At 38.1% G+C, this 129,996-nt stretch overlaps 2 protein-coding genes and 2 pseudogenes across 2 annotated transcripts; 2 read left to right on the top strand and 2 right to left on the bottom strand.

Moving 5' to 3' along the window:
- Positions 1-5,609: 5,609 nt before the first annotated feature.
- On the bottom strand, positions 5,610-6,538 carry LOC127422120 (odorant receptor 131-2-like; annotated as a pseudogene).
- A 5,035-nt stretch (positions 6,539-11,573) lies between these two features.
- On the bottom strand, positions 11,574-13,763 carry LOC127422121 (odorant receptor 131-2-like; annotated as a pseudogene).
- Positions 13,764-33,272: 19,509 nt separating this feature from the next.
- Positions 33,273-36,961, top strand: LOC127422465 (diablo IAP-binding mitochondrial protein-like). The gene is made up of 6 exons (XM_051665993.1): positions 33,273-33,497; positions 33,604-33,730; positions 34,307-34,432; positions 35,127-35,237; positions 35,905-36,001; positions 36,129-36,961. The coding sequence occupies exons 1-6, from the start codon at positions 33,370-33,372 to the stop codon at positions 36,332-36,334; spliced, it is 795 nt and encodes a 264-aa protein (XP_051521953.1). The 5' UTR covers positions 33,273-33,369; the 3' UTR covers positions 36,335-36,961.
- Positions 36,962-40,288: 3,327 nt separating this feature from the next.
- LOC127422458 (nectin-3-like protein) lies at positions 40,289-98,734 on the top strand. Its single transcript, XM_051665986.1, has 6 exons — positions 40,289-40,406; positions 65,981-66,328; positions 76,986-77,285; positions 89,063-89,180; positions 90,050-90,201; positions 95,501-98,734. The coding sequence occupies exons 1-6, from the start codon at positions 40,316-40,318 to the stop codon at positions 96,130-96,132; spliced, it is 1,641 nt and encodes a 546-aa protein (XP_051521946.1). The 5' UTR covers positions 40,289-40,315; the 3' UTR covers positions 96,133-98,734.
- The last annotated feature ends 31,262 nt before the right edge of the window (positions 98,735-129,996 follow it).

Below are 129,996 nucleotides of genomic sequence, written 5' to 3' on the forward strand. Positions count from 1 at the left end.
ATGAGAAGAGTGCCAGGTTGTTCAATCTATCCTGAGACATTTCTGCTGTCAGGTAGTTTTAGAAAGTCTTAACTTGCTAACTGATATTTGGGTTACAATGTCCATGTAACTTAAATATAAAATAAATTATTTCTCAGCTCATGCTGCTAATTATGAAGGGATCTTCTAACCTTCTAGGTAACCCTTCTACTGTACTGTCCCTTTAAATAGACAACGGCATCTGAGCGCAAGGACAGGGGTACGTTCAGCCTTGACAAAACATAGCAAAACTTTTATTTAAACAGAAACGGTGGCTGTGTCTCGTTTGGAAGGCTGCATCCTCCGGAGGTCACTCTTGTCGGCTGCATACATCAAGTGAGTAGGACACTTCGAATGCGACCTTCTTTCACGGGAATTCGGAGGATACATGAGGTGTATCCTTCGTGGGCACTCACAACCCACAGTTCTTTGCTTCAACGGAAATGTCTAAAAAAATTACGGCAATTTGCCCATAAATATGATGTTCAAACGCAAGGAATGCTAATTCCCAAGTTGAAGTACCTCAGTAGATTGGTGCAGAGTATATAATATGTATAATTATATTAATATATAATTAAAATAAAGTATTAGACTAAAAGTACACCTGTAAAATCTATTTTCCAAAGGGACTTTGTTCCCTTCTCACTCAAAGCGCTTACGCTTGTTAAAGAGTGGCGTGCTGTCATAGCAACCATGTTACGTTCCGTTTCCGTTTGTCGGCCGTCTCGTTTAAACGAGACTTATTTAAAGGAGGAAACTCAGTATACTGCAGCCTTCAAAGGATGCGTCCTACCTAGCATGCAGCTTTCCAAACGAGACACAGCTGGTGGTGCGTTGAACACCCTGTTGTGTTATGCAAGCGTTGCAACTATGGCAGCTGAGAAGGCCATTCCCATTCTTTGCGTTCTTTACAAAGAATTTTCGTAGCCTGATGAAATTGGTTTAAATACGTGTTTAATACTACAAAATACGCTCAATGTTACAGTCACTGCTCTTGCTGTCCAGAATAGCAGAGAACATCCCAATCGAGTGAAGGGATATGTGGAAACTGTGGTTCCTAATTGTGGTGATCCAATATTTGCCTCGCATTTCAGGATGACAAGGCAAACATTTCTTCTAATGTCTTCAATTGTTGCATACACCAAGCTGCAGTGGACACATTTGTAAAGGTCCTTAGTTGGATCCATTGTGCACACTGCCTTTTTAATACGGCGGGGTTTATATACACGTCACTGCTGATTGGGTAACACCTCTGACACACCCACCAAAAGAGAGAAAATGTACCTCAAAGCCCGATGCACACAGTTTCGCACCGTTTCGAGGAAACATGTCGTTCAACCCGGAAACCGTAGCAAAACGGAAGTGAGCATCCCTATGCCCTACTCCTTCCGAAGGGCTGAGCCTTTGAAATGGGAACTCTGAAGGGAGCAGGGCACTCACGTCTCATGTATGACCGTTTGGAACACCCTTGGTGAAGGGAGTAATGAAAGACATACGTCACTTCCACCTGAAATGTGAGGACGCAGCACAGCTGTTCTAACAACAGGAATCTCTTATTTATTGCTGTTAATTTGTTGTTGCAAATAAATAACCTTTTTGTAATCGTTTTTTTTTTGTCCCTCAAACATTGCCTTTTGAGTCTTAATTAAAATTGCTTACTGTTGCTGTTAATAGTAATATATCTGTACATAAATGTATATTTAAAATACATGAATGAACGTTTCCCACCTAAAGTTATTTGGTGCACAAGAGGTCTTAATGATAAATAAATAAATAATAATATACCACAGGGTTTAGACAAGCCTTACTTTTTGGAGTAGGCCTATCTCTACTTTTAGCTGTCTACTATCTAGGGCTGCAACTAACGATAATTTTGATAATCGATTAATCTAACGATTATTAGTAAGATTATTCGACTGTTCGGCGATTATTGCGACGATTAATCATTAGCTCTTAACCGATTATTCAGCTTGTGCCCCGACTTAAAAGGTTGCATTAAACGTGCTTACTAACAATAAAGAGGACAAAATCATCTTTTAAAAATACCTCTAAATGACATTCACTGAATTAAAGGGGAAAAAATACTTTTTATTAAGTTTAATTCAGTAAAGAAATTCACTGCAAAAAATCCTATTGTTATCAAGTGCTTTTGTCTTGTTTTCCATTTAAAATTGTCTAAAAATTCTTAAAACAAGATACATTTACTTGAGAAGCAGCAAATAAGATATTTAGACTTGCTTTTAGAGAATGTCTCTTAAATATAAGTGTATTTTGTATATAAGTGTATTTTTTCACTTGGTTAAACTTCTGCGAGTGCAGTAAAGACAAAATATACTTATATTTAAGATCTATTCTCTAAAATCAAGTCTAAATATCTTATATGCTGCTTCTCGTGTGAATGCATCTTTTTAAAGGATTATTAGATATTTTAAAATATTTGTATTTTTAATATTATATTCAACAATCTCAGATAACAATTTTGTCTTCTGCAGTATAGCTGCTAAAGAAAACATACTTGTTTTAAAGGAGTTTTAGATATTTATATTGGAAAACAAGCCAAAACAAAAACAAATCCAAAACGTATTTTGTTTCAGTGTGTAATGGGGTGAAGACTACCCTCTCTCACCTTTCTGTTCACTTCAATCCACCTTAAACTCTCAAAAAAACAAACTCTCTCTTATTAATAAAGCTGTGTATTGCCAATTTTCTTCACGATAGGAAATGCACAGTGACATATATTATGATTCAGTAAGTTGCGAGCCATCACGTTATAATCTAGCTGCATTAAGCATGCGCGCTCGAGGGATGACAGAGTGTGCATCAGCCGGGTGCAGTTTCAATCTCTCCCCCTTTGATCGGGATATTCGCGCAACTCATATAAGAGGCGATGACCACACAGAGAAATGCCAGTTTCGGAGTTTGTAGTTATTTACATGATCTGCTTCAGTATTATTTGAACTTTAATAAAGCTATAACGCATTAAATATAACTGCGTTAAAGATGTAACGCCGGGGTGTTTCCTTTAAAGACGCTCGACATGCAAGTTTTGCTTCAGCGGAGCGGCAGCTCCAGCTCCACTTATTCCACAACGAGAGTGCTTATATATTTACTTATTTAGCGTTTTTGCATTTTCCCTCATACATTGCGATCTACATCACCTGCAGCTTTTTGGAAAGTTTAGAGTGCATCTGGAATGTGAGCTGTTTTCTTCCTCTCCTCAGTCAGGCGCGAGCTGCAGTGCTGCTCTCACGCATCATCATTAGTGTTTAATGTGATCTCATGTTACGTTAAATGAGATCAAACGACTATTCGACAACGAAAATGTTTGTAGACAATTTTTTATTGCCGACGTTTGTTGATAATGTTGACTAATCATTTCAGCCCTAATACTATCTTATGTATGAAGATGAATGTAGACTGTGGAGAAGTATAAAATGGCTATAGTACTTGCCCGAGTGTTTGAACATGTAATAGGTTCTGATCGACAAACTTGCTTTAAAATATATCCTGAGGACATGCCACCCAGGGTCATGTGATCATAAACGGTCAAATTACTTCCTCGAAGTGACCATCGCATGTACCCTTCACTAACGGCCTTGTGGAAGGGCCCTCTGTGGAGGGCTTGAGTTGCCCTCTTTCGTTTGGAACACTCCTTCGTGTGGTGTTCCCTTCCCACAGTGCCCTTCAAGGGCGCAAAAATGCAGTTTGGAATTGCAAATTGTTCCTCACATATTCTTTTGGTGGCTTAATGTGAGAAACATGAGAGGAGACAAGGCAGATTATAGGTGAACGCCCCAGTCTTGTGATGTTTTATTCCAACCAGTAGCATGTTATTGCTATATATATTTATAACAAAGGATAATATGATGGAATATCAATGAAGCCTTTCTCTGGGCCCCCCTCCAGTGAGGACCCCTGTTACTCAGGTCCATCATTACCCACAGTCCGATGCCCCTGCCTGTGATACTTTATTTTAGCGGTCATTATATAAAAAGATTAACTAAATGTTTTAATTGACCAATCAGAATCAAGCGTTCCAGAGAGCCATTTAATAATCTATAAATAATATATATATATATATATATATATATATATATATATATATATATATATTTTTTTTTTTTATTTATTTTATTTATTTATTTTTTTGCTTCAATTTAAATTAAGTTTCTTTTTCTTTATTTTATCATAGACTTGGAAGGCATAATGTTTAACCCTCCTATTGCTTTTGGGTCATTTTTGATGACCACATAGTTTTTAGTAAGGGAACCAAACTTTGTGACTTTGTCAAGACTATCAAAATACACATAATACATTTGTTTTTTTTTTGTTTTTTTTCCAGATTTTTAAATACAATTGTTTAAGAGATATAACCATTTAAAAAAAAAAGTTTCATCTTTTGCATTCGTGGGTCAATCTACTAATACGTCTGCGTCAAGGAAAGCATGCCATAGAAGACTACGTAGAGGACTTCTGCATCCTGGCATACAAGGTGGAATTCAGTGAGATCGCCCTCAAACACTTTTATCGTGCAGGCTTGAATGAGCCAGGGCACTCCTGGATGCCTGGCAGTTGGAGTCCCTTCAATCTGGCTCAATATATCGACCTTGCCCTGTGGAGTCCCCCGTCATGGCCGCCGAGCCGGAGTCCCCCGTCATGGCCGCCGATCCAGAGTTCCTCGTCATGGCCGCGAGCCAGAGTCCCCTGTCATGGCCGCCGAGCCAGAGTCCCCCGTCATGGCCGCTGAACCAGAGTCCCCCGTCATGGCCGCCGAGCCAGAGTCCCCTGTCATGGCCGCCGATCCAGAGTCCCTCGTCATGGTCGCCGAGCCAGAGTGCCCCATCATGGCCGCCGAGCTTGCGCCACCTTCTAACCCAGATCCTGAGCTTGCTCCAGGTCATGTCACAGCAACGCTTCAGCATGCTCCATGCCATGTCACAGCCACATCTGTGTCTGCTCCAGGTCATGTCACAGCAACGCCTCAGCCTGCTCCATGCTATGTCACAGCAATGCCTGAGTCTGTCACAACAACGCCTCAGCCTGCTCCATGCCATGTCACAGCAACGCCTTAGTCTGCTCCAGGTCATGTCACAGCAATGCCTCAGCCTGCTCCATGCCATGTCACAGCAATGCCTTAGTCTGCTCCAGGTCATGTCACAGCAATGCCTCAGCCTGCTCCATGCCATGTCACAGCAACGCCTCAGCCTACTCCATGCCATGTCACAGCAACACCTGAGCCTGTCACAATAACGCCTCAGTCTGCTCCATGCCATGTTTCAGCCAAGCCCCAGACTGCTCCATGCCATGTCACAAGCAAGCCTTTTCTCCATGGTCCAGGCCCCTGTTTCAAGCAAAAGATGAAACTTTTTTTTTTGCTTGCCAGCCTGCCAGCCAACGTTACAATTAGACATCACAGAAGCAGAAAACACATTTTTGTTTAGGCACAGGACATATATATATTAATTTTGCATTAATATCATGTAAATATCCTGTGCAAATATACAATACATATAAAAGGCAATTGACTTTAAATAGGATTCTTTGTGCAGAATGTGTCACCCCAGTCTGAGTTATCTTCATAGAAATTTTCATCAGCAAACATTTGGTGAAACATTTTTATTATCCACACAAAATGCATAATATTTCACAGCAATGAAAAACTTTTCATCCCACAATCCTTATACAAGTGGAAAAAAGCACCATGGGGCCAGTATGAATACGATATAGTCCAAATATCTCACCTACATGTATATGTCATCAATATTTAATAAGGCCTGTTCTACAAATGGACACCACAGCTGAATGAGTGAAGGTAGCAGCTGCATTCCATGTAATGTCACTGTTTTCAACCCTTTTACAGCTGATTTACTATTATTAGTGCTTGCCATTTTGCAGCATACAAGATTTTGACATAAGAAAATAAAATGGTACAGAACATTGTCAAAAAGAACACCTGAGTAAAAACTACCCTCAGCTGACCCTGCCATGTGTGAACAATAAGCACTTCCACTTGACATAATGTTCCTGTTGTGCATATGTTGAGTGGAACTGAGGCGACAAAAATGGAAATGATCCCAATAGCCTCTATGGAGCATAGAGCACGGATGATGAGAATGCAATGGATAGCTCTGGGCAGAGTGGAGATTTCAGAATGCTACAGGGGCATACAGATGGCCATATAGTGCTCCAGACTCATAGCTGTGAGAGTAAGTGGAGTAGCAAAGCTCAGCACTTCCATTAGTAGACAAAAAAACAACACATAGTCCTATAGGCATTGTAATTCTGAGGATCAGGAAAATGTTGGTCATAACAGATACAACCAGTCACAAAGCAAGGTGTGTACAAAAAATATATAACGCATCTTGGTGCAAAAATAGGTCTTTTTAAAAAATGTATATATCAATAAAGAATTCACGTAAAGTAAGACAGCTGACAGTATCCCAGCTATAATAAATTTTTCCCTGCCTCGTGGAATTGAGAAGCCATTGCCAGAGGCATCGGCTGTGTTGTTATTGACCATTTTTTTATTTTTATTTTTAATTAGCTGCAACTAAATCTCAAGAACTCACAGCAAGAAAAAAAAAACAAAAAAATAAAAAATAAAAACAGCAGAGATCTTACAAAACCATACAACATGCCATGTACATTAAAAAGAAAAACATATCCTAGAAATAAAAGATCGCTATACCATAAACAAAGAAACAAACAGAGCCTACAATGAAGAATATCTACAGTGAAAAGACAGTGACAGGATATATGTGGCAGGTTTTATGGTCTGTAGCACTCTTAGATGTACTCACTGAAAAATTCACACTGACAATCTTCCAGTTGCTATGCTGGTATTTTAGGACAATTTTATCATTATCTATATAATTAATATATATATAATTTGTCAAATATAATCACACACAAAACCAAATCTTGGCCAAAGTACATAACAATAATATATATACATATACTGTATATATATATATATATATACTGAATATATACTGTATATGTTGATTACCACAAAAAATTATTTAGACTCGTCCCTCCTTTACTTTAAAAAAAATCACAAATTGAGGTTACAATGATGCACTTACACTGGAAGTGAATGGGGCCAGTTTTTGGAGGGTTTAAAGGCGGAAATGTGAAGCTTATAATCTTATTAAAGCACTTACATTAATTCTTCTGTTAAAACTTGTGTATTATTTGATCTGTAACTTTGTTTAAATCATTGTTTATACAGTTATTTTAGAGTTTTAGGAAAGTTGTAAGTGATTTTCATGTTAACACACATATTTTTATGTCTTGTGGCTATACTTTTGAAACAGTGAGTATTTTAATGTTTACGGATTGGCCCCATTGACTTCCATTGTAAGTACTTTACTGTAACCTAGATTTTTGCTTTTTTAAAGAAAAGGAGATGCAAGTCAAAATTATTTTTTGTGGTAATCAGCTGTCGATTGAGCTTAACTTGTATTGAACCCGGAATATCCTTTCAAGCAAATACAAATGGAAACCTCTTGTACTCTTGTCATAATTTTGGAGACCCTGAAAAATTGCAGTGCATCTCTGAAACTGGTTTGTTATGTTTGCTAATAACCAAGATAAGTAAAAAAATATTTATTCATTTATTGATCTGAAGCTTAAAAAAGAAAACAGCCCTCTCAGCATGAATTCTCATAAAAGTCAATGAGCATTTTTTCATTTTAGCCCATTTTTAACCCTACAATCTAATTTGTAATAATCCAAAAGTTATGAGGAAGAGCTGGAAAGGGAAGAGAGGGGTAGATTGAAAATTTAATTGCAATTACTGGATATAGGCCCAACTTTATTGCTCTATACAGCTAACATATTTGCATTACAGTTTTTCTTGATCGATTTTACACATTTCTCCAAACTCAGGTCACTGCTCTCAAAACAATTAACACAGCCATCTGAACAACTACCTGAATCATGACTTTGCCATCTATAAAAGGAGTCAAATGTGAAAATTTTGAGCAAACAAACAATGAGGAAGAAGAGAAAGAAGAGGAAGAACAAGACAAAAAATAGGTGCAAACTGAGAAGAGGTAAAGTGGATTAAGGAAGAGGAAATATGAGGAAGAAGTGATGAGAAAAGTGTAAGGTGTTCTCAACACTTTCAGAGGTGAGCATTGAAAGAGTTGAGGAAAGACCAAATGGAGATGGTGCAATGATTTCAGAAAAGGTTTGTCCTATGGAAGCGAAACTTAATATGTTTTCATTAGGACCATGATCTGAGGGAACATGCAAAGTTTGGTGACAGCTCCACCTATGGGTCAAAAAAATCTAAACAACTGCTATTTTTGCCAGTAAACTTTGAACAATTTGTCCTAAAATCATGAGGCTGGTGTCTTTAGATTGCTTGAGTCATTGGGACTTCTGCTACAGTGGATATAAAAAGTCTACACACCCCTGTTAAAACAGCAGGTTTTTGTGATGTAAAAAATTAAACAAAGATAAATCATATCATAATTTTTGCACCTTTAATGTAAAAATTACTACCTATGCAATGCCATTGAAAACCAAAGTGACACATTTCAGAAAAAAAAAAAAACCCTTAGAATAACTTAACTGCATAAGTGTGCACTCCCTTTTATAATTGGGTATGTGGCTGTGTTCAGAATCAACCGATCATCAAGCTCATGTGAAATAGTACACACCTGTCCTCACCTGAAGTGACTCTGATTAACTCCAAATAAATCTCAGCTGTTCTTGTAGGACTTTTCTGACATCTTCTTGGTTGCATGCTACTACAAGTGCCATGGGCCACAAAGAGCTTACAAAGCATCAACGGGATCTCAATGTTGAAAGGTATCGCTCAGGTGAGGGCTACAAAACAATTTCCAAGGCATTAGATATACCATGGAACACAGTGAAGACAGTCATCAACAAGTGGAGAAAGTATGGCACAACAGTGACATTATCAAGAACAGGATGTCCCTCCAAAATTGATGAGAAGACAAAGAGAAAACTGGTCAGGGAGGCTGTCAAGAGGCCTACAGCAACATTAAAGGAACTGCAGCGCTTTCTGGCAAGTACTGGTTGCTCCCTACATGTGACAACTATCTCCTGTATTCTTCATCTGTCAGGGCTATGGGGCAGGGTGGCAAGACCAAGCATTTTCTGAGGAAAAAACATCCAAGCCCACAAAAACCTATATCCAGTCCCCCAAAACCATGTGGAAAAATGTGTTATGGTCTGATGAGACCAAGATTGAATTTTTTGCCAAAAATTGTAAAACGTATGTTTGGCGCAAAAACAACACATCACATCAGCATAAGAACACCATACCCACGGTGAAGCATGGTGGTGGCAGCATCGTGCTTTGGGGCTGCTTTTGTTCAGCTGGAACTGGGGCTTTAGTGAAGGTGGAGGGAATCATGAATAGCAGCAAGTGCCAGTCAATTTTGGCACAGACCTTTCTGGCGTCTGCTAGAAAGCTGAAAATGAAGAGAACTTTCACCTTTCAGCATGACAATGATCCAAAGCACACATCCAAATCAACAAAAGAATGGCTTCAGAAAAAAAAGATTAATGTTTTGGAATGGCCCAGCCAGAGCCCAGACCTGAATCCAATAGAAAATCTGTGGGGGGACCTGAAGAGGGCCATATACAGGAGATGCCCTCACAATTTGACAGATCTGGAATGTTTTTGCAAAGAAGAGTGGGAAAATATTCCCAAGTCAAGATGTGCAAAGCTAATAGTCTCTTATCCAAACAGACTGAGTGCTATAATAAAATCAAAGGGTGCTTCAACTAATTATTAGTTCAGGGATGTGCACAAATATGCAGTTAGGTTATTCTGAGTTTTTTTTAGTTTTTTTATCTGAAATGTGTCACTTTGGGTTTCAGTGGCATTGCATAGGTTGTAATTTTTACATTTAAAGGTGTAAATATTCTGATATGATTTCTGTTTGTTTAATTTTTTATATCACAAAAACTTGCTGTTTTAACAGGGGTGTGAGACTTTTTATATCCACTGTATATCCATTATTACTATCCTCCATTTTGAATTTTAGTTACAAAGTTATGTATCTTTTGAATGCTTTGTCAACAAATTCAGCCTTACTGTAATAAATTGTGGATTTTAAGACAAGTGTTAGGAAAAGAGCCACAAAGGTAAGAAGGTACTACAATACTCATATCTCTCTGAATTTCAATTTGCACCCTCTACCTCCCTTTATTTGATAAAAATGGTACTATTCATTAAATAGATGAATAGTAATAGATGTACTCCAAACTCATCTGTATAGACTAGAGATATATTTCATATGCATGTATTTTCCTAAAATCAATTAATTTAAGCTTCTTCTTTTTTTTTCAGACAAGGAATAGGAGAAGTTGAGTGCAGACAGGTGTCTATTTTAATTCAATCCCAGAAGATACATCATTTAGAAATACCAAGTGGATTGTTTATTTTTAAGGTTGTGCTTCACTTAGCAAACATGAAAATGCACATATGTACCCTTAAAATATGACACTATGAATATGATACTATAGGACACATAATACAGACAGTAAACAGCACACCATATACACTGTTGGTGTTTGCATGTAAGCATTAATGTATGAACTTATTACTTTAAAGAGGATCATTTTTATCATTGTCACTGAAGTTTTAGTTTCATTCATATAACAGCTGTGGCAGCTTCATCCTTCTATTCTTTACCATTTCCTACAATTGTAAAAGTCAAATAAGAGCTTTCAAGTACTCCTCCATCACACAAGTGGTTATGAGCAGTATTAGCCCAAAAAAAGTATGTAAACTTTCAAAATACACCAGAAATTAGCCATTTAGGTGCATTTGGCATGCTATTTTATTTCAACATACTATGAAACAGTATGTATTAATTCTAATCCAGAATATAAAAGGATAGTATGCACATTTGTGAATAGTCACTGTACATCCTTTTCACATGTGTATTTTTAGTATACATACAGTGTTATATTAACATTATAATTGTGGGCACATATTTTTTCTCTTTTTTTCCACATATCTGACTGAAATGAAATTACTAACAATATTACTGTGAATTATACATCATTTTCACAGAATTAAATATAGCACAAATGTCTTTTTATTCTCACACATGCAACTTGCATTTATAAAAAATAATGTACATCGGATAAAAGCCAAGCAACATTGCTGTATTTATATTAATACATCTAAAATAAATATTTCCTTAATATCTCAATATTTTTATTTTATTGTTTTATTTCTCTGTGGAGTACAACTTTTGGAGGGTGACCATGAATGATTTACAGATAAATTTGAAATGATCTGTTTATGAGCACAAAAATCAAACATGGTTTTAGCAGAAAGCTCTCATTTTGGGCACAAAATGAAAACAACTTTGTCTCACCCATGGTGGACAGTTAAAACATTTTGAAATATACTTATCCATTCAGACATATAAATATGAAACTCTTCACATTGTCTTTTATGTAACACAGTGTAAGTGTCAAATATACAACAGAATGCACAATGTTAATAAATGTTTGAGATTCTGTTAACAAATAACACAAATCTCTTTGTTGCTGCATTATTATTTTGTTGTTTTAACCTCTTTATGTGGGTCTATTCGTGGACCATTACAAGGCATGGCTTTCTTCATATACACTGTATTGCCAAAAGTATTCGCTCACCCATCCAAATAATTGAATTCAGGTGTTCCAATCACTTCCATGGCCACGGGTGTATAAAATGAAGCACCTAGGCATGCAGACTGCTTCTACAAACATTTGTGAAAGAATGGGCCGCTCTCAGGAGCTCAGTGAATTCCAGCGTGGTACTGTGATAGGATGCCACCTGTGCAACAAGTCCAGTCGTGAAATTTCCTCACTACTAAATATTCCACAGTCAACTGTCAGTGGTATTATAACAAAGTGGAAGCGATTGGGAATGACAGCAACTCAGCCACGAAGTGGTAGGCCACGTAAAATGACAGAGCGGGGTCAGCAGATGCTGAGGCGCATAGTGCGCAGAGGTCGCCAACTTTCTGCAGAGTCAATCGCTACAGACCTCCAAAGTTCATGTGGCATTCAGATTAGCTCAAGAACAGTGTGTAGAGAGCTTCATGGAATGGGTTTCCATGGCCGAGCAGCTGCATCCAAGCCATACATCACCAAGTGCAATGCAAAGCGTCGGATGCAGTGGTGTAAAGCATGCCGCCACTGGACTCTAGAGCAGTGGAGACGCGTTCTCTGGAGTGACGAATCACACTTCTCCATCTGGCAATCTGATGGACGAGTCTGGGTTTGGCGGTTGCCAGGAGAACGGTACTTGTCTGACTGCATTGTGCCAACTGTGAAGTTTGGTGGAGGGGGATTATGGTGTGGGGTTGTTTTTCAGGAGCTGGGTTTGGCCCCTTAGTTCCAGTGAAAGGAACTCTGAATGCTTCAGCATACCAAGAGATTTTGGACAATTCCATGCTCCCAACTTTGTGGGAACAGTTTGGGGATGGCCCCTTCCTGTTCCAACATGACTGCGCACCAGTGCACAAAGCAAGGTCCATAAAGACATGGATGAGCGAGTTTGGTGTGGAAGAACTTGACTGGCCTGCACAGAGTCCTGACCTCAACCCGATAGAGCACCTTTGGGATGAATTAGAGCGAAGACTGCGAGCCAGGCCTTCTCGTCCAACATCAGTGTCTGACCTCACAAATGCGCTTCTAGAAGAATGGTCAAAAATTCCCATAAACACACTCCTAAACCTTGTTGAAAGCCTTCCCAGAAGAGTTGAAGCTGTTATAGCTGCAAAGGGTGGGCCGATGTCATATTAAACCCTATGGATTAAGAATGGGACGTCACTTAAGTTCATATGCGTCTAAAGGCAGATGAGCGAATACTTTTGGCAATATAGTGTAGCTTCTGAGGCTTTCATCTCTAAGGCCACAAATGAGTGGATTCAGAAAGCGAGGAAGCAGAATGAAGCAGAAATAGTAGATAAAAGACATATCTGCTTGAGACAAACTGACACGCTGGACAAGGAAGAGCTCTGCGACAGGCTGGGTGAAGGCAATCATGCTGAGGAGCAACTGGAATCCATGAAGCAGCACCACTTGCAGAGACTTCCTCACTGACGTCCGGTCCTGCCACATATGATGAGTCTCCAGCAGAATCCGACTGTATGTGAAAAGAATCACTACAGCAACCACAGCAAAGAAGATCCCGTTGAGACTCACCTTGAACAGAGCCTGAATGGGTGAGGCATTGAGTAATGCGGTCTTGCAGAACATAGGGGTGGATTGGACATCTACACCTGGTTTGAGTCACATCAAGATAAAGTCAACAGTGGGCAGGATGCAACTGATGACCCATAGACTTAGAATGATGACCCAAATCCAGTCAGGTCTCCAGATGGCAGGGCGATGAAGTGGATAGAAGATAGCCACGTAACGCTCCAGAAACATGGTGGACAGGATGAGTGGGCTGTTCAGGAAAGTTGCGGTAGATACAAAGAGCAGAGGAGCACAGTAGACAATTGCAAACTGCACACTGCCCATTGCTAACTAGAAAAGGGACACAGAGGAGAGGTGTCGTTTATCAGCATGTAGCTGTAGAGGATATATTGGGAGTTATCAAAGAACTGCCTGTGAGAAGCAAAGGTGTACAGTGTCAGGAGGATGAAGCACAGGAAGGCAATGGAGAATGGGTTGGCCAAACACACATTCACAATGACAGAGAGAATGGTGCTGGATGTTGTGTTGCATGGGAGCTCTGTCAGATTCTGCATTGTTTCAAGCCCTCTACAGGGCTATGATGCTTACAAAGGCTGAAATGAAGTTTGTATCAAAAAATTATAAGGCATTCTCAGAATTGAGAAATTCACATATTAAATATGTGCTCCATGTGGTAACAGCCAAACAAACTGATTTAGTTAAAGTCAAACATATTATTTAACATAATGTACAGTACCGCCAAATACGTAAATGTAAAATGTGTGAACTAATCTGCATCTGGTTCAATTTCTATTCAACAAATCCAGAAACAACTGTACAATTACTACCTATTTACAGTTCACTCACCAATTTGCACTTGTTGGAAGGGAAATTAAAAGATGACTGAAGATGGGTAGCCCACTTTTATATAAAAAATTTTAAAAAATTGGCAGAAGAGGAATGAACCATTTTTGAGTCTTGAGATTTTGAGATTAATTTCATGCTATAGAATGCATCAATACAGTAATTAACAGCCTTGTCCCAGAGCATTTATGAGTGGTCTTTTCACAACAAAACAAAACAAAACAAATCAAGTGGGCTGTAATTAATCCAGAACTGAATATATAAATTGATGAATTTTTAAGGGTACAAATTTTAAAAGGGTTTTTACAATATGTTGTGCAAGATGTTATATCCCTGATATCATATTCACATCACCCAGACGTCTATTTGATGTGTGTGTTTACATCTGGAAGACGTATTTTTTTACGTTGTTTGCTCATCTGCAATACATCAAAAAGTATGTCTTTGATGTCAATAAGTCATTCAGCAGATGTCTTTGAAATGTCTATGATTTAGAATGTTTGTAAATCTGATCTTTTAAAGATGTTTAGCAGATGTTTATTAGATTGTGATGGTTTTCAGAGGAAAAGATCTAAAACAGACATCTCTGAGATGTACGTGTACTATTTGGGATGTAGGCCTACTGTCTTCATCTTGCTAACAATCTACTAAACTATCTAATGAGGAAAAATATATGTAGTTACACATGAAGTACACTTAAGTACAGTCTAGATACACTTTATTTTACAGAGATTAATTCTATGTAATATTGTGTCATTTGAATGTTATTATGAAGCTATAACATTAATTCAGATGTGCAATAGTGAGTTAGTTTAAACTTAAGCACAGCTTGTTAAGGTATTTAGTTACACATGAAGTACACTTAAGTACAGTCAAGATACACTTTAATTTACAGTAATGAATTATATGTAATATTGTGTAATTTGAGGCTTGAAATGTAATTATGATGCTATTACATGTAACAAGATTAGTCTATTCCATGTATGTAACAAGATACTCCTATTACACAAATAGGTATGTAACAAGACTGGCCTGTTTAACATATGTAATAATACTTGTCTATTACATATACATAATTACAGTGTTTAAGTACATGCTGTACCATAACTTAATTACATATTAAGTACATGTCATTTCATGTCGTGCATTATTTAGTACTCTGTACTTACTTGGGTATTTACACTGTAACAGGGACACTGTAAAATAAAGTGTTATCAAAAGTTCTGACTTTAAACTGGTTATTTTCTCTGAGTAGGCCTAATTACAAATTCTTTTTGTACTTCGGTTACATAAGTTTTCAAATATTCACAACTGAAAAGAAGCGCACTCAAAATGTTTATGTATCATTAACAGAGCTATCAGTTATTGACTGTGAACTCTGGTGCTCTGCCTCCTTTTACCACATTGTTTGCTCTGCAGTGTGGCAGACGAAGTTGTACTAAGAGGCGAAAGTACATTGTCAGCTTAATCTGCAGTGTCATATGCGTCACTCATAAGGTCCGTGAGACACGTAGCCCAAAACTGCAGTTCACTGACCTGGAAATGGTGATGGAAGATGAAAACATCAAACAGTAAATAGCAAAGATAACAGCGAGCATACTTTATCAATAAGAACATATGCAGCAGGGGATTAGAAAGACCAGCTGTCTTCTGTCTGCATGTCCACCAGCTCTCTGGTACACTTTACTTGGCTTGAATTATGTACAAAAAACATTAAAAAAAGGATGAAACTTTGCTATATTGGCTTGAATATGGAAAGACAATGGCATATTTATTTGCAGGATCATTTCCAGTTTATTTTTTCCCCTTTTTGTTCAGACATTTATATTTTAATTTAAAGGTGCAGTCAGTGATTTTTAATTGGTCGATATGGCAGTCGTCTTGGGATTCTAATGACACCTAGCAGTGTGGACCAGTGTCACGGTCCAGTCACTCTGTCAGTCTAGGTTTTGGTCTTACAGGACCGTGGCATTATCGTCCCATGTATGTCTTGTGTTTCGTTGTCTGTCTTTGTGTGAGCGCGTGGTTCTGGTTGTATTCCCTGCCGTGCGCTCTTCGGTCTGTCTTGTTTCATGTCGGGAGCATGGTGTCTGGATCCTGACTTCCTGTCTAGTTTGGTTTCGGTCTGTGTCGGAATCCGGACACTTGTGCTCCATGTCTGTCTGTTATTGACGTGGGTGCATCGCGCTTACATCATCTGCATGCACTCGCGCCAATAGTTTGTCTGTCTCTCACGAACACGGTTGTGCCTCGTTGCGTTGTGCCCCCGGGTCGCGAGCTGTCTTTATGTTGTGCCGAGGTTCGGTCACTTCGGTCTAATGTGTCAGGTGTATGTGTGGCCGAACTCTCGCACAGATGTCCTGTCTTGTTTTTGTCGTCTGTTGCGTACATCGCGTGGCGTTTCATTTAGGGTGAGAATGCGTGGCATCGCTTTGTTTGGTGCTGCTACACATTCTTTTCTCTTGTTTGTCAGTTGGCATGGGTGTATATTGCCTCATTGTCTTGGCGATGTGCGCTCATGCCATTCGGGTGTTTTGCTGTCTTGTGAGAGCAAGTGGCTTCGTTTTATTTCTGTATTGCCACGTGTCTCTCTGTCTTACGTCATACCCCACCTCCTTGTTTGCTTATTATTATTTCATTTGCCTCACCTGTCCCCTGTTAACCCATTTGATTTCTCTCCCTATTTTAGTCTCCTCATGTTTGCTGTCCAGTGCCAGTTCGTCTTGTTTCCAGTCTTGTGTGCTCAGTTTTCCTTGTCTGTCCTGTTTCCCCCACCTGGTTCCTGTTTCGGTCCTGTCAGTCCTGTTTCCCTCTGTCCCAGCTTGGATTACCCTTTTTCCCCTTCGGGGTAGTTTATGTTTGTTTTTTCCCCCCTGTGGGAGTTTTGGTTTTGCCCTTGTTATTAAATAAATTTCCTTTTATTTTTCAACTCTGCGTTTGTGTCCTGCTTTCTGCATTCTTGTGACTGACCAGTTACCGATGCCATTTTAGAAATGAGCTATTGGCATTTAGCCATGATTCATTTATTTCATGATCGAAAGTGTCCAGTAAAAATGTCTGACTGGTCATTTCAACAATTCACCCCCCATGAGGCAACCCGCTCAATGTGAAATAATTCAGTTTTTATTAGGATACTGATATGACTATGAATTTTCATTACTGGTAAATATTAAGTTGTCTTAAGTATTACATGAAATGTCAAGTTTTTGGTCTCATAACTCAAATATATAAGTTCATTGAGCTTATTTATCTTAAAAATCCATAGACTTAAGATTTTAAGTGGTAATAACTCAAACTATTGAGTACAAAATTGAGGCTATGGGGAATACCCACAATCCCTAGCTGCTTGAACTATTTAATTATGTTTCCTTTGTCAGAGGGAACATATTGGGGTATTTAAGAAGTTGTTATTAAGAATTCATAGACGTTTTAGCTCTTTTGTTATGTTATTTATGTTGTTTTGTTGCAAATAGTTGTTTCGTCACAATAGTGACCATTAGGGTGATCTGTGTTCCCTTTGGTCAAGTTGGACCCTGTCAACACTATCTCAGTTCTTCTTGTGCATTTGCAATATTAATGCTGCTAAAGAGGACTGATTTTTTTTTTCTTTTTTTACAAAACTATGTATATACTATGATAATGATAATGCCATTTACTTCAGCTCTTCTTTATGCACTGAGGAGAATATGTCCTAATGCAATCTCCATGTAACTAATTTAGATATAACAATTCATAAGGGCATAACTAAAGTATATAGAAGCATGCCTGTATTTATAAACATTGCATAAATGCCCAATCCATTAAACATTTCCAATCATTTTGTAAAAGTATGCAATACAAGTACTAATAGTCCTAATTAATTGCCTCTAAACACATTGATAGAACTAAGAACCTGATCAGACCAGTCTGACCATTTTACACTGACTATTCAAAACTGAAAGATATGTTATCAGTAAGCCAGTAATATAGCTTTGTTTGAGGTCAGTTCAATTAGTCTATCAATAGCTTAGGTAAACATGTAACTCTCTTCAAGACATCTGCAAGTTAATAAATATATTTAAAAAATACAAATTAACTCATGTCCCCTGAGCTGTACATAAATTCCATGACAAGGACATTTTCTAAATCTGAGAAATTCAAGATTGCATTGAATACTAGCATGTTTATGTGAGTCAGCAGTCAGCCTCTTACAGAGAGTGGGAGTCGTTGACAAAGAAGCTATGGTTTTAAGATGTGTTTTTAAAAGTTTAACTTCTTTTAACTAGACACACTGTCTCAAAAACACAGTTCTCTTTGTGAAAGACATTTTCAGTAAAACAAACAAAATGCACCATTTAAAGTTGTCCGTACTGTACAAGCTGTAGAACAACAATCAAAAAGCGCACAGCCTGAACACAAGAATGTGTCCTGTCTGAATGGCCCCAAAGTTGAACTCAGACCAACTGATTCGATTGCAAAATGGATTGCTGTGGACTGTAGGCCAATAATAGGCTAATGTTCAGTGATATGGAAATAAAACAATCAACACACTGACTTCTAAAACCACTATTTTGTCATGTCTATTAAATGCTTTACTTGTCTGCCACTTTAATGTAATGTCTATGTATTATCTTTGTGTATGGGCTTTTCTTAGCAGATATTCTTATAAGCGATTCATTTGAAGAATTCATCAATTTAACATGTAATTCATTAGATTAATTTTGTAATAGATTGACAGCAAAATTACAATATTTACTTTTTTGAAAACTCTTTTAACCAAACGTCTAATTTTGAAACAGCAGATCATAATTAGAGCAGGGCTGTTTCTAGCTATTAGCAGTATAAGTGGCCAATTATGGCCCCCGAGCCACCAGGGGGCCATCAAAGCAATATAGTTTTATTTATTTTAATATTTTTTTAATATACTAAAAACTGCAAGTAGGACTCAGGCAGTTTTTATGGCTCAGTTATACAGTTATAGGGACCGCCTTTTGGCCCAATAGGAAAGGGAGAATGTAACTACAGTTCTCTACTTGGGCTCCAAGTAGTATTTTGCTAAGTAGGGCCCCCAAATGCCCAGAAATGGCCCAGGCTTAGAGGTATCTTAGTGGTGTCTGAGGTTTTGTTATGCACTATTGCAGTGGTTCCCAAACCAGTCCTGGAGGCACCCCAACACTGCATATTTTGTACGTCTTCCTTTTTTGACACGCCCATTTCAGATCTGGGATTACTCAACTAATGAGCTGATGAGTTGAATCAGGTATGTTTGAGCAGGTCAATATCCAAAATGTGTAGTGCTGGGGTGCCTCCAGGACTGGTTTGGGAACCACTGCACTAATGAAACCAGTTAGCCAAATAAGAATCTTTACAGACAGTTTTGGGTACGTTAATTAAAATTGTAATCCACTACATATTACTTATTATTTCTCTAAAATTGTAGTCAGATTGCTTTACTAATTACTTAATTGAAAAAGTAATCACATTACTAATTCCTTTACTTTTAAATTACTTTCTAAAACACTCTCCCACTCAGCAAATTCAAAATAATGTCTATATTTCTTTTTTGTTCATTGTTACACATAAGTCATACACTCAGCACCTCATATTTCTCCTTCACAATGACTCGTTACAGGGGCCATAATTCATGTATTCTACATAAATAATATATTAAAAATAAGCATAGCCTAAAAAGCATAGCTTAAAAGTTTTTAAATTAATTGAAAGTCAGTAACTGTAATCTGACTACAATAATTTAAAATGTAATAAATTACACTACTTTTTTATAAAAAGTTGTTAGATTACAATAACTAAATACTTTGTAATTGGATTACACCCAACAGTGTTTACAGAGTTTACAGAGTCAATCCTGAGTTGCTAATTATGTGTTGTGAACGGCTTGGTGCTCTGATAAGGCTCCAGAGTACGACGGTGTTTTAGGGTCATGGAAAAAAAAATCTAAGGCTTCAAGAATAAAGTCATAACATTTTGAGAATAAAGTTAAAATTACGAGATTAAAGTCGTAGCATCACGAGATTAAAGTCATACTATTTTGAGAATAAAGTCAAAATTATGAGAATAAAGTCGGAATATTTTGAGAATTAAGTCAAAATTACCAGAATTTTGGTGTGGGTGATGCTTGGGCTGGGTTTCCCGAAGCTCTAAGTTGAACATTAGTAGCACTTAAATTGTACTTACTACAGCACGTTTCCCAAAAGCATCGTTATCTAAGTAGCAAATTAAAACGCTTATAAATTAACTAGAGCTGTGATACGCTCTTAAAACCATGAAGTGCAACTACACGTATTGTTCTCGCATCTTTAAAAAAAAAAAAAAAAGAGAGGTTTAAAGCAAAAGAGAGTTATTTATGAATCAAATTGGTTTTCTTATATTTTGTTGCAATCACAGAATTTGCATATGAGAAGGACAAAATCTAAACAATGTAAAACTTTTGTATTGATTATGTTAGTTGTTTAGGGTTAATGTTTTTACTGCCCCTCATTCTGTACGATTGTGATATTTTTCAGTGCTTCACGTCTCTATTTCCACTACACAGACACATCTAAATTTATCTCTATGTCACCAGTGCTTTCAAACTCTACATAAACTTTTGTTCACAACTTATTTCATTATAGCCGGTATATGACCAGGGCTCAAACCATCCAGAGTTACCTTCTGTAAGTGGTACAGCACAGTAATGTCATATTAATGAACTGATTTAATGAGCTGCAATGTTGTAAACTGAAATTATACACTTGTTCAGTGTTTCTTTTTTTTAAATCACAGGTATTTAAGGCTATTGATAATTGTAAAGTAATTAAATATTCATAAATGTTTATTTTTTTCTAGTATTTTATGTATCGTTAAAATGTGTTTTGTCCAATTTTCTCTAAGATGCGTGCGCAATGGACAGCCAGAATGCCAGTGCGGATGAGCAAATGCAACTGATCCAAACTGACCCCATCCGGAGGAATATATCACTGGCACTGACCCAGACCTTTGTGTGGCCATTCAGCTACCTCATCTTTGTCATACTCTTAATATTTTCTAGAAAAGAGACTTTCAGAACAGAGACACATTATATCATGTATGAACATACAAAGTTTGCAAAAAGAGTACAGCGCTCGCATGAGACGCTCACACTTTTTCAATAAGGGTTTTACCACTCCAAAGCCCATATATTTTGCACAACAGCTTCCCAATGGTGAGCGGCGCATTATATCTTGTAATGAATTACAAAGATTTAAAAAAGATTACAGCGCTCATTGCACATGCACGAGACGCTCACACTTTTTCAATAAAGGGCTTTCCCTCTTCAAAGCCTCACATTATGCGCAACCGCTTCCCAACGCTGAGCAGCGCATTATATCATGTTATGAACATACCAAATTGCCCTCTATACCGTTACGCAGATGCATTCCGATTTTAAAAATGATCGAACATGGTTATACGATCCAATTTGCACATTGGCTACCCCGTTTCAATGGTGTTCTGTCTTCCATGGTTCCGTCCAAAGACGCACCAGTGTTACGAGCCGAAATACACAATCTTCTCGCAAAGAACGCGATAGAGGTTGTTTAATATGAATTAATAAGCCTGCCGTCCTCAGGACTGATTTGCATAAATATAATAGGGAACTGCATATCAATTTAAAGTCCTTCATTTCAGCCTGTCTGTGGCTCCTGAAAATGTGGCTCATGAAATGTATTGATGCGGCGCTCGCCCCATTGAAAATGAATGGTGTGTGTGTTTTGAATTACCTCAGTGATTGATTATTACTAGCCAATCAGAGGCACTACTGAGATCACAGAGACTTGCTGCTTTGCCATATGGAAAATCTGGTCTAATGTCAACTGGCGAAAAGCACACTTTTCCCCAGCCAGTAAATCTCCTTTTTAGGAGTTCATGTGGGCGCACCTCATGAACGAACGCGTAAAGACCATTCTTTGGTGTCTGTTTCAGTTCAAAATGAAAAAACATTACCACTGAAGTCATTTCATTTTCATGTGCATCGAGTTAACTCGCCACTGTCTGGCTGCTCTAGCACCATGGACAGCCCCAGCCTTCTACCAAAAGGGTGTTATGCTGGGTCAAGTTTTCAGAAAGAAAGTGCTGACCACAAATGCATCCAACTCAGGTTGTGTGTAATGGACGCCCGACTTTCGACACGTGGAAACAGGTGCGAAACAGCCATGACATGTCAACCACCTAGAGCTACTGGCTGTCTTTCTTGCTTTGAGAGCTTTTCATTCCGATATTGTGAATCACCGCATTCTGATTCGTTCGCACAACACAACAGTACTGGTGTATATATGTCGCCATGACACGCTGGCCCATGTATGGCCGGTGAAACGCAAGTATGTGCTTCCCCCGGTGCGCCCCCTTCATTCTGTCATCAGCAAAGTCCGAGTGGACATGGAAACAGTTCTGTTAATTGCGCTGAAATAGCCCAATTAACCGTGGTTTCCGGAAATGTTAGAGATGTTATACAGCTCGCCATGGGAAATACCGCTGAGGAGGGATCTCCCCTCTCAGGCGCAAGGCACAATCTGGCATCCCCAGCTCAAGCTGTGGAACCTGCATGTGTGGCCCCTGAAAGGAGCCAAGAACTGACACATTCAGTCATGAACACCATTTTACAGGCCAGAGCACCATCCACGAGACGCCTCTACATGCTAAATTGGAATGTGTTCACTGATTGGTGTCTTTCACATGGCAAAGACCCAGTAAACTGCCCCATACATGAAATTCTCATATTTCTTCAAGAGCAATTAGACGCAGGACTCACTCTGTCAACGCTCAAAGTTTATGTGGTGACTATATCTGTGTATCACGCACCTGACGCCAGCGCCACTATAGGCAAGCATGATTTAATCATAAAGTTCCTTAGAGGAGCAAGATCCACCTCGGCCCCTAACTTTGGTCCTAAAAGCGCTCGCAGGGTCCCCCTTGTTGATTTGCGCATGCTCTCCATTTAGACCGCACTACTGCTAGCTCTGGCCTCAGTAAAACGGGTTGGTGAGTTACATGCACTATCAATTGACAATTCATGTCTGGAGTTTGGCCCCGGTCTTTAAAAAGCCACTGTCAAACCCAGAAAAGGCTATGTGCCTAAGGTTCTAACCATGCCCTTCAGAGTGCAGGTGGTTCACCTTTAAGCTTTCTTCCCTCCTCCATTTAATTCAGATGAGGAACAATCCTTGAATTTGTTATGCCCTGTGCGGGCGCTACACGCATATGTTGAGTGCACCCACCAGTTCAGACTGTCTGATCAGCTCTTTGTGTGCTATGGAGGATGCACGAAAGGAATGTCCATCTCCAAGCAAAGACTTTCTCACTGGATCGTTGATGCAGTTGCACTGGCTTATGAGTTACAGGGTAATATTTGCCCAATTTTTGTTAAAGTACACTCAACTAGAGCTCCTCATGGGCATGGATGAACAGTGTGTCTTTACAAGAATTATGTTTTGCAGAAGGATGGTCTTCTCAAAACACATTCACAAGGTTTTACAACATAGATGTAACGTCTCTCTCTTCACAAGTCCTCTCTGTTTAGTGTGCTTGCTATTTTGTTTGCCAAACATATACTTATGCCCCTCCCCTTAAGTATGGCTCCCCATCATTCAGGCCGTTGTAATTTACTTTAAAGCACTTTCATTCTAAATAAACTCCCTTCCTGACTGGGTTCTTGAAGGGGTTAATTATATGACTATAGTTTATATATTCATTCTGAGTGCTCCCCTCCTGGCCCAACATGAGTGTCACTCACTTGCGGCATACTCATGTCGGTCGTCGTCCCATGGGACTGCGGCGTCATATTTCCTCTCTGGAAGGTTATGTCGTGTAGTGCGGTGTGATGGGATTCTGTTCCCCATATGCGTTAGCTCGCAATGTCAAGTGTACTGAGTCGTAAGGGAACGTCTCTGTTACGTACGTAACCTTGGTTCACTGAGACGAAGGGAACAAGACATTGTGAACACTGGCCGCACTACAAGACTCAGAGCGATGCGATCCTTGTCCCTCAGTCAGAAAATTCTGAGGAATGGTGTTTGCGCACCTGCTTTTATAGCGAACAGCTTCACACCTAAAATGGCGGGGCTCAAACAACTTAGCCAATATTAGAATACTGGTGTTATTATAGAGAGGTTTCAACTAGGTCGTGTGGAAGAACACTCCCCATATGCGTTAGCATGCAATGTCTCGTTCCCATTGTCTCAGGGAACCGAGGTTATGTACATAACCGAGACATTATTGGTGGACTGCACAACTGGCCAAAGTAGCATTTTAAATGCTGATTACAGATGATATTGCCGATAAAACTAAGATATCATACTAATTTGACAAGGAATCAGTTCTTTTGCCTCTAAAAATGCACATTCTGCAGGGGAGAGCATTTTATATAACCTGCAGCAGTGCTTAATGCATCATATCATTAAACAAGACGAATGTTATATCAATATATGAATCAAACTCACTCAGAATGCTGACACGGTTTTCCACGCATCATTTTATTAGGCCATAACTATGTATATGTGGTTACAGACAAATGATATAGAACAGTGAAATCACTCACAGAAACTTTTAAATTCTCCTCCGTCTTGCCTGTACTTGAGTTAACTCCAGTATCTCACACTCCCCCTGCCTGCAGACAGATGATGTAAGCTCCTCTGTCTTCACTCTCATTGGTAGTCGCTCGTGAGTGTTGCTTGTCATTTGCATAAAGTTGAAATTTTCTCATCTTGACTTATTGCTCCCCACGGCAATCACAACGTTCACAACAGCTCGTGTCGCCGGAAGTCGCTGTGCTCTCATTGAAAATGAATGGGATGATGTCACTGTCTTGCACGATGTCGCTGGTGGTGTGAAGCTACGTACACACATGCAGCGACTTTATCGCTTGATGTCACTAGTCTCTGTACTGTGAAGTCGCTAGTGGGCATTCCTACTGCTGTCGCTCTACTGTTATTGGTGGACTGCACGTCTGGCCATGTCTTTTGAAAATTTTATCATAGATGAGGCATTTTGCTAGTAAAACTACGATTTCATTCTAATTTAACAAGGAATACATTTTTTGTCCTTAAAAATGCACATTCTGCAGGTGAGAGTGTTTTATATGAACTGCAGCAGTTCTCACTGCATCATAACATTAATAAGATGAATGAACTATCAATGTACGAATCAAACTCACTCAGACTGCCGACAATTTCTTTTCCACGCATCATTTTTTATTATATCCATATATGTGGTTAAAGGCAAATGATGTAGAACAGTGAAATCGCTCACAGAAACGTAAACTTTTTTTTTTGCTTGCACTCGACTCCATTATCTCAACGGAGATGGATGACGTGAGCTCCACTGACATAGGCTGTTTCTCAATGTGCATTCTTTTGTGTTCTTACGTTCTCATGGACTCGTTCTACATCATCATCCACTGCTGAAGTTCAATTCCAATCCTCAAGAATGCAAGTACCGAGAGCGTAGGAAATTACCTGGATGTGTCCTTGAAATCGAGGATGCATCGGATGGTGACCTGTGGGCAAGAACTTGGTAATATGGTGGCAGATGAAGGACATTTATCGTTTTTTCCTCAAGAGTTTCCCACTGTAAGCTCGCGAAAGTCTGGAGGCTCATGAGAGTCGTTATAGTCCGTCAACATTTGAATATTTTTTTATTCAAATAAAATATATTTTTTTATTTAAATCTTTTCTTTTTGTTTTTCTGTTTCAAAAGTGGCTTTTTCTTTGCAATTCTTCCCATAAGGCCTGCACCCCTGAGTCTTCTCTTTACTGTTGTACATGAAACTGGTGTTGAGTGGGTAGAATTCAATGCAGCTGTCAGCTGAGGACATGTGAGGCATCTATTTCTCAAACAAGAGACTCTGATGTACTTATCCTCTTGTTTAGTTGTAACTGGGCCTTCCACATCTTATTCTGTCCTTGTTAGAGCCAGTTGTCCTTTGTCTTTGAAGACTGTAGTGTACACCTTTGTATGAAATCTTCAGTTTTTGGCAATTTCAAGCATTGTATAGCCCTCATTCCTCAAAACAATGATTGACTGTCGAGTTTCTAGAGAAAGCTGTTTGTTTCTTTTTTTGCCATTTTTAACCTAATATTGACCTTAAGACATGCCGGTCTATTGCATACTGTGGCAACTCAAAGACAAACACAAAGACAAAGTTAAGCTTCATTTAACGAACCAAATAGCTTTCAGCTGTGTTTGATATAATGGCAAGTGATTTTCTAGCACCAAATTAGCAATTTAGCATAATTTCTCAAGGATAAGGTGTTAGAGTGATGGCTGCTGGAAATGGGGCCTGTCTAGATTTGATCAAAAATGACTTTTTTCAAATAGTGATGGTGCTGTTTTTTACATCAGTAATGTCCTGACTGTGATCAGTTGAATGCCACTTTGGTGAATTAAAGTACCAATTTCCTTCCGAAACAGCAAAATCTGTACATTATTCCAAACTTTTGGCCACCTGAGTTTTTTAGGCGCCACAAAACCGGATGTGGTGGTGTCAACATATCGACATTTGAGGAGTGTGTGCTTTTGTATTTGCTGAAAAGACAACAGAAAAATATGTTTGTATAATCTAACTTGTTTGGTAAGACTCTCCTCAAATTTCTGCTCCGCCATGACAGTTGTTGATTGAAAAAAGAAAATCCACTATAGCGCAACGCTAAAAGCAGTTTTACATGGGACGCAGTGGGCAGCAGGCTTTGCTTGCGATCTTATCACTTCTCGTTTGTACAGGTGTTTTCCATTCACACCGGAAGCGGTGTGAAACGCGCTAGTAAAAGTGCAATAATGCCACCCACTGCTTCAGCTCAGTTACTGCATCTATGAGGCGATTACTGTAAATAATGTATTAGTTTTCATGTAAGTGATTGCACTTAAATAAAATGGCACTTATTTTTTTCATAAAATGTGTTATAACTATACATATTGTAAAAAGCTATTTTTTATATTAATGTAAAATTATAATATCAAGGCTAAAAAATGTAGGCTAATTATAAATACTGATGGCGTCTTGCCACCTGTTTCCACATTTACTGAGTTCTGCATATTCTTTAATGACTAAAAAACAGACAGCATGTTACATCATATTTATGATAGCTCCTCCTCTCCAACCACCCCACCACCTGTCCCCTTGACCCCATTCCTTCCCACCTTCTCCAAGCCATCTCTCCTTCCATCCTACCTGCACTCACACACATTATTAACACATCTCTACTTACAGGCATTTTCCCCCACTACATTTAAGCAGGCTCGAGTAACCCCGCTGCTTAAAAAACCTGCACTTAACCCCACACAAGTAGAACACTACAGACCAGTCTCACTCATTCCATTCATGGCAAAAACACTTGAAAGGTCAGCTGTCAATCAGATCTCTGCCTATCTCTTGCAGAACAAGCTGCCGGATGACAATCAGACAGGCTTCAAAAGTGGACATTCCACCGAGACTGCCCTGCTCTCTGTCGCTGAGACAGGTGAGAGCTGAATCCAGGTCATCTGTCCTGATTCTACTGGACCTTTCTGCAGCCTTTGACATGGTCAACCATCAGATCCTACTCTCCACCATCTCTACTCTGGGCATCACAGGAACTGTGCTTGACTGGTTTAATTCCTATCTCTCAGGTAGGTCCTTCAAGGTAGCCTGGAGAGGTGAGGTGTCCAAGTCACATCAGCTACTTACTGGGGTACCTCAGGGCTCAGTGCTTGGGCCACTTCTCTTCTCATATACATAACATCAATGGGACCCATCATTCAGGCACATGGGTTCTCTCACCACTGCTACGCCGATGACACACAGCTCTACTTGTCTTTCCAGCCCAACGAAACCACGGTGACTGCTCGAGTCTTGGCCTGTTTGGCAGACATCTCAGCCTGGATGAAGGAATACCACCTGAAACTTAACCCAGCGAAGACTGAGCTCCTCATCTTTCCAGTCAACCCTGCTGTTGAACACAACATCACCATTCAGCTGGGTTCAACTACAGTAACGCTTTCCAAAACCATCAGAAATCTAGGGTTACCATCGATAACCAACACAGTTTCAAAGACCACATCTCAAAGACAGCACGATCAAGTAGATTTACACTCTACAATATCAGGAAAATAAGACCCTTCCTCTCTAAACATGCCACACAACTTCTTGTTCAGTCACTTGTCATAACTAGACTGGACTACTGTAACACTTTCATTGCAGGCCTCCCTGCATGCTCAATTAGGCCCCTGCAAATGATCCAGAATGCAGTAGCACTTCTGGTCTTTAATGGTCCAAAGAGAGTGCATGTTATACCACTCCTTGTCTCTCTTCACTGGTTGCCGGTTGATGCACGTATCAAATTCAAGGCTCTGATGCTGGCATACAGAACAGTCACTGGGTCTGCTCCAGCATACCTGAAATAATTTCTGCAGAGCTACATTCCCTCCAGAAGCCTGTGGTCAGCTAATGAGCGGTGCCTTGTTGTACCAACACAAAGAGGACCAAAACACTTTCCCGGACTTTTGGTTTCACTGTACCATGTTGGTGGAATGACCTTCCCAACTCCATCCGTGAAGCAGACTCACTCTCTGTCTTCAAAAAACAGCTAAAAACACATCTTTTCATGAGCACTTAACCATTCACTCATAAAAAAAATTATAGAATTTTTTTTTTTTTTTTTGCACTCTAATCTGTCTTGGATACTACTATTCTTATGCTAGTGAAACTTTGTAATGCAGCATTTTTCATACCACTGTCTCCTTAAGATGAATCGCTTATGATGTATTATTCCTCTTTTGTAAATAGCTTTGGATAAATGTGTCTGCAAAATGAATAAATGTAAATTTAAATATAAATATTTTTTTGCCAAATTGGTATAGTATAAATAACATCACATCAATAATTATAATGGGAGGGCTACAAATGAACATTCAAAATCCACAAAACACTCTGCCATCCCATCTGAGCGATTGTATTTTCTGTTTATCTAAAGTTGATGTTTCAGACACCTGCTGAAGAAGAGAAAAGGTGCATGGCCCATTTGTATACATTGCACAGTTGTCTATTTTCCAAACATAAGCTGTACATGTTTCTGTAGTCTGTTTTCACATGGTACACTGACTCGTCCACTCACAGCTTTCACAGCTGTTTTCCTATTTATGTCTCTATAAACACTCAAAGAAACATTATATGTCAGGAAGGAATTCAGCAACAGCGAGTATTTTCGTCTTCATGTTGTTTTTGACTACATAAAACTAAGTGTCATTTGATTGGTTGTGAATAAATTCAGGTCTGATTGGTCAGTGGCAAGTGGCAGCCGCTGAAAGATAAAATAGTTTTATCTTGCGTGGTGTGCGCCTCAAACAGTCATGCACAATAAAGTCTATGAGGCGATTACTGTAAATAATGTATTAGTTTTCATGTAAGTGATTGCACGTAAATAAAATGCCACTTTTTTTCATAAAATGTTTTATAACTATAAATATTGTAATGAGCTATTTTTTATATGAATGTAAAATTATAGTATCAAGGCTAAACAATGTAACTGTATATATTGATGGTGTCTTGCCACCTGTCTCCACATTTGATGAGTTCCTTATGTGCCCTTTGAGTCATCTTGGCTGGACGGCCACTTCTAGTGAGAGTACCCACCAGGGCGGACTGGCCATAGGGAGAATGGGAATTTCTTCTGGTGGGCCGGCCGCGAAACAGGGCCAAACACCCCCCTCGCCCCCATCAGTCCGTTTTACACAGGACGCGGTCATCACTCTTTCCCTATTCATTTTCAGTGAGAGAGAGGCGGCAGGCGGCAAAATGAATAACACGTTTCATAACGCAACGACGCGTGAAATCGAGCTTGCGTAGCAAGAGGCGCCTGCGTTCACGTACTTACGTAAAGTATGTTTGGGCCTTAAATCATGTCATAATGCCACGTTAAGTTACATTTGTATATCACATACTCTATAGAATAGAATCTACTCCAGTTTTGGTGGACCAAATACATGCCTTAGGGTGGTTAATAAATATCACATAATGGTTGATGTATTTATACACAAATAATAAACATCCAAAGTATTTTCCTTGCCAACAAGTTTGGTCTTGGGAAAGTGCCTCTCACATTCGGTATATGGCTTTAGGGCGACCTCCTATGGCTTGATTGAGCATGACTGGTGGAAAATGGTGGGAAAAAACCTTTACATGACTTGTTTATACAGTAAATTCACTCAAATATATTTTTTACAGTTTATTTGAACATGACAATAATTTCTCTATTTTTTTCGCAATTAAAAACACTACTATTGTGAAAATGATGCAACAATGCAAATATATCTATATTTGCAATAATAATAAAAATGGTTTAGCATGGAGGGCAACAAGTGGCTTCTCCTCTTTTGAACCAAGTAAAATGTAATTTTAGAATAAAATTAGATTATTCAACTTGGATTAAAAGAATACCAATGTATTTAACCAAGAATGTCATGTCATGATTTTTGCAGCTGTCAGGTAAATTTTACTGACCTGTCAATAAATCATTCAATAATAAGTGTAAAGGTGCACTAATTTGTCATTTAAGCAAAATGCATTTACATTTGGGATCTACTTTGTTTTCTCTTTCTGAAAACTTTTTCATATGTAATGCATATATTTTAAACCAGTGATATCAATATTTAGCATAAGCATGCAAAGCTGTTGATGAAAATTACTCCAGCAACTGAGAAATTATCCAAATAATAATAATAATAAATAAATAAACAAACATTCTTTCATCTGCAGAACTGGGGAAATATCATCCACTGTAGATGAAATCCACCTGGCATAACATATTATTATAAACATAATACTATATAATATAAGATATAACAACACTGACTGAGTAATGGGCCACAGAGAGTGCAACACTTCTGTGAATCTTTCTATTCAAGACCTTAATTTTCAATTCAGAACACTTTATGAGATGTAATACTCATTGAATCTCTTTTAAGGCAAATGCTTATTACCCCTTTACAAATATGATATGTTCATCAGCAGGTCAGATTATGACATAAAAGAAACATAATTTGTATAATTAAAGCATCTCAAAAGTGTATTGCTGTGTGTAAATAAATATATGAATTATGAAGATGTTTTACCTATTAGCATATTTAAATGAGCCACATCAATGCAAATAAATGCAAAAATAAATGCTGTCTACAATAAATGTGTGTATGTTCTGTGTACTTTTGCATACCACTGTGTCTGTCACATGATGCAACTGCGATTCTTGTGATTTGAACCTTGAGCTCTTTAAACCCCTTTGTTTATATTCTTAACATTCTTATTACCATTGCTTTAGATAAGTACTTGTCGAACTCTCCTGAATGATTTCATCACTTTTTAAGGGTTTTCACTTTGTTGCTCAAATTATTATTTTTTCTCTCTGAAACAGCTTTTCCCTTTCTATATTTTCCCATATACCCCATAAACTGAACACCCAATATGAGTGAGGACCAGAATTGTATTTAAATAGTGCAATGATAATTCTTGCTGCATGGCTCTAAAGCATCAAGAAGTGAAGTCAGCATCTTAGAGGCAGCATACCATTCCTTGCCTATCCTACACTGTTGATGATAGAACTGCCCCACTACAATCTCTAACTATAGTCTAGTTACAATAATTTCATTAAGAATGGTTAATAAAGCGCGCAACTAAACATTTCATAAATGTTAAAAAAAATTCACAAACATCCCACACACAATATATTTCTTGGCAACAATTATGTCTTTGAGAGAAATGACCAAATAATTACAAATAATTGGTCATAATAAATGCAATGGATGAAAGGTATAGTTCACCAAAAAATGAAAATTCTCTCATCATTTACTCACCCTCATGCCATTCCAGATGTGTATGACTTTCTTTCTTCTGCAGAACACAAATAAAGATTTTTAGAGGAATATCTCAGATCTGTAGCTACATAAAATGCAAGTGAATGCATGGGGTCCAAAACTTCAAAGTGCCAAAAAGCACATAAAGGCAAAATAAAAGTCATCTCTATGACTCCAGTGGTTTAATCCGTGTCTTCTAAAGCGATCCAATTGGTTTTGGGTGAGAACAGACCAAAATATAACACATTTTTCACTGTACATCTTGCCATTGCAGTCTCTAGGCACAATCATGATTTAAAGCTCGATTACGCTTCCTGGTGCTTGATGCATGTGAGAAGGGATAAGAACTGTAATCGCTCTTGAAAACATGATCACTAAGGAAACTGCTGATGTCAAGATTTATAGTGAAAAATTAGTTACATTTTGGTCCGTTCTCACCAAAAACTGAACGAATTGCTTCAGAAGACCTGGATTAAACAACTGGAGTAATATGGATTACTTTTATGCTGCCTTTATGTGCTTTTTGAAGCTTCAAAGTTTTGGTGACCATTCACTTGCATTGTATGGACCTACAGATCTGAGATATTCTTCTAAAAATCTTTGTTTGTGTTCTGCAGAATAAAGAAAGTCTTACACATCCGGGATGGCATGTAGGTAAGTAAATTATTAGAGAATTTTCCTTGTTTATTCCTTTAACGAATGAATGAAAAACAATAGCATAGTTCTGGTCTTTTATTTATTTTTATTTTTTGTTTCTTTCTTTTTTTATGTCAACAATGATATAAAAAATAGTCCCAATTAACTCTCTCCCATCATGCTGATAGGGAACAGTAGATACCTTTTTGAGACTAATTCACACTGGCTCTTAAAAGCCAAAAGATAAGTTACTGGTCAGTAAATAGCATTGCTGTGTTAGAGGTCAATTGAGTAGACCTATCAAGAGCCTTCTTCATCTATTGAGAGTACACATTAAACCAAATTACTTCAGTGATCGAAAAGTAAGTTATCTCCCAAACACCGTAGGTACAGCTCTTTATGCTGTCCTGCTAGAATAGGTCATTGATACTTTCTTGTCCATTTCGTTTGTCCTTATCATGTGGACTTGTATTTCTGCCACACCCTGTTAAGATGTGCAGAACATGCTGCTCATCATTTCCATGTGCAGGAGCATTGTTTTCTTGTTCAGTAGGCCACAATGTGCTGCTGTCCCCTATGCTCTCTAGTGTTTACCACAAGCTTTATGCTGACGTAATGTGTAAACATGCGTCAAACCCTATCTTTCCTTGAACTTAAACCACTAAAATCAAGATTAAAGGTCCGAATAAACGGATCAATAGACCGGTCTGTGCGGGTCAGAGTCCCTTAGCAGTGTATAAATACTGGAGTGCAGCTATTACAACTTCAGACCTTCAAGATCCTAAGCGAACAAATCTCAAACCAGGAATAAATACCCGGTTATTTTTCATTTGTGAAAGACTGTACGGTAATATGCAGGCTTTTAGGAACTGCAGCGTGTGTGTTAGTGGGAGTCTTCTTACAGGCCGGACCGACTTCCTGCTTGCCCGGAGAAACATGGCAGCGCTGCGGCTTAGTTCGGCATGCGTTCAGCTCCTCAAGTAAGATTGCACTTAGTTTCTCTACATTACTTTAAAGTAACGTGATATACAGAAATGTTTTAGAAAGTTATATACCCTCGGTCTAATTTAGTTTCTTATATTAAAGGGACAGGGCAAATGCGCTTTGCAGCAGACCCGTTCAACAGCGTCTCCTGCGTTTGCCCGAGGTGGCGCGACCCAATGCAGTCGCGTTCAGTGTGGGCAGTGGGCTCTGTGCGGTTCCCTTTACAAAGGTAACAATGCTTACTGCATACAGGTGTAGAAGTGTTGTGTACTTAAGCTTTGTGCAAGCTGAGCTTGACTATAGCAAGCCGATTTAGTTCTTAATATAACCAGCGTTACTCGTTATTGCATTTTTATTAGCAAAATTTCAAGTATAGTGCTCTACAATAGCTATTTCTACAGAGCTACTGATGTTTTGCTAGAACGAATTCCATTTGAGACTGCAATTGCATTTTTTACACACACACACACACACACACACACACAATTGAAGAGCTCTGTAATTAAAATTGAATGGGAGTCAATGGAAACATATGACAAGTAAATATTCCATTGTATAACTCTGTATCATTGGATTTGTAGAGCTCTATAATTGGAGTGTTAACAGTTAGGGAGCTCTAACTGAAAATCTCACTTGTAAAAATTCAATCATAGAGCTCTGTAATTGGAATTCTTACTAGTAAAAATTCAACTGTGACGCTGGGAACGTTAAAAGCTATTTTGGCCTTCCATAGCTTGACAGTGTGCATGCGTTCATTTCTATTGTGACAAGCATTCGATGTTAAAGCTCACTGTTTTCTCTCCAGCAAGTGGAAAACCTCTCGCATGAATCCCTGATCCGCCGGGCTTCCTGTTTGGTCACAGACAGCGCCAACACGTACCTCTCTCAGACCACACTGGCCCTTGTGGATGCCCTCACACAATATGCCAAGGTAAGATAGTACATTAACACTGCATCCAACCATAAACCAACCAGTTTTAGTTTTGTATCTTAAAAGTGCACTCCGCGATTCCTGAGAAACACTGTTGATATTCGAACTCAACTGCCAAAACAAACACACCCCTCCCTTCAGTGCTCCCTTGGAAGCTCAGCCCCCCAAATTCATGCACGCAAATTCATTCCTTTTACCTCTCGAAGGTCTCTCCACCGCTGAAAAGCCTCGCCGATGTTGACGTGGCTCCTAGCCCTCGACTTATCATAATCTTTCTTTATTAGTTTATATTCGTCTGACCTTTTCTCTTGGTCTGTTTCTCAGCCATTTGTCCTCAGAGTTTAAAAAGTTCGCACTAGCCAGATTTGCCATCGCTCTTCTAATGAATTTCCCTCTTGCTCTGCCTGTGCACGTGCAAGAACCACCCCCTGTTGCTGATTGGCTGGAGTAGTGTTGTGTGGATCGGTCCAATCCACTTTGTTTTTGTCCCTTTACAGAGCCAGGGCTGTGTACAAATACTAGATTGTTTTTCAGCCCACCCACAGAACGGACAGTTAGCAGACTGTGAGGAGATATTTGCAGAATTGTACAGATTGTATTGGATTAGAATTACTGAGTGCACCTTTAAGTGTTGTCATTGCATTACAAGTTTTTAACATATGTAAGTCATTTTATCATCTTGTCTGTTCCGTAGGCACTACATACACTCATTTCCCTTCAGAAACAATATATATCCTCAATAGGAAAACTTACAACTGTTGAAGAGGACAGTATTTGGCAGGTGATCATTGGCCAACGAGTAGAGGTAAATTCTGTTTATTCATATATGTTTTTATTTTATTTTATTTTTTTTAAGAACTAGGACTTCTTTAGATTTATCTAAGTGTTGTTTATCTTTCGAAAGGACATGGCCTAGATTAGTGGTTCCCAACTGTTAGGTTGTGACCAAACAATGTGTCGTAGGTCTGTTCTGATAGGGTTGCAGACAGCAAGGGAAAAACAAAACTAAATACATATAATAAAATGCAGCTAACCATATAATCGTGCATGGCTAGGATAGAAAAATATAGACATAAATATTTTTTAAAAAGTAGGAAAAAATGTTTACCACATTTTTTGTTGTTGACGTCAAAGGCAATGCGTTTAAAACAACTTGATCATACTCTATACGGTATTTTGGCATATTTAAAATACGACCCAGACTATATTAAATGGTTTGTGCCAACCACAATGTATTTTATGCAGTAAATTATTTGCTGCTGAGAGCCTTATAAACAAAGTTTTGGTATTGTGTTGGGATGCCACTTGATGTCTAATGTAAAATTTAGGACCTGATGCAAAACCAGTTGAGAAACACTGGCCTACCTTATGATTTTTAAGACTACTAACAGACCTTGTTAATTTTAATTAGCTACTTGAAAAGGACACCCATTTGATTTCAATGATAATTATAGAGCTTTCAATTTTTTTAGGTTGGTGAAAGACTGGAAGAATGTAAACACTTTGAGTCTAACTGGATGAATGCCATTAACATCTGTGAGTTGTCAGCAGAGGCAGCCTACAATTCAGGTGTGTTTATGAATCTTTTACATCAAACTTTGATACATTTTGTATATTTCCTCTGCAATCTAAAAAAAAAAAAAAAAAAAGATTGCTCTTGTCTGTAAAACTGATTTAGCCCTAATATTTTTTACAGGAGCTGAGCATGCAGGTACAACAACAAAGACTAATCTACAGGTGGCACAGTCCAAAGTAGATGAGGTTAGACAGATCTCAAAAGAAGCAGAGAAAAAGCTGGCAGAAACTAAAGCAGAAGAAATCCAGAGAATGGCGGAGTATGCCTCTAGTATTAAGATTCAAGACCTGGAGGATCTTCCAGAGGCGTACCTTCGCGAAGACTAAAATAATAGTGAAACGGGCTGTATAAAAGAACACATTTTCTTTGAGTTTATGATTCTGTAGCAAGCAATAAATCATTGAATCCAGAATGCATCTTGATGTGAAATTGCAGAGAGTATTGGTTATGGAATGTTCAGACATCATGCTATTAAAAGCTATATTGGATCAAGCTTTGGTTAGTATTTGTAGATTGCCATTTTTAGCAAGGCAAATATTGTGTAATATGACTGACAGACAGTCATTACTATCTCCTTGAAGAACAATAAAGTGTTTCAAATTTACTGGAAAAAAAAAAAGATTAATAATGCAGCATGTAAAATACATGGCAACTACATATAGAACAGAACCAAAGATCACACTGATTTGATATTTATGTACATGTATATATTTCCCATATTTAATGTTCGTTTACTCTTTGGTGTGCAATTGTCTTGTGTTAATGCAACACTGAAATTGTACCGCAGGAGTTTGTGGTATTCAATTGTATATTCTACAAAGTTGCAGGCTATATTGTTTTATATTTTTAAGAAAACATCTGTTATTTATTACCTTAATTGATAAATGGCAAATTTATTCAGACCAGTTTTTGTAAAAAGTGTGAATTCCAATAAATTGTTTTCTTGAGCTGAATTATGCTGTCTGTTGTGGGTGCATACTTGCATGTTTTGGGGTTCAGTATGCTTGCCTTGTAGAATGTGCATTGCAAAGTGAGTTTGCATTGAATTAATCAACATTAAATTATAGCTGAAGGCTTTTATTTGGTAACAGTGAATATCATTACACCAGCATGCAAAAACGTAAGCTAAAAAATAACGTTTTGCGTGTGCGCGTGTGTATGCAAAATATAATTTCTTTGCTTTTGCTTTTGGGTTCACATTCAGCCAACCCAGATCACATTTGTCAAGACAAGGACAGATATGTACTGTTAACCAGCAGGTGGCAATGTCATGCTATTTATGTTTTGTTCTACACATGCCAAAATCAAATCAAGTTGAACGCAATCAGTGAAGTCTGTCCTTCCTATCAGCTATAACCCATAGTGACCTAGCAAACTATAATTTAAAATTGTAAAACCAATTGCATCAGAAATGTTGGTGACACTTTACAATAAGGTTTCATTAGTTAACTACATTAGTTAACATGAACAAAAAAAAAAAAAAAACAACAACAACAAAAAAATACTTTTACAGCATTTATTAATCTTGGTTGATGGTAATTTCAACATATACCTTTTTAAAATTAAAAGTTGTATATTTTAACATTTGTTAATGCACTATGAACTAACTATGAAAAAATTAGCATTAGCATTCTGAGATGTTATTCTTCTCACCACAATTGTACAGAGCGGTTATCTGAGTTTCCGTAGACTTTGTCAGTCTGAACCAGTCTGGCCATTCTCTGTTGATCTCTCTCATCAACAAGGCGTTTCCATCCACAGAACTGCCGCTCACTGGATATCTTTTTGTTTTTGGCACCATTCGGAGTAAATTCTAGAGACTGTTGTGTGTGAAAATCCCAGGAGATCAGCAGTTACAGAAATACTCAAACCAGCCCGTCTTGCACCAACAATCATCCATGCGATTATCTACCCAGCCAATCATGTGGAAGCAGTGCATAAAATCATGCAGATACGGGTCAGGAGCTTCAGTTAATGTTCACATCATCCATCAGAATGGGGAAAAAATTTGATCTCAGTGATTTGGACCGTGGCATGATTGTCTCCTGGGATTTTCACACACAACAGTCTCTAGAATTTACTCAGAATGGGGCCAAAAACAAAAAGACATCCAGTGAGCGGCAGTTCTGTGGATGGAAACGCCTTGTTGATGAGAGAGATCAACAGAGAATGGCCAGACTGGTTCGAACTAACAAAGTCTACGGTAACTCAGATAACCCCTCTGTACAATTGTGGTGAGAAGAATATCATCTCAGAATGCTGTTCTGAGATACGGGTTGGCGCTGTTTTGGCGACATGAGGGGGACCTACACAATATTAGGCAGGTGGTTTGTGGCTGATCAGTGTGTGTGTGTGTGTGTGTGTGTGTCAAAAGTTTTGAAACACTTGACTGAAATGTTTCTCATGATCTTAAAAATCTTTTGCTCTAAAGGCGTATGCCAATATATATATATATATATATATATAATTTAACCCCTAAAGACATGAACTGTAATTTTGCAATGTATGTAGGAAATCATGACCACTCACATTTAAATGAAGACTCCAGTCATATCAGTAACCTTATAACCTTATTCTACATGGAGAGGGTCCGCATATGGGGGCAGCCATGTTAGAATCACATTACCAGCCGAATACTACTCTCTTTATCTCAGTAACCGTCCTTTTATTTGACACATTCACTCACTGATTAAAGTAATCATGACTGACTGTGAATACTAAATTTCTTCAATGACATCTAAACTGAAAACTATTGATTTTAAATGATGCTGCATCCAAGCTGTTAGGTGTCAGTGTAAGTCCAAGATGACACAAAGACAAAAGTTACAAAAAAGACAAAAGCACCTTTAATGCACTATGAACTAACAATGAGCAATTGTATTTTTTTTAACTAACATTAACAAAGATGAATAAATGCTGTAAAACATATATTGTTAATTGTTAGTTCATGATACCTTATACTAGAACCTTTTTGTAAAGTATGATGTAATAAGCATACAGTAGTTAATAATCATTTCTTACAGTAAAGTTATGGCATTAAGAACAGGGCTTAAAGAGCTGTCTTCAAAAGGTGAAAAGTTGGGCTTATTTGCCATTTGATACTGTGGTCTACAAAAATGTATTTAATGCCAGATATTTCAAAATTGACATATTCCTATTGCACGTCTCACAAGAGATATTTAAAAATGAAAGCAACAAACCTGACCTGACTTGACCTCAGTTCGATCATTCCATATCTTTAGCGTTACGGATCAGTCTCTGTATTAAATGACGCAGTGGTGCAACAATAATTCTGATCATTAAGGTTGGGTTTTATTTACAATGACAATCCCGGAAGTCATCAATGAATAAAATATTTCACTGTGTGCAACATTTCCCAGATGTCTTTGCATTTCAGTGAGAGACAGAAGTCACAAACATTCAGAAGGAAGCCAATAAAAATGATTGATTGGTGTAAATGGCACCACTCAGCTGGGGATTTATCACTCTCTGGAGGACATAAATAAAACCCAAGGATCATGGAATGCGTGCCCAGCATGGCTCATGCTTTAATCTGAATGAACTGGGCGACATTCACTGAGAGAATATATGTAGCCTCCTGGGAACCCTGAGTCAAGTCGTTAAAAGATAACTTGTTTTGCAGTGTTACACAAACTATTGCAGAATATTGCAGAAACTGCATCCTAAAGCATGGCCACATATCTAATTTGAGAAAGCAGCCATTTATTTGCTCTGACAACTTGTGATGATTTATAGATTAAATGAGCTTCAAAACCAAAATATCCCGGGATAGTCTTTCGCTTCTTGTCTTGTGTTTCTGTGTAGCCTTATATTTCTTCATCCACTGCATGCAGCTCATGCATTACCCCCCAGCTAAAACCAGCCTAAACTGGCTGGCGGGTCTTAGCTGGTTTAAGATGGTCTCCCAGCCGAGCTAGTGCTAAACTGGTAAGCTGGGAGGCCAGCTGATCTCCCAGCCTGACCAGCTAAAAAGTGCCCAAACCCCCTCTAAAACCAGCCAGGTGAGCAGCCTGACCAGGATGGAGGGCCAGCTAAGACCATCCAACTAGCTTGGGCTGGTTTTTAGCTGTTTTTAACAGTTAATTCTATTATAATTTCAAAATAAGCTTCCTCGGAAAGAAAGTAAATCGTATAATTAAAATACAGTTTTGCTCTGCATTGTTGACCGTTTATTTTTAGTCGGACTGAACGGTACCGCCCACGCGTGGTCCGGCTGCAGAAGCTTCACACACTGAGTTGATTCAACGAGGAGGAACTCAGTGCTGCTGCGCCTGCAGTCAGAAATCATGGCTAAGGAAGTAAGACACATATTTGGGAATTGCACATTTTTCCTCGGACTGTTACCTTTCCTCTGCGTTCTGTTTTGCGTCTTTACTGGTGGGTACTTTTCCTTTTCCAGAATGAAGTTCAATCATCTTGAATTGGACTCGGTTTAAAGTTAACATGCAAGTTTGTGCCGGAAGTTTACCTAGTGAGTGGTGATGGGATGCGATCATGTGTAAATATATAAAGGATGCTCCGTACAGCTGATTAAGTTATGCTGAAGAACTTCCATAATTATTAAACAAGGGATTTTACATACAGCTAGAGTGCAAGAGTGTCCATCTGTTATACATTTGTGTTTACATGATTTATTCTCTTTTAAAACTTTAAGATTTAAACGTATAAGTAATAATATGAATGCAAAATGTTAGTAGCACCTCTTTTTGTGTTTTTTATTGGTAACTCTTCAAAGTAAGGTTGTAGCTATTGGTTAACATCAGTTAACTACACATGAACTAACAATGAACAATACTTTTACAGCACTTATTCATCTTGGTTAATGTTCATTTCAACATATAGTTATACATTTTTTACATTAAAAGTTGTAGCATTCGTTTTATGAACTAGCATGAAGTAACAATGAGCAATTGTATTTTCATAAATGAACATTGACCAAGATAAGTGCTGTTAAAAACATTGTTCATTGTTATTATGCAGTTACTAATGTTAACAAATAGAACCTTATTGTTTAATTGTATGTTGCACATCATTTTATGTAAACCAAGTTTTTTGCATTTGCATTGCAAAGAGATGGAATTTTCTGTATTTATCAGACTATCAATCAATGGAAGCAGAGCTTAATACTCCATTAAAGAAATATTCCAGGTTCAGTACAAGTTAAGCTCAATCGACAGCATTTTTGGCATAATGTTGATTACCACAGAAATGAATTTTAATTCGTCCCTCATTTTCTTTAAAAAAAAAAAAAAAAAAAATCAAGGTTACAGTGAAGCACTTACAATATAAGTCAGTGGGGCCAACTTTAGAAAGTTTTAAAGGCAGAAATGTGAAGCTTATAATTTTATTTAAAAAAAACCCACTTATATTAATTTTTCTGTTAAAACTCATGTATTATTTGAGCTGAACAGTTTAAATAATCATTTTATGATCATTTTAGAGTTTGTAACAAAGTTGTAAAACTGAATATAACTTTAAACAGAAAAGGTTAGTAAGCAGTTTCATCACACTAAATCATGTTAACACACATATTGTTTATGTCTTGTGGCTATACTTTTGAAACTTTTGAGTATTTTTATGTTTACAGATTGGCCCCATTGACTTCCATTGTAAGTGCCTTAAACCAAATATTTGCCTTTTTTTTTTTTTTGAAAAAAGTCTAAATAAACTTTTTTGGTAATCAACATTATGCTACAAATGCTGTCGATTGAGCTTAACTTGTATTGAACCCATAATATTCTTGTAAGTTAACATAATTAGTTGCACAAGTTGTCTCTGAGTAGATTACAGTTCCACTGTCTCATGTACAGTATAGTGTATAGTGAAACACACAGACTGATGAACCAGAACCAAATGGTTGTAAAGTGGTGTGCTTGTGTGTGTACATCTGCTTCGAAACGTGTGAAGGTTTGGGTGTGTTTAGGCAAGGCAGTGGAGGGCATACTTCAGCATCCGAGAGGAAAAAAAGGACTGCAGCCGCAGAGTCTGGAGGGATTGACCTGTTGTTGGGCACTCTGCCAGGGGCTCCCTCCACTTTTGTTGCCTTAAATATTAGGTTAAAATAAGAGAATCTCCATGTCTGCCCCTTAGAAAAACACTGCAAGAGGAAGTGATCTGATAAACTGAATGACTATAATCATACCATTTGTAGCCTAATGGGAAGGGTGGAAAAATGGATGCAGTAAGTGTTTAACTATGAAGTATCTGCAAAATGGGTGGCACTGTTGATGTAATGGTAGTTTGTTTTTACAGACCAGCTACTAGTGAAGCCTTGTACCAGACAAACAACAGAAATGCTGATTAGAAACCTCATAATTATTAAGCAACGTAAGTGAATGTAAAATTAACTACATGTATTTACCAGAGTATGGCAGACTATGTTGCATATCACTGATTTGAGGTAATAGAAAGATTTATTTATTTAGATTGGTGTAGTGTAGAAAGACTTATTGTGGCTGTTTGCTTGAGTAATTCAATGCAATCTGCAACTTTGGTTTGAGGACATCTTTGTGTACGAAATGTATATTGTGGGACAAAGAGTCATTTTGTAACTTTCTCAGCTAGTACTCAGGGTAGGGTTGCACCAGCTGTGTGTAAGATATCACTCAAGTTTAAACTAAGTTCAAATTAAGGGCTAAAGCAAAGCCCAATGTATACTTCGGTTTTGACGCAAACACTTAGCATCTGCATACAGCCGAAGTATACTTCATTTGACTGTGCGTGCACATACAGGCGGTTGATGCATGTGAGCTACGACTGCTATAGGACACTGGACAATTTTATCTCCTGTTGTTTAGCAGCTATTACATCTTCTAGCACTTGTTCGTGACAGCAACGGCTCAACTGTGAGTATTGCCCCCTACTGGACCCACTAATTAGTGTAAACAATTCCAAGCGCCTGTGCGTACTGCGCGTTCAGAGTACACACTGTTTGAAAAATTGGGCCGCACAATTTTCGCTGATGACGAAATTTTCTTTACGTGTCCTGTGCACAGACGCTTAGCATTCGAGTCTAACCGAAGTATTCTTTGGGATTAGTAAATACTAGTTCGTTTGCAACTAAGTTAGTACTTAATTTGGTTGCACCCCCGTTCTCATTGCAAAACTTAGCTAGTACGTTGTAAGCTCCCCGTTAAGCAATGTGTAGTCACATAATACAATGTTTACCTTTACAGTATGTACAATAAGCAGCCTTCAAATTTGTAAAAAGTAGTGTTAAAAAGCCATGCATTTCAGTTTTATCTTGTCACAGTTGATGTTCAAACATCATCATATGCAGTATGTCTAAAGGATTGAAGTCTGTCGTGCAAAACATAAGATCATTGATGTAATTTAATCCAGTTTTAATTTTACTCCAACTGCTACTCCTGGATGGAGGCTTCCGTAAATATTAAGTTTATAAGTAGGGATACGTTTCACCTAAGTTTAATAGTGCAATGCTCAAATATTTAGTAGTGCCCATTTATGCCACAACTAGGCCAACCGTTTCCAGGTGAATTGTCTGGATGCAGTAGTAGATGAATGTTTAGCCTTTAAGGCGATAATTGTGTTCTCATGTGGGTGATTGTATCATAAAGTCAAAGTCTATGTCATTTTAAGAGATAATGATACTTAGCCAAAGTGTTTTATGGAGGTGTGGTCAAATCAGCTGTTTAGCTCCAACAAAGTATATGTAAGTCAGCAACAGTGCAGTGATCATGTGTTTTTTTTCCATGCGGTTATTCAAAAGTATACATTTAGCAGACAGACCATGTCATATTGTTTTCACAGCAGTCACTATCGGCTAAGGACTTACAGGTTGATCCTGGGTCACAGAAGGACAAAGGGGGCATACACTGTGTCTGTGATAGCCTCACTGTCGTAGACTGAGAGAGAGTTAATGTTATGGAAATACAGTCAGCAAGTGTCACCCTGATCGGGCAAATTAGAGCAAGGTGAAAGCATTTTGCAAGCTCAGCACCTACAAACAGCAACCTTACTTTGAGGGTTACATATCATGGAGGCAATGCATTACAAGAATATTGGCTAGCCTATGTTGTTTCATTGCTGCATGATAAATGGGTTAGCCAGACTGTGATTTAGAACTGTTTTTCATGTCAGTTGGCTTTCTACTTAAAGGAATAGTTCACCCAAAAAGGAAAAATCTGTCATTATTTTCTCACCCTCATATCTTTCCAAGCATGTTTGCTGTTATTGTTTTTCTCTTAACACAAAAGGAGAAATTGTAATGAATCTTCAAGCAGGCCTTTTCCATACAACAACTGTTCATAGTGACCTCATTAGTTAAGCTCGTACTTAAACTCCTAATGACTACTACTATAAAAGTCGTCCAACAGCATATAGGTTTGAAACGACATGAGGGTAAATAAATGATGACAGAATTTTCATTTTTGGTTGAACTAATTCCTTCTAAGTTTGACTGCTTTGTATTGATTTAACTTCCATGTTAAATAGCATAAACATGAAAGGTAAGAAACACATTTCAGACAGGTCAATAACTATTCAGAATGCAGGCTTACTTTTCCATACTAATTTAGACTGGCTGAGTCTTTATTATGTGTGCTGCATCATCTACCCCATCTTTGTACTTTATTTTAATCTCACTTAGCCTACATAACTGCAGGCTGAGATCTGCCAATCACATTAAAAGATTCATCAGGAAATGACAATTAGACTTTATTGTGAGCTGAGGCAGCACAGAGGGGTACAAGCCGTGACCGCAGAAGCATTTTGCTGTGAATGCCTTCCATCCTGGAAAATGTGATAATCAGAGACTCTGTAACTGGGCTGCTCTCCATTAAAGAATATAAAGCAGTAACCTTCTGCCCCAGAAAAGTGCTGTTCTCTGTTATAAATGCATTTAGTGTGAGATTAAAGAGACAGCTAGGATGTAGCACTTCAAGATTTTTCTATCCCAGTGGAAATTAGCAGATACATTTCATTGAATATATAAATTGGTTTCCCAGTGTTGTGATTGCCAGATGCATTGCTTACACAGTGATGTCAGATCAGTGCCTTTTGCAACATAAGACATGCATATAGAATATTTGAAGGTGGAGTGTGTCATTTCTGCACCACTAGTATCACCAAGCAAAAATAATGACTGTTGTCAAACAGGTTTCCCAAACTCTCCCCCCACCTGGCATTGGTTGGACAAAAAGATAGTCTTGCCCCATGCCATTGGTTGAGTCAATTTTGCTGTATTGGGCTGGGGCCTGTACCATAAAGCTTGTTGAACAAACTCAAGGTAACAAGATTGGTTTCTGAGCAGTGCAAACTGACAGCCTATCTGGAATGCCGCGAACAAAGACATGCAGAGTGATACAAACAGTGAAGTGTCCCAGAGCTGTTATGCTGAATATCAGCACTCTTGGGTCACCGCATATCCAATCAAATTAGAGGACCGGAACTAACTGCTGAATAATGTTTCCTTCCTTATATGATTGGTGCTGAATGTGCCCTAGTTCCCAGTGATGCGTTTACCCCTTACAGAAGCAAATTTATCTGTTCTCACAGTGCCTCTAAGCCCCATCTGTCTGGGTATTGGAACAAAGAGAGCATTTTATGTGCAATGAGCTTCCATGCTGTCTTTGTAATTGTCAGTCATTGTGGACGATTTTTTCCATGTGCTGTGATGTTGATAAGGCCTGAGATCATAGAGTTCCTCTGCGTTCTATTTACATGTTGATGTATGATGTAATCACAGAGACAATGGGTGGTGTGAGGTCCTTATGGCCCTGCAGAGATATAAACATTTCAATGGTTTTGCTACATAATATTTATGTTGTAAATTTGACTGCAAACTACCCCATGAGAGCACTAGTAGAAGGTTTCTTTTTTATTTTATTTTTTTTATGACAAGGCAGTTGCATTCTAGAACTTGTGATTATTCAGCAGTAGCCTTAATAAGGATTTCCTGTTGAACTGTGTTAACTTTTGGGTGGGTGAGTCCTCAGAGAGCAACTCTGAGACTTGACTAAATTGTCCTGTATTACCCAAAGAGGTCTATAATACCTGGATAAAGCTATCTGTTAGCATTCCCATTCATTTTAATGACAGTTTCTCTGGCGCAGGCTTCCCCGGAAGTACGCAACCTGCCTGCTGCCATCTTTGTTCATGGGCATTCAGTTCTGGGCACAAAAGTTTTAAAGCTAATCACCTGAGCCATAAATGCCATGTGACTAATCACACCGGAGATGCAGGAAAGTGATGTCATGACAACGCTGATTGGCTGATGGCACCATAAGAATGCGCACAGTCCTCCAAGCCCTCACAAGTGACTATCCTGAGCTGTGACGTCAAATTCTATATCATGCTTTTAAGAAACTTAAAATGGCAAATCATCTACGATAAAATAATTAAATATTTGTTATTTTTAGGAATTGGCATTATCGATTAATTTTGTAGTTAAGTACTCTAACCCCTACACATAATTCAAATGAAAGTTAAATATAAAAGGTGACACGTACGTGAAATTTAATGAACATTATGCATTCATTCAGTTCACATTACATTTCATTACAATTATCAATGCATTAATGACTTAATTGTAATTGCGAGATTTGCTGAGGCATTCAGAGGAAAAGTACAGTATGATTCAGTGTTGCCTATGGCAAGAAAATGTGTAAAGGAAAATCAGTTTGTGATTTTTGAGTAGTATTTGACATAATCGATAAGTTGGTGATGAAAGAGTACTCGATTAGTCGATTACTTGATTAGTCGACTTACCGTCAAAGAAGAAAGATGTTTTTGCCCCCCAGAAAAACTAGCACCAAACCAGCTTTGCCAAGTTTTTGCAGATAAACAGCGTAGGAATTAGGAATGGGTATTTAGATTTCCCGATTTGATAAGATTCTGATTCACAAGCTCTCGATTCAATTCATATTCAATTCATATATAGGTATATTTAAGCTAAAATGTAAATTTTGCTTACATATGAAAGTAATTCTCTCTCAGCTAATGCTGTTAATTAAACAGGGGACCTTTTTATAAGGTAATTTGCCCCACTTTTGCCATGATTGTTTGTTGACTTGTGGACAAACAGGTGGAGAAGTTATTCAATTGATGCAATCTGACATGCAAACAAAACTAAGGACAAAGCCCTCAAGGTGGGTGGTACTGGGTATCAATACCGATTAATGTTTGCGGTTTTTCGGACGGGGCGAAGAAGAAAAGCGAGTGTGCCGAGAAAGTAAACCAAGCCTATTGTGTTCCATGTTGACCAAACTGCTGCAATACTTGCTCTGTAATTCAGTCTTGTTTGTTTGTCCTTTCCTTTGTGACATATTGAGTGTCTTGTGTCTTTTCTGGCAACATCTCAACCCCCTGAAAGCCTTGAGAGCGCCAGGGAACAACATCTCATCCTTTGATTTTTGGCACTTCCTAGGAGATGTTTTTTTCTTTTCCTGCTTTTTTTCAGAAGACATATAGAAGTTATTAAAGTTTCTGGTATAGAGACATTTTTAAATGACTTTTTCACTTAATCCTTTATCTAAAAATAGGTTTTACAGATAAAGTTAGACTTACAGCCCAAACGATTAGGAACATTATTTGTTGACTATAATGCACAATATTATGTTCACATTCAGAGATTAGTGATGAATAGTTTAGTTATTGTGTTTAAAAGCCAAAATAATAATTATAATAAACAATAATAATAACAATAAAAAAACAATAAAAAAAATTGGTTATCAATTAAACATAAAAATAATCAGTTTTTGTCATAAAAAACTAGTGATGTCCCAATACCGATACTGGTATCTGAATCCGGTCCAATACCATGCTCATGTATTTGTACTCATGCTTGTAAAAATGCTCTGATACAACCCCCCCCCCCAAAAAAAAACCAAAAAACGATTTGATGTAGGAATGCCGTACCATAAACATTCATCCCACAAATTAAAATCACGTTATGTCCTAGTGTGATTATTAAACTGCAAATACTGTGATTTAATGAAATTAATACATAGTTAGCATGTGCTGCAGGCTTCGAAGTGAATGTGTGGAGCTGGTGGTGTGCCAATATACTGGCTGCTCATACCTTTTAGAGGTCCTTGTCTCATACACAGAAAACACCATCATGAGCATTGCACACTCTGTTAGATGACAGTGAGCAGAGTACTATAATTCACTTTGTAGCGCAAGGCACATACAGACTGAGACTACATATTTATTTAATAATCACATTGGGTCACGTGGCAACTTGCTTTTTCGGAAGTGAGAAACTACCGTTAAAAACACACAGAAACGTAAAGGTCTTCACTCCAAAATAAAAGCTTCCACGAAAATAAAAGCTCAATTTAAATGGAAAAAAGTATGACAGAAATATATCACTACTATATAGTTATGTACAGTAATATTCACCAAAATACTACTACTACTACTACTACTACTAATAATAATAAATCAATAGTAATTGTATTATATTTAAGCTAGATCGCACACTTGAGATGCTCTGTTATGCACCACTTTATTAGACAAAAATGTTATATTATTTTGTACAATGTTATATTTTGGATTGAGCTGTGAGTTTTTGTATAAAAGCAATTCATTTGATAAAAATAATACAAAGTTATGTTGAAAATCAATTGTTCTATTTTCATTTGTTTTAATGAATTCATTTATTTAGACACAATTTTGATGATAAAATTGAAATAAATTGTTGTTTATAGGGAATTCAGAATAAATAAATAAATAAATAAATAAATAAATAACAGGTATCGGTATCGATGAGTACCGAAAAGTAAGTATCAGTACTGGTACTCATTCTCAAATAAATATTAGCAGGAAATCCCTATAAAAAACAATATCAGTTGATCACTATTGTGGTAATTTTGTTGCATAAACTGCTCTGCTCTTTCTTTGTGTGTTTTGATCAGATGAATAAAAAAATAAAAAAAATCACACTTTTTTGTTTGAATAGCCTTATCAGTGTTTTTCAAAGGACTTCAATTGAGCTCTCCTTTCTGTTAGTGTATGCATGAACAGCAAGACTCAGAGGGCAAGGAAAACAGTTCTCAGTGAGTTTGGGAAAGTAGTCAAAAACCCAGCCCTGCATACTTCGATAGCATGCTGCTCTGTGAAGCCTCATTAACAGCTCACATTCCATACCTTATTCACCTTGTTTTGAAAGCCACATTTTAATCAGCGGTCAAGAACAACTGCCTGATGCTTAATGTAGTACATTTAACATTTATTTCTAGCATGGATTTCAAATTAGGATTCATTTGCAGAACAATGTGGTATTTTGAGGAAATTGTCTACTCCAAACAAGAGAACAGTGCTTCCTTAGAACTGCGAAAGGAAGTTGTATAGTTCAGGAAGGTGCTAAGTCAGGGGTTTCCAACCATTCTGTGAATGAGAGCTTCTTGAACAAATAAAATAATCCAGATGGCTATTTGTTGGATGTACCTGAAGAATATCCATTTGCTCATTCTTTACCTTGTGCTTCAAACAATAACTCACTGCTGCTCTTTTTACTTAACAATATATGATATCTCTTGATTTTTTATACAGCTGCATTGTGGAATTATTGATTCTTGTTTCTGAAGTAGTTCCAGGTTTGTTGTCCAGGTCTTTTTTCTAACTTCTGTTCCCCAGCTCCTAAATTGCCCACTGTTCATTCACACAGAAGGATGAATAACACAACCATGGAAGAATTTGCCTCCACTAATAAGCAGTTCACCCTTGCATTGTTTGCCTTTGACCCGTGACTTTCAGCTCACATAATGTTAATGGCATCTCATGGAAGGTATTCTTTGTTTTGTTTCTAAAGATGTCAAGAAGTCCAGATGACAAGTGGAGCGTTGCTTGTGCTTATTGCAGACAAATAAGTCTTGGAAAAGACTCTCTGTAGTTTCATTGTTTGTTTCTTGAGTTTGGTGTGAAAGGGCGGCTACAAGTGACACCTTTAACACTAACATTATTGATTCCTTTCTTCATTTAAGTGCTGGTCTTTAATCAGATGTGATGGGTGAAAAAAAGACTTGAAATAGAGTGAGAGGAAACATTTCTCAGGAAGAAGGAAATGTTCTGATGCTCTCACTGTGGGGGGAACACTTTCAGAAGCTTTCTGTGCTCTCCAATAATTGTTTCTTTTTTTTTAAAGGAAGACAGTAAAAATATCTGCTTTTAAAAGCTTCCTGGCTAACAAGAAAATGATTAACAGATTCCACTAAATTTCAGTAAACACAGATCAAGTGGCTTTGAAAACTTTTATTTGTTCAATCAAGGTCTACTCTAAAGAGGAAGCAGCTAGCTTAGTTCTCAAATACAGCAATTACAGATTTATAAGAATGTAGCTTGACTAGTTTTACAGTGTGTTGTTTGTTCAGTGGACTAAGGTTATTCTTATTTCACCAAACAAAGGTCAATGTCCCTTTTTTTTTTTGTCTGTCATTAGTTTCACTGCCTTTTTTCTATCATTCACAGATTAGGCAAATTCTTGGTATAAAGGGTCTTCTTAAGAGCAAACAACAAAAATCAAAGTTAGTTATCAACAGTGAACCAAAATGTTTTTTTTTTAACAACCGATTCCAAACACAATATTTGCTAAATAAATAATAATAATAATAATAAATAAATAAATAAATAAAAACAAAATGTTAGTAACATTTTGCAATAAGGCTTTATTTAACAGTGTAGTTAACATTAGTTAACATGACCTAACAATGAACAATAATATTTCAACACATTAATAGTGGTTAATGTTAATTTCAACATATACTAATAACTTTTTTTTGTTAAAAGTTTTATACATTAACATAAGTTAATGCATTATGAACTAACATGAACATTTGTGTTTTCATTAATTAACACGATCCAAGACTAATAAATGCCTTAAAAATATATATTGTTCATTGTTAGTTCATGAAACCTAATGCATTCTCTAGTGTTAACAAATATAACCTTACTGTAAAGTGTTACCAAAATGTTTATTATCTAAGGCCAAGGCTGTCATTATATATGGGGTATATATATATATATTAACAGATGTGGCACTTATATATATATAAGTGCCACATCTGTTAATTGCCAAGCAATTGATTATTTGCAGAGCCGATAATCTTTAAATAGACAAATATTAGACAATATATTGATCCAGCTTTAATCAGAGATATTTAAATATTTTCTTATCTGTTTAAAACATATTATAATCAACTTTAATGCATTCAACATTAGCACTAAGCAAACTGTACTAAGGTTCAGCATTTCCCATTAGGGGTTATGAATTTTTATGACTTTTTTTACACTTCCTTTTTCGGCAGTGTGCGAAATACATGGGTACCCTGAATCAGTCCCTCCAGGATTTAGCCAATTCAGCCACTCTCTGCATTATATGTGCTAGCTTGCAGTTTTGTATATTTTCTAAAAATGTTCTGCATACACCATGAATCTGAGGTAAACAGACCTTTCTCCATGTTTGACAGCGGCAAAACAAATGCCTGAACAGCTTGACGAAGTCGAGACATCTCCAATTGCACAGCCGCCATTCTATCATCTCCACATAGGGTTGTCAACTGTCCCATATTAGCTGTGATTCCCGTGTTTTGGCTGAAATGACAACATCCTATACAGGATGCCTATTGTGCTGTATTATAGAGCCTAGACACTTGAGGGGGATTCAGTTGCGTTCACTATCAAAATCCTTGTCTTAACATTCGCGGGACCATAGACGGCGCACATATATCACAGCTAGCATTTAATCTTCAAACACTCTTCAGGAGCTACTCTGTGCACTGTTGCACTGGTAAATGAGACACAAAAACATGGCTTTCATGTCTAATATTAGCTTAAAATTAGTAAAATGTGATTAGAATATAAAGAGCTCAATAACTGCGTTTATCTCAAATGATTGCTCTCAGGCGATGTAATAATCGCAACAGGTCTGTAGTTTACATTATTATTATTGTATATCTACTGTTTTAACCATACCTAAATTTACTTGCATTGTCTGAGGCAGAAAAGTGCAATATAAAATAATTAAGGGTCTTCCGTTGAACTCGTATTAGCTATATCATGGGTTTCACCTCTTAAATGTGTGTTATTTTTGTGTGTATTTATGTTTTCCTTGCTAACTGCAAATTCAGTTATTATGCACAACAATATTTACAGGTTATTGCACTTATACTGTCATTGACACAAATTGCACAAGTATACAATGACTGTTTGTGACTTTTCACTGCAAAAAAAACAAAAAACAAACAAAAAAAAACTTTGAGTGTCTGAATTTTGAGTTAAGCTGCAGCAAATTCAGTCATTTTGTACAGCGCAAAAAATAATCAAGAAAAAGTGCTGCGAAATCCTGGTGGGACTGCTTTATGCTTTGTATTGTATTAGTGTTTAACTCCCTGCTGATTAGTTCCCCTTAGAATTTAACTCAGTGACAAAAGCACATGTCAACAAAACTGCACAGCTTAATGGCTGCTAATTATGTTGGCTTGACAAAGTCAACATACTGTTAATCTGCAAACTTGGTTTAGGATTTTTTCAAAATCCCTAAACTAAGACTTTAAACTTCATCCACCAAACTTGGCACAGACCTTCAGACAGTTCTGAAATAGTGTGTATTATTCTAACTGATTGGACTTATGGTTTTTGCACAGCGGACAATAACAAATGTGACAAATCCCATAGACTTACATTGACGGAATGTTCAAACGAGCTAATGGAATGCTTGTTAATTAAAACTCTCTCTCTCTCTCTCTCTCTCTCTCTCTCTCTCTCTCTCTCTCTCTCTCTCTCTCTCTCTCTCTATCTGTCTATCTATCTGATGGCATATCTGACTATCTATATGACAGTCTGTCTTATTATCTAGCTAGCTAGCTAGCTTGTGGTTTGCTCAATATAATGTCTGTACAACCATTAAATGTCAAACTTTTAAAACTAGTTTTAAACAGACTTGACAAGTTATGTCTCTTTAGCCTCTGACATTCATTATAACACTGATGAGAATGTGACCAAAGGTGATGCAATTCAATAAAAGCCATGCTGTCCTCTCACTCAAGCTCCCATATAATAAAGGCTGACTGCAAAATCTGTAAGAATAAAGCAATATCACTCGAGCAAGAGTGCTGTATGTCCAGCTGTCAGCATGGCTGTGATTCAGCCGTAGTGGCCTAATGCCGCAGGTAATCCCAGCCGTGCTGATTGATAGACAATACAGCACAATTGCGAGTGTGATATTGCTTTTATACAACAGTTCAACAAACAAGTAAATAAATAAGTAGGGAAAAACTAAGGACTATCCCAAAAAAACGCTCTTATGTGTGGAACCACTTTCTTACGCCACATGATCTGCCATTGCTAGTTTGAAAGATGTGCCCTTTAATTCGAAAACCACACTTTAGAACTATTAACAACAGCTTGAGCTGTTTCTAACAAGTTATTGGAGAAACAAAAACGTGTGTGTGGATGAGAGAGAGAGAGAGAGAGAGAGAGAGAGCATGTGATTACCTGCATCTGTTAGTTTAACTCTATTCCTCAACCAGGGTGTAAAAAATACTCAGAAATTGTACTTAAGTGAAAGTATGGATAATGAGTGAAAATTATACTCAATTAAAAGTCTAAGTATCTAGCCAAAAATATACTTGAGTGAAAGTAAAAAAGTATTCACATTACATTAAGTTCTAAAAAAGTAAAAAGTAACTTTTTTTCCTAGCTAGAATGAAATCAAAAGAGGAGATTGTGTAAGAGAGGATGTTGTTTAATTCGATAGGTTTGTTAAGCCTCCGTCGACTGTCATATTTCTCATCCAGTGGCATTTGCAACCTGGTCATAGAATCAAGTTACAATAACAACATTTTTGCAAAATGATTTTTATGTGGCCTGTTGTACGTAATATGGCAATTTCCTGGAGAAATGAACACTAGAGGAGCTAAAACAACAATTACTTTTATTCCCCTTCACTCAAATCATGAGTAAAACGGCAGATTATCAGTTCATAAACACTTACTTTTCGCTCTGTTCCTCACACAATGCTATCTTATAACATATAAACACTTTTACTATAGCGCATGACTCTTTTTAACATTTTCATTACATAACCAACTACATTTCCAAGATTGTTTAAGTGTGATCAAATTGCACGGTAGCTACACAGCACTGGGGTACGAGTCCTCAAGACCATGTGAGTCGACGTGTTAGCCGAAAGTGTCATAGAAGCACCACAAAATGACGTGGTTGCTTCTGAAATTGTTTTCATGACACATTTGCTTTTTATGACACTATTGGTTAGGTTTAAGGTTTAGGATAGGGAGCTAGATTTTGTTGATATAAATCTCGATAGAACATTAATATTAAAAACCTCATCTGTCCGGGAGAACATTTCACTCATTTTTAGCCACACAGTGGACATTTCACTTCGGAACTGCCCTGAGACGTGTAATGAACCACATCATTTTATTTTGCAAAACATTGCCACACCCAGCCCCTTGAGACATAGAGAAAGAAAATTCAAAATAAGCTTTGAAGAAAGTTAGTAATGTTGTTGTTTTGTGAATTGTTTTTTGAGGTTTGCTACCAAACCTTGCTGTTGAGCAGATGGATGAATGAAATAAAATTCATAATTAATATTTACTCAGATTCCATAATTTTTATTATCAATATTATGATCATTATAATTGCTGGTTTTATTGTTATTATTATAATTAATAGTTGCCTAACAACAACAACAATAATAATTCAGCAAATAGGGAGTAGAAATTCATAGATATTAAATATGTAGGCAAGTGTAGAAATACATGACATGTACACAGAAGGCGTTTAGAATAAAGTTTAGGACAAACGCCATCAGTGATTCTCATTTCGTGCTTATAGTTTTGAATGAATACATCACATTTAGTCAGGTGGTCACATATGGTCCATTCGCACAAATATTTCAACATATCCGAAGCTCAAATCGGATACGAAATTCTGCCTCTGCAGATGGTCGGAACTCCACACAGCCTCCGTGCGACACTCCATTTGAAATGATTGACCTCTGGTCTGTCATCTGTCGTTTGTTGGATTCAATGAAAAGGCTGCTTCAGTCCAGTAAGACAAAAGAAATTGATCTGCAAAAATGTAGCGAGTACTTTTCAAGTTTAAATAAAATTATAAGGAGTAAAAAGTACTATTTTTTCTTTGGAAATGTAATTAAGTAAAAGTATTCCATTTAAATTGCACTTGAGTAAAGTACAAATCCCCAAAAATTATAATTAAGTATAATACTTAAGTATTTTTATTCAATTATTTTACACCCTTGTGCTGAGCTGTAGTGTGATAGTAATCCGCTCCGATCGTGGAGTGATGCTTCCATACATGCTATCGGAATTATCCTATGACAATTTCACACTCGTTCAGGTGTTTTGTTGTCAGAGAGAAAACATGGAGGACACCAGTTTCATTCTTGTATATTTATTGGGGAACTCTTATTTTGACACTGACACAGAAAGTCTTCTCTCCTCTGCCATTTTGAAAGTTTAAATCTCCCAACTTGGAAACTTGTAACAGATAGGCGCCCTGAGCATCTTTGATTACTCCGTCTGTTGTGAATCTTAGCTGTGATCTTAGCGGCAGTAAATGCTGAAGTTGTTAAGTTATCTCTATTTCTCTGTCTCTATAGCTATAGTGTAGTAGTAATCCGAGCGATCACGGAGTGAGAGACAATTCCTGATGTCTTCATCCTGACTGTTTGTCAGCATTCTTAATCGCAAACATCATTAAATCGGTTTGTTCTCCATTTACCAGTCATTATCTACATAAGTATTTGGCTCCTGCACAATTCATTATATTTGCAAAACAAGGAAAGGCACATTTTTCCCTCACTGAATGGGAGGATTAAGAACAGACATTTTCCTAGACTCTCTCAGACTAAACTGCTGAGTTTTAAAGCGACAGTTCACCAAAAATGACAATTCTGTCTTCATTTACTCACCCTCATGTCATTCCAAATCTGTATGTTTTTCTTGCTTCCATAGAACACAAATGATGAGAGATGTTTAGCTAAATATTCAGGCTGCTCTTTTCCTTACGATTAAAGTGAATGGGAATGGGAGCTCAAGTTTAAAAAAAATACTGAAAAAACAACAACAACATAAAAGCATCATATAAGTAGTCCTAAAGCCATACGATAACTTTATGTGAAGAACAGACAGAAATCTGCATTGTTATTTGTGAAAATCTTCTCCTTAAGATGTGATATGATGTCAAATCGGTCTTTGGTTATACCTATCCCCAATTGCTTTCACTTTATAGAAAAGAGCAGCATGAATATTCAACTTAACATCTCTTTTTTGAGATCCATGATAGAAAGAAAGTCATATGGGTTTGGAATGACATGAGGGTGAATAAACAGTGACAGAATATTTTTTATATTTGTGTAAACTACTAAGGGTTCAGACAAGATTTGTTGTCAAATCTTACCGTACCTAAATTTGCTTACTCATAAAGTTCCTTATTATAGTGTACTTCCTTAGAGTTTTAGCACTGCTTCACTGCCATTATAGCATTAACACAATATTCATTTAAAATCCTCTCATTGGTCCATCCTTCCACACAACCGTCCACATCACTGAGACCTTTCAAAACAACTGGAATCTGAATGAGCTTTTGCGTGCAAAAGAGGAGTTTTGGCTCAGATGTTTCCTGCTTTTTTCTTAAATGTGAAAGTGTGGGATGCATCAGCCCATTCTCTCCTCCCAGTGACCTTATACAAAGACCAGGGGCTGTGGGACAAGTCTCACCACACCGAAATGAAGTTAATATGTTTCAGGAGAGGGTGAGGTCAGGTTCAGATCTCAGTTCACGCTGAGGCATTTGGCTTGTCAGACGAGGAGTGGAATTCATAGTAGAGGGCTCAGATATACAGTTGGACCCTGTGAACAGCTTGTAGCAGTTAGTGATGTCAGGAGAGAGAAAAACAAACACAGGGAACACTTCAAAGACTGAACAGATCTCTTTCATTAATTCATTTCTGATTTGGTTCCCCTCATTTCCTTTTTGTTTTCACTCATCTTCACCTTCCTGTGCAGTGACCTTTCGATTTGTTCCTCATTACCTTTGCCAAATTTTTTGGTTTAATGCAGTCACACTATACCTCTCATTTCCAATTGAGCTTGTTGAAAAAAAAAGAAAAAAAGAAATTGGGCATGCTTTCAGAAAGCTTTGGCCAGTACCTTTTTTTTTCTCCCCTTTTCTCCCCAATTTGGCATGCCCAATCCCAATGAGCTCTATGTCCTTGTGGTGGTGTAGTGACTTGCCTTAATCCGGGTGGCAGAGGACGAACCTCAGTTGCCTCCGTGTCTGAGACCGTCAATCTGCGCATCTTATTGTGTGGCTTGTTGAGTGCATTACTGCGGAGACCTAGCGCGTGTGGAGGCTTCACGTTATTCTCTGCGCCATTCATGCACAACTCACCACATGCCCCACCGAGAGCGAGAACCACACATTATAGTGACCACGAGGAGGTTACCCCATGTGACTCTACCCTCCCTAGCAACCGGGCCAATTTGGTTGCTTAGGAGGCCTGGCTGGAGTCACTCAGCACGCCCTGGATTCGAACTCGTGACTCCAGGGGTGGTAGTCAGTGTCAATACTCACTGAGCTACCCAGGCCCCCCAGACTGACATGCTTTTTGAAGTTTTACATATTGTTAAGACATGCCTGGTTTGAGGTAACTATAGAACCCCTTTAGATTATAATAGATTATTTTCAAGGAAAGTTTACATGCTTGTGAAGGAATTGTGGTAACTGTATCTACACAAGTCTTTCAATACACTCAATGGCAAACCAAATTGTTTCAGATTAGCTGGAGTTTAAAATCAGAGCTGTGTTGCGTCATTACTTATGTCATTGTGTGTACACGTTTACAGCAAATGCAATGGACACCAATTTGGTTGTCTGGCTTTGATTCAGATATCTGAGGCAGAGGCCATCTGTTCACCTCTACAGAAAAGAGGGACTATATTCTTCTGCTCTTGATGAACAAAAGATGGAATTAAGCTGCAATTAAAGAGCTTTGTACCAGAATATTCTGGGTTCAATACATACGAAAGGAATAGTTCACTCAAAAATGAAAATATTGTCATAATTTACTCACCCTAATGTTGTTCCAAAACTGTGACTTTCTGTGCAGAACAAAAAAATTAGATGTTTTAATGAATATCATGGCTCATCTCTTCAATACAATGTCTCAATTTAAAGCTTTAAAAGGACTCAAAGGTATCATAAAAGTAGTCCATGTGATTAATGTGTCATATTCACCACTTCTGAAGGTATTAGAAACATGAAATGTAAGTTATTTTTCATTGAAAATCTTTTTTTTTTTTTTTCTCCCAATTTGGAATGTCCAAGTCTTTGTGGTGGCGTAGTGACTCGCCTCAATCCAGGTGGCAGAGGAAAAATCTCAGTTGCCTCCGCATCTGAGATGTCAACCCATGCATCTTATCACGTGGCTCATTGAGCACGTTGCCACAGAGACATAGCGCGTGTGGAGGCCCACGGCATCCACCGCAGCATCTACGCACGACTCACCACGCGCCCCACCGAGAACGAACCACATTATAGCGGTGGAGTCACTCAGCACACCCTAGGATTCTAACACACGAACTCCAGGGGTGGTAGCCAGCGTCTTTACCACTGAGCTACCCAGGCCCCTTCATTGAAAATCTTGATGTCTGTTGCACATTCATGAGTGCATGAGAGAAGCTTGTACAAAGTGGTTAGTTTTTAGCACAAAAAGAAATGGAAAAATATGAAATCACACTGTTCTGAATGATAGAATCACATACTAACATTTTTAAACTCATGTCATGACCATGTAAAGCCAGTAAACCTTGTAACTTTCATATATGTGCAAGGACACTAAGTCCAATCAGGAATTTTCTTGTCACCTGATCGGCCGATACCGATCATTTCACCTTTTATCAGGATCTATATGCAAGCTTTCGGCACACTGTCACTATTATCAATTTGCCTAGTTTTTGCTGACAAAAAAAGTTTAAAATGTTTAATAGGCTTATTAAAAAAGCTTTTTTGGTAACACTTTACAATAAGGTTCCATTCTTTAACATTAGTTAATGCATTAGGTATCATGAACTAACAATTAACAATATATTTGTTACACAATTTTTGTTAATGTTAGTTAATAAAAATACAATTGTTCATTGTTAGTTCATGTTAGTTCATGGTGCATTAAGTAATGTTAAAAATGCAACTTTTGATTTTAAAAATGTATTAGTATATGTTGTAAGTAACATTATCTAAGATTAATAAATGCTTATAAATGTCCAAACGGTGAAGCATACCACACATTTCGTCATGGTGGTGTGTATAGGTTTTGGGAGTTGTTTTCACAGCCGACTGCAGGCTGATATTTTTGTCAGTGTGTGTTTATTATCCTCCCCGATGACCACCGTAGAATGTGTTTGTAGAATGTATGTGTGTACGTGACAGGGAAGGGTTGGGAGGTCAGTGGTGGGCTGGCTGGCAGACAGGTGACAGCTGCTCCCACAGCTCAGACTGCAGTAAAGTGGAGACAGCACAGGCTGTGTTGTTCTGCCCTAAACACAACAAACATGCATAGGGCAACCATAAACATAAAGCATAAATAACTTGCCAAACCTTTTTATATTAAATGCTAATTGAGCCTAATTTGCAAAAGTCACATGATAGCCATTGTTTAGTAAGTAAATGGAAAAAGTGATAGCCCTGTAATATTACAGTAATTACTGCTATGAGAGCACCTAATAAATCTCAAAATTGGTTTTGTAATGTATTTAAAAAAATTATAAACAAATAAACCAGATTTGTGTTTCAAGTGCTTGCAAGGCATCAAAAAATAGATGTTAAAGTTGTAGGTACGGTAAGATTAGGGTCTTTTGCTCTCTGTAAATGAAACGCAGAGCTGCTTTGCCATTGTCATGACCGGTATTGAGTAAGTTACTCAAAAAATGAATCCACTACAAATTACTTAGTAATCCTCTAAAGTTGTTATCAGATTACTTTACTCATTTCTTCATGTGCAAAGTAATCACATTACTAATGACTTTACTTTTAAGTTACTTTCTAAAACCCTATTCACAGGAATGTTTTTGTATTTCCACTCAACGAATTCAAAATAATGTCCATATTTCCTCCTTTTTCATTGACTCTTTAGAGGGTGCACACTCTTCTGCTGTCACAGAAATGCAAATAGATGTGCATATGAACATAATTCATGTTTTAAATGTATATTACCTAAATAATATTATTTAGAAATGTACTTAAACATAATTAAATTAACTGAAACTGTAACTGTAATCTGATTACAAGAATGTAATGTACATGTAATGGGTTTCAGTAATTTTTCTATAAAGTAATATGTTTACAGTAACTAATTACTTTTTAATCAGATTACACCCAACACTGTTCATGACACGTCTTGTTTTCTGTGGTCTGTGCACGAAATCAACACAACCCCTTTTTTGCAGTGTAAAGGCGGTTATACATGGTTAAAGAGTTCCAAGAAAGAAAAGACCAATCAGAATTCAGTATGCAGTAATAGATATGCAATAGAAGATCAATGACAATTCAATATGAAATCAGATATCAGAAAATATTACTGTGCAAATTTTAAAGTAATATCAACGCTAAATATTTTTTTTCTTCACATGAATCTACACTCCATACCTCATAATGACAAAGCAAAAAACTTGAGGCTGTAATCGCTGCCAAAGGTGCTTCAACTAAGTACTGAGTTAAGGGTCTGAATACTTATGTTATAGTGATATTCCAGGTTTTTCTTTTTAATAAATTGCAAAGTTATCAAAAATCTATTTTTTACTTTGTCATTATGGGGTATGGAGTGTAGATTGATATTAAGAAAAAAACATATTTAAGGCATTTTAGCATAAGGCTTCTTCATGAACTTATGTTCCATGGGTACAGGACTGATGGAGTAAAAATCATGCTGGCTCCTCATGCAGTCTGGTAAGAACTCTGAATCCCTCTGTGTTTACCTAAGATTTGATGTGGCAGCCCAACATCAAATGTCAGACCACATCTGAAGTTTGCCTGATCTTAAGTTTTGTTGATAGTTGAGCACAATTTCAAGCTCTTTTCTCACAGAGGTAGTTATTATAACTCTGGGTAAAAGGAGTTTTCCTCCTACTGGCTGTTTATGGACTGTCTGATGCATATTGCTCTCAAAAATGGCAAAGTCTGGCTAAAATCACCACCAGTCACAATCTCATTGGCTTACTGCTACTGTATATAGCTGGCTAGTTCTTTGCCAGAATAAGATAAAATGTGAACCAGATTTATGCTGATAATCAAAAGACTAGCTCTGCACGACTAGGGATGCACTGGTTTTTATCAGTCCACCAGGAATTGTTTGTTTAAAAGTTTTACAATGAGCAGCACTTCTGAGGAAGAATTAAGCCAGCAATATACTTCTAGCATAATCAAAGAAAGAATGGGTGTGATGTCATTTCGAACAAAGTCTGTCCAAAAAAAAAAAAAAAAAAATTGTGTTTATGAGTTCAGTGCATTGGTTCAAAACAGCTTGCCAGACTTAGTCGAGATCAGCCAACTTGAACACAATGGTGTGCAGAGTTGCCACCCTAATATACACCCATCTTTGCAGTAGTATCAAGGACATTTAAAGTATGAAAATACCTTTTTCATTACATGGATTCTTTTCACAAAATTCATCATACAATATCAGTAGATAACCTGTGCATATTATGACCACGTATAGGGTGCTAGTGTTAGCATTAAAGCCATGAATGTAGAATATAAACAAGACAAATTACACCATATCTGCTGCATATATATGGTTAAAATATGGTTAAATATTATGGTTAAAACAGCTTTCTTTTACTGATCTCATATAGATTCTAAACATAGAATGATGCATGTAGTCATTGATAACACATTTTAATGTCACATTGGTTTTACATGTGCTTTCCTGACAACAGACTATATGTCTCATATTTAAATGCTCCTCTAAACACAGTCCCCAGCAGTGTGGGTAGGGTTCCAATGTTTGCAAACAGTATACCAATGCTTGATTGTTTCAACCTTCTTTCTAGCTCTAAAGGAAGAACAAAGAAGAACTTTGCCATGAGTGTATTGGAGTCTTTAGTCGCTGCATTTGACAAAGTTCATGGAATCAAATATTTGAAATGGTTTGGAGAAATCTTTGTTTGAGGGAAACTATAATTTTGATACCTGAGTTTCCAAGTTGGGAGGAGACGTAAATTTTCAACATGGCGGAGGACAGGACGGTTTCTGTAGAGAATGACTGGTTTTATAAATCTTTCTAAATTCAGCTAATTGTTAGCGCTTGCCATTTCGGTAATATACATTTATGTATATAAGCAACAATTTGATGTACATGCATGTTGTACATTTTTACACTGTGAAAATAGCTTGTATTTGACCAAAATTCCATTATCGTCAGCTAGCTGAGTAATATGTATTATGGTGTCAAAATAAAAGTTCCTCAAGAAATGTGCATGAACGAACCTGGCATCGTCCATGTTTCCTGTTTTTGTTTCTGACAACAAAGCACTTGAACGCGACATACTCGTAATTAGCACTTCAGAAGTGGAAAGAAGGATAATTCCAAAAACACATGAAGGCAGCCTAAGTGAGCAGTTCTTGACCAAAATAAGCTATTATACACACCAGACTTGTGAGACTAAGTTGTATAATAATTGTACACTCACTGAACACTTTATTAGGTACACCTGAACACCTACTTATTCATGTGATTATCTAATCAGCCAATTGTGTGGCAGCAGTGCAATGCATAAAATCATTCAGATACAGGTCAGGAGCTTCAGTTAATATTCACATCAACCATCAAAACGGGGAAAAAATGTGATCTCAGTGATTTCGACCGTGGCTTGATTGTTGGTGCCAGACAGGCTGGTTTGAGTATTTCTGTAACTGCTGATTTCCTGGGATTTTTTAAGCACAACAGTTTACACAGAATGGTGCCAAAAGCAAAAAAAACATCCAGTGAATGGCAGTTCTGTGGACGGAAAAGCCTTGTTGATTAGAGAGGTCAACGGAGAATGGCCAGACTGGTTCGAGCTGACAGAAAGGCTATGGTAACTCACATAACCACAATTGTAGTGAGTAGAATAGCATCTTAGAATGCACAACATGCTGAACCTTGAGGTGAATGGGCTACAACAGCAGAAGACCACGCCGGGCACTTTATTGGGACCATAGTGTTCCTATAATAAAGTGCTCAGTGAGAGTATATACAGTATACTAGCTGTAAAGTAATTTGTTTGCTAGTACCTTCTACAATAGCTAAATGGTCACATGAGGGTCTTACAGGTATTGTGATTGACATAAATGACTCATTAACAATCTTTTCAGTGTGAATTGAAATGGGTGATCCTCTGCTCTCAGCAAATTTTATATTTGAGAAGTCAGCCAGATTGCATTGTACTCTCTCTCTCTCTCTCTCTCTCTCTCTCCCCCCCCTTTTCTGACACACACCCTCCCTTCTCCCTCTTTGTGTGTGTGGTGGTATTCTTGCGATTACTGGGTGGGCAGGGGAACAGGCACAGGGAGAGCCTGCACCCATACAGGCAAGACATAATAGCAGAGGTTTACCACTAGTATGCAGCTGCCAAGGTTTCAAAATATCAGTCACTATTTAGTGCCTCCATAGACCCATTTTTTTTTTTTTTTTTTATGATATGGTCTCGTATACCCAGCCTATGTATTTTAAATAGTACAGCTTTACCTTTTGACTGGTTTGATGGTTTGAATAGTTCATTTGTACATGCAGCATTGAATGCTGTCAAAGTTTTTTAAAGGGAGTAAAGCTTAGTGTCCCGATTAACAATTGTCCCATCTGAAATGCAGCAGTTTGTAAGCTTTAATGACTGAGGAGATTTATATTTTGACTGCACAGAGTTTCTCTCAGAATGTGTTTTGCACAACTCCTTTTCTATAGCCTATAATTTTTCTGTTTTCCAGTGATCATAATGGAGACGTGCTCTTTTGTTTTGCTTTCCAAACACTATGATTTCCTGCACGAGACTAAGCTGCAGACTAGTGTGTTGTTTACTATTTAAGATTCACTTTTAACCCCTTTAAGCCTTGATCTGTGCCGAGAAATACTGGAGATTATTAGTAAATTCGCCTTGAGGAATTTGCATAGATTAAGTTTGAAATGGTTTCATAAATTAACATGATTGATTCATAAATTAACATTAAAATCTGTAGCCAAAGTGCATAACAAATTATAAAAAAAATACAGAATATAATGTTGATTCAATAAAAACAAATGAAACATTCTTGAATGGTAATACACTTCAAATCATGGACCAGCAGGCAAGCTGGCGCAAATCACATTGTTCAGTCAGATATACCATTGGTTGAGCCAGGCTGGTTGGGATGCTCAAACAAACAGAGCAATGTTTTGATAGCACCACAGAGAGTTTACACTTTTCTAAAAAATCAACATTAATGGGACCCCTGATTTGAGTGGCCCCAGATCTCCATCTCTTCCCTCCACCTGTATTTAATCAGGCTTGTCTATTGTAACGTAACTGCTAGCGTGTCAGAAAATCATGTTTACTTGTTTCAGCAAATAACTCCAGTGTGTTCAAATAAACATGCAAAGGGCACAGATGCAGAATAAAGACACCCATTAAACAGTAAAAAATGCTCCCAAATTGGCTGTTGGTGTTTTTCATCTTGTTCCAAAGGCTTTTATTAGGCAAGGTGCTCAGAAGGTTAACAGAGAAGACAGAGCATCCTGCGGTGTGACGTGGGGGTCTGTATGCTGCTCATTATAAATGTGAATCATGGGCTGTGTAGCACAGCACTCCCTGACTGCAGCCGTTCAGAATGAAGTCCTCCTGCATGGGGTGTAATTACGGCTGGGGAAAACATAAGCCCTCATTATCTGCCTTACTAGATCTCCCACTACCGTACTTCAGCTATGACCTTTCAAGGGTTCCTCTGATGGAAGCGATGTCAGCAAGATTAGACAGATGGAGCTGGTTAAGCCCACATAAAGTTTTGAACTGATGTACAATATAATATGAAAGGATTTTTTTTATGAGATTTTCCTTTTTAGGGCTGGGTGGTATGGCGTTATATACCGGGTGATGTTAGAAATGTGTCAACTGGTCGAGATTCAGACTTTTTGTCTAGCCTACACCGGGGTATTCCAGCCTCATGACAACACAAAATACAACAGTGTAGCTTTGAGTGTATACAGCTTCATTGATTATAATGGGCAATGCGGCGCTCACGTCCTATATAGAAACAGGTTGTTTATGGTTGTCAAGCGAAGTCACAACTTGGTGCAATGAAGACCAAGTGAATTCAATTGATTAGCACAGTTTTTTCCTGTGTTTGTTGATGTATTTCCTATATATCGAAAGGGTTTTCCAGGAACATTAGATGTGTATATCTGCTAAAAGCTAATTTAGTCAATGTTTAGGATTACACTAGCATATAGATGACCTCATTGCTAACACACATGGGCTAGAAGCCACAAAACTCTCACTCTCATTCAACTGATGTTTGGTCACAGGTGTTTGTGTATTAGCTATTTTACAATGGCTTCAAACATGGCTTATCTAACCAATCATATTTATAATGGATTACTATTTTGAGTGTTTTTAAATCAAGTGGTAAATAATATAAAGCTGTTTTTACATGGATGCCAGACACTAAAATTCCTTTGTTCGGAATAATTGTATCTTTTGGTTTACGTCCATCAACTTTCAATTAAGAAATAAATAAAGAACTTCCTTACATTGTAAATTATTTAATTCATTGGATTGTCAAAAAAAAAAAAAAAAAAAAAAAGCATTACTACATGGTCATGAAATATATAGAACATTTTAAGTAGAATTTCCAGAAAAAATTATATATATAAATAATGTTATATCTCTTGACAATTTATCTATTTCCTGTATCATTGTTTCTAATTATGTGTATCACTCCAGGTTTGTGGGCCAATGATGTGCTGGTTCCAGAGCATGCGACCGCAGTGCTGGGGAAGAACGTCACTTTGACCTGTAGGGTGGAGGTGAGCACGAACCTCAGCCTGACCCAGAGTTCCTGGGAGCGCCGGCTGCCCTCTGGCACTGTCACTTTGGCCGTCTACAACCCCCAGTATGGGACCTCCATAGCTGAGGAGTACAGCAAACGAGTGCACTTCCTCAATCCTTCAGTGCATGATGTATCCATTGTCCTGGAGGGTGTGGGTTTTGCAGACATTGGGACCTACACTTGCAAGGTGGTTACCTTCCAACTTGGAAATATGCAGGCCTCCACAACTGTGGACATTATGGGTGGGTACATCTTTGCGATCTATGGTCATATCAACAGTTAATACACTCCTTGCTTTTTCAAGCTACACTATAGGCAAACATAAAACAACTTATTTTAATTTGTAATAATTTTTAAATGATTACAGTTAAGATATTTGAGAATAATTGAGAGTTATTTCAATCTAATTAGTTTGCAAATAACTTAAAAAGTTGTAAACTGTGGCACCTAACTCATCCTGCACCATTTGTCTTATGGACTGCTTGTTAAGGAGAGTTATGCTATTACTTTTCTAAGACCCTGTTTCCATAGATGTGTTTCGAGTGATTCGATCACATGTGGTCAGCCCTAAATACAGGTCTAAACGCGGTCTAAATCGTTTTGTTAATGGATCACAAAAAACACAAACGAATGTGGTCAAAAACGCATGTGTCCATATCACATTTGAGGTGTAAATGCTAATCCGTCCTATATGCGTCTCGACAGCAGTGAAGCACCATCCCTCACCTGTCAATCAACTGCTGCGCAAAAACAAGAGTTTCCACTTTGCCATTTATGAGCAGCTTTAAAAGGAAATAACCATCCGATCGGAAAATTTTTAAAAAGTGGATACAGTACATACATAATCAAAAGAGCTTCACGGATCTTCTTTAGTGTGTCTGATATCAACACAGATGACAAGCATGAACACCTCAAGCTCCTTTATTACATGTAATCCAACTGCATCTGGAAGAACCAGCACTCCATGTTTTTTCACTATTTCTTTGTCTTTTCTTACTTTGTTGCACTTTATTATCATGCAGTAACACACTGACATAGTGATTGATGTATGTCGTCATGAAACAGAGACCCTCCCCTCCAAATCTGAACACGAGTAGTCACAGGAAACGCATTTAAGTGACCAGGTGTAAACAGCGACATCACGTGTCTCACCAGACCACGTGTGATCGGATCACCTGAGACACATCGTAATACCAGGTGGAAATGGGGCTTAAGTGATCACTTTTAGACTAATGACTTTTGACCTGTCAGACGTTGCAAAGCAATTTGTCTTTCCATTGATTTGTGTTCATAACTTGGTTGGGCTCAAAAAGAAACATAGCGCGGTCTGACTGATGATGTTTTAATTACTTTTATGATCCGGTTCTTTTAATGAATCAGTTCTAACGACTCATCAACTGAAAAGTTATTGGTTTTAATCAGTCTTAATGAGCTCACTGAATCAGTCAGAGCAGTTACTGAATTAAAAGTGGCTCACTTATGGAACCGCAAGTCTTTACATCAGTCACATCCGAAGCAAGAACTGTTTTATTTACTTAAAGGTTCATGAATCAGTCATTACACTTGTTGTTCATGTTACAATGTGTAAATAAAGATACACATTTCTGCATTAATTAAAAAAATAACTTTAAACCTTAACTTCCTGAGACCCGAGCATGACTGCTGTGTGCAGTTTCCATTTCCCTTTTAGCTCCTAATAAATATGAAAAAAAAAAAAAAATCGAAAAATTGATGGCAACATACAGTATGTGGACAGCAGGACTAAGTTTTAAAATAATTTTAAATAATACCAAGATATAGAATTCCTCTTCCAACAATGAAGAGTTCCAGCACCCTCCGATACCCAGCATGGATCCTATCGCTGGACCAGTTCAGCCGATCACCATCACCGAAGTGTCACAGGCTGTAAAGAAGATGAAAAATGGGAAGGCAACTGGACCCAATGACATCCCCGCCGAAGCCTGGAAACTCATGGGGCGCGGAGGCGCAGATATCCTCGCACTACTCTTCAACAAGATCATCACCAATAACAGGCCACCCCAGGCCTGGTCGACCAGCGTCACTGTGCCGATCTGGAATGGCGTTCTGGACTACCGACTACGCAACATCACCAGCATCACGCCAAACCAATGCGGCTTTGTTAAGGGATCCGGAACTACAGATGCCATCCACGCCGCCCATCTGCTCATGGAGAGGCACAGGGAGAAGAACAAACCGGTCCATATGGCCTTCCTCGACCTGGAGAAAGCCTTTGACAGAGTCCCTCATGGCCTCATATGGCGAGCGCTTCGATCGTCCCAGAGGAATACGTGCGCTGGGCCCAACTCCTTTACCAAGACACCACAAGCAGCGTCCGCTGCCCTGTGGGAACTCCTCCACACGATGGAAATGCACATGCTCAGGTGGACACTGGGACTGACCCGACTGGAACACGTTATGAACGAGGACGTTAGGAAGATCATGGGAGTGGCACCGATCACAGAGAAGATGAGAAAAGCTCGCCTCCGATGGTATGGCCATGTGACCCGAAGCGAGGAGGAGTCAGTGGCAAGGAGAGCATTACGGCTCAGCCCCGATGGAAAACGGCCGCGCGGGCGACCAAAGAAGAGGTGGATGGATCGAATTAAGGAAGATATGAAGCACGTCAATGTCACCCCCAGGGATACCCTGGATCGGATTTTTTTTTAATCAAATTGTTTTTGTTTCCAGGAGTGTTGATTTTTCATGTTTTTTTGTTTTTTTTATCCCTTTTTCTCCCCAATTTGGAATGCCCAAATCCCACTACTTAGTAGGTCCTTGTGGTGGCGCGGTTACTCACCTCAATCTGGGTGGTGGAGGACAAGTCTCAGTTGCCTCCGCTTCTGAGACCGCCAATACGCGCATCTTATCACGTGGCTCGTTGTGCATGACACCGCGGAAACTCCGCATGTGGAGGCTCATGCTATTCTCCGCGATCCATGCACAACTCACCACGTTCCCCATTGAGAGCAAGAACCACTAATCGTGACCACGAGGAGGTTACCCCATGTTACTCTACCCTCCCTAGCAACCGGGCCAATTTGGTTGCTTAGGAGACCTGGCTGGAGTCACTCAGCACGCCCTGGATTCGAACTCATGACTCCAGAGGTGGTAGTCAGTATCAGTACTTGCTGAGCTACCCAGGCCCCCTGATTATTCATGTTTTTGAGACGTTACAGACATTACATCAGAGATTAGCATAATTAATTCTGATTCAAAGTAATGACCAGCATCTTTCAATCACTGCCAACCATGTTAAAATAAAATTATACATTATAAATTCTGAATCTATGTCCTGATTACAATTGTCCCATGTCTGCCAAACATGTTGAGTCATCTAATCATCATCTGCAGCCTGAAACTAAACTTTTGACAGTATGTTTGGAGTGAATGTACTTAGCTGCATAGAGAGCTATAGGATGCTCCCTTGCTCCCTATTTAGTAAATTACTTAACCTCCAGTGTGCTGTCTGTCTGTACTGGTCTCAGAACAGTTTGAAATGCACCTTATTTTCATCCTAACTCTCAATGGGACAATACACAGTAAATATAGGATTTCTAAGAATAAAATGCTCTAAAGTACACATTAGTGTACATTGTGTTTAGCAGTGTGACATTCTGTGATAATTCGCTTAAATTTTAAAATTAGCATATTGAATGATACTAGAGACTCAAATCTTTTGACTCAAACAGGTTTCATTGTAAAAAAAAAAATGTATTAGGTTTCTTACCAGATGTAGGTTTTTTGCCATTTCTCCCAAAGATAAATTCCGCTCTGATTGGTGCCATGTTGTTTTGTCACATGACAATGTGTGTCGAAAGTTTAACCCTTTACTGACAGCACAGAGTCTCCTGAACTGAGATCAGTCTAAATGAATTTAAATTGAGTTGCGTATAGCGAAACCAAAATACAACGTCCCCGCATGTGTACGTGGGGTCGTATGTGGTTAAAAAAAAAGGTTTTAACATTAAAATGTTACCAAAATAGTATATATACTGTATATATACATATATATATATATATATATATATATATATATATATATATATATATATATATATATATATATATATACACACACATACACTGGCAGCCAAAAGTTTAGAATAATAAACAGATTTTGCTATTTCAGAAGGAAATTGGTATTTTACTTCACCAAAGTGGCATTCAGCTGATCACAAAGTATAGTCAGGACATTACTGATGTAAAAAACAGCACCATCACTATTTGAAAAAAGTCATTTGTGATCAAATCTAGACAGTCCCCATTTCCAGCAGCCATCACTCCAACACCTTATCCTTGAGTAATCATGCTAAATTGCTAATTTGGTACTAGAAATTCACTTACCATTATATCAAACCCAGCTGAAAGCTATTTGGTTTATTAAATGAAGCTTAACATTGTCTTTGTGTTTTTGAGTTGCCACAGTGTGCAATAGACTGGCATGTCTTAAAGTCAATATTAGGTCAAAAATGGCAAAAAAGAAACTGCTTCCTCTAGAAACTCATCAGTCAATCATTGTTTTGAGGAATGAAGGCTATACAATGCTTGAAATGCCAAAAAACTGAAGATTTCATACAAAGCAGATGCATTTCTATATTTCTATATATACTGTGGAAGGCTTTGTTTGGAAAATGTTAATAAAGCATTATTGTTCTGTTTTGTTTTATTTTGTTTCTTAAAAGGAAATAAATGCATTTTCACAGGAAAATAAATATATATTGTCAAATTTCAATATATACATATAATATATATACAACATACAATATAATATTTATAAAAATAATCGACTGACAGCACTAATATAAATATATACACACATGGGGAGCTCACCTGCTGCAAAAGCAGAATTCTGTAGAAACACTGGAAGGAGGTGCCCAAGCCATGTCTAGGGACCAGAATATCTTAGAGACTTGCATGGGTTGGCTCTATTGATATGGGCCAGTAAGCAGCCTCCTATTAACCAGCAAGAACACCCTAGCTGCCACGTAGCAACCCCTAGCAACTACCAACAACACCCTAGCATTTTGGCGCCGACTTTTTCACGGGCAAGCACCACTCACATTTTCTTCAGATAATTTAAAAATGCAGTTATATTTATCATTTCTAATTATACAAGGCGCTCAAAACATGATTAACCAGCATTCCAAAAACTCTATTGAAAACAAGACTAAAATTGCAGGGAAGTCGTGATTTAGTAAAACTTGTGTTGGAATGGCTTATTTTTGTACATTGTAATTATAGAAAGTGGTGGAAACACCCTTCACAGAGCCCCTTTTGTTTTTGCTCCAGTGAAATGAAGAGTAAAACAGTTACTGAGATGACAAAAATATTTGTCACACACTGGCATGATAGTACATTCCTTGTTCTATTTTCTATTGTGGGGAGTTGTTTTGTCAGTTCCTTGTTTATTTTATGCATTCCAGCAAAGCATGAATGACAAAGGCTAATTTAATGTTTCTCCTTTTTCTAGTAAACTTGACAGTGTAAGAGTCGATTGAATGCAAAAACTGATGAAGAGTTTGACCAAAAGTTTGAAAGGACGTTTGACGTTTTGGAAAGTGAAGCTTTTATTCCTGTGACATTTCACACAAAAAGGAAAAATTTACTCAAACCCCTAAAACTGTAAAAATAAAAAAAAAGAGAGAGAGAAAGAGAGAGAGAAAAAAGGAACTGGCCAATCAGCTTGTTTCAAGCTTGTCTGCGTTTTGCACACTAGCTTGGAGCAGCCACCCTCATTCCTGTAAATGTAACAATGCAGGGATTGCAGGGATTCTCAATGACCGTATGAATTTGTATAATAAAACATATCAGATGTGGCACACTGGCCAAGCTGTATAATTTGTACCCACAATTCACATTCCTCTTTTTCTAACATAAATGGCATTACTTGCTGGAATCTATTATAATGGATTATATGGTTTTAGGAGCATCAGTTTTAATGCAATCTGCGTCCCAGAGAAGAAAAATAGGGAGGCATTTGGAGCGGACCCATATTATGGATGGGTCACAATTGTCAACAAGTTGTCCAACAACTGACTAGTCTATTAGTGTGGTTGACTAATTTATCTAAAACATTTTTTTTTTACTTTCATGATGGAATATTTATTTGTAGCATATATTTTTCTAGCGTTTTTCCATCAAAAGCAACTTCATATTAACTTCACATTCAACAACACTTGCCTCTGAGACAGCAAATGTAAATATCTGACAGCAGCATGTCACTACAGTGTCTGCAGAAGCACTAAACCCATTGTTAGATCGGCCTAGAATGGAATATAGTGAAACATATAGAATGTTAGATAGCATTAAAAGAGGAATTCACTATGCCCCCACATAAATATAAATATCTGAGGTATTTTTGTCACTTTCAGTGGCATTTTAGGCCTGAGTCCTGGTTAATATCTGACCCTGGTGCTGTGCTTTGGTTTTTAGACAGTTTGCCCAGTAAAAACTTCTCAGAAAAGTTGTGTATTTAAATGATCCCCCTTTAAAGCACTTCCACTACTGCCATACACATGCAGACAGACATCTCTGGCCATTGAGTCACGTCTCACGCTGGTTTTTGAGTGCTAGATGACGTGTCAAGTTAAAAATAGGACAACTTTTAAACATTTGTTTCGAGACCCCTCACTGTGTTCCATTCAAAGAAGTCTATAATACGGTTCCATTCAGTTGCGCTCTGTCTAGCTGTTTTGCACTCAAACATGGGTCTTATGTAAACATGTCTTATCTAGCAGAAATTCTTCTGATCGTGATCAGGTTAACCCCAGACCAGCCTATTTATACAGGACTGATTATTTCTTTATATTTTTAAAAATATGTCATTTTGCACATCCTAAGAGTGTAAAACATGAGTGTCTTCGTTCGTCTGTTTTAAATGAAAGCATGAATGATTTGGGGTCTGTGGGGGATTTGTGTGGGCGATAGTGACCCAGCCCTAATTCTAGCACCTTCTGATGAGAAATCAATACCCTGGCCCTTTCCACACTAGTGCCTTTGCCCGACCCAACCTGCAACATCTAGTCAACCAACCCTATTTTTTTTTTCTTCTCTCAAAGGGGCTGGATGTGAATGGGTTGCCAAGATGCCCCTGCAAGCCCTGAGTCAGCAGAGCTCCAGCGTGATGCAGATGTCAGGGTTTAGGTTAGGCCTGATCTTGGCAGTCAAATGTCATTGCTCACTGATGCACTGGGTCCCCATGTGCAGGTGCCACGAGACTATATTTAGCATTAGGGGTCTCGGGGGCTATTTATATTTGTCGTACACAGGATTGGTCTGTGTACAGAGTTGAACAGGTGTGTGGAGTTGACGGCCTTGTGTTTAGGATTAAGTGGACATTTCTGACCCACATGGTAAAACAGTTTGTTATGAGCAGGAGTGCAGCTGTTGCAGTTCTCTGTAGAGAGAGAGAGAGAGAGAGAGATATGGAGATAAGAAGAAGGGAACAGGACACATTAAAAGGGTTCATTCATGTATTCAAATAAAAGAGACTGAGGCTACGTTTATTCGATCATACAACAGTGGCCAAAATCTGATCTGATTCCAAATCACATTTTCAGTTACGATCTGCGGCACTTTCATATGTTGAAATAAATTAGATATGGATCTGATTTTTGCAATGTGACCTTTGTGAACAGTCAGGTTGGAATTCATTTGCTTTTCGTTTTCATTCATCATAGTTAAATGCTTGATTTAACCTGGGAGTGAATCAGTAAATAGTTTATGAATTGCATTACATTTTCTGCACTACAATGTATTGCTCAAGTATTACACAGAAGGGTGGAAAAATATATTTCACGAGTTCACTGGTTCATATAGTCCGGGAGCACATTAAGGTTAACAGATTTAATGGCGTAACGTTCATAATGAAGGGGTTCGGGTTAGGGTTAAGCTCGAGCTCAGGACTGGGCTTGAGCTCTGAGCTCTGAGATCCCTGGAGTATCTGACTAAAGCAAAAAATAGAAAGACAATTTAAAAATAATAATTGTTACAGGTGTAATGAAATATAAAGGTAGAGATAGGGAGGTGGGGGGATGTTGGAAAAATTGTCACCGGTGCAAGGGAAACAGCTGCTTATATATCCTTGGGATTGGCAGGCCTAGATGAACAAGCTCCTCTCAAAAATACATTTGGAACTTAATTAGTTTAAAATATTGTTTAAATAAGTATGTGAAACTTTGCTTTGAACAGTGACAATAAAAAGTGACAATAGAAATTAAAATGTTAATGGCCTTAAGAAAAAAATTCAGCCTGGTCTCATGAAAATTAGGTGACCGTAACAGTTTTGTAAAACGAAATGATGTGCCTTAATACGTTTTGCTGCAGTTTCCCAGTGATATGTCCAGCGGGGGGCACCAAAAGTAAGTGAAATGGTGTCGTAATAAGGTCAATATTAGATGGAGGTTTTAATAAGTAAAACGTACCTCCCTAACCTAAAATTTTACCTAAACCTAACCAATAGTCAGGAAACTGAAGAATTTGATTGATTACCCCAACTCTACATATTCACATTAAAAATGGATGATGCCAACAATCTGAAACCACTGTTTGCTGAGGTAGGAGTAGTACAACCAGCCTGAGTGGCTTCAGTCTCTTCAGAAAAATGGCATCATTGTGAGACTCTACATGGATTTTCAAAAGAACAAAGGCAAGATCCATTATGAATTACAGCTGAAGCAGTCATTGTGCAATGTCAGTTTTGCTGCCATAATTTGTTCAGCTGCCCTGAGCAACAAAACCCAACACTGATTGAATTAAAAACCCTGACTCAATTTCGACTATTGTTTTTCTTTTTGAAATAACATTAGCTAAGAGACCATTCACCTCAAAGGCTACATTCACACCAAAGTCAAGTGCCCAAGTCACATGACCTTTTAAATACACTGCAAAATAATATTGTCATAATCAGTATTTTAGTCTTGTTTTCCAGTAAAAAATATCTAAACGTACTTAAAACAAAATAAATTAATGAAAATGTGTAATATAATAAGACTTATGAAAACAAGGAAAATGTTTTTGTCTTGCCAATGGGGAAGTAAAAAAAATACATTTCATTGAAAACATATTCTGTTAAAACAAGTCTCAATACCTTAAAATAAATTTTGCTTCTCAAGTAAATTGATCTTGTTTTAAAGGTGCACTCAGTACATTTTTCCTCATTAAAAAGTTGTACTCCTAAAAAAATTTATAGTAATTTTGAAACATAGGTATAAATCATGAGCAATCATATTAGATAAAGACTCCAGTCATATCAGTAACCTTATAAAAGCTGTTTTATTCTACATGGAGAAGTTGTCCTCATGGGGGCGGCCATGTTAGAATCACATGACCAGCCAAATACTACTGGCTTAGTCTCAGTAACCGCCTTTATATTGGACACTTTCACTCTTGAATTACATTTATAATGGCTGACTGTGTATAGTCAATTTCTACAATGGCATCTGAAACTGAAAACTACTGATTTTAAATGATACTGCATCCAAGCCGCTAGGTGTCACTGTAGGTCCAAGATGACACAAACACATAAGTTACTGAGTAAACCTTTAAGTATGTTTTGATATTTGTACTGGGAATCAAAACAAAAATACCGATTAAGAGAAGATGGAAAAAGGCATGTTTATCATCAATAAATATCAAAACATACTTTAATAAGTATAAATAATCATATTTTCTCATTATATGAAACTAGAAGAACTTTGGAATTTTTGCAACCTAGTCTCATAAAATGAACGTTACTATAACTACAATTTTGCAAACTGAATTTACATGCTGCTTTCTATGTTAGCGCAGTTTCCTGGTAAAATTAACACTAGAGGCGCTACAACAACTGTGCGTTTCATTCACTTTCACACAAATAATGACTACAGCGGCTGAATATTACTTTATAAACAATTATTTCTTGCTCTGTTACTCACACCCTGCTATGTTTTGGTATCACTTTTACTCTAATGCATCATTTGAAAAAAATTCTGTAAGCGATACATTTTAACATTTGAATTATAGACTCAACTATATTTACACACTTAATCCAATGTGATTAGCTTGCGCAGTAGCTCAGCTGATAAAGTGTTGGACTTTGGACTCGGAAGTCTGCCAGTTCAAAACTAGTTAAACACAAGCTGACATGTGAGACGAAGGTGTCATAGAAGCAACATGAGATGACGTGGTCACTTCAGAAAATGTGCCTTTCATTTCTCATTTTGTTTTTGGACACTATCGGTTAGGTTTAGGCATTGGTTTAAGGGTAGGGAGGCCTCTTTTGTGTCTACCTCTCATTTCATTTTAGATAACTATACCAAGGCCCATTTTTTCTATTTTGTTTTCTGATGTTCATTATTTATTCATCTTGTTGTACAGTATCCTCTAGGTTTAATATCAGTAACTCATTATGTAATATACAGTAGCCCCAAAAAGTACTAGGACACTTAGTTGACAATTAAAAATGTTTGAATGCCATTGCATGAGATGCAGAATATCAAAGCAAGTGGTGTCTGCAAATAAATGATTCTAGATGTTTTCTCAGAATTGTGTTCACTTTTATGAGCACATTTTGCAATTACTTTCAACCAAATACTTTTTGTCAGAATTTTGTACCATATATCTATTGTTTTATTAGTTTGAAACCTAATAAATGTTTTGTTGCTAAATGTTTTGCTTAAAAAAAGGGGGTTTGTGATATATGTATTTAAAATAAATGCCACTTGGATTGATATTTTGTTGTATAATGCAAATACATTCATACATATTTAAATGTGGCTTAGGTGTTCAAATGCTTTGGGAGCCCTGCATAATTCATCCTGACCCTTTTTCATTTTTAGCATTTATTTATTGTTTCCTGTCTGATTAATTCTGTTTTTTTCTCTTTCTTGGCTTCTTCAGTGGAGCCAAAAGCCTATGTGTCTCCCGGCTCTTTGACACTGATGGATGGAGATGGTGAAACTCTGGTGGCCACATGTACAGCTGAGAGGGGTCGCCCAGCAGCAGAGGTGTTCTGGGAATCAGACCTGTTGGGTCACACAGAGGTCATTACACAGAAGGAGTCTGATGGCACCTCCACCACTTCAGTGCACTACGTGTGGGCCCCCACCCGTGACAAGTTTAACCACACCCTCAGCTGCATTGTTCGTCATCCGGCACTATCCATGGAATTCCGCATTCCCTATCGGCTCAATGTGCTTTGTAAGTGTGAATGTAAATTGCTTTCTTCAAAGAGCCCCTTGTAGAAGAATTTTTTTCCTGTTGCCGCCACTGTTTCTCCTATTTTGTATTTAGATTCAGGGTTCGCACTTTCCACAGACATTGAAAACCTGGAAATATCGGGAAATTAAAAAAATTGCAATTTACAGACCTTGAAAAGTCTTGGGGGCTATTCATATAAAAAGTTAGATACAGCGGCACGAATAGAACATAACACAGGTGTCTTAAAGGGATAGATCACCCAAAAATGTAAATTCTCTCATCATTTACTCACCCTCATGCCATGCCATATGTGTATGAGTTTCTTTCTTCTGCAGAACACAAACGATTTTTTTGAAGAATATCTCAGCTCTGTAAGTCCATACAATGAAAGTGAATGCAACTGTAAATCTCCACTTTCACTTTCACATTCTTTCATATTTATGTTAAAAAAGGACTTAAATATTGATCTGTTTCTCTCCCACACCTATCACATCACTTCTGAAGATGTGGTTTAACCACTTGAGTTATATGGATTACTTTTATGTGGCCTTTATGTAATTTTTGGAGCTTCAAATGTCTGGTCACCATTCACTTGCATTTTAAGGACCAACAGAGCTGAAATATTCTTCTAAAAATCTTTGTTTGTGTTCAGCAGAAGAAAGAAAGTCATACACATCTGGGGTGGCTTGAGGGTGAGTAAATGATGAGCGAATTTACATTTTTGGGTGAACTACCCCTATAAGATGCGTTTTTAACAGTTGAAGTTGTTTTTAACTTGACACACCGCTCCTCAAAAATTTTCAAAAACATCTGTATAGGCATGTTTACATAGGAAAACATTTGAAAAGACAGCATGGACAGATGCAAAAACTAATTCTGTGTGAACGGCCCCTTGGAAATTAATTAAATGTTAAAGGAATAGTTTACACAAAAATGTCCTCATAGTGTTCCAAACTCCTATGATTTAATTTCTTATGTGAAACACAAAAGGAGATGTCACGGTCCATCTCTTTAATACAATGGCAAGAACCCAAAAATATCGTAAAAGTAGGCATATTCCAAGTCTTATGAAGACATATGATAGGTTTTGGTGAGAAACTACCTGGAATTGAAGTCATTTTGCAGTGAAAATCTTATCCGTTGCACATTCATGAGCACTATAAGAGAAGCTTGTTTACTTGCGTTGTTTAATGCTACAAACAACTTGAAAAGACGGTCTGCGATATTCATTCAAACAACTTTTGTCTTCCGCATAAAACAGAAAGTCATACAGGTTTGGAACAATATGAGGGTGAGTAAATTACAACAAAATGTACATTTCTGGGTGAACTATTTCTTTAAAAAGTCATGGAAATGTCTGTTATTTCCAATTATACATGTTTTTTTTTTTGTTGTTTTTTTTTTGTTTTTTGTTTTTTGTAGCTTTTAAATATTTAATCACTGGAAAGTTCTTTCTGTAAGTGCCATCTCTATAAAATTATTTGTAAAAACCCTTATCTAGTAATTTAGAGGTATAAATGGTTAAAAGGTGTGGGACCCCTGTAGTTAAAAGGTGGACTCCATTATGTGCCTGCAGTTAAGGGTTTCCTGTATGTTATAAGAAGCACAGATCGCTCATGAGCTCACTTTTGTGACTCTCAAACTCTCATATAACATCAATTTATGAGTCAGTTTAACATCTTAATCCTAAATATGCTTTCCTTTGTCATCTTGAACTGGTGGCTGCTGTCTGTTTGTACGGAGCGCTTCTTAATGGAAGTTCTTTATGAAATATTGATCTGAGCACAACAAGGGCAGCTACAAGAGCGGAAACACAAGTGGGAGAGGTCCGTACCGACAGAGGGAGGCTTTAGTACTCAATAAATCACAGACTGCCCTCCAAAGTGTTTAAAAGTGAGAAAACTGCTTTTGAGCCTGAAAACCCCATTCATATATCAATACTAATTATTTCATTAAAGTTGGCATGAAATGAAAATTCGCCCTATCTATTTTCTAAATGCATGTTATTGATCTTATTGTGAATGATTCATCCATGCATATATATTATTATTATTATTATTATTATTTTATTATTATTATGGACCTCGTAATCTTTAATCAAAATGTAATAACTCGAACTTCCGAACTTCTCTCTGGCGACGTATGCAGGACTTCTCCAATCATTTAGTCCACTTAAACCCATCCCCTATCTTATAGATACCACAACCTTGAGTAGAATTGAAAGAAGCGTCAATCGCATGGTGGTGAAGATGGCAAGGTGCATTTTCGTCTGTTTTCCTTCAAAACCATCGTTCCTTAACCCAAACTTCCTTGGTTACGGGTCAGCTGGCTTGAATTTACATTTCGAATGAGGAGGAATTACGGCGAATTTGCGGTTGTGTTCGAGACATTTCACCCCTGAATTGCTGAGGTGATCACTAATGAATATAACTCTTCGGATGCCTCTGGAGTTTATTTATATTTTTGAATGCAGTTATCTTGGGATGCACAGCACAAGTACGTTTTTTTTCCCTTTGTATTTAGTGTATTGTGATTCAAAACGTTAAAATATGGTTATCATTTACTAACTCGTTTTTCAGTGGCTACAGCCTCTTCGTAAGCAAAGACTACGATGTGCTCGTGCATTTATATTGTCAGTTTGATCATAAATGTGTTGAGATCGCTGCTTAATTTCACCGATAACCGGCTCTGACTCGAGCAGCACGGTGGTAGGGGTGTGTGTGTCCACTGCAAACTCGCATTCAGATCTGCCTCCAATCCGCTATGCAACACCCATATTTTCACAATCCAATCAACAACCAATGGATAAACTGAAATCTCGCCCTACATTTTTTTCTTGTTCGATAAGCTGTTTCACTCAGAAATACTTTTTCATCATCTTTTTCTACCTTGTCTACAAGGTTTGGCAGACTTTGCTACTTTTATTGCCTTACGTCTTTATTTAGGAATAATGTTATCTATCCTACTTGCTCCTTATTTCCTCATCGACTGGGTCTCTTAAAACTGAATAGGCCTTGATAATGTGTAAAATGTGGGCTGTCATGATGTATCCATCTCAGTTTGGAATGAAATGTTTTGTAGCTTAATTTCAACTGAGGAGAAAGTTCTGAAAGTTACAGCATGACATTACAGCATGTTTTTAAGGAGAATTGAATTTTTCATGATATGAACCCTTTAACCCTTGAATGGTCACTGTTGATCTCACCGGGTCAAATTTACCCGGCTCGTTAAATCATAGTTCAAAACCCAAACAACTGTTTTATCATCTATATCTAATGTTTTATCATCTTTTACTAATTTACAAATGTAAAATTGCACATTTTATATACAGTAAATGCTCCAAATTTACATTAGAATATATGCATGTACCGTATGTTTTTATGTACAGTGGCAAGAAAAAGTATGTGAACTCTTAGGAATTACCTTCATTTATGTATAAATTTGTCTTAAAAAGTTACAATAAGGAACAAACACAATCCGTTTAAACTAATAACACACAAATTATTGTATTGGTCTTGTACATGTTGAATACATAATTAAAACATTCACAGTGGAAAATGTATGTGAACCCCTATGCTAATGACATCAACAAAAGCTAATTAGAGTCAGGAGTTGGCAAACCTGACATCCAGTTAATGACAAGAGATTGAAGGTGTGGGTTAGGATTATAAAAAGCACTCAAATATTTTGAGTTTGCAATTCACAAGAAGCATCTGCTGACATGAACCATGCCTCGCAAAAGAGATCTCAGAAGACCTACGATCAAGAATTGTTGCTTTGGATAAAGCTGGAAAGGGTTACAAATTTATTACAAAAAGCATAGAATTCATATGTCCACAGTTAGAAAAATTGTCTATAAATGGAGACAATTTAGTACTGTGGTTACTCTCCCTAGAAGTGGCTGACCAGCCAAGATGACTCAAAGGGAACACCACAAATTGCTCAATGAGTTAAAAAAGAACTCTAGAGTGACAGCTAAAAACTTGAAGGAATCATTGGAACTGGTTAACATCTCTGTTCATGAGTCTACAATACAGAAAACATTAAACAGGCATGGTGTTCATGGCAGGACACCACAAAGGAAACCGCTGCTTTCCAACAAAAACATTGCTGTGTGTCTGAAGTTAATCAAACACCACCTTTACACTCCACAATGCTACTGGGAATATGTTTTGTGAACTGATGAAACTAAGGTGGAATTGTTTGGGAAAAACATGCAGCACTATGTGTGGCGTAAATAGGGCACTGCATACCAACATAAAAATATTATCCCAATGGTGAAGTATGGTGGATGGCACATCATGATTTGGGGCTGCTTTGCTGCTTTGGGGCCTGGACCACTTGCCATCTTCGAGGGAAAAATGAATTCACAAGTTTATCAACATATCCTACAAAATAATATCAGGGTGGCTGTTCACCAGCTGAAGCTCAGTAGAAGTTGGGTGATACAGCAGGACAATGACCCTAAACATCGAAGTAAATCCACTACAGAATGGCTGCAAAAAAAGAAAATCCACCTTTTGGAGTGGACCAGTCAGAGCCCAGACCTTAACCCAATAGAGGTGATGTGGAATGACCTCAAGAGGGCCGTTCACACCAGACATCCTAAGAATATGGCTGAGCTGAAGCAGTTCTGTAAGGAAGAATGGTCCAATATTCCTTCTGAACATTGTGCAGGTCTAATCTGCAGCTACCGGAAACGCTTGGTTGAGGTTATTGCTGCCAAAGGAGGATAGACCAGTTATTAAATCCAAGGTTTCACTTACTTTTTCCACTGCACTGTGAATTTTTAATGGGATGTGTTCAATAAATATAAGAAATATTATAATTGTTTGTGTGTTGTTAGCTTAAGCACATTGTGTTTGTCTATACTTGTGACTTTTTTGAAGATGAGATCACATTTTATGACCAATTAATGCAGAAAACCAGCTAATTCCAAAGGGTTCACATACTTTTTCTTGCCACTGTGTGTATGTGTGTGTTGTTTCCATTGACTTAAATTGTTTTTAGATTGAGGTTGTAATATTGTGACGACGTTTTTTTTATAGCTTTGTAATAAATACATGCAATTTAAAAATAAATAAATAACATTGCCAGATTCAGAACACCTCTATCGAGGATGTCATGAAGTTACAGTTTAAGTTAAAGTTAAGTTGATGTAAATCAGTGTTAAAAGTTAAAACAGGTCAAATGAGGTCACGTGACGCCATGCAAGAAGCAGACGTGTGAGCGACGACCTCTGCACACTTTGCTAAATTTTTTATTACTTTCATGTTATAATCTGGTGAAATTTTATTCACCCAGTTACACATTTGCTCTTTGAGGCAAAACATGGCAAAGAAGTCAAAATCCTCGGGCTCTGGAGACATTAAAAAACACTTATGTGTTCAGGATGAAAGCCCTGAAAGGCCTGCAGACTCGATTTGGATGGCGCAGCGGGAGAGGTGATCCAGCATCAGTTGTCCAACATGTTGGTGATGTTGACGAAGGTTCTGCTGACTTGGAGGATCTCGCTGTAATACGTCGATCGATTACGGCAATGGAAATAACATTTTCTGAGTTAGTTACAAGAGTGACTGATGTTGAGAGACGAATCGATTGTCTGGAATCTTCGGAGAGGGAATTAACCGCTAATCCGCCCATGACCAAAATTGATTTGGAACATCTCCTTGAAAAGCTTGAAGATCTTGAGAATAGAAGCCGCAGGAATAACGTTCGAATTGTTGGAATTCCTGAGCATGAGGAGGGCAGAGATATGGTGAAATTCCTAAACGAGCTTTTCCCGAGTCTGCTCGACATAACAGGCCACGGGCTGGAAATCGACCGAGCTCACAGAGTCCCAGCTCACAGATTTGCTGAGGGAGATAGGCCCCGATCGATTCTAGCCAGATTTCTGAGATCATCCGATAAAGATAAAGAATTTGTGTTGCGCCAGGCGAGGAGCAAAGGGAAGCTTTCTTGGAAGAACCATAATATTTTCTTGTTCCCGGACTTTGCGAGTTCGACAAGAGAGAAACGCGATCGGTTCAAGGAATGTAAGAAACCCTTACATCAGCAAAAGATCACTTTTGCGCTGATGTTTCCGGCTAAACTGAGAATAGAAACGAAGGACGGTCGCAAAGTATTTACATGTCCCAATCAGGCAATGTCTTTTATTGAATCAATGGGTGAGTAAACCATTGGATGTTTCTCATGTGAGTGGGTCGACTCGCTGTACTTACTCTGGCTTTTGAGGAAACTGGGTGTCATTTTGGATTCTTTTTTCTTTTTGCGTTGGCTCTGCCGAGCAGCTGGAGTTGTTTTGTGAATAACACTTTTCCTTAAAGAAACTTTTGCATTAACGTAAGATTACATTTGCATTGAAGTTCCCGGCCAGTTTGAGAGTGGACACTACGGATGACCGCAAAATATCTACATGCTCACACAAAGGATGTCTTTTATAAAGTTGACGGATTGTGTAAGTCATGGTATATACTTTTATGTGACCTCCGAGTGAATTGACTCAACCATCCGGGGAACCGGGATGCTGGTTTTGTTTCTTTTTGTATTGGTTCCGCCTAGCGGCTGGAGCTTGTTCTGTTGAATAACACACCTTTGGAACAGCTGTGGATTAATCTGTTCGTTCTACGTGCTTATTCCTCCTGCTGGCTGGAGTTTGTTTTGTTGAGTACTTTTACGGGACATTGGAATGATTACATCATCCGCTGAACTCATAACTTCACTTAACTTAACATTAATCACTTAACATTCGTTTGTCTGTCCGAGGAATCTGAACGGTTTTATATCAGCTGGAATTTGTTTTGTGGAAGATCACACCTTTGAGACAGTTCTGTGAATGAATCTACACTTTCTGTGTGTTCATTCAATTTGTGAGGCAAAATTGAGCAATTCGATGGCAAAGTTATTGTGGGGGCTTGTGGGCATTCATGGACCTTTTGAGTTTTGAGGGACTGTTGCCGGTTGGCGTTTTTGTGCGCGGGGTTAATGCGTACGTTTTTCTTTTTTCTGTTTGTTTTGTTCGGGGGGAAGTTCAGGGTTTGATTGTTTCACTAATGGGGAATGTGGTCTGTATAATTTTGTTTTTGACACAATTTATTTTTTCTACTATATCAAAATGTTAAATGTTAATATGAGTGTAATATCTCTCTCCACATGGAATGTAAATGGGTTGGAGCACCCCATAAAAAGAAGGAAGGTTATTTCTTTTCTTAAACGTAAGAAATCTGATATTGTGTTTCTTCAAGAAACACATCTCTCCCCGCTGGAAGCTGAAAAAGTTGGGAAGATATGGGGTGGACATATTTTTTTAGTGCTGGCTCAAGTAAGAGCAAGGGAGTCATTATATTGATTAATAAACATCTACAATTCAACTGTCTCAAACAGACTAAAGATAAATTAGGGAGAGTCATTATTGTTTTAGCTGAAATTCAAGGGCAAAGGTTGATTTTGGCTAATATTTACGCACCTAATGCTGATGATCAGGGCTTTTTTATAGATCTTGAAGGGATGCTGCAAACCGCTGGCACCCCTCATGATATAATACTGGGAGGAGACTTTAATCTTTTGATGAACTCACAGGATGTGTAAAAATCTTGGCTTTATGGATATTTGGAGACTTTTGAACCCAACTGGTAGGGACTATACATTTTTTTCATCAGTCCATAAGATTTATTCTAGAATAGATTTTTTTTTTATATATCCAAATCCCTCATTTCATCTGTTGTTGATTGCTCAATTGGAAATATCTTAGTCTCAGATCATGCCCTGGTGAGTTTAGAGGTGTTGCCATATATAGAGAAAAATAAATCATATTGTTGGCATCTTAATGTGTCCCTTTTGCAAAATCCTGATTTCCAACAAATGTTAAAGACTGAAATCAATGTTTATATGGAGACCAACTGGTCATCAGTATCCTCTGTGGGTGTGGCTTGGGAGGCACTTAAGGCAGTTCTTAGGGGTCGCATCATACAGTATGCCTCATTCATCAAAACATCCAAAGCACAAGAACTCGTGGAGTTGGAAGAGAATATTAAAAGTCCCAAGGCAGAGCTGAAGCGCCGTATGTCAGCTGATGGCCCCGATTGAAATATAGATATAATACTATTTTGTCGCGGAAAGTGGAGTTTTGGTTATTCAGGGCAAGACAGTCATACTTTGAGTCGGGCGACAAAGCAGGGAAGCTTTTGGCTAGATATATAAAGCAGAGAGAGTCTCTTTCCATCATTCCCTCAGTGAAATCTGCTGGTGGTGACATTTATACCTCAGCCATTGATATTAATAATGCCTTTAAAGAGTTCTATCTTGATCTTTATAGTTCCACGTCTTCGTCTACTGATGAAGATATTAGAAACTTTGTAGAACTATTAGATCTTCCTAAACTGACGATTGAGCAAAAAAACTCTGATTCTGAGATAACCTTGGAGGAGCTTGACGAGGTAATTAAGTCCCTACCTACTGGCAAGACAGATGGTTTTGCCGCAGAATTTTTTAGATCTTATGCTACAGAACTGGCTCCACTTTTGTTAGAAGTTTATACTGAATCATTAAAGAATGGAAAGCTTCCTCCAACCATGACACAAGCCCGGATCAGTCTGATTCTTAAAAAGGACAAAGATCCAAGCGAGTGTAAAAGTTACCGTCCAATCTCCCTGATCCAACTAGATGTAAAAATATTGTGAAAAATTCTAGCTTAAGTAAGGTTATGACATCTCTTATACATATAGATCAGGTGGGGTTTATTCGGGGCCGTAGCTCTTCTGATAACATCAGGCATCTCATCAATATCATGTGGTCAGTAGCGAATGATCAATCAACGGTCGCTGCCATCTCATTTGCCGCCAAAATGGCGTTTGATATAGTAGAATGGGATTATCTTTTTAAGATTTTGGAAATGTATAGGTTCAGGAGTACATTTATTGGTTGGATTAAGTTACTTTATAGACACCCTGTAGCAGCGGTACAAACAAATGGATTCATTTCAGATTATTTTACTCTGGATAGGGGCACTTGGCAGGGTTGCCCTCTTTCCCCATTATTGTTCTGTCTTGCCCTGGAACAATTAGCAGCCGTGATATGAAAGGAGGATGATTTTCCAGGGGTGGTTGCGGGAGGTGTGGCGCATAAGCTTCTGCTTTACGCAGATGATATTTTATTATTTGTCTCTGAACCTACTAGATCTATGCCTTGCCTCCACAGAATTATTAATTCCTTTTCCAAGTTCTCAGGATACAAAGTCAATTGGTCTAAATCCGAAGCTTTGGCTCTGACAGCCTACTGTCCAGTAACGGCTTTCCAGCCGGGCGCCTTCCAGTGGCCCAAACAGGTCATTAAGTATTTGGGGATTTTATTCCCAGCAAATTTGGTCTGATTTAGTTAGTGTTAATTTTGACCCTTTTATAAAAAGGTTTTCGAGTGATGTGGGCAGGTGGGCTTCATTACATTTATCGATGATTGTAATGGTTAATGTTATTAAAATGAATTGTATTCCAAAATTTAACTACCTGCTACAGTCTCTCCCTGTAGATGTCCCCCTCTCTTTTTTCAAGCAATTTGATAGCATAGTGAAGTCCTTCATTTGGAATGGTAAACGTCCCAGATTGCATTTTAATAAGTTACATAGGCCGATAGACAAAGGTGGGCTAGGCCTACCCAAGATTTTGTTTTATTATTATGCATTTGGCCTCAGGCATTTGGCTCATTGGTCGCTTCCACCTGAAAGAGTCCCTCCCTGGTTTTCTATTGAACAGGAAGACCTCTATTTTGCCACTGCAAAGCCTTTTTATCAAAGTAACCAGAGAAGTTAAATCACACCCCGTTATTTCACATTTGCATGTGATTTGGACAAGAGTGGCCAGAGTATTTAATTCTGACATTTATTTAAATGTTGCCTCAAGCATATGGCTGAACCCCAAATTATGTATCAACAAGTCCCCTTTCTGCTGGTCAGAGTGGATTGTGGGGGGGGGGTTACTACACTCGGCGACCTGTATGAGAGTGGAGTGCTGAGATCTTTTGAAAATTTGGTTCATCGTTTTGGGATTCCCAGATCTCAGTTCTATAAGTATTTACAGCTGCGCCACATACTCTGTGCTGTTTTTGGGAGTAGCACACACCCCCCTGAGGAGGCAGATGCTTTGGGAGAGGTGATTGCTGCTTTTGGAAAAGGTCATGAGGCATCAGTGTATTACTCCCTGCTAATTCAGAGTCTGGGGGATGGAGCCTTGACTTCTCTCAAGAGAGTATGGGAAAAAGATTTTAATTTGGTATTGGAGGATGGAGTGTGGACTAAGATTCTGAAAAATGTCAAGTCTGTATCTAGAGATGCAAGGGTTCGCCTTATACAATTTAAGATTTTACATTGATTTTATTGGACCCCCTCTAGATTATATAGGCTTGGTCTTAAAGACACACCCACCTGCTGGCGATGCCAATCAGAAGTTGGAGACACTACCCATGTCTTTTGAGGGTGTTTTAAGATCCAGGAGTTTTGGTTGAGGGTTCGGAGTTATTTGTGTGATGTTTTGAACATTCAGGTTTTGCTTCATCCCAGACTATGTATTTTGGGGGATGGGGGGTCATGAATTTAGGGGATAATCACATTAAAAATTGGGTTCTGACCAGTCTCATGATCGGCAGGCAAGTAATTTTAAGGGATTGGAAGTCAAGTGGAGCACCCTCTTTTCCAGAGTGGTGTGTGGAAATGGGGAGGGTAGCTGCATTTGAGGAAGCGGTAAGTAGAAGGCTGGGGTTTAGGGACTTATTTGTTAAAAAATGGGGCAAATATTTAGTTTTTTGGGGGACTCTCGGGGAGGGGATGTGGAGAGTGTAGTTTAGTTTAATCATGTATGCTTATTATTATTTTATTTATTTAGATATATATATATTTTTTTGGGGGGGGGGGGGGGGTTGTGTGTGTGTGTTATGTGGGACCACAGGGGTGTTCGTTAGGGGTCAGGGTGGGATTGTATTAGTGGGGTTTAAATGTAAAATGTTGATTCTTTATATATGTGTTGAGTTTTTCACTGTCATGTGCATATGAATCAATAAAAATGTTAATAAAAAAATAAAAAAATAAAACGGGTCAAATTGACCCGTAAGTCCATTCAAGGGTTAAAGGCAAAGCTGACTGCTTTATGCATAAGTTTAAAACATTTGGACATATTGAGGAGTTCATGTATTTGCAGATACTGTGGTTTGTATTGTTCAATAAGTAAGTTGAGCACTGCCCATGTTGATAAGAATTTGATCATGTTGTTTTGTATTGACTGCTGGGGTTGGATCTCAGCGCTCTCAGTTTCACTCCTGGATCTTTCTTCCATATCACACTTGAGTTTATTTTCTCAGCCCCAGCTAAGCCTCAGTAACCTGAAGTTTCTGTTTAATTGAGTTAGCCAATCACATCCCCCTTGCAGTCTCTGGGACCCTACAGTATTGTTTTCATTATGGCATTTTCTGGTTTCTGTGTTATTGTTGTATTGTGTCTTGATAAAAACGTTAATGTAACAAAAACAAAAAAAAGAAAAAAGAAAGAAAGTAGGAGCTCAACAGCCCCAGATCACTTTCAGAAAGGGCATTATGCAAAATATGTTCAGTGGAAGAAAGAAAGTCAAACAGGTTTGAAACGACATAAGGGTGAATAAATTATGACAGTTTACATTTTGGGGTTTCTATTCCTAAGGGTTTGAACACTTTTGCCAAGCACAATATATTCTTTAAGCCATGTAATATTCAGATTGTTTTTTTAGTCAATTGGAACAATTATCTAAATTCTGTTACAGTTGCTCCAGATGTCATGGTGGTGGGTCAGGAGGAGGTGTGGTATGTGGGACAAGAAAATGTAAAGCTGGACTGTAGAGCCAGCGCCAACCCACCTGCTAATTTCTTCCTCTGGACCAGGTATGTGCTTTCAGCTATACTAAAATTTGCTACATCTAATGTTTGTAGATACCATGTCCATCATCTCTGCATCCTGAAAACATGCTGAGAAGACTAAAGTTTTCCTGACCAAAAGTATGTTTGTATTTCAGTAAGTACTAACTTTGTACTAAAGTACAAGATCAGGGGTGTTACAAAGGGGAAAGCAGGATATATATAGGTTTGCCAGGTATTTATGGAATTTATGTATTGATGATCTACCAGATTTAGTTGCCATTATGGGTCAGGGGTTGTTAAAAATGGTACTTCATGTGAAAAATGTTTTAGGTTTAGAGAGGTTACATATTTGAACACTTGTAGGGCCAAAATGGCTTTGTTTACATTAATAGACCAAGTAGGATTTTTTTGACATGTCCAAATCAAATCTATTTAGCTTTTTGGAATCTGAAAAGGGAAATGAAGTCATCAAAAATCATTCAAATTTGATCTGATTCAGATGCCTAAACTCATTCAATCCAATCCACAAAAAGATAATTCTGAGACACCTTCAAATGCGGTTTGAAATATATTTGAATTTTCAAATTGGGTTTTTGAAAATCTGAGTTATTCAGTCGTTCAGAAATCAAAAAGTTTTTTGCCTGAACAGATGGATCAAATTTCATCTTTTGCAAAATGCAGTGCAGATAGTTAGTCCTAAAAATTGGATAAAAAAAATTTATAAAAAAAAAATGTTTTAATTGTGTGCTAGGTAAACAAAGTCTATGTGAACTGTTGAGATTCTGTATCACCTCATTCTGTATTATGTTCCTATGAGCAAGGCGCCTGCAGAAGAAACAGCAACCTTGTCAACAAGTTTTAAACTGACCGTCCTGTCTTCTGTCATCCCCCAGGCTGGGTGCACCAATGCCTGCAGGTGTGGACACATCTAATGACAGCCTAGTGTTTACTCGTCCTGTAGAGCAGAGTGACTCTGGACAATACAGGTGTGAAGTTCAGAACGATATTGGGCAGCGCTTTCAGGATATGAGCATCTTGGTACTAGGTGAGAGGTCTCTTGTAAACTAAGAGGTTCACAGATGCCAGTGATGAAGTTTGAGGGAGGAACTTTACGTGATAGATTATTTTCTGACATTCTGACCTTCAGACAACATTCATACATATCCACACACAGTTTTTTTTTCTCATGTGAGGAATTGAGAAACAAACAAAAAAAAAGACACCAAGTTGGCAACTTGGTTGAACAGTAGTGTTTTTTATTTGGGGGAGACTGGAGCTTGTTGTCACAAGGGCTATATCTCAGTAACTATAAGGTTAAAAGTCCAATTACATAAATTTGTGTTTTCTCTAACAGTGGTTTTGTATGTTGGTTTAAAACACCTAGTTCAAAGTCCCTCTTTAACTAGTTTAACTTCTGAGAATTCTTAAAAGCATACATTTTTGAAAACTTAAATTCCAATATCCAATTTTAACAGCTGTTGGGAAAACAAGTGAACATAATAAAACCACACAATCATACATTCAGGCTAGTGAGGCAGTTAACTGTATTATTATAGTACATTTTATCACAAAGGTTGAGCTATGTTCTCAGAACAAAGGCATTTTTCATAAATGTCAGATTGGGGCAAATTGTCAAATGTGTTTTAAATGGGTCCCACTTTATATTATGTGTCTTTAACTACTATGTACCAACATTAAAATACACACAATACAATGTACTTATTGTGTAACTACATGTTGTTCTGCAAAATTCTCTCAAAATTCATATTTGCTGCTTCTGAGGTTGAGGTACAGTTAGGGGTTAGGGTTGGGTTTGAGTTAAGGTTAGTTTAGGGTTAATAGTGTAACTACAGATGTAATTAAATGCATGTACTTTCAATGTAAGTATAATGCAACAACATGTATTTACATAATTAGTACATTGTATCAAATGCTTAATTACATAGTAGTTAAATACACCTAATATAAAGTGGGTCCTTTCAAGGTTATAAACATATACAGTTGTCCAAAACAATGGTTTGATAATTTTAAACGTTATACTTTTCATTTTTATTGTGTCACGTATTGTTTCGTGTTTCATAATTGTTTTACAGTTTAGATTTTGCTGTAAAGCCTAATATACTTTTTAATGGAAGGTTCCATTGTGACAACTTACCCCATATAGTGTGACAACATGCTTTCATTCAACATGACATTGTGTCACAAAAGGTCAACTAGCCCCAATGTCCCCCTTTTTATTAATTCTTCAGTAGGATGTTTGGTTTGACTTGTTAACATCCTGTATACAGGTAAGACAATCCGCTCAAGAATTAAACACACTGTACAATATGGTTACTGTTAGAGCTCATTTTGTTTCATTTTTTGAACTTTTGAAAATTCTTTCCAGCTGGATGTCCACAGTGTGTTGAAAGTTTTCTCCTTGCATGAGCATGATAACATGCAACATTTTTTATTTTTTTCTTTCCACAATTTATGCAATCTCTCAATTCATAAGTGTTTGTACAGATCGTCTTTTATTAAAATTATAGTCATGGACAAAGGAACTCCTTCATGAAATAATTCACAGGATCTTTTGCTGTGTTTGTTATTGTGTTGTTTTATAAACAGGTGTGTGTTTGACTTCATCTAAATGTTCTGTTGATGAATATGTGCATTTGCGAATCCCTTGCTGAAAACTGTTAACATGATGCTTTTTTGAATTTTGGCTGAACACAGCAAACAGTCCACACTTGGCCTGTGATGTTTCTGGAATGATGTAAATAAAGTTTGGATCAACGCTCACACAATTGTTTCCATTCAACCAGCTATTTGATGCTGTGTTTTTACTACGCATTTGGAAATTGGGCCCTTCCACTGGCCAGTGTTATTATCATAATGTAACCTAAATTACAACATTTCCGTTAAAGCTATTCTAAGCAATTCTGGGCTCTCTATCAACATATGCTGAAACATATTGAAACATAAAATTGCAAGTTACTTGCGGAGAAACACTGTTTTTTTTATAAATGTAAGTTTTCCTTCGCACTGCTCTTCTGTGTGTATGAACTTGATGGTTCGAGGTATAATCATGGTTGCCTGTAATCAGTATATCCGAGCAGATCTGACTGGCTACACCAAGAGTTAGTGATAGTAAGAAGAAAGTTATAAAAATGTGCAGTGTTCAAAAATCTGTTGTCTAAGCAATTAAGTAGGAATTCGTAGATGCACCTGGGTGGCGGAGGACGAATCTCAGTTGCCTCTGTGTCTGAGACCGTCAATCCGTGCATCTTATCACGTGGCTTGTTGAGCACGTTACCGCGGAGACATAGCGCGTGTGGAGGCTCACGCTATTTTACGCTGCATCCACGCACAACTCACCACTGGCCCCACCAAGAGCGAGAACCACACATTATAGTGACCACGAGGAGGTTACCCATGTGACTCTACCCTCCCAACCAATTTGGTTGCTTAGGAGACCTGGCTGGAGTCACTCAGCACACCCTGGATTCGAACTCGCGACTCCAGGGGTGGTAGTCAGCGTCAATACTCGCTGAGCTACCCAGGCCCCCCAGCTGCACCTTCTTTTCTTTGTTTATTGATATGACATAAACAAGCAAGGACAAATGATCGAAGCCTGAAATTTCACACTAAACGAACCCGATAGCTCTGAATGTAAAATCATTATTGTAGGCTTATCATAGTGACTTGAATATGGTTCAAGTCACTAGAATATGGTTTTAAATTGGTCGACCATTATGGGGTTTTCAAAGGTCGTTGGCGATACCGATATCTAGAGAGCAGGATGGCCGATATAAATACAGATAAACACAATACAATTTAACAACAGCAAATTACATTTACACAAAATTTATAAAGTGAAACAAACACTTATTTTATGTAATATCTACTCAAATTTGCATAAAGTTGAAAAGGAAAAACCTTGAAAACAGAAAGTGTTGACTATCCATTAACAAATCTATTGGTAGATTTTAAAACTAACTCAAGGGAAAGTTAACACTTCTGTTAATCGGTCAAGCGAACGTGTTTATTGGATGATGACAATAATTGCAAAATGGTCAAATATCGGTCGATTAATCGGCCTGGCCCATATACCGGTCTATGACTAGTTTTAAACACAGATATGTACTGTAGGGGTGGGCGATATACCGGTAGACACGATAAACCAGTAGAAATTTGACAACCGGTATACATTTTGGATTATCGTCTCTATCGCGGTTAAATGTGCACTTCATTCTATTCACTTTACACGTACATGCTGCAGTAATCATTCTGTTGGAGAAATAGAGGAGGAATGTAGAGTGGCTTCGTGTGAGACTGTAAGAATTGAAGAAAAAGGGTTTCTCAGGCACTGAAAAGTTTTCAGCGGCCGCCCCAGAGAAATTTCGGGCAGACGAAGCAAATTCAATGAAATTCATCTTGTGTAGTAAATACGCTTCTCATCTGACATGCACAGCGGTGTTTCACATGATTGTCACGCATGCTGTATCTGGAGCATGCAAGTGCTCCATGCTCCTGAGTTTTTTTTACTCAATTTTTTTTGTGCTATGGAGGAAGTCAAACATTTCAAATGGTGAGATAGCCTGACAATCTAACCAACACTAACAAGGAAAACAGCTAAATGTTTTCATGTGCCAACAATTATATGCCATGCAGGTCTTTTAAACTTCACAAACACAGACTACACTATCATCACCCTTAAAAAAAAAAAAATAGAAAAAAAAAAAAACTAAATTAAAAAATGTATAACCTTGCCTCAGAAAAATAAACATGAAGAAGCCATGTTGTTCGTTTATCTAATTGTATTCCAAAAAACGTACTAGCAGTTTTGGACTTCCGTGGTGCACCAATTCTCAACATGTACAGTATGAGAAAAGAACAGAGAGACCAAAGGATATAGTGGAAATCATAAAACAGGCTCCTGTTCTTGAGAGAAATTAAAAGTCACTTTTTAAAAAACAAATGTTGTTTGCAGGTGACATTTCACACAGGAAATGGATACACCAGTTAATTCCACATTTACTGCATATCAGCTGAAGAAGCAATATTTTGAAAATCCCTTGAGAGGCTAAGAACCACTCTTTAAATCTTATTTACTCTCATAGTGTCTTCACATGTTTCCAAGCCCCAATCAGTTAGCCGATTTTCCACTATCGAGCCAGTGCGAGCCAGGGCTATCAACCATGTCAGCCTGGGCCAATAACCTCAGACCACGAGCCGTGAGACCAAAATCAATCTGCATTCCCACCATATGGCCAATAGCCCTGCAGAGCTGCCCTAAAACCTGCCTTTAATACGCCGCCCTGGTGCCAACGTCACCAACGAGGTACCAGACTTTGGAGACTAGCTAGACCTCGAAGTGAACACGGATTTGTATTGTGTCCTCAATTGTTTTAATTTTATTTCCGAACCTGTACTGTTGTGCGCTGGATACACAACTTGGCAAGTTCGGCAACAATATATTTAATCAAGTCTTCATTTCGGCAGATGCCGCTGACCTGACAATTCACATTTTCATCAGCCCAAATATTCAGGAGAACCCTGATTTCATCTGCTGACCAGTACTGATGATTCTCCATTCTCCGTTGATCTGTTGAGTTAAGCTGGTAGCTAGATATGAAAGACTGGGAAATGAGTATCTTGGTGCTGAAATCTCTGACCTGACTCAGCGAAACTCTGCCTTTGACATTGACCCTGCTTCAATCCCCACTTGACCTTCTTTAACACAAGGGTAGTCGGTGGGCCAGGGTGCTTGGCTGTTGGCCCCGAGGAGGCACGATGAAGACCCAGAAGTGATAGTGGGAAAGCAACTATCCCTGGCACGCACTAGCATGGAATCATTTGGCCAGATAGTTGAAACGCGGCTATTGTGGCCTTTGTTACCTGAATTTGCAGTTGAGTTAGATTTAGTATTTTGCTTTGTCATTGCAAATTCTGTCCTTTTTATCTTGAGAGATAACCTTTAAATAACCACCAGCCTATAAAAATGCTTTTTCGTTATGAGTACAATAGCATATTATGATGCAAACAGCAAATCTCTTGCAGAATGATTACTCTGTTAGATTTAATGGTGAGTTGATAGGAAAAAAATTGCTCCCCACAGATTGTCTCTACACAGGCCCCAAAAAGTATCTGGACACTTAAATCGCACTTAAAAATGTATGAACGTTTTGCTTGAAAAGTGTGCTTGTGCTATCTTCCTTAAAATAAAAAATGATATTTTATTATTTAATGCGATAACATTCATACATTTTTTAAGTGTGGCTTAAGTATCCAAATACTTTTAGGGGCCACTGTATAGTTATATCTGTCTTCTTATATTTTCATGTTTGCCCTCTCCCTTTCAGAGCCACCATCTACCACTGCAGTCCCCACCACCACCAAGACCATCCTGCCTGAAACCAGTGTAACCATCACTGCTCCTATCAAGCATCATGCTCACTTCACCTCCCCGACTCAGGCTCCTTTACCAGATAGCAGCCTGGGAACCATTGTAGGTGGCGCTGTTGGTGGGATCTTGGTCCTGGTGTTGCTTATGGCATTGGTGGGAGTTTTCTACATGCGTCAGAGGAGAACATTTAGAGGAGACTACTACACCAAGCAATACATAGGCCCCTCTGACATGCAGAAAGAGTCGCAACTGGACGTACTTGAACCCCATGAGCTGCAGGACGTTTACGGTGACGACTCAGGCAATGGCAGCCAGGACTTGAAGCCCAAACCCGAAGGAGACATTATCTATCCCGATTATGCCAATGACCATAAAGACATTGAGGGCTGGGGAGACAATCTTAGCCTTCAGAGAGAAGGCACATATTATTCTGACCAACACAACCATCACAACGTAAACCCAAGCGGGCCTCCGCTAAACAATGGCTCTCTTTACCTGCAGGACGACTGCTATGACAACGGCACAGACAGCGATTATGTGTCCCATGTAGATGGATCTGTGATTTCACGCAGGGAATGGTATGTTTGAAAACAAAGCTGGGGAACATTACTGGACAACAATAATTTAAAAAACAATGGAGAAAGTATTATTTAACTCAGAAAAGTGTGAGAAAGTGTTAACAAAAATGTATCCTTCTAGCTCAGTTTTTGATTTTATCCTCACGTTTTGTACGTAGCGAACGGCTGTAATTTACTGCAAATCTGTTTAGAATGGGTTTTCGTTCAGTGGACTGCTGTGAGACTTCAGGACGTAAAGGGAGAGGTTTACATGGTTTATGATCACAGGGTGGACTTACACAAAGAAAACAAGTCTGCTAAAATTAAGCTGCACTGTGTGCGTAACCATTCCAGTTACCACATTGCACATGACTGTTAGCTTCAAAACCAGGTGCAGCATTTATTTGGTTCTTTCCTCTCTCTTTTTTTAAGATTTATATGACTTCTCCGTTAATAGGAGCAAAGTATCACTTTAGTTTCATATTAAGAGTCACATTTACTGAGTTTGAAAGTCTTTTGTTTTGACTGCAGGGAAACACACACACACACACACACACACACACACACACACACATATATATATATATATATATATATAATATGCGTATATACACGTTTATATGTACGAGTAAACAGTAAAAATTATTTTCTTAATCAGAGTGTATTATTGTTTTACGGCTAAACATCCTTAAAGCAAGATAAATTATCTTGAGAAGCAAAATTGTGTAAGATAAGTTTATTGTTGGTTCTCAATTTGTAATTTTTTGTTTTTGTTTTTGTGTTTTATTAAATTTTATTGTTTAGTTTTATTTTTTGTTTGTTTTGTTTTTGTGTTTTGTTATGTTTTGTGTTTAGTTTTATTTTTTATTTTTTTTGTTTTAAGCCTAAATCTAACCAAATTTAGAAAAGTTTATGTTTAAAACAAGAGAACTATTTGCCAGTTGGGTAAGAAAAATGCTTCACTCAAGATATATTCTCTGAAAACTTATTATCATACACAAATGCTTCTCAATTAAATGTATCTTGTTAAGACAAATTATGGCAAATAAGTTAAACATATTGATTAAGAAAATGATTTTTTTGCAGTGTAGAAATATTCTACAAGTTTCACTTAACACATGCATTTTATTTTTAACCCAGCTGGTCTATATTTTGACATATTTCAACACACACCATTCTTATAGCATATCTCTTTTCATAAATGAACAAGTTAATAAGCAATCAGTGTAGTCCTGAAAGAACGGTTTAATGTGGCTGTGCTGAAGACCTGTCATAAGGGGCGAATGGGGGTTGACGTTTGCTTAGACAGATCAAAAGGACCACGGTCTGCCCCTGAGGTTGCACTGAAGCCTTGTGGCATTTGCCAATTTAGTGCACTCCTTTTAATTTTGTGCTGATTTCTTTTTTTCTCTCCCTTTCTCCACCCTTGCTACTCATACACTCCCTGTGCGAGACATCCAGATTTCCTAGAATAAACTGTCTGGCAGTACATCTGTTGTATGTGCTTCCTTTAGCATGCTGCACCTCAAAGATCGAACTTTGTAATTAATATTTTCTGCCCTCCTCCAAACAGACCTTATTTTATTTGATCTCAGAGTTGTGCTGAGCATCTGTTTGCAAGCACGCAAGGTTGTTTTTCTTTCTAGATCTCAATGGTCAGGCTCTGCATGCCTGTTGAAAAAGATACGGCAGTTGCTATTACTTTGATTCATTGTTCGTAAATCCACAGCACTGTTTCTACAGCTGTGCTCCTGTCTATATTAAGTTTTCAGGACATTTTTTTTTTTCAAAATATCGCTCTTCTTTTTTCTCTTCTTTAGATTGTATCACTAACAATTATCATAATTGTTAAAAAGGACATATCTGTAGCACGAGTTAGAGTTTAACTTTTCAATCCATTATCATTGCCTGTTTGTCTCATTTAGTCCAGAATGTGTTCATGAAACACAATAAATCTGTTGTTTTCAGACAGTTCAGACTATTGCATGCATATCCATGTAATGAGTTGATTAAGTTGCAGAAACTGGTGAAAACTGAGTGAAAGTTGACACAGTTTGGTTACAGTGTTTTTCTTTTTTTTTTTTAATAAAGTATATATTAACAAGCATAGTGCCTTTGGCTGTACAAATATGCATCAGATTTTTGTCAATATTTAATGAAGACACACTTTGTTCCCAAAGTGTTATCTGTTTTTGCCATTTATTGTTTGTTGGAATTTATTTTTCTTATTTTTTATTTGCCTTTAAAGTTCAAAAGCACCTGAAATGGTGAAATCTTACTGAAAATGTATAACAGTAGCACTTTTAAGTGTTAGGTTGGACAGTTGCAGTACATGTATTATAATTGTTTTGTTTGTAAATATTCTGGTGGGAGATATTTGTCTATGGAATAAACATATTTTTATATGAGGCCAGACAACATTGAGCGGATATTGTTCACACTTTGTTAAAATGTGCTTTTTCCTCTCATGTTCTTATATATATATATATAGTTCTCAGGAGTTTGAAAGATTATTTTGTGCATATTAGAGGTATACAAATGATTGATGGCTTGAATGATTTTGAAAATAAGGGACAGAGGTTGCTTTTTTATATGCCTTGTAGTTTATAATAAAAAAAAATTCTTTGAACATGTTAATATGCTTGTGATTTAGACCATGTGCCACAGTAATATCTTGAATACCATGTATTTGCACTTTGATCCATCCTGGCAATTATTTCTATTTGATAAGGCCACTTAAATTAAGATACTCTTTGAAGTAGTACTTGAAAAGAAATAGTTCTCCTGAAAATGAAAATACTCATTGTTTATCATTTATGTTGTTCCAAACATAATGGATTTTATTCCAAAAACATTGTCATTTAAGTACAATAAGAGTAGTCTATATGACTTGTGAACTATTTTCCAAGTATCCTGAAGCCATACGATAGCTGATAATCTGCTCTTAAATCTCATTTGTGCTGCTGTTCAATTCAAAGCATTCAAATGGATTGCATTACGCTGGTAGTGAGACATCCGAGAACAAATTATGTTTGATTTTAAACCTGGTGCGATTAATCTTAAATTCTTCCTTTTCCTTACTCAAAGCTATTGTATGGCTTTAGAAGACATGTAATATAGCACATTAATCATATGTACAGTTTATGTGATATTTAAATTTTGCTTCTGGTAAACAGTGCTTTTTTGTCCCATTTTGAGCTTTACAAACCCATTCACTTTCATATGGAAAAGGTTAGCCTAGACATTCTTCAAAACGTCTCCTTTTTATGTTCCACAGGAAAAAAGATTAGAAGTCATATGGTTTGGGGCAACGTGAGATTGAGTAAATAATGAAAGTTTTCATTTTGGGGTTAACTATTCCTTAAAACTTTCCAATTTTGTCAAGCAACAAGAAGCTGTCAGTGGCAGAATTGCAAAAATAATCCATTTTCAAATAGATTCCAGACAACTTCCCCATCTTCAGTTGGCTGTACAAATAGATAGTCCCACCCCAAACTCTCACCATTGGCTGAGCCATTGTAGCTGTGTTGGGCTTGATACGTCGCTCAAACAAACAGAGGAATGCTTTGATAGCACCACAAAGCTACGCTTTTACTTTTAGTAAAAAAATAAAAAAAAAAAAAAAAAAAACTTTACAGTTTTAGATGAAATCAACCTACAAATGCCCTACTTATTGTCGACTCTGCATATTAAGCTGCAATACGAGAAATTTTAACATCTAAAAAAGTACATCTGCTTTCAAGCTCAGATCAGGTAGCTAATTAAGGGGTCCCACTTTATATTAGGTGTCTTTAACTACTATGTACTAACATTAAAACACATACAATACAATGTATTTAGTGTGTAACTACATGTTGTTCTGCAAAATCACAAGATTCACATTTGCTGCTACTGAGGTTGAGGTACGAGAAGGGTTAGGAGTAGGGTTAGAGTTTAGGGTTGGGTTAGGGTTAAAAGCATAAAAGTAGGTTTAAAAGGGTATAAAAGCACTCCTCGCACCTGCAATTATTGGCTACTGACTTGACGCATCACCTTCCAATAGGTCCAACTCAGCACCCTGTCCATTACTTGATTTTTGGCAATGAGAGGTAATCGATCACATCAACACAGCCGTGATACATCATGTTGTCTATTCTTCTGTGTATTGACCAACCACACAAAAACACAGACACAACAAACACACCAAGTCAGCTATGGATCCGCCCAGCTATTACAGTCTTGAGTAATTCTCTCTGCTGTTGAGTGATCCTAGTAAATTGAAACCCCCTCTGGATATTGTGAATGAGAAGCTTCAGTCTTGTTCCCATGACATTTGACAGGGTTTTTAAGGAGATTGCATAAAACACATCCTTGAACAACATCCCTGATAACCTTAGTGGTAACACTTTACAATAAGGGCTAAGGTTATCTTTTCCATATAATAAAAGTGAATGAGGACTTGACCAAAAAAAAAAAAAAAACAATTATTAAAAAATGTGTCTATGTGCACTACATATTCCAAGTGTTCTGAGCCATACAGTAGAGATTGAAGACTGAAATGCACTATATTTATAGACTGAAATTCTGAATATGTTCCATTATCTTTGATGGTTAATGTATAAATTAACACTTAATGCATAAATTAAATCTAATGGGCTCTACAAGGAAGAATATAAAGTGGCAAATCTAACTCTAGCATTGATCTGAATTAAACATGCACAATTTTAATTAATTATCACACCTTTAATTAATTATCTGCAGTTTTATTTAGAACATCATTGGATGGAGCTTGATTATCGCACCTCATCATCATTTACATAGATAATCCAGCGAGATAATAAACATTACTATTATTATAATTATCATTCATATGTGTATATGTACAGCACTGGGCCCTAAAACATAAAAACAATACATTTAATCACAACAGGACATGAGGACGGATAATTAAGGACACTTTCACAGTAAATTCATTCTTATACTGTAGCTGATCAGCAACTTTCCAGTTTTTACTCAGGGAAAGCCACAGAAGGCCACCAGACTCTCAGTCACCCCTCATGTCCTACCCGCTGTCATGTTTTCAACACTCAAGTGGCTTTAGTGTCTTCTCTTCAGCGGGACAGCTTTTGTGCTGTATTGTTGTCTTACCGCAGTGGCCCCAATCCCATCAATCACTGCTTTCAGCAGCAGGTTCATCCAGTTTGTGTATAAATATCTCTCTGCTGGTGGGCTTGTGTTACCTTCTTCCTACTTCTCTAATCAATCTTTCAAAAGCTTCACCTCCTATTCTTTTATAAACACTTGATAAATCTTTAAGTAAATTAGTTTGCCTCTATTTTATGCTATTCTGTTCTATTATATCAGTCTTACTCTTGTGATAATGTTATCTCGTCTGTGTACAGTACAGTGGGGTCTGAGGTCTGAGAGCACTAGTTTTTGTTTTTGACGTTTTTTAAATCACAAATGTAATACATGGCAAATTGAATACATATTTTGTCCTTATACAGTAATATTCTAAATAATATTATCAGCAAAATTCATCAAGAGCAATTCTTTGGTGGTGCAGGCAAAAAGTCATTATAGGGAGAGAGTTTAAAACAATTTGAGTGACAAGTTGAATTGAAAAATGAATTTCAGAATTTCTTATGCCCTCTTTTGTTTTAGTGACAGCATGCACTCAAACTGGCATGGACTTCACACAAGTTTGTACAAAAACTGATGATCCATGTTATCCCAGCATGATTTGAGAATGATCCAAAGAGCATCTTGTGTGCTTTAACGAAAGCAAGGAAATATGACCTTTTCTAGTTGACATGGTCAAATTTACAAATGCACTTGCATTTGATTGCTTGTATAGAAATAGTACAGAATCTTGAAAAGTTCTCATTTATTTTATGTCATTTTTTTTATGTTCAAAATCCTTAAACTTTCTGTTTATTCCCAGGTTTCAATTTTGTGCTGCATGGTTATGACAAAAATCATAATTTTCATTTACATTTATTCATTTAGCAGACGCTTTTATCCAAAGCGACTTACAAATGAGGAGAACAATAGAAGCGATTCATCCAACAAAAGGGGCAACAATATAATAAGTGCTGTGATACAAGTCTCACATAGCTTAGAGCAGTACATACAGCAAGGAAAGGCTTTTTTGTTTGTTTGTTTTTGTTTTTTTAAAGAACATGAAGGTAATGCGTTAGTATGAATGGGTTAGGTGTTCATGAAAAAGATGTGTCTTCAGCTGTTTTTTGAAAAAGGCTAAAGACACAACTGCTCAGGTGGAATTAGGCAGGTCATTCCACCAACTGGGAACAGTCAAGGTAAAGGTCAGGGACAGTGATTGACGACTATTTCTCTTAATACTGTAATTGCGATTATTAGAATTGCCATTTTAATATGTATTTTTCTTTATGTCGGCTACACATCCAAAACAAACTGAGAACTGTGTTCCTGAATGACTTTATTGCAGTTTTATACTTTAGTAAATCAAGACTAGTTGCCTTAATGGTCACGTTCACATTGGCCCTCTTAGCAACAAAGCTGTTATTCAAAATTTTGAATAAATTATACACAGATGTGAGCAACAGATTTGTCTGTGAGTGGTTACAATTGTCATGTGTATTTTGTTGATTCATGTTCTCATTCATCATCTCATGTTCGAGATCCACCTATGGGAAGGGCATCCGTACCTGACTTCTGCAGAAGCATCCAATTGCACCAAGTCTGGCTAGACAGACAGAAGCGCGTGACCTATGCCCGGTAAGGACCCGCCCCCTTACCTAAGAGCATATAAGGACCTGCATGCGCTGCTGTTCCTCAGTTGACATTCGCTTCTCCTGACTTCTGTTTCTCTCAGCTCGGTTGGAATTTGGACTTTCACAATTTTATCTACAGGAGGACAAATCGTTCAGATCAGCCTCCGCCAGACGTGACTGTCTTGCTTCAGCAAGGTTAGCTGTTTTTGTTTGCACGCTCGCTTAAACTACCAATCAGGCTGCTCACCTTTCTCTCTCACCACTTCCCCTGCTCCACGGCTGCCCGCCACGGATTTTAAGGAGTTTTTCTCTAATATGGGGCTTTCCAAACCTATGGCTTCCCCCAGGGACAACCTATCGCGTTCCTGCCTGGCCGCGTGTGGTGCCCTCATCCTTTCTGTGTTGTTTGTATGGGACACAAACATGCGGAGGAGGCTCTAAAATTCCCGGAAAACTGTAGCCACTGCCTGGCGCTGCCCAAAAAACTCTGGCGCCGGAGGCTCAAGGTTGCCACTACCCAGTGCACCGACCCCAATCTTTCCGACTCTGATGGGGGAAACAGTGACGACGACACACTCCGGGGTGCCTACCGGGGCGCGATCTCTCTCAGCTGGCCCGATCAAAGCAACCCGGCATTCCCTGAGGACATTTTCTCAGGGGATCCCTCGTTCGCCAATGAGCTGGCTGGCTCCGGACGAGGAGGCCATCCCGTCTTCCATGTCTCCACAGGTTAACACCCCTGTGGCCTTACCCCAGTCCGTCATTATTGAGGTTTGTGAGCGAGCGGCCACTCGCCTCAATATTGAATGGCTAGCTCTACAAAGTGCCGCTAACCAGGAGAGGGACGAGTATGACGGGAAACTCCTGGGACCCCCTCCTGCATGTGCTAAGCATATGAGGCATTGTTGGGGAGACCCGCTCGACCTCAAACACGGTCTCTCGGGCCTCGAAGTGAAGGATATGATGGCGCCAGACACCTTAATCCCTCTCAATGTGGCCTTCTTGCCCCTCACAAGCCTGTTCTCCCCAACAAAATGGACCGCTTTTCTGTCTCCATCCATCAGGCCTATTATAAAGCCTTGGCCTTGGCTGTCAGGGCCTTCAACGTCTCCTCCCTCCTCTCTGTATACCAGGCTGAACTCCTAGTCGACATGGGGCAGCAACTAGAGAAAGGGACCCCCACACCCTCTCTGTGGAAGGAGATTGTCACAGTTAATGACCTTGTTCTCCGTAACACATGTCAGGCCATCCAAGCCTGCGGGTGTTCCATGGCTCTATCAGTGGCCAGAGAACGTGCGCTCTGGCTTAATCTGTCAGGCCTCTCTGACAGTGAGAAGTGGCGCATCGCGGATGCCCCGGTAGAGCCTGGCCATGCTCTCTTTGGCCCTGCCGTCGCCTTGATGCAACAGCGTTGCGACGATAAGAAAAAGAGGACGAAGCGCTTAAATTATGCCTTTCTAGGAAAGCGGCACCGCACACCCATCCAACCCTCCTGCCACGGGGCATCTTTTCCATCACCCTGGTAAGGCAAAGCCACGCAGAAAACCACCTCCTCAGCAGAGTAACCCAGCCTCCGCTAAGGGGGAGAACATCTTTCGCCTCGGCTGCGGCCAAGAAACCCCCCAACTCTATCCCCTCCAACTCTAAACGTAAACAGCCGGCCTGATGCATGGCCTCAAGGGACTTTGAGTCCACGTTCTCGGGCCGCCAGCACCCCGGACTCCTGTTCTGCCCTCCTAGTTCACCCGTTCAAAAAAAGGAGGTTTTCTCTCGGTGGGGTCAGTCCCCCCCCCCCCCCACCCCCCCCCACCAGTGGGTGCCCACCCTGTGTGTTCAGTGCAGAACAATGTGTGTTCCCCCATCCAGCTCATGTCAGGGAGCCTCCCCGTGCTGGAGGTGTTTACAGTGAGAAAAATTACACAAGCAGTGTCACCACACCACCCCTATTACATTTCTCTCACCCATTCAATAAAGGCTTCAGCCCCAGTGTTTCACAACACACAAAAAAACAGAAAAAATCTAACGAATCAAATGATTCCATGACATGGAACTCTGGCACGGCGGCCATGACGTGGAACTCTGGCACGGCGGCCATGACGTGGAACTCTGGCTCGGCGGCCATGACGTGGAACTCTGGCACGGCGGCCATGACGTGGAACTCTAGCTCCCTATTGAACTTTGAAAATTATGCTATGTTTTTTGTGTTTTGTTCATGTGTTGAGGTGTCGGGAGCCGCCCCTTAGTGGGGGGGATATGTCATGTGTATTTTGTTGATTCATGCTTTTCATGTCTTTTATTTTGAAAAGTTTAGTTCTTGTTTCATGTGGTTCCCTTGTCATGTGATTTCATGTTTCCCTTCAGGTTCATGTGTCTTGTTTTCATTAGTTTATTGTTTGATTACCTTGTTATCAGTTCTGTCTGTTCATTGGTTCCCTCATCTTTGTTTTAACCCTTGTCCATGAATTTAAGCCCTCATGTTTACCATTGTCCTTTGTCAGGTATTGTGTTTGTGTAGGGTATTAAAGTCAAGTCTATGTCAAGTTGTTCATGTTTTGTTTTGTTCACGTTTATAGTTAGGGTTTTGGACATCACTTATGTAAATAAACTAAATTTGGGTTCATCTTTACTTCATCGTCTTCATCATCGTCATTGCCAGCACCAACGTTACAGAACATTACAACAATGGTCATCCACTGCACAAAAACACATTAAATAGAAAGTTAAATAGAAAATTTTGATGCAACATGAGTAGACCTACGTGGACTGCTATAATTGACACTTTTCACAGTTAGTTAATTGTGGCAGCTGTTATTGTAAGCTTGATTATTTACTGGATTTATTGTACAGCCTTATTTAAATTCGATTTTGAATCCCAGATTTTCAGTCTGAACTCAATCTTTTGGACCCCACTGTATCTACTCTCAAAAGATGAGTTACCCCATTTAACCTTCTGTAACTATTTGGGTCATATTTGACGCATTTGACTTTTCTTTTTAAAATTAAAAATGGTTTCCTTCATCGGAGCAGTACAAGGCTTGTTGACTTTTGCTCTACTTCCCATCTGAAAACACACACACAGACAGACACACACACACACACACACACACACACACAAAGAAACTGGACTTGATTTGATGAGTCTAAGTGGTTGCAAAAAAAAAAACTGTTCTGGGTCATATTGGACATGCCATAGTCAATGAATGGGTGAGACTATAATATGGAGCATTTTTTTTATTTTTTTATTTATCAAATAAAATCAATCAGTTAGCCACAATACAGAGCACACCCACTCAGAAATGATGGAGTGAGACTCTAGCACATCCAAAATACAGAACACTCACTCACTCACACACACACACACACACACACACATACATACATATACATACACATTAACACACACATACACAAATGAATTTGTGAGTCTACAATGCAGAGCAATTTTTTTATTTTCTCAAATAAAAAGCAATCAGCCACAATGCAGCATGCACACACACATACACGCACATACAGATCAGAGTTAGAGTCTGACCCCACGTTATTTTTGTTCATGTCACTGATTTGAAATTTGATGTTTTCCATTGCGCAGTCTTCTGTTTGTACACAAATTGTATTATCATTGTTCATTGATGTTCACATCTGTTTATTGCTGTTAGTTTTATTGACATTTTTATTTATTTACTCTTTTGAGTTATTGAAATTTGATGTTTGATGTCTGAAATAAATAACAGGTAACAAAATGCTTGATGTCTTCTCTTCATAATACCTGTAAGCATAATGTAGCAAGTGGTTTACAAAAAAAAAAAAAAAAGCTAAACTTTGGCAAATAATAGTCTTTGATGATGTCTATGTATATATCCAAATACATAACTAGTGAAATACATCTTAAAAAATAAGTTTGTTTCAACTTTGTATTGCAGAGACTAGGCCCATCTAAATCAATGGATCACTATAGCCACTGACTGGCTTTAAGTGTTATTTTATATGTTATTTTTTCATCTTTATTTTTTTTCACCAGATAGCAGCAAATGCTCCAAAAGCCTTACACCATCTGGTATTTTCTTAATTTGTCAGATTAATGAAGTTTATGTCTTCACAGAAGTGAAATTCTTATAAAAATTGTTTATTAATTTTGTTTAATTGTATAATTTAATAATAAAAAAAATCAAACTAAGTCAAAATACCATCAAATTCCAGATGAAATGCTGACGTTTAATATCATGCATTTACTGAAATTTGTTTCCTTTATAAAAAATAAAAAAAATAAATTCAACATATGATTACCGTGTCGGCCTGTAATGAACAGTATCCAGGGGTTAATAACAGGATGTTTTGCACCATGCATTCCTGTAACTTCGTAAGTGTTGTTCAAATTTGCTCAGGTCAGAAATGAAAACTCCTGCTGGGTTCCAGTAGCCTGGATTTAAAAGTTATAGTGCAGGCCTCCCTCACTCTCTTGTTTTCCTGGAAAAAAAACGGAGAGATCCCACCATTGTTGACTAATGAACACAACCCAAGCATTGGGGAGTTCACATGAAAGGCCAGAACTGACACAGCAGAGCAGACAAATTGTTTGAGCTCATGGATTTAGAAATAATGAAATGCTTCAGAGGGTGAGAGAGTGCATAATAGATAAAACACAAAGTTATGTCCTATGGAAAGACTGACTTTCAAAGTTCAACAAGATAACAAAATCTTTGGGTGACAAAGTTGTTAGAGTTGAGTTACACTCTAGTACTCTCTTGACGAGGTGTTCTCTCACCAGTTTTGGGTCAATGCTTCATGTCTATGTGAGTGACTTTTGGAGGGAGCTGCATGGGGGAATGTGGGGGGTTTGAAGAGGTGCTGTCTTCATAGAATCTTGGCTTGCTGCACTCTGTGAATGGGGGCAAGGCATTGAAAAGGACAGGCATAGGTGCTCAATTGCTCTCCAGTATTTACTAAATGACTCCCACAACTGTTTGTTGTTTAGAGTTTATTTGTACTGAGAGAGAAACTGTGGCCAAATGTATGCTCATGCATATAAGTAAAATATCTGTGCAATAAATGTACTGTTAAAAAAAAAAAAAAAAAAAAAAAAAAAATTGGCTGCTGTGGTGGCCAGAACCTTACAGTTGAAAATGCAAGCACTATGTTTTTCAGGCGTTACGGATGTCATTTTGTTGACTGTATTCTAGAGTTCATAACCCTATCATTACAATAATTGATATACTGTAATGTTAACCTACCAACCTATTTGAACTGAAGAAATTATAATTAATTTATTTTTTTACATATAAATATGAATAAATAATACTACCAATAATTTTTTTTATACCATAAATAGGCTAAGAATGTCATAACAACATAGTCTCATGACAATTAGTGATAATTCTTACAAGATGGAGAAATTATAATATATCGTATGGCTTGGCTCGTATGAAAAGGTACGAAATGTTATCTAGCCTCCTATCCAACACTTTATTTTGAACACAAAGATTTCTAGAAGAATATTTCAGCTCTGTAGGTCCATACAATTAAAGTGAATGGAGGACAGAACATTGAAGCTCAAAAAAGCATATAAAGCAGCATAAAAGCAAACCACACAACTCCAGTGGTTTAATCCATGTCTTTAGAAGCGATATTATAGGTGTGGTTGAGAAACAGATCAATATTAAAAGGTATAGTTCACCAAAAAATTAAAATACTCTCATCATTTACTCACCCTAATGCCATCCCAGATGTGTATAACTTTCTTTCTTCTGCAGAACACAAATGTAGATTTTTAGAGGAAGATTTCAGCTCTGTAGGTCCGTACAATGCAAGTGAATGGGTGCCAAAATTTTGACGCTCCAAAAAGCACATAAAGGCAGCATAAAAGTATTCCATATGACTCCAGTGGTTAAATCCATATTTTCAGAAGTGATATGATATGTGTGGATGAGCAACAGATCAATATTTAAAGTTGCACTCAGTAACTTTTGTCTTTGTGTCATCTTGGACATACACTGACACCTAACGGCTTGGATGCAGCATCATTTAAAATCAACAGTTTTCAGTTTCAGATGCCATTGAAGAAATTTAGTATTCACACTCAGCCAAGATTACTTTAATCAGTGAGTGAAAGTATCAAATAACAGGATGGTTACTGTGATTAAGAGAGTAGTATTCGGCTGGTCATGTGATTTTAACATGGCAGCCCCCATATGCGGACCCTCTCCATGTAGAATAAGGTTATAAGGTTACTGATATTACTTGACTCTTCATTTTAATGTGAGTGGTCATGATTTCCTACATATACTGAAAATTACAATTCATGTCGTTAGGAGTTAAACTTTTTTAATGACGAAAAAATTACTAAGCATGTGAATCACCAAAAGCACAAGAAGAAGAATGTGAACATTAAAGTGGAGACTGACTGAACAGGGAGGAGAATTTATAGTAAAAATTTACTAAAATATGAATCTGTTTCTCACCCACACCTATCATATCTCTTTACTTATGATTACTTTTATGCTGGCCTATGTGATTTTTGGAGCTTCAAAATATTGGCACCCATTCATTTTGCCATAATGCATTGTATGGACCTACACAGCTGAGATATTTTTCAAAAATCTTCATTTGTGTTCAGCAGAAGAAAGAAAGTCATACACATCTGAAATGGCATGAGGGTGAGTAAATGATGAGAGAATTTTCATTTTTGGGGGAATTGTTCCTTTAAGAAATTAAACGTCTGCGAACAAATTTAGTTACTCGTTCCACATTTATTTATGCAATTCAAATGTGTGGCAGATGTATGTCAATAACCTGTAATATGCTTCCCTCATCTCATTCCAAACCTCCATGATATTTTTCTTCTGTGGTGCACAAAATATATTTTCCTATTTAAATCATGGTTAGGTTTAGGTTTGGGTAAGGAGTTAAACTAAGGTAAAATTTTAATAACGTTTATCATTGGTTCGTTTGTTTTTTTCTGTGGGAGTAAAAGTCAAGAGCCAACTCATACGATTTCTTATGATTTCCCCATCTCATACCATTATTACAACTTGAGACCGGGTTGGGTAATTCATGCTACTGTATATACTTCTAAAAACATAATTTTTATCAATATTTTATGGTAAATTTGTATGTATTGTTTTGATAAAAAATAATATACTTTTCCACTGTATTTGGTAAGGTAATAAGCCAATTCAAAAGTTTCTACTGCAGCATTGTAACTCTGACATGTTGTTGAGAATTAACCTAAACATTTGCACAGACATTCAAATGAAACGTGTTTGAATGAACCAGAAGAAACTAATTGTTTTCACTAATTGCCATTTTATAAACAGAAACTCTCATCGAAGCCGAGGAAACAAAATCCCGTTTGTGAGAGCAAAGACAATGAAAGGGTCATGTTTCATCATTGCATTGAATTCTGTAGGCTTTTCAGAGGTTATTCTGAAGGTTAAAGTATATATTTAAGAGAAGTAGTTCAACAGCATCAACTCAAATCATTTTGCAATCTGTTGAGAACTAAAACTACAGTTCTCTAGTGTGTGGGTTTAGGCAATGAGAACGTGTGATTTAAAGCTTCTCTCATGACCTGGGCTTTAATTGGGATCGTGGCATTTAAGCCCTGTGAACAATTTGGGTGGGCAACAATTTAGCTGAAAACTGACAGTGAAACTGCCACACAGTGTTTCCAGTGCTAAAGCACATATAATCCTACATGAATTTAAATCCTTTTGAAACAATATATGAACCCCCATTCCTGAGAGAGATCAATGAAGTTCAGAGGAGGCATTGGTTTGGCCATAATGTTGTTCTCAGACAGAAATCGAACAAATGTGTGAGATACTATGTGCACAACCATCTGCTGCTATTGTTATGTTTCTTTTGCCAATAAGGCAGTTCACAGTTTCCTTTTGAAGACTGCATTTGTGTTGCCAAGCCATATATTGTGTTTATCCCACCTGTTGTGCTGCAGACACTGAATGACAGGTGGACAGAAGCAGGTGAGAATCCCAAGACTGACGTCAAAGAAGGATTTCCCAATGCACACATCTTAGAATGTGTATAATGCAAGGTACACACTTGGGTACAAATATGTCCTCAGAGGTTAGCTAAATCGGACAAAACCACCCTTTGGCAACGTCCTCATTTGGAAAAACAATTCACAAATAAATTTAATACTTTTTTAAAATGCTAAAAATGCACAAAAAAACAAAACAAAAAAACATTATTTTAACCAATGGATGTCTATGGTACAGTAAAAGTAACAGTCCAATTAAGTATTTTCATTGAAGAAAAACTTGACCATAAATTTGAATTTAATAGAGTTTTATAGAGTCAGTAGTCTTCATTACAGTGGCATAAAAAAATTAATTAAAAAAAATTAACACTTGAAAAAGAAATTATGTTAACCCAATATATTCCACATGAGAGCACACATCAACCCTAACCCTAACTGCAAACAACTTTGAAAAACTGTGCACAAGAGTAGATTCTTTTTTGCACGTTTGCACAGTTCTGTATATATATATATCATGCTTTAAGCAGCTATTCAGTAGACTTTGTACCTGCTACAGTATTTTACTTTGATTAATTGGTGTTCGTTCTTGATTCTTTTAATGAAAGACAAGGCCAGTGATTAATGTTTTAAAACAGTTTCAGCATTATAATATTGGTTCACCACAAAATACATTTCTATAATGGCAGGGAGGAGGATGAGGTTAAACAGTCAAATAAATTGTTTATGATAGAACGTGAGGGGGAAAACGAGCCTTTAAAAGCCATTAAAGGCAAGTTGAAACCTTAATTACAGGGACCTAGCAATGGGCTGTGCTGCACTTATGCTGTGATGGTCAGAAGTTAGGCTCTTTTTTGGCCTGCTGTGCAAGAGGAAGCAACATAGACTCTTCATGTCAGAGCAATGAAGAGTCTACAATGCAACGCATAGCTAAGATTTTCAATCACATTGCCAAGAAACCTAATAAGGAGATACAGTAGAAGGAAAAAAATTGTAAGAATGCAAATTCAGACTCTAGCAATTACAGTTTTTCTCAATCGCTTTGGCTCATTTTTAAGTGCAGTTGTCACAACTGTTTTATGGGACATCACAACTCTATTGCATGACTGCAAAATGTAGTTCCTCACCCAAAACATTCAATTCATGCTTCAAAACCTAGTTATTGTGTCAGTAAATTGGCCAATGCCACCAAAATAAAAAGTGTTTTTTCACCATGGCTGTCAACCCTGGAAATGTTTGTTATATACAAATTGTATTTTTGTTCTACTTTTTTGTTGACACTGACTGCTTACTGTACTATACAGGAATGTCAGTTTTGTCTAGCTGAATGCTATTGTGTATCACACTGAGCTTTTTAGATACCTATTTCAACAGTAGGTAAAATTTTACTGGGAAAAGTCAATACTGTACAATACTGTAGTACACAGAAAAAGGATATGCACATTTGTATGTATACAGTACATTTATTTTTTTAGCAATGTGTTACATGTAAACAGAAAATTCACATTTGCATGTCCATTTTTACACATTTCTTACATGTAAAGTCATATATAGTGAACAGAAAATTACCACAAAATGACATCCATGGAAAAAAAAATAAATAAATAACCCACAACACTGAAAAAACCTGTGGTAGTTCTGTAAAAAACAATAAATTGTACCTCCTCACATTACATAACACTACAAGTTCCCATCTTCTTGGTGGACATCCTGTCACTCTTGTTGGTCTGCCAGAGATTTAGCAGACATCACAAACATTCCATGTCGTAGATATTTATGGAATATACATGTATGTCTGACAGATTTTGATAATTGAATGGATAATTCTGCATGTGATGGCTCACATGATGAAAAAATGTTTAGAAGTTGTGAAGAGTATGACAATTTTACTGAGAAAAGCAAGCCATGTGCATTTAGTTATTGTGCAAATTGTAGACAATTGTACTTACTCCTTTGCACACATGTGCCAAAACAGGTGCAGTTTGCTTAAATTAATAAGAAATTCAAATCTGGTGTGAATAAGAAACTAATTGTTCAGAGATTTGAACTTATTGTTTTCAAAAAAAAAAATTCTCATTCGAGAATTGAGCCAAAGCGATTGAGAAAAACTGTAATAGCATTCGGCTTTAACCATGGTTACTCCACCAAAAGCCATTTAAACATCTAATAAATAAGTCTAAATCACCCACAAGTGCTCTATTATGTGCCTGTGCCAACTAAAATTCCACAGAAAGAAAGATGAACTGTGCAGGAAACGGAGAAGAAAAGGTCTTAACTTTAAACTACAAGTCAAAAAAGGATGTAATCAAGAAACACTTTTTAACCTTTGCTTTTCTCTTCTTTCCAAATTAAATTCTCCTCTGGGCCCCTGTTGAAGTGTTCTAATCGATACCACATTGAGAGGAAAATAATGTCATACACTTTATGTAATGTGATCGGTTTGCCAAAATGTTTTAGCCAGTGAATTTTACTTTGAATTAACTAAAAGTTATTTGGATTCTGTATATAACATAGCCCAACAAATCATAAAAATAAAAAAAAATTATATAGATAGATAGATAGATAGATAGATAGATAGATAGATAGATAGATAGATAGAGTGTGTCCTGTTTAAAGGGATAGTTCGCCCAAAAAATGAAAATTCTCTCATAATTTACTCACCCTCATGCCATCCCATGTGTATATGACTTTCTTTCTTCTGCTGAACACAAATTAAGATTTTTAGGAGAATATTTCAGCTCTGTTGGTCCTTAAAATGCAAGTGAATGGTGGCCAGAACTTTGAAGGCCCAAAAAGCATATAAAGGAAGCATAAAAGAAATCCATATAACTCCAGTGGTTTAATCCATATCTTCAGAAGATATATGATAGGTGTGGGTGAGAAACAGATCAATATTTAAGTCCTTTTTTTACTAGAAATCTCCACTTTCACTTCCACATTCTTCTTCTTTTGTGTTTGGTGATCTGCATTCTTTGTGCATATCGCCACATACTGGTTAGAAAGGATTATTAAAAGTAAAAAAGGACTTAAATATTGATCTATTTCTCACCCACATGGTCCTATCATATCACTTCTGAAGACATGAATTAAAAAACTAGAGTCTTATGGATTACTTTTATGCTACCTTTATGTGCTTTTTGGATGTTCAAAGATCTGGCCACCATTCACTTGCATTGTATGGACCTACAGAGCTGATATACTCTTCTAAAATCTTGTGTTCAGCAGAAGAAAGAAAGTCATACACATCTGGGATGGCATGAGGGTGAGTAAATTATGAGAGAATTTTCATTTTTTGGGTGAACTATCCCTTTAAACATGACACACTCTATCTGTCTATCTATCTATCTATCTATCTAAGAGAGTAATACACATCTGGGATGGCATGAGGGTGAGTAAATGATTTTTTGGATGAACTATCCCTTTAAGCATAGCATTGTTTGAGAAAGGATACAATGGCCAAAATCAACTCTTTTTAGCAAAATGCAGACACAATTTAATCTTGCTATCATAATCTATCAGGTGGCCATTGCGTTACTGTGTTTGATGTTAAAGGAATAGTTTACCCCAAAATTACAATTCTGTCATTATTTACTCACAAAATGAGATTTTCTGAATAATGTACTGGTCTCTCTTTTCCATGAAACTACAATGAATGGAGACAAAAGCTTTCAAGCTTCAAGAAGGACACAAAAGCATTATGAATAGGTATTATAAAGGAAGTTAATACATCTTTTGTGCTATATTCAAAGCCTTCTGAAGACATTTCGATAGATTTGTGTGAAAAAGGACATCATTTTAAGTTGTTATTCACGATAATCTTCCCCTCAAATGAACTCCAAATTCAAGAACTGCTGTAACCAGATCATTAGTCGCGTTCACACATAAAGCCTTTTCCAAAAAATCACCTACAATTTCCAGTTTAGATTTCATGTGTGAACACGACCCTTTTGAAAATTCTGGTAAATTTTACTGTGGCAATTTTCCTTAATGCGAAGTTGTATCATTACCCATAAACAGTGCTGGGCGGATTACTTGTGAATTGTTATCAGAAAATGATTACAAATTACATGACAAAAAAATGCAATCAGTAATGCAATTACTTTTGGATTACTTTCAACCTATTATATTTTATTTTATGTCACATTCATTTGAGTAGGATAATCATTTTAACATAAAAGTACAAAGAGGAAGAAAATGTATTCCATTCTTTATGTAACAAGGCAGGTGAGGATGGAGGATCTAAATGCAGATTTTAATGTAAACAAAAGATGAACAAGGTAACTCAGAATAAAATGAAAACAAAACACAGGGAACCAGGTACAGAACATGACAATACATGTGAAGACTGACAAACTTACCAGGGGAAACAAGGGCTTAAATACACAAGGGAAAACATGGAACACCTGGGGAAACAATCAGGGAACGAGGAACACCTGGGGGAACTATCAGGGAGAACCAGTCATGAAATAAAACTACAAAGGACTACAAAAACTAACACAGGAAACAGGAACGGGGAACTAAACAAGAATTTCAACATAAAAGTCTAGACAAAGACAGGGAATACATGACAGAGCCCCCCTTTAAGAAGCGGATTCCAGATGCTACACAAAAAAACAAATTGTCCATGGGATGTGGGGGGAAGGGGGAAAACAGATAGTTCAGGGGTGCACAAGGGGCAAACAGGCAGTTCAAGGGGCAAGGGGAGTAGAGGAACAAGGCAAAGTCAGGGAGGCTTGAGACCAAGGCAGAGCCAGAGGTTAAGCGGATGGCCAGGAGACCAAGGAGACCAGAGCAGATCAGGCGGACAGCCAGGAGACCAAGGAGATGACCTCAAGTTGGGGACTGGGTCAGGAGTCCTGGTAGGTGGCCGCAGGGCCAAGACAGGGTCAGGAGGTTTTTGAGGCAGCCGCAGGGCCGAGACAGGGTCAGGAGGCCTGGGAGGCAGCTGCAGGGCCGAGACAGGGTCAGGAGGCCTGGGAGGCTGCCACAGGACAGGGACTGGGTCAGGCAGCGGAGCCGCTGTAAGAGGAGTCACTGGCAAGGTGGATGGAAACGCTGGAGGAGGAGTCTCTGGATGAGCGGGTGGAGCCGCTGGAGGAGAAATTTCTGGGGAAGAGGGCGGAGCCGCTGGAAGGAATAGTCTCTGGTGGGAGTGGGCGGAGCCACTGGAGAAATAGTCTCTGGGGGGAGCGGGTGGAGCCGCTGGAGGAGGAGTTTCTGGGGGAGCGGGCAAAGCCGCTGGAGGAATAGTCTCTGGGGAATCAGGCAGAGCCGTGTAAGACTCTGTGGGCGGAGCCGGGAGAGGCTCGAGGGGCGAAGCCGTGGAAGGCGGAGCCGTGGGAGGCTCGAGACAAAGAGTCCTGGATGGCTGGGAAACAACCTCCGTGGTCACGAACATGGGAATAGACTCAGGAATGACCTCTGTGGTCGTGGGCATGGACAGTGACTCGAGAACGACCTCTGTGGTCGTAAACACTGGCTGAGACTCGGAGACGACCTCTTTGGTCGTAAACACTGGCAGAGACTCGGGAATGACCTCTGTGGTCGTGGGCATGGCGGAGACTCGGGAATGACCTCTGTGGTTGTGGGCATTTGCGGAGACTCAGGAATGACCTCTGTGGTCATGAACACTGGCAGAGACTCGGGAAAGACCTTTGTGGTCATGGGCATGGGCAGAGACTCGGGAACGACCTCTGTGGTTGTGAACACTGGCAGAGACTCGGGAACAACCTCTGTGGTTGTAAACATTGACTGAGACTCAGGAATGACCTCTGTAGTCGTGGGCATGGGCAGAGACTTGGGAACAACCTCCGTGGTCATGTACATGGGAAGAGACTTGGGAACAACCTCTGTAGTCATGGGCATGGACGGAGACTCGGGAATGATGTCCGTGGTTGTATACACGGGAAGAGACTTGGGAACAGAAGCCTTTCTTCTCCTCCTCCTCCTCCGGATGGCTGAAGTTGGCAACGCTGGCTCTGGGATGGGAGAGGCTGGCAATGCTGGCTCTGGGACGGACGAGGCTGGCAACACTGGCTCTGGGACGGACGAGGCTGGCAACCCAGGCACTGGGATGGACGAGACTTCCAGCTCGTTGGCCGTGGCAGGCGTGGGCTCGTTGGCCGTGGCAGGTGTGGGCGCTGACAATTTGTGAGGTAGGGTCTTCATGGCCCTAAGCACCGACATCAGTGGCAGATCATTCAACTTGGAGATAGAGGCCATGGAAGGCTTCGAGACAGGGGCCGTGGAAGGCTTCGTGCAAGGGGCCTTGGAAGGCTTCAAGACAGGGGCCGTGGAAGGCTTCGTGCAAGGGGCCGTGGAAGGCTTGGACAAAGGAGCCGAAGATGCAAGTTTTGGCCCAGGGTTCCCGCCATAATCCACTGTGTAAAGGGAACCGCAATGTTCCAGAGCCTTCTCCACATATTTGTAGAGTGTCCAGTGAGGATCAGCCAGAGGCATTAGTTCCTTCAGTGCACTATTCAGACCGGACCGGAAGAAAACCACCAGAGAGCGGTCTGGATAGTGCAAAAACTCACGGACGTGATCCTCAACTGGATGGTCTCCTTGTTTAAGGGGCAGAATTCTGACAGCCGCTAGATCCATCTTTTGTCAGTCTTTCTGTAACAAGGCAGATGAGGATGGAGAAACAAAAGATGAACAAGTTAACTCAGAATAAAATGAAAACAAAATCAGGTACAGAACATGACAAAACAATCAGGGAACGAGGAACACCTGGGGGAACAATCAGGGAGAACTAATCATGAAATAAAACTACAAAGGACTACAAAAACTAACACAGGAAACAGGAACGGGGAACTAAACAAGAATTTTAACATAAAAGTCTAGACAAAGACAGGGAATACATGACACTTTATTACTCACAAAAAGAGCCTTACAAAAAGAGCTGTTTATGACATTTTTTGAAAGTGCGTTAAACATTACATGTATGAAAAAAATAAAAAACATTAAATCTAACAGCAATGACAGTGCCAAAGTTTATAATTCAAAACACTGAGACATAAAGTTCATTTTAAGTACATAAAACAATGACAGCATTTTGAACATAAATGACCATATAATCAACATAAAATGATCATAAAAAGATTAATGACCATAAAATCAACAGCAACAGCGTTGCCTAGGTCAAAGCTTTCATCTAAGAACACTGAAACACTTTTAACCCTTACTGCTTACTGATAGTCCATCGACTATTTCAAAGTTGAGGTGCAAGATATTATCGTTTGAACAGCAAGAATATTCTAAAAGACCAGAATATTTAAAAATAGCAGAGTTCTACATAGTCACACAAGGAAAATTGTGTCAAGTTTTATGTCAAGTTTCATGTAGTGAACTCCACTGCATCAGCAGCAACAGTAGAGCGATGGGCTTTGTTCCATATTGCAGTTGAACTATTGCGTACCCTAGAGATGGCATCCACTAGATACTTTGAAGCAATTAAGTTCAGTGTGTGAGCTGCACACCATTGTTGAGGTAGTAAGAAATAATATATACAGTATATATAAATGTACATATATATACAGGTGCATCTCAATAAATTAGAATGTCGTGGAAAAGTTCATTTATTTCAGTAATTCAACTCAAATTGTGAAACTCGTGTATTAAATAAATTCAATGCACACAGACTGAAGTAGTTTAAGTCTTTGGTTCTTTTAATTGTGATGATTTTGGCTCACATTTAACAAAAACCCACCAATTCACTATCTCAAAAAATTAGAATATGGTGACATGCCAATCAGCTAATCAACTCAAAACACCTGCAAAGATTTCCTGAGCCTTCAAAATGGTCTCTCAGTTTGGTTCACTAGGCTACACAATCATGGGGAAGACTGCTGATCTGACAGTTGTCCAGAAGACAATCATTGACACCCTTCACAAGGAGGGTAAGCCACAAACATTCATTGCCAAAGAAGCTGGCTGTTCACAGAGTGCTGTATCCAAGCATGTTAACAGAAAGTTGAGTGGAAGGGAAAAGTGTGGGAGAAAAAGATGCACAACCGACTGAGAGAACCACAGCCTTATGATTGTCCAGCAAAATCGATTCAAGAATTTGGGTGAACTTCACAAGGAATGGACTGAGGCTGGGGTCAAGGCATCAAGAGCCACCACACACAGACATGTCAAGGAATTTGGCTACAGTTGTCGTATTCCTCTTGTTAAGCCACTCCTGAACCACAGACAACGTCAGAGGCGTCTTACCTGGGCTAAGGAGAAGAAGAACTGGACTGTTGCCCAGTGGTCCAAAGTCCTCTTTTCAGATGAGAGCAAGTTTTGTATTTCATTTGGAAACCAAGGTCCTAGAGTCTGGAGGAAGGGTGGAGAAGCTCATAGCCCAAGTTGCTTGAAGTCCAGTGTTAAGTTTCCACAGTCTGTGATGATTTGGGGTGCAATGTCATCTGCTGGTGTTGGTCCATTGTGTTTTTGAAAACCAAAGTCACTGCACCCGTTTACCAAGAAATTTTGGAGCACTTCAGGCTTCCTTCTGCTGACCAGCTTTTTAAAGATGCTGATTTCATTTTCCAGCAGGATTTGGCACCTGCCCACACTGCCAAAAGCACCAAAAGTTGGTTAAATGACCATGGTGTTGGTGTGCTTGACTGGCCAGCAAACTCACCAGACCTGAACCCCATAGAGAATCTATGGGGTATTGTCAAGAGGAAAATGAGAAACAAGAGACCAAAAAATGCAGATGAGCTGAAGGCCACTGTCAAAGAAACCTGGGCTTCCATACCACCTCAGCAGTGCCACAAACTGATCACCTCCATGCCACGCCGAATTGAGGCAGTAATTAAAACAAAAGGAGCCCCTACCAAGTGTTGAGTACATATACAGTAAATGAACATACTTTCCAGAAGGCCAACAATTCACTAAAAATGTTTTTTTTTATTGGTCTTATGATGTATTCTAATATTTTGAGATAGTGAATTGGTGGGTTTTTGTTAAATGTGAGCAAAATCATCACAATTAAAAGAACCAAAGACTTAAACTACTTCAGTCTGTGTGCATTGAATTTATTTAATACACGAGTTTCACAATTTGAGTTGAATTACTGAAATAAATGAACTTTTCCACGACATTCTAATTTATTGAGATGCACCTGTATATATATATATATATATGACATCTGAAAACTCTGACACACTTACTTTTTACCCTTACTACTTAGAAATAGTCCATCACCTATTCCTTAGCTGAGGTGCATATCTTACTGTTATAATGTAAAACGAGCACATGCTCAATATTTTCATCTATGATACTATTGTGCTTTGGGATAAGAATGTGATGATACTGATATGAAAATGATCAATAAATTGTTAACAATTTATTGCCATTGCCTTGTTAATATGTAACCATGTAATCTATAACAAGTAACTGTAGTCCGATTACTTGTTTTAGAATTTTTTTTATCCAATTACAAGCACTTTATTTTTGTAATCTGATTACATAATACAGATTACATGTAATCCATTACTACCCAGCACTTCCTATAAATGTCCTTATTGATGGTATGTGTGAAGAGAACCAGAAGATTAAGTTTGAGTTCGTACGAGGTCAGGGTGTGCTGACGTAAGAACGTTCTGACGGAGATGATGCAATTACTCTGCGCCGTTTAACACCTCGGAAATAAAAAACATTTCAACAAACTGGTCAGATACTGAAACTAGAGCGCTTCTCTTCATCTGAGCGGATGAATACATTTCCTGACAGCTGAAAGGAACAGGTAATGATTTCCCATGTATTCTCTGATGAACCCACATTCTTCGCGCAGACCTCTGTGTAGCGAAATACATACATATTACTGAGCTTTTCAGACCCAGATAGCATCTCCACCTTCAGATGCTAGCAACAGCATTTTGTTCTCTGTAGTTCAACAGTCTCATTTGAATTTGGCGCATACGGTGTCATTGAGTCTCGAGCAAGTGCATAAATGAAAACATTTGTCAAAAAAAACAAAAAAAAAACACCAACATTAACAACCAAATACGTTCAGCTACAAAAATCATACCCCGCCATGTTTTCAAACTAAAAGCCCACATTTCCTGCGCAGCCATTTCGGCATTTCCGGCAAACGACGTCACACAACAGTTTAGTGCTAATGTGTGAATGGTAGCAAAACGGAAAATAGACGGAAAGTATTTTCATGTGTGAACAGCACATTTGGTACATTTACCAGTAATGGCAAACCAACGCAATGCCAATCCTGTAATTTACCTGGTTGCATGCGTGAATGGTGCTAATGAGTCAGTGAGTTCAATCAGAGACAGTTTTGCAGAGATGGACCACTGGTTTTAAAATGAATGGGAGAAATTGGAATGCCCAACAGCCAACAAATGTAGAAAAGAAAGTCCCGTCTTACAGGTAAAAGAGCCAATCATCTTTTAGATACAGATATGGACTGTCAGTCAACTCAAGCTTAACCAGCCTGAAAAATAATGTTGCTGTTTTATTGTTTTTTTTGTTTGTTTTTTGTTTTTTTTGTGTGTGATCTGAGCTAAAGAAGCATCATTTATGATACTATTGTTGTTAGATTTTACTGTTGATTTTAAATATGTTCTTTGATCTTAATCTTGACCAGACATTTTGGAGATTTCAGTCTTTCCCCATTCAGGTAGATAGAAGCTGTAGTTTTATGCCGCTTGTTTACATAGAAAACAGCTGCCCTGGACCGTTCCTAAAATGGCCGCCGAGGGGATTGACTTGCCTTGAAACCCAAGGGACTTTGGTTTAATGTATCTGTCCAATTCGTGAAAGAATCTTTTAAACTGGTTTTGTGAACCAGATCAACTGATTCATTCAAAAGCTCCCATTCAAAAGAATGACTGTTTCACAAATGAACACACTCATTTTCGGGTAAACTAATCTTTCAAATTTTGTTTTTTTTTCATTTAGAAGATAATAATCTGGTCTAAAATGATCATTGAATCCTCTATGCAAACAAATGAAAATGGAAATTTTATCCAGTGCTTTTAATAAGGTAGCAAAACAAATTTATTATTTAATGTTCAAGTAATTAAATCAACTTTGAGACAGAAAGAAGACCTATAGTTATATTTGTAACCCTACTGACTGTTAATCATGGAGTAGTGTTTTCAGTTAGTTGTGTCTCACTAGTGGCATCTCTGATGTCTAGGCAACAAAGGGCTTTCTGACAGCTCTGTTCATTCTCCTCAGCTCCTTTGTTACTGGGGTATCCAGTCATGTTATTAAATTCACCACTGGCAGCGCTACCTGGAGGGCTTGTGAATTTGTGTCACTCCGTCTTTGGGGATAAGGCCTCTGCACGCCGTGACAATGCAATTTCATTTCTCTTTGCTTGTATAGTGCCAGAACACAATAAAACTGTCTGGTTCCAGTCAGACTGTTTTTACTGACCCAAAATTCTAGCCCTGAAAACTATTAGTAGTGAAATGTCAGACTCTAAAATGCAGAATAATGGTCTTTTTCCTAAAGGTTTAGTTGTTGGACACAATAAAACAGTTGTTGGACTAGTGTGAGTCACTAACTGCTCAGGAGGTAAACCTCACACGTTTTAATGACCAACCCAAAAAACCTATACTCGGCTACTGGTAAAATTTGTGTATTTGTTTTGGCTGCATGTGTGTGATTCTTAAATGACTATTATCTGTAAAAAAAAATTATAGTCATTTTGGTTACTGCTTTTGGATGAACAGACTGTTATTTAAATGAATAGAGGTGGCAAAATTTTCCAGTATGGCAGTTTTTTATTTTTTATTTTTGTGTGGTTTTGTAAAGCATGATTTGTTGGAAGATACAGTTACAAAACATCTGAAATACAAACTGCAGTTTTAACGCAACAGTGTGTTTCCATTGCTATAAAGAGCCAAAAAGTATAACTCGTATAACTCAAAAGCCCCTCTTTACAGTTTAGTCTTATAGATACATCACAAGCCTCTTATATAATTACATATTTTGATTTCTTCAGGGATGATTAAAAGAGCAATCAGTTTATTTATTTATTTAGTCAGAATGCCCATGTATAGAGTAATATATTCACTGGGCACATCAACCCAACCCAAGTAATAAGCAACATTTGCTTTTAATAATTACATTTGCAGGAGTGTGGTATGTAGAGATTTTGCTTTGACTAATTTATGGCCGGCTTTTGCATTTCTAAATTGCAGACCTGGAAGGTCATTTAGAGGCTTTATACAAAAATAAACAAACAAATAATAAAAAAAATATAGCTTCTGATTCAGCACAATCAGAAGCTTAGCAACTACTGACACAACAAAGCAGCACTATTTTTGGATCTTAGCCACCATAGCTGCTGTTTCTAACGTAGAGACTGTCATAGACATTTTATTTTATTTTTTAAAGACGAGGCTGGCAGCGCTGACTCTGGGACGAACGAGGCTGGCAACCCAGGCTCTGGGACGGACGAGACTTCCAGCTCGTTGGCCGTGGCAGGCGTGGGCTCATTGGCCGTGTCAGGTGTGGGCGCTGACAATTTGTGAGGTAGGGTCTTTATGGCCCTAAGCACCGACATCAGTGGCAGATCATTCAACTTGGAGATAGAGGCCATGGAAGGCTTCGAGACAGGGGCCGTGGCCGTAGAAGGCTTTGAGACAGAGGCCGTGGAAGGCTTCGAGACAGGGGCCATGGAAGGCTTCAAGACAGGGGCCGTGGCCGTGGAAGGCTTTGAGACAGAGGCCGTGGAAGGCTTCGAGACAGGGGCCGTGGAAGGCTTTGAGACAGGGGCCTTGGAAGGCTTCATGACTAAACTGCAGACCTGGAAGGTCATTTAGAGGCTTTATACAAAAATAAACAAACAAATAATAAAAAAAATATAGCTTCTGATTCAGCACAATCAGAACCTTAGCAACTACTGACACAACAAAGCAGCACTATTTTTGGATCTTAGCCACCATAGCTGCTGTTTCTAACGTAGAGACTGTCATGGACATTTTCTTTTATTTTAATCGTATATCAAAATATCAAAACTTATCCTCAACTGCAAAATATCTTTAAGTCTAATAATATTTTATGTCTATTATTATTATTATTATTATTATCATTATTACTTTATTACTACTACTTTATAAAGTAACCTACTTCATGCTTACACTGACAATCTCAAGACTTTATGTCTTGAGCTGAAACTACTTCACATTTTGTGTTAATAGCACATGACTAATTACTCGTAATTAACTTTGGCCTATTAAGGAAATCGATCCTGCCATCGGTAATGATTTAGTACAGCTATTATTTGTAAACATCAACCCAGAGGGCTGCAAGGACACTGCGTGAGTTTGACTGATACTCCTGGCCACATGTACTACAGCTACAGTCAGTAAATGCAAACAGAGAGTGAATTAAATCATGAAATATCTTTGTTTTATCACATTAAAGGTTGAGCTGCAATTAAGTGTGCTTTTGTACTCTGGCAGGAAACACTACAACAGTCCACTTCTTTCCACTTTGTATATGAACATTTGACTTGGGATAACATTAGTGAGTCTCATCCCCAACCAGTCAGCTATTTGTCACTATCAAAAGCCAGAATGTGGAATGTGGAATCTATATTCTGCATTTAAAACATTTATGCATTCACCTTAAAGACACCGGACATAAAGGGCTGACTGTAAAGTCATTAGAGCCAGATCAATAATGCAAATGATTAGACAGTTGCAGCAGAAAGTGTGGCAGACCATTTTAGATGAGCACCACTTTGAACCTTTTAGATCAGCACAGAGACAGCTCTCATGGGAATGACAGATTTTATGGATTTTTTGCAGAGATTTTGTTTAAATTTACTTGTTTACTTTATAATTCGAGGATATGAGATAAAGCATTCATTTGCTTTCTGATTCTAAACACACAGCTAATGTACAAGCTTTATACTGTTACCTCTGCCACTGTAAATGTAAAATGTAAATTTTCTAAAGTAAAAACTGAAGTGTGTAATTTCTGCACCATTAATGTCACCAAACGGAATTACTAAAATAATCGTTTTCAGGGGGCCTGGGTAGCTCAGCGAGTATTGACACTGACAACCAACCCTGGAGTCGCGAGTTTGAATCCAGGGTGTGCTGAGTGACTCCAGCCAGGTCTCCTAAGCAACCAAATTGGCACGGTTGCTAGGGAGGGTAGAGTCACATGGGGTAACCTCCTAGTGGTCGCGATTAGTGGTTCTCGCTCTAAAGTTGTGCATGGATCGTGGAGAGTAGCATGTGTCATGCACAATGAGCCATGTGATAAGATGCGCGGATTGACTGCCTCAGAAGCAGAGGCAACTGAGACTTGTCCTCCGCCACCCAGATTGAGGTGAGTAACCGCACCACCACGAGGACCTACTAGTAGTGGGAATTGGGCATTCCAAATTGTGGAGAAAAAGGGCTAAAAATAATAATAATAATAATAATAATAATGATTGTTTTCAAACAGGTTTTCCTGAAGACCCTCCCCGTCTTCTATTAGTTAGTCAAACAGATAGTCCCACCCTAAACTTATGCCGTTGGTTGAGCCAATGACTAAATTTACATGGACACCAGAAAGCGGCCTATCACAAGAAAGCAGCTTTCCCGTTTACATGCACCGTAAAAGCAGTGTACTAATTACTCCCATATACATGCAGATTGGTCAGTTAGCAGCTTTCTCCACAGCAACGTAATTTGCCGTAATTTATATGCTTGTGTAAATAACCAACATGGTATCGGAGGAAGACTTTACTATTTTATTCCCTATTGCTTCACTTTATTTGCTGTTTGTTTCCTTAACTTTCTAACACGACCTGCAGCTGAATGCGCAGCAGTAGTGGGATTTCCCTCAAATGTAAAACTCTGGGATTCCTCCAGTATACCAGCAAATATACACGAATGTGAGGGACCATCAATATTTTACATGGGTGTGTATAAATGGGTAAAGTTTATAGTGGATGTGCTTTTCCCACTGTACTCTGAAAAATGTTGAATTCTTTTCACTGTGTTGAGTTGTTGTTGGGCTCCATCCTATGACATTTGTTATCCAGTCTGTTCACACACATGCATGCTCCTCAAAAACCCATAAGAATGCTGCTTATGATTTTACATGGCCATATAAGCAGCGTTCTCCAGGAGAAACTCAAATGTGTTAAGTCACTTTTATCTTAATCCCTTAAATGGTGTAAGGAAACTGGCAAACTCGTTTACGTGATGTTTCAGAACACCACATTCTGCAAAAACCCTGGGATAAACAATTATCTTAAGTGCATGTAAATGTGGTAAATGTTGCTGTGTCAGGCTGGTTGGGATGCTCAAACAAACAGAGCAATGTTTTGATAGCACCATTAAGCCACAGTTTTTACTGTGCCTACAGATGGCTTTCTTCTAGTTGTTTCTGCATTCAAAGCTGGGAAAGGAGAAAGTATTTTAACACTGGAAAAATTATATGTTAACTTTAATTTCATTCAGTTTTGAAGTCTTCCTAACAGAAATACAGGTATGTGTCAGTTTGAATTTCTTCCATTAGATGGCAGTCATTGGTCATGTGTAGCACTTTGAATGCCTGATAACTTTAGTTTGTTTCCGTTTTCTCTATTTTCTTCACATTTCTGTCTGAAAATGACAGAATAGTTTGATTAAGTGCTCATTATAAAAATATGTATTTTGGAAATGAGTGGATCTATTGCTGAAAACAATTAAAAACATAAACTCTTAATGGTCTCATTAAAATACATTATATATGGTTGGCCACTCAGGTAGAGTGCTGACTATGTTTTAAGTCCATTCCCCAGGGCACTAAGAGATAGCTGGCTCTTACACAGTTAAGCAAGTTTTATGTATGATTCATCTTTGAATTTTTTTATTTTTTTATTCCCTACATATATAATTTTATGGTCTCATCCATGATTGTGTGTGAATTTTCTATTGTGTCAGCTATTTAGTCTGCATTAAAGAAGATACAACAAGATTACTTGCCACATCATTATTAGCATTCTGCCAGGTAGAGGATCTTCATAATTACTTGTGCAATACTTTTAAACTTCCCTAGACACATAAACTAAGCATATAAATGAGTGTAATGACATGGGGAATCCATTTTTTCTTGACCTTTTGACATTTAAGTGTTCATTGTACTATAAAAACTTACAGTAATTTTCAGAACTCAGAACGTACCCCCCAATGCACAAAAAACATTTATTGAAACAAGCTGCAAAAACAGCTAGTTCTCTACTTCTGTGACTTTGAGACATCACACGGTGGCTCATTTATGCATGCCCACCTCAACAGGTGCTGGTTCTGTTAGCGGCTGAAGCTTGTTTTGTGGAGGAACACACCTTTGGGACAGTTATGTGGATGAATCTACATGTTCTTTGTGTTTATCCCGTCTATTGGCTGGAGTTTGTTTTATAGATTTTCTTCTGTTATGTAATTCTGTCTCACAAAATTTGTATAGATACACCAGACTTGAGCAATCCGATGGCAAAATTGTTGCGGGGGCTCTCATAGGCGTACGTGGACTGTTTGAGTTTAGAGGGATGGACGCCAGTTGGCACTGTCGTGCATGGGGTTAATGCGCACATTTTTCTTTTTTCTGTTTGTTTGGTTCTGGGGGAAGTTTGGGGTTTGATTGTTGCACTAATGTTGGAATGTGGTCTTTATAATTTTGTTTTTGACACACAATCTATTTTTTCTAATATGTCAAAATGTCAAATGTTAGTTTGAGTGGACTGTCTCTCTCCACATGGAATGTGAATGGGTTGGGGCACCCCATAAAAACAAGGAAGGTTATTTCTTTTATTAAACATAAGAAATATGATTTAGTGTTTCTTCAAGAAACGCATCTTTCCCCACAGGAAGCTGAAAAATTTGGGAAGATACGGGGTGGGCATGTTTTCTTTAGTGTTGTCTCAAGTTAGAGCAGGGGAGTCATTACATTGATAAGTAAACATCTACAATTCAAATGTCTCAAACAGAGTAAAGATAAATTAGGAAGAGTCATTACTGTTTTAGGAGAAATTCAGGGGCAAAGGTTGATTTTGGCTAATATTTATGCACCTAACACTGATGATCAGGGCTTTTTTATAGATCTTGAAGGGAAGTTGCAAGCCGCTGGCACCCCACATGATATAATATTGGGAGGAGACTTTAATCTATTGATGGACTCAGTCCTTGATCATAGTGAAGCAAAATGTGTAAGCCCCCTAGAGCAACATTGACGCTTCACAGGATGAGTAAAAATCTTGGTCTTACAGATATTTGGAGACTTTTGAACCCATCTGGTAGGGACTACACATTCTTTTCATCAGTCCATAAGATTTATTCTAGAATAGATTTTTTTTTTTTTATATCTAAGTCCCTCATTTCATCTGTTGTTGACTGCTCAATTGGAAACATCTTAGTCTCAGATCACACCCTGGTGGGTTTAGAGATGTTGCCACATATGGAGAAAATGAAATCATATAGTTGGCACTTTATTGTATCCTTTTTGCAAAATCCTGAATTCCAACAAATGTTAAAGGCTGAAATTAATGTTTATATGGAGACCAACTGGTCCTCTGATCCTTTGTGGGCATGGCTTGAGAGGCACTTAAGGTGGTTCTTAGGGGTCAGATCATACAGTATGCCTCATTCATCAAAAAATCCAAAGCAATCGTGGAGTTGACAGGGATATTAAAAGTGCCGAAGCAGAGCTTAATTGCCAAATGTCATCTGATGGCCTCAGAGATTTGACCCCATTGAAATACAGATATAATACTATTTTGTCGCAGAAGGTGGAGTTTTGCCATTCAGGGCAAGACAGTCATACTTTGAGTCAGGGGAAAAAGCATGGAAGCTTTTGGTTAGATATATAAAACAGAGAGAGTCTTTTTCTATCATTCCCTCAGTGAAATCTGCTGGTGGTGAAATCTTTACCTCGGCCATTGATATTAATAATGCTTTTAAAGAATTCTATCTTGATCTCTATAGCTCCACGTCTTTGTCTACTGATGAAGATATTAGAAACTTTGTGGAACCATTCAAACTCCCTAAACTGCCGAATGAGCAAAAAAAATATCTTGATTCTGAGATAACCTTGGAGGAGCTAGGCGAGGTAATTAATGCCTTGCCTACAGGCAAGGCTCTGGGGCCAGATGGCTTTGCTGCTGAGTTTTTTAGACCTTATGCTACAGAATTGGCTCTACTTTTGCTAGAAGTTTATACAGAATCATTAAAGAATGGAAAGTTTCCACCAAACATGACGCAAGCTTGGATCAGTCTGATTCTTAAAAAGGACAAAGATCCAAGCGATTGTAAGAGTTACCGTCCAATTTTCTTGATCCAGCTAGATGTTAAAATATTGTCAACAATTTTGGCTAACCAATTAAGTAAAGTTATGACATCTCTTATACATATAGATCAAGTGGGATTTATTCGGGCCGTAACTCTTCTGATAACATTAGGTGTTTCATCAATATCATGTGATCAGTGGCGAATGATCAGTCTCTGGTCGCTGCCATCTCACTTGATGCCGAAAAGGCGTTTGATATGGTAGAATGTGTTTATCTTTTTAAGATTTTGGAAATGTATGGGTTTGGGAATACATTTATTGGATGGATTACGTTACTTTATAGACACCCGGTAGCAGCGGTACAAACAAATTGATTAATTTCAGATTACTTTACTCTGGATAGGGACACCCGGCAGGGTTGCCCTCTTTCCCCATTATTGTTCTGTCTTGCCCTGGAACCATTAGCAGCCATGATAAGAAAGGAGGATGATTTCCAGGGATGATGGCAGGAGGTGTGGCACATAAACTTCTGCTTTACCCAGATTATATTTTATTATTCATCTCCAACCCTTCTAGATCTATGCCTTGCCTCCACAGATTTATTCTAAGTTCTCGGGATACAGAGTTAATTGGTCTGAATCCAAAGCTATGGCTCTAACAGCATAATGCCGATAATGGCTTTTCAGCCTGGCGCATTTCAGTGGCCCAAACAGGGCATTAAGAATTTGGGTATTTTATTCCCAGCAAATTTGTGTGATTTAGTTAGAGTTAATTTTAATAAAAAGGTTTTCGAGCGATATGGGCAGGTGGGCTTCATTACATTTATCGATAATTGGGAAGGTTAATGTTATTAAAATGAATTGTATTCCAAAATTCAACTACCTGCTACAGTCTCTCCCTTTAGATGTTCCCCTATAGATGTCTTATTTCAAGCAATTTGATA

Source organism: Myxocyprinus asiaticus, chromosome 31, assembly GCF_019703515.2.
Source record: "Myxocyprinus asiaticus isolate MX2 ecotype Aquarium Trade chromosome 31, UBuf_Myxa_2, whole genome shotgun sequence".
Lineage (NCBI taxonomy): Eukaryota > Metazoa > Chordata > Actinopteri > Cypriniformes > Catostomidae > Myxocyprinus > Myxocyprinus asiaticus.

Coding starts and splice junctions, on each gene's coding strand:
- LOC127422458 (XM_051665986.1), top strand. CDS start 40,316: ATGGCTAAGGAAGTAAGACACATATTTGGGAATTGCACATTTTTCCTC. Junction 89,181..90,049: donor AATTTCTTCCTCTGGACCAG/GTATGTGCTTTC, acceptor GTCATCCCCCAG/GCTGGGTGCACCAATGCCTG. Junction 90,202..95,500: donor TATGAGCATCTTGGTACTAG/GTGAGAGGTCTC, acceptor TCTCCCTTTCAG/AGCCACCATCTACCACTGCA.
- LOC127422465 (XM_051665993.1), top strand. CDS start 33,370: ATGCAGGCTTTTAGGAACTGCAGCGTGTGTGTTAGTGGGAGTCTTCTT. Junction 33,731..34,306: donor GTGCGGTTCCCTTTACAAAG/GTAACAATGCTT, acceptor TTTTCTCTCCAG/CAAGTGGAAAACCTCTCGCA. Junction 34,433..35,126: donor CCCTCACACAATATGCCAAG/GTAAGATAGTAC, acceptor TCTGTTCCGTAG/GCACTACATACACTCATTTC.